This window comes from Pyrus communis, chromosome 15 (assembly GCF_041283825.1).
Source record: "Pyrus communis isolate YQ-2024b chromosome 15, ASM4128382v1, whole genome shotgun sequence".
NCBI lineage: Eukaryota > Viridiplantae > Streptophyta > Magnoliopsida > Rosales > Rosaceae > Pyrus > Pyrus communis.
Genome location: NC_142579.1, coordinates 325,759 through 467,602, shown reverse-complemented (window position 1 = coordinate 467,602; position 141,844 = coordinate 325,759). Strand labels below are relative to the sequence as shown.

The window sequence follows — 141,844 nt, the reverse complement described above, 5'->3', positions numbered from 1 at the left end:
AAAAAATGTAATGAAGAGAAAAATAATTTATTTAAATAAATATAAATGTATGTACAAGGAAAATGTTTAAAAAGTAAGAGAGTAAAAAAATTAAGAAAATAATGTGGCGTAATCTACGGGGTCGTCATTCGAAGGTGGTTGGAAGGTCTCGAGGTTGGGGAAGGGCTCAGAGGTCAAAAGGGCAGAGTTGTGGGCATGTTCGGGTTGGAGGGGCTCGGATGTCGACAGCGAACGAAGATCCGGGAGACGAATGCCGGACTAACTGAGGGCCTGTACAATCTGTGATATTTGACTCTTATACGAGGCGAGCTAAGTCCTAAGGTCGGCCACCTCTGCTGTTAAAGCTGTCGTTTGACTCCTTGACTGCGATGATGAATACGCTCTAGGTTCTTGCTGCAGGGCATTCCCCATCTCCCTACAATACGTCCCCGGCCTCCGCCTGAGAGTCTGATCCAAGGTCTCTGTAAGGATCTGAAACCTGCATCCTCTGGGGGATCCACAGACTCGAGCGAAGTCTCGGGAGGAAGTTAGGAGGCAGGCTCTTCTCCACCATCATCGCCTGTGTAATATAACATGAAAATATTAATAATAAAATTCAAATGATAACCATGGTACTTGAATGCGTAAGATAGTAATTACAATTGAAGAATACTTACATGAAGTGACTCGGCCAACTCATCCCCGGGTCGAACATAAACATCGCTGAAGACATCGATCTCCGGGAATTTTGAACCCCTTGAATAGAACAAGATACGAAACTTGTTAGTACGAAAAAAAAATATTATTGACATATTAAAAATTGAATATGAAAAACTTTATAATTACCTGCCGTTGTGCCTCCATCTATATGAGAAGGGCCTCAAACCGGAATGGTGAAGAAGAGTCTTCTTCTCCTGAATGCTTTTGTTGGCTTTCGCCTTTTTCTGTTATATAAAAAACAGACATATTAGTACTAATTTAAATGAAATATAAAAAAAATGTACCGCATAGCTAGGCTTTTGAAAATGACTGCAAAGCCACACCTAATTATCTTCTCGGTCCTTAAACTCCTTCGGGCAACCCTTCTCAACAGCGACCTGCAGATCATCAAATGTCTCAAAATATTGATGCAGGTCACTGTTCCACTGACACGCCCCGATCCCGATATTCGCCGAACACCAAGGTAGGTACATGCTAGCCGACACCCGAAGGTGACGCAAACCATTTAGAATGCATGAGAACAAGAATTAAATAGGACTTATTAATTTAATTATGATTAATATGCAATTGAGAAACGTGTTCAGAGCATACAACTAACTAGAACACAAAAAGAAATAATATAAAATTGAATGAATAAAAGAATGATATGCCTCGATTCTAAGTCCTAAAGGGGCGCAAAACAAACATGAGTGGACCAAGTTGATATATATATACACACACACACACTAAAACAGTTATCTACATATTAACCCCCAGAGTTTTATGAAAACTAATAGCATAATATGAAATAGGTTTCTCTGAAAACGCTAGTATGCCATAAAAAATCTCATAAAGCATATCTCGTATATAGTGTGCTAAATAGTGGTATCCAAATATAATATCTCCTAGCCCAATGCCAGCACCATGTCTGTCGACCTGAAACCAGAGATTATTTTCTCCTGGCCCATTGCCAGCTCCATGTCCTTCGACCCGAAGCCAGGGATTATTTCTCCTGGCCCGCAGCCAACACTAGAACCTCGCCCTAGGCGGAATAGTGATCACTAGATACGCACAAAAAATTGAACATAATCTTTCCAAACATAGGTACATATATCTCAAAATCATCTTCATAGTATAAAGTCATCCATCATCTGTACTATAAAGAAGTGTGTAAAAGCATGTTCTAAATAGTATATTGTCATCCATTATACACCCTACAAGAACATGGGTTCAATAGAAAATATGGTATTCTGAAATATTCTAAGTAAGCATAATATCTCATAAAACGTAATCATTAAATCATGTTTTTTCATATGTGCATTGCTACTATTAAAACATGCATTTTAGAAGCGGTCCACTCAAAGATATTTCGCCGCCAGATTTTTAGGGAAAATACATAAACATAAACACGGAAGCTAATCGCAAAAAGTCATAAACCCAGAAATACAAACAAAGTTGCAGAACACGAGAAAGAAAGAACACGTAGAGAGTGGAATTGGCGCACAGCTTGCTGTAAATGCGGTGGTGCATGGTGCTTGGTTTTTCTTTTCACAGAGTTGCCGAACAAAAGAAAGAAATAGCACCTCGAGAGTGGAATTGGCACACATCTTGCTATAAATGACTACGGTATGTGGGTTTTGCATAATGACAGCGATGGAGTTGCGTTGCGAGATTAGAAAGAAAAATGAAATGTTTCGAATGTCAGGAGTAAAGGGAGAGACAGAATGGCAGAGAGATCCATAAATGAACAGATATTCAACAGACAAAGACTTGCCGTCAAGGGCAAAATCGTAAACTCAATGTTTGGGCCATTTTAATTGAACTGGTTTAGTGTTGGATATGTCCTAACCATTAAATAAAGTTATTATAGCTTTTGGTTAACATTCAAAGTTTTCAAATATTTTTCATTAATTTTCCTTTATATCTATAACTAGTATATGTCACTTAGTACTACGGTCCAGTGGTATTCTCTTCGCTTGTAAACAAGAGTTTTTAGGTTCGATTCTCGCCAAAGATAAATTTGAACCACATTATGACTAGCCCATTGTGAGCTAAGCCAACCCCCTCCCCTTAGTGTAGATAATATCATTTGTTCAAAAAAACAAAAAAAACTAGTATGTGTGTGTTATATATATTTACTTAAAGTACAATGGGCAACGACTTGTGCAAGTTCTTGCCCATTATATTTACACAATAACATGCCATTTTATTCTATTCAATAACTAGACAACACCTTTTCCTCTTCATATCATCAGGAAGAGTGCCTTGCACAAGTTGTTGTTTATACGTAATCGTCGACAAATATTAAAATAAAATTTTAAAGAAAAAACAATGTGCTAATAACGTATTATGAAAATAGACACAAGAAAAAAAAAGGTTGAGATGAAGAAAGAAACTAGGAGAATGGAGAGATTGTATTATTACATGAGTAGAGTAGAAGATATTAAACCTTAATTACTCGTAAATAAAATAATAATAATAATAATAAATCCTAATCAACTAATTATCATATCCCTAATCACTAATTTGAGTGAGGCATCCTCCGTATTTACTATTTACAATCAAGGGAGCTTCTTTTCCCCGTGTAAAAAACTTATTCATTATTATAAGAATGACAATATATATGAAACTCATTATCCACATAGCAATTAAAGGATGTCGCCCTTTGAGGATTTAGGTTTTGAACCCGAGTTTTTGATGCTGCCCTTTGAGGAATTATGTTTAGAACCCGAGTGGGAATTACCTTTAAGAAGATTCTTCCACCAACGAGCTGAGAGTTTGTAATGTCTTTTTTGTCCGTTTTTAAAATCCACATATATGATACCAAATCTGACAGTGTAACCGTTAGCCCATTCAAAGTTGTCAAGCAAAGCCCACGCAAAGAACCCTTTCACATTAACGCCCTTCCTGCTCAATCAAATGTTAGATACAATCATGTTCGTCCAAGAAATGAGAACAAATCAAATCTTTTCTTTTGTTAAATCACTTACCTAATGGCTTCTTGAACATAATAAAGATGCTCATCGTAATATTTAATTCTTTGATTGTCGAGGAGAGCTTCCTCGAGTGATAATTTGGGATCATTTGCCTCGTCAACTCCTGCAAAAAAATAAAAAAATAAAAAAAATAATTGTGATGTTTATTTAGTTTCATGCGGAAATATAAATGGCAATACGTGTACGTATGTATATATGATTTGACATTAATTACCATTTTCTGTGATGTAAATAACAGGATTTTTATACTTTTTCTTTGTGTAAGTTAATAGATCTAGAAGTCCTCGTGGATAAATATAAAGCCAATCTGAAGCAGCCTGAAACCAAGCATGTAAAGTTGTGTGAGCTACAACATAATATGAGGTAAGAGGGTTTAAAAGTTTAATATGTAATGCACTTGTTGTATATATAGGAGACGTACCATTGGACCAATGGGGACTCCATTGCGGTTGTCTGCCACAATAATATTCATTTTTCAAAGTCTTGTTAGTGGTGCTTTAATTAAAAACATTATATATCGGACGCTAAAAATTTTGACTAAATTTACTCACTTAATGATTCGACCTTAGCGTCAGTTGACTGGCTTGGCTGTGCAGCCTTAACAGGAACATCTTTTGCATAAGACGATGAGTAGTAATTCAACCCAATAAAATCACACGAACCCTTTAGCATATTGGATTGCTCTTTGGTGAACTTGGGCAATCGACTTCCAATTAGGGTTTGCATAATCTTTGGATATCGACCCTTTGTCACTGGATTCATATACCTATAATTATCGAAATTTTCAAATATATATTAAGCAAGTTTAAAAAGAAAAAAGAAAAAAAGAAAGTGAATTGTAAATCAAGTGGTCTAATAGTTTAATTGGTTTAGTGATCTAATTATTTAGAAGAGCGTATGTACCATCCATATGAAAAATCAAGTGCTCTAATTGCAGCTGCTTTATCTTCCGTTGAATTAGAAAATGGAACAGACCAACCTGAGTTAACTGTTATTCCGATCACGCCCTTTTGTGAAGCCTGTGCATGCATGCATATTCAATATTAATATTTGATTATATGTAATATGTACTTGTGTGTGTGTACATATATGTATATATATTTAAAACTTACCTGGTACTTTTCTCTATACACTTTTACAGCGGCTGCATGAGCTATAAGTTGGTGATGCGCGGCCAAATATGGCTCCGTTGCCGAGTTTCCACCCTCTTTGCATTTTGTATGGTTAGAGCATCGGCCTGGAGCAAATGCTCCGACTGAATAACCTTGGACGCTATAAGTTTGAGGCTCATTTAACGTGATCCAGTGCTTAACTTTGTCACCAAATTCTTTAAAGCAAAGTTCTGCGAAGTCCACAAAATGACTCCTATATATGAAATAAAATGTTTAATTAAATTTTGAACTCTAAATTAAGCATTTCACGAGTTTATAAGTGCTGATCAGGAAGTTATTATTTCACTTACACACTGGTAGGGCTTAAGAAGCCAAGATACTCATCCTCCAAAGCCTGGGGAAAATCCCAATGAAAGAGTGTCACAAAGGGTTTTATACCTGCAATATTTAAAAATTAATACATTACAGAAATGAAAAATGAACAGTAATTAGTATTATCTTTTTCTTTTTGTGTAAAATTAGTCGCAAAGGAGTCATGGGGATAACCATTGGCTTGAAGCTCATTGAGGAGGTTTTGGTAATATTTTAGTCCTTCCTTGTTCACTCCCCCACTTAGCTTACCATCTGATCAAAAAGTTTTGGGGAGAAAGAAAAACAATGTAATTGCATTATTAAAAGCGTAATAATCATCATATTTATAGTATATAATTTTAAAACAATAGTCAAATAGAGATTTTTAATATCCCATATTGATTGTCTTACTAGGTAACAACCGAGACCATGAGATGGAAAATCTGTAAAAATCCCAACCCATATCCTTGAGAATCCCAACATCTTCCTGTAACATTTCAAAAGAACCTTGTTATTTTTCTTTTACTCAAATTCTTATAAGGGTTATTTTGGTTCCGGTCCCTAATCAATCTAATTGTTAGACTGAAATCTTATTTGTTTAAATATTTTGATCGAGGTCCTTAGCCTCATTTAAGAGATTTAACTCATGCATTTATGCATTTAATGTCCCACAAATTATGAAATTTAAACAAATTCAAATAATTTTTAATTATAATAAATACTTAAAAATCAATTTTAGAGTAATATTGTTCTTCACAAAAATTATAGCAAAAAATAATAATGTACCCACATAATTATTAACATATTTAAAAAAAAATAACTATTAATATATTTTAAAACATAAAATAAATACATATAATTAGCATGGGTACATTTAGCAAAATTAAAATTGAGTACAAATAAATTAAAAAATATGGGTACAAATACAAATAAGAGTTTAAAAAATATGGGTACAAAAAGGAATTAATATATGGGTACAAATTAAAACTGAAAAGAAAATTGGTACAAATTTTTAAAAAAAAAAATTGCAAATTAAAAATGGGTACAAACTAAAAATAAAAATATATGATAAAAAAATTTAGTCATAGATATAAATATAACAAATGTAACATTTCTAATACTAAATGAATATATTTAGAAATAAAAAAAAATATTTTATCATTGAAATAATTAATAATGTTTATTAAAATCTAAGAACGTTGATAAAAAATTGAAAAGTAATAAGGTTTTAATCAATGGAGTAGGAAAAATAGAGATGGGAACCTAATTTTTCCTTCTTATAAATTAATAATCTTCAATGCTACATTCTTTAAAACGAATTAAAGGTAAAAAGAAGTGTGACTTAGATATACCTTATATCGATGATATGAATCAGCAGCCACATCTCCATTGCTGCGGTCCGTTATCTTATCTGAATTATTTTATTTATCCATAAAAAATGTAAGTATCTTATAAACTAATTGGGAGCACTGCTGCTATAGTCACTCACCTATCTTATTTTCCCACTCATCTGAAGTTGATTTGTCATCCATGTTTTAGTTCTTATTAGCAACCTTTTGATTTTGAGCGGATAAATCTAATTTGTTTAGTAAAACATTAAAAAAAAAAAAAAACCTAATTGCTAAATACATTCCTGAAGTTTGGAGTCACATTAAAAAAAGTTGATTTAAAAAAAAAATTCACCTAAAATTTTACATTAACTAGCTATTTGGTAGAAATTAATGCAAGTTCTGTCGTTTATTTTTGCTACGTTAAAGTTGTACGGAAGAAGAGGGGTGCGAAAAGTAAAATAATTAAGATACCTGGATATTTGTGAGTGAATGTATCCCAAACACATGGTCCTCTACCCCCTTCTTTTGCAGCACCTTCAAACTAATAAAATTCCCAAACACACAACAAATTAAACCCATCATTCTAATGAGAATTAATTAACCTTGAAAGAAAATATGTACATATATAGGTGATGAGTTACGTACCTGAAAAGCCGCTCCGGCAGATCCGAATATGAAACCAGGGGGAAAACTGCTCCGGTTGAAGACGTGATGAACGTCACTTGAAGCATAATCTTTATGCTTTGGCTTTGGCTTGGCAGTTGCGACTGCATAGCCAAGAACAATGAGGAGGATGAAACCTAACTTAATCATTTGATGGTGATTTTTTTTTTTTTAAATTTGAATTCTAGGGTTGGCTATTAGCCCTTTATATCTACAGATAATTTTCTAGGGGAAAAGAATGGTGATCAGACTGACAGACTAAATTTAGACATAAGTATCTATGTATGTAATGATACCAGTTTTAGGAATGTGTTTATCACCCTCCATTCCATGTTTAATCCGTATATAAATTCGGCTCCAGTAAGAAGCGGTCAATGCGTACGGAAAGATTGTTCTACTGTTGACGATGTTCAAACTTCCACCGAGAATCAAATAAAAACAACGGATATAGTTAACAAACTATTGGGAAAACGTAACATATTAACGATTAAAAACATTTTAACATTGGATAAAACAGGATAAAATGGATAAAAGGCAAAAAGAGTGAAGCTTTCATAATACCTAAATTGCCCTTCTTCTATTAGTGTTTGAAAATAAAAACAAAAATAACCCATATAGATATAGTGTGATGAGGAAATTCTGTTGTAGGCCCTATTTAAATGGAGAATTATAGAGAGATTGAGAGAGAGGGCGGCAAGCATAGAGAGAATTGAGTGTATTCGAGGTGCGATTTCTCATTTCATTATGCCTTTATTTATAGTAGTAGGGAAAGTAAATTTCTTATCTAATACAATCAGATAACTATCTAAAAGATATGGTAAAATCCCATAAGAGTTTATCAGGATTTACACAATAGAAAACTTTATTTTAATCCTTAAAAAAGTTGAGTACTAGACTATAATCTGTGTAAGATCAAAATCCAATTGCCGTACGTGATACATTTAATTATCTCATTTATTAATTATATTTTGATGTTTTATTTCTCTTTTTCTTCCTATTCTTAATGTATTAATTAGGTTTAAATTTAATTTTCATTTTATTCAACTTAATATGTTTTGATGTCTACATTTAGGTAAACTAGTTTTTTTATATAAATATATTCCTTTACAATTTGTATATTCTTTAGGTACATTAATTTTCTGATACAATTTGTATGTTCTTCATTTTGGTACATTAATTTTTTTTTGATGTATCTGGGTATATTCTTCGATACAAATATATAAGTAAATTAATTTAATATAATACATTTCAGTATTGACATTTAAGTATATTAATTCAATATAATATATTTCGGTACATACATTTCGATATTGACATGTAAGTACATTAATTCAATATAATACATTAATGATCACCTCACACTAATTCAGAACATTAATCCAAAACAGGCCAATCATATGATGATTGTATACAAAAACCCTAAAACAAAATCGAAATTGCGAGACAGAAAGAATAGTTCCTCCAGTTGTGATTTAGCAAGTGAAAATGAGGAGGGTATTTACCAAGAAATGGGGAAGGCCTGCACTAGCTCATTGCAGCTACTGCCATGGCTGACGCCCGCGCACTTTCGTCTCTCCTTCTCTCTCTCTCAAGTTCTGATAGCTGAGGAGCAACCGTCTTTCATGCGAATCACGCCACGTTGCAAAAAAATTCTCTCTAATATCAAACCATGCCAAAAAAAAAAAAAATTAGAATCCATCTTTGCTCACAGTTACCGTTAAATGCCGATTTCGAAATTCAAGCTAATTTAATGGTAATCAAGTTAGGTGAGTTTCTCTTAGTGGTATTTATTTGTAAGACGTCTTAGGTTCGATTTTTATTAAAATTAAATTTAAACTACATTATTACTAGTTCATTGAAGATTTAGGCCACTCCGTCATCCCCTTAATATAAATAATATTGTTTGTTCAAAAAAAAAAAAAGAAAAAAAAAGCAAGATGAGTATCACCCAACAAATTTTTTTTGTTAATTCTTACTTAGGTTCGATCAGTGTTCTAAAAAGCGACCTCAGCCGTCACGATTAGGTTCAAATTGGATGAAAAATCGGCAAGGGAAATAGGTGGAGCTTAGGTGGCTGCATGGATGGTCTAGGCGGTCCAAGGCGAAGCCTAGGCGACTCTCGATGTGATGTGAATCTCGACTACAATAAGATAGCCATATTTGCAGACCTTGCTATCGGTGTTAGTTGCAAAGTTCAAAGCCTACAAACTCCCCTCGTGAAGAAGAAAAAACTAAAAAGTTAGAGCATCTCCAGTGGAGATGTCAAAAGATAAATGTCAAATATTGATTTGATGGCTGACATAGCAATGTTAGATTTTCTCTTTTTCCAATCGATATGTTTTTTTATTATAAATGATATTTGTTAGACCAATTTTAAAAAGAAATCAATTAAAATAAATTTTCAAAATCTATAATGAGTGCATTAATGGAATCCACATAATAAAATAATTAAAAATTATTTGACCTCACCTTTTTTTAGAGTTTCACCAAAGTAGATGTTAAAACTGCAACATAGACATACAACTGTAAAAAATGGCAGCAAACTCTCTCCAACCGAGCCTTCAATTTCTTATGTGGCGCTGAGTCATTTGAAGGTAAGGCCTTTTGCTATCAAATTTGACAGCACATGTCAAATTTATTAAATGATTTTTTTAATAGAATAATGTAATATATAATAAATGTTGTTATGTTTTTTTAATATTTGATTGGTTGCCTTAATCATTGGACTCTACAAAAAGATAACATTTTTATTAAATGGCGTTCATTATTTAAACATATCAGGTGGAACAAAGCAAAATGTCAAATTGCCACATAAGTTATCAAACATCATTTTGATGTTTAAAATTGGGCATCTCCTTTGGAGATGCTCTCATATATCAAATTTGACATATGAAAATTCATATGTCAATCCACATAAGATTGACATATCGGTTGGAGTTTACTCTTGCCTTTAAATTTGATTACATGGCTTTCCATTTAGGATTTGACATCTCCTTTAGAGATGGTCTTAAAATCTAATTTTTTCACTTAGCTGCATGACACTATTTAAAGGATTTTCTTTGAGTTTTGTTTACACTTTACACGTGGCAGTAGTTACTGCCATTGGGTTCGTTGTTCCCCCAAAAAAATGGAAAGAGATCCTCTTCGGATTTCTTCCTCCAAAACCCACGGATCAAGTGATCTAGACTCTTGAAATTTAATCCAACGGCTAAAAACATAGAAGTTAGTAAAAACTTTTAAAAGTTATAATAATTTTTTGCCATTATATCAAATTTCAAGGGTCTGAATCACTTGATCCGTGGGATTTGGAGGAAGAGATCCGGAGAGGATCTCTTTCCCAAAAAATTCTCATTGAATCCTAATATTACATTAATTCAAATACCTTCCACCACACCGTTTATATTAATGTATTTTATAATTATATATTTTTTTTAATTTTGATGGTACACACTTTCATATAAATACACACGCTAAATTCTTTTGTTTTATCATAAATATTATGTTATCTATGTATATATATATATATATATATATATATATATATATATATATATATATATAAAGAGAAGGCCAATTTGGTGAAGTATTCAAAAATGTCAAGAAAACCCCTTTGTTTTCTTCACAATTGAAATCCAAAAAAAGGGAAAAAATGAGGACAAACTGGTAAAAAAAATAACTGAATAAAAAAATTGTACTTCAAGAAAAAAAATCAAAGTAAAAAGTAAATACATGCTGAAAAAGATGTACAAAGAATAAACACGAACCAGTTGACAATTTTCTTTTCTCTGTAGGATCCCCACGATCTGGACTAAGTTTAGTGGGAGGTTCAACAGTAACTACCCATACCCCACTAATATTTAGAGATGAATAATCGGAAGGAAATCAATTTTCGTTTTCAGCATATTAGTGTGTGGTTTCTATTCGTTCCAAACATAAAAGGATTGAAAAAAAACAGTCACAGATGTCGTTCTTTGTTTTTACCGTTTTGGGTTTTGTGCTTTGCATGCAAGGGGCTATTCAAAATCAGGTACACCACTTTTTGAATTATGTATTAATTTTGTTTGTTGCATTGATTTCAAATGGAATTTTGATTCAGACAAATTAGATCGGAGAAAAAAATTTCCACAGTTGAACTTGAGCCCGTACCCGAATATTGAGCAGTACAGTTCCGATTTCTTAAGGTTTCAAATATCCACACAACACACATGTTGGAAATGTGCCCTAAAACCAATCATATGATGATACTTTACGGACATTTCACAAAGTTAAACTAATGTAGTTTAAATGTAAAGGGCAAAGATTATTGTTTGAGCCGTCTCATATAAATGTTATATGCTTAAACGATAAGTCCAAGGAATATGTGATTGAAAGAATGCGATCTAAAGAAGTTAGATTCATGAGACCATTCTTTTGTTGACACATCCTAAATGTTCCTGATCATATGATTGTCAATTGGGCATTGACAGTCCGTTAAGATCAGTACGTGCTATGTCTTCTCTCAGGGAGAGTGACTAGTCTCGAGTCATTGGTGTGTGTGACATCAAGACAAGTACGTAGGTGCTCAATAGAGAATGAGTTCACTGAACACGATCAACGAAGAGTTCTCATATTCATGTCACATTAGAACTCATGGTTGGGATAATGCAAATTAGTCTTTTGACCTGAGGCATCACAGTTGTCTTGTGGTTAGGTCCTTAATCTTTGATTATGTCAAAGTCACTCCATCAGGAGGGTGTCCACGGCATCGTTGGGGTTAAGCCACTTAGCCATGGAGGCAAGTGAATGCGCAACAAGGGATCTCTAACCTTCAAACTGTTTGAGGGAGAATACTCTATGATATGATTAAGAATCTTTGGCCAAAGTATGAATGAGATTTAGGAATGTGTTCCAAATCACATTCAAGGTAATCATATAAGCACAAGACTCACATTGGATAGTAGACATGAATAAACTATCAAACCAAACAATGTGGTCAAGAGTATTGTATTAGAGAAAGACCGTATTGCATTTGTAATCCTAAAACTGAATAGGTTCTCCACCTCTTCTGATTAGCTTGGGTAACCATGACATGCTGCTAGGCGTCAACCATGGTTTGTGGAAGCCCTAAAAGTGTATTATCACTAACGGGAGAATTGAAAGTAAGTTTCAATTCACAATCGATTAGAAAGAGTTTTAATCGCCCACTGCCTCGCTAAAAGGAACCTAATGGATCGTTCACCGAGTAAGGTAGAGTTTGAAGAAACAACGGAGATGAGTAAGAATAATTAAATGGTTTAATTATTTATCTAAGGCTAGGATTAATTAATATGTTAATTAATCAAACGAATAAGTTCGTTAAAGACCTCGGGTTAGTTTTGGGCCACATGGCCCAATGGGATTTGAATGTCAAGCCCATTAACTCAAGTTGTATGACAACTTGAATAAACAAAGGGCTTGAAAGCCCAATAAACCCTATAGGCCGGCGATGTTAGAAGAATAGGGCTTTTGGTCCATTAGGTCACTTATTTGAAGGGACTATATAAAGGACTTTATAGCCTAAAATTCATTAAGGGTTGTTTTTGGGGAAAGGATGAGAACACAAGCTCTCCTTTCTCTCTAAAATTTCGGCCACCTTGGAGGGATCATCTAGCAATCAAACTCCTCCAAGGTCACTCATTTCTTCTTCATTATGCCTTGGTGATGAATCATTAGAGGTTCTCAATTTTGGGAACTTTGGAGAAACCTTTTTCATCCATCCAAATCCATAGATCTAAGATGCAAGGAATGAAGGCCCTCTCTTTGGGTGATTAGCCTTTGTTTAAATACAAAGAGGAATCTACAAAGGTATATATTTCAACTCACTTTGTTTTGAGTTGATTATTGGTTCACCATTTTACTAGGCTTTGAACATTCATGGGTAATGTTTTGTTTTTAAGTGCATGCTAGCATGATTCCGCCTTTAATTTGTTAATTGCATGCTAATGATGTTGCTTAAATGAACATGTCATCTTCCAAAATAATCCTTCAAGTGGTATCAGAGCCTAGGCCTAGTTTATGGTGGATCCTTTTGGGTTTTGTGATTTTTCATATTTTGTGATTTAAGTGTTGTAAATGTTACAAGCTTTGTTCTTGCTTTGAATATAAATTTTGCTTGAAAATTTAGCATCTCAAATGTTGTAGATGTATTTCATTAAAGCATGAATAATGGAACTAAAAGTTGGTGCCAAGTGTTTTGGGATTTTCGGCCAAATCCAAAGGGTGATTTTTTGGGTTCTTGTTAGTCTTGTTAAAATGGTTTTAAAGTGCTTTTTGGAACCCCTAAGTACCCTAGGATATTAACCCTCTTTTGAGTTGTGAAAATTTGAGTTTTTGGTGAAAGAAAACATCCATGGAGCTATTATGAGTTTTCATGTATGTTCTTCATATTTCTTGAAGTTCTTACCAAGAACAAAAAGTTTTGAAGTTTTGATTCAAAAGTTTTATGTTTTTCATAAAGTTTTGTTTTTCAAATGGTGGGTGATAGTTATTAGTAAGATGTGACTAAAAAAATTTTAAAGTTTTATAAAAAAAACATTTTCTTACAAACCATCAAAGTCACCTTTGTCTCACCTACCAAAAACCACTTACAAAACTTTAGATTTTTTCAATTTTTCAACACTATGGCCGGCCACCTTTGGTAAAAGGTGTTGGAGGGACTTTTGTGCAATTATATAAAGTTTTGATACTTTTGTGTATTTGCATTTGGACCCCAAAAGTTTTTGTTTTAACAAAGTGACCCAAATTGTTGTGGTCATTGTTTTTGGCCCAAAACAAAATGAGAACAAAAATTGTTTTGTCTCTTTAATGAGAATTTGATTTTCATTATATTTAGTTCCATTTAAATCAATTCTATGGATCCAAAAACCAAATGATAATTGTTGCATTCAATTTAATTAGTTAAAGTGTTAATTAATTAAAGGGTGATTATGAACCTTAGCCTACGATAATTGAGCTATGTGAATGGCCGTTTCAAATTTGTTTGAACCATGGGAATGAGTAGATTAGATTTTGGTTGTAATTTGATTTGATCAAATGTTGTAAAAGGGCATAAGCTATTCTTTACTTTAAAGTAATTAGTTATATTCAATTGTTGTAAAGAGCATAAGCTCATATTTACTTTGAAGTACTTCTTTCTTGCTTTATTTGATATACATGAAATGAAGTAGTTAGGTCCAACGCCCTAAGACAACACGCCTTAATGTGATTAAACGCGTAACTAAAATCAATCTCCATCCCTAGTCCGAGATTCAACACAAGGCTCGTGTTGGATCTAATCAAAGGTTCATAGTCATCCTAAGGCCCTAAGGCAACTATATAGTCCATCAATGAATGCAAACCTATGTTAGTAGTATCATATACTCTTGCTTTAAAAAACGTTTTAAAGCTTAGTGGGAGTATTATATACAACTAAATCAATCATATGGACCAATAGTTGTAATAGGACCAAAATTGTTTTAATTATGATTAAAATGAATATATATATATATATATATATGTGATGAGACCTAAAACCCTCAACAAACCATTATTAAGTTGATAAGCGAGAGATGCTTTGAATATCTCTTCGTAGGCCTTTCACCGTGGTGGGCTCCAATCGTTTGTGACTTGTACACCGGCTTCACCCTATCATGGGGGAGTACAAAGTGCATGCTTACACTCAGGAGGAGTCCATAAACATATGATGAGGTAAGTGTAGGCAACGAGGATGGCCGATATCATATCATTGTGAGGCTATTCTTGAACCCCTTCATGAACTAAGCATGGTGGGAATAACTTAACTAAGTGCAATGGTGCCTATATCGTATCATCGTGAGGCCACATTCTCTAGAGGCCAAACTACATGGGTAATTACAAGAGTTGTAAATGAGTAAAGTGTTATTCTCTCATCATTATTTTTCCTAACCGATATCGTATCATCGTGAGGTGGGCTTGGTAATGGTGAGTCTCCCATGCCCCGCTAAGAGTTCAACAAAACTCTCGAATTCCGATGAGGGATATGGAATTTGCCAAAAATAGTGGGTGGTGCTATTTGATTTAAAGACCCGAATCAAATGGCTTAAAATCAATCAATTTATATTCGTTATGTATTTGTTTACCAATATATTTGCAAACGCTATCCAAAACTTGACAAAGAAAAGCCGAATGCTTTAATTTCCGGACTTAGTTCTACAATCCCATAGATTGTCTTTAATGGCTTGTAGATGTAACTAAGTAGTCTCATCCTCACAATCTTCCTATTGATAATGTATCATTGGAAGAATATGTTAGATAAGTCTAACATGAGAAGGACAACACTTTTAATGTCATAATTCTTCAAATACAAATTGTTGTATGAAGAAATAAGAGTTGCTTTGAACAACCCTTAATCAACACAAACTTTAGTGCTTGTTTCTTTGTTACATAAACAAAGAACTTTTGAAGTAAGCACAAGGGCATGGACGCTTTATGTGCCATGATTCTTCACTTACAAATTGTTGTATGAAGAAATGAGAGTTGCCTTGAACAACTCTTGAAAGTTTGTAATTATGTTTAGAACATAATGGTTGGTTGACAAAAATAGTCCATCAACATGGACTTATGATGATTTTGAATCATTGAGTGTTGAAGTGTTAAACCACTTAACGAGACGGAAATTAGGCAAGGACTTCACCTTTGTGTCCCTATCCTAATGGTTCACTAAGTTTATTGTAAACTATATAGTGAATAATAACCACACACTCTCCAAATTGTTTGATGTGTATAACACAATTGAAATAAGTTTCAAGAGAGATAGTGGGAATTTAGGGACCATGACTATTGTAGTCAAAGGAGAAGTCAAATGAAGAAGGCAAAATAACTCCAAGGGAACAAACTTTCTTTATGAAAGGATGGACATTGGAAGGGGTATTTGCAAGAAATGTCTTGCAAGTGTCAAGAACACACCTTTCGAAGGTGTTGTAATATGTTCTTGAAATAGTTCAAAACAGTTGGTTCTTCTACTTGAATGCTTGATTCCGTATTAGTAACTATGTTTTACAATTGTTGTAAAAGTGTGCTAATAAAAAGTAGAAGATTAATGAGAGAAGAGAAAATACTTCACATTCGGAAAGTGAATAAAATATAGATCTCTGCGAAAGCGGATTGTACTTACTTCCTCATATGAACTACCAAAGAAATTGGAAAATACTAAAGATTGTCTTTACATTCCAATTTTAAGGAACTTAAATCCGTCACTATAGTAGAGATGGATAAATGTTTTGTTTGACAAAACATTGTTCTTTATTAATCAATAATTAGATTATTGTAATTTAATTGGTTGTCTCTATAGTAGAGATGATGTGGTAGTTTAACTGTTTAGAATACGATGATGCTTAAAACCCAAAAGGTTGCAAGGTAGTGACTAATCCCAACTGAGTTGTGATACCTCTAAAACATAAGTTACGAGTTGGTCATAGATGGATGCTTTGGATCGTTAGATCCGGATCCAATACCTTCTTGTTAAAATTGTATAGAGGCGAAATGTTCGAATCTTTATTCTTTTGGAAAGAAGAAAGAATCACAAAGTTGTTGAGGTTAATTCACTTAGATGTTAGTGGCACTTGTCCACAACATAATACTACTCATGTTGTATGACATTCACCGAAGATCACTCTCGGTTGGACTATAGTTTATTTTGAATAAACACAAGTCCGAATACTTTGCAAAAGGTTTCAAAGAATTCAAGAAATGTAAGTAGATGAGTAAGACGTCTAAAGTATTTACCTCCTTAGATTTGATCCAAGGAAAAAGTAACATTTTAGATTAATTTCCTTGAAAAATATCAAGGAAAGTAGCATCGTAAGATAATGAATTTCTCCATTAGGAGAAGAATGAACATGAATAAGATTTAGTTCGTTGGACATTATCAATTACCCATATATATATGATATATACTTCTAAGACAACCTAGTTCCTATACCACAAGCTCCAAGGTAGTCCAGAAGGATTTATAAACCGTCTCAGTTGAATGGTTTGAACTGTATGACTATGTCATAGAGTTGCACCTCTTAATTCGAAAGAAATAAGAATGAAAATCCTTATGACTACATTGAGTGTATATACGATATATACTCAAGGAAATGGTAAAGTATCATTTGACCCGAAATAATGAAACCTTCACAGCTAATTGGTAGCTTAAGGTGACTACACTCAAAGAGAATGGTTGACTTTGAAGAAACCATCTTTGACGTAGTCTTGGTTTCAATTAATTCGAAGATTGCTAGCTACAACTAAATAGTAATTTAATGTTTGGACATAATATGGGTTTCCGAAACCATTATTAAGATAGTCTTGATAATATATGTCTAAAACTATAAATCACAAGACAGGTTAGTTGTAGAGATCCATCCATCATGGATCTTAGCAAGCTAGTGGGAGCTATAAGCGTCTTATGAGAAAAGATCAATTGTTTGATTTCTCATAAAGATGTAAATGAATCTTTTGTTTACTAGGTTTACAAAAGATTAGTGGGAGTTAATCGTATTCCTAAATTTAAATATATATATATATATATATGATATATTAATTTTTTGGAAATGAAAAGAGTACTTCTTCGTTAAAGTTATTCTATAACGATAGAATGTATATGGGAGATATAGTCTATATAATGGAATGGAAATCTATAATGATATATTTCAAGATATAATTGGATTATATCAATCCCTAAAATAGACAAGAGATGCTAGGAAGTTTCTCATTTGATGATAAACTTCAATTAGAATGACAATTCTAGTGAGACTAGGAAGTTGTTCTTCTCAAAGGGAATGTACCCTTTGACTCCCAAAGAAATAATGCGTAAATAGAATCCTTTATGCATAAGAAGAAAGGTGATTTATGTATTTCATATTGTATGAAAAACATTGATATAAGATGTACCTAGAAAGGTACAAGACAATATCAGTGCAAGCCCAGGATCAGAACCATGGCAACTGTCAAGTGAGTCCTTAAGTATTTGAGAAATACTAAAGAATATATTACTCAATAATTGAGAAAGAATTAGAGTAACGTAATGGAAGCGTAAATGTATTAGATTATGAATCTAATCCATCATTGGATATTTCTTCATTATGAATGAAGAGATAAACATATATCTCTTTATTATGACTAAAAGGATATTTGGATGGAAACATTAAAGTAATGACTTTAGTGTGTTCCATTATGAATGCAAAATATATTGCCATATAGAAGTTTACAACAATGTTGTTTGGATGGGAAAGTTCATTTATGAACTCTTTATTCGGTTCCAACCAGAAAGTGTATGACACTAATGGGGCGATAGCTCAAGCCAGGGAATCAAGGTCTCATCAAGGTCCGAACTCAAATGAGAGACTGAACCACATGATTGGGAATCATGAATAATGGTGACGTCGTTATTCTCAAGGTTGCTTCTATGGATAACATATAGATATCCATCTTGTTTAGGCCTACTACTCAGCCATTTATGAAATGAATTACAGAAGAGGTATCATCACCGATAACCAAGCTGATTGGCTCTAGTGCAAGTGGGAGATTGTTGGAAATGTGCCCTAAAACCAATCATATGATGATACTTTACGGACATTTCACAAAGTTAAACTAATGTAGTTTAAATGTAAAGGGCAAAGATTATTGTTTGAGCCGTCTCATATAAATTTTATATGCTTAAACGATAAGTCCAAGGAATATGTGATTAAAAGAATGCGATCTAAAGAAGTTAGATTCATGAGACCATTCTTTTGTTGACACATCCTAAATGTTCCTGATCATATGATTGTCAATTGGGCATTGACAGTCCATTAAGATCAGTACGTGCTATGTCTTCTCTCAGGGAGAGTGACTAGTCTCGAGTCATTGGTGTGTGTGACATCAAGACAAGTACGTAGGTGCTCAATAGAGAATGAGTTCACTGAACACGATCAACGAAGAGTTCTCATATTCATGTCACATGAGAACTCATGGTTGGGATAATGCAAATTAGTCTTTTGACCTGAGGCATCACAGTTGTCTTGTGGTTAGGTCCTTAATCTTTGATTATGTCAAAGTCACTCCATCAGGAGGGTGTCCACGGCATCGTTGGGGTTAAGCCACTTAGCCATGGAGGCAAGTGAATGCGCAACAAGGGATCTCTAACCTTCAAACTGTTTGAGGGAGAATACTCTATGATATGATTAAGAATCTTTGGCCAAAGTATGAATGAGATTTAGGAATGTGTTCCAAATCACATTCAAGGTAATCATATAAGCACAAGACTCACATTGGATAGTAGACATGAATAAACTATCAAACCAAACAATGTGGTCAAGAGTATTGTATTAGAGAAAGACCGTATTGCATTTGTAATCCTAAAACTGAATAGGTTCTCCACCTCTTCTGATTAGCTTGGGTAACCATGACATGCTGCTAGGCGTCAACCATGGTTTGTGGAAGCCCTAAAAGTGTATTATCACTAACGGGAGAATTGAAAGTAAGTTTCAATTCACAATCGATTAGAAAGAGTTTTAATCGCCCACTGCCTCGCTAAAAGGAACCTAATGGATCGTTCACCGAGTAAGGTAGAGTTTGAAGAAACAACGGAGATGAGTAAGAATAATTAAATGGTTTAATTATTTATCTAAGGCTAGGATTAATTAATATGTTAATTAATCAAACGAATAAGTTCGTTAAAGACCTCGGGTTAGTTTTGGGCCACATGGCCCAATGAGATTTGAATGTCAAGCCCATTAACTCAAGTTGTATGACAACTTGAATAAACAAAGGGCTTGAAAGCCCAATAAACCCTATAGGCCGGCGATGTTAGAAGAATAGGGCTTTTGGTCCATTAGGTCACTTATTTGAAGGGACTATATAAAGGACTTTATAGCCTAAAATTCATTAAGGGTTGTTTTTGGGGAAAGGATGAGAACACAAGCTCTCCTTTCTCTCTAAAATTTCGGCCACCTTGGAGGGATCATCTAGCAATCAAACTCCTCCAAGGTCACTCATTTCTTCTTCATTATGCCTTGGTGATGAATCATTAGAGGTTCTCAATTTTGGGAACTTTGGAGAAACCTTTTTCATCCATCCAAATCCATAGATCTAAGATGCAAGGAATGAAGGCCCTCTCTTTGGGTGATTAGCCTTTGTTTAAATACAAGGAGGAATCTACAAAGGTATATATTTCAACTCACTTTGTTTTGAGTTGATTATTGGTTCACCATTTTACTAGGCTTTGAACATTCATGGGTAATGTTTTGTTTTTAAGTGCATGCTAGCATGATTCCGCCTTTAATTTGTTAATTGCATGCTAATGATGTTGCTTAAATGAACATGTCATCTTCCAAAATAATCCTTCAACACAATCTATTGGCATCAATCTAGAAATGCCCACGGCCATGTGAGTTGCGATTGTTCTTCTTAAAGTTTTATATATACAAATTTGAAGTTTAACTTCAAATTTATTCACTATATACTGTAATTCTTCAGTGATTAGAGATTCTAAAATTTTAGAACATGGAGATTTTTAAATCCTCTCAATCAAAAAAGGATTGAAAAGTATTTTTGATTCAGACAAATTATAGCATGTTTATCATCTTAATATAACACAAATTATAGCATGTTTATCATCTTAATATTATAATAAGAGGCTCAATAGGTTACCACATGATTTTCTATGGCTTTTCTTCAACTGGGTTCTTTGCTTTCTTTCTTTCGTTTCAAGATTCGGTTGAATTGGTTAAAAAACAATGCAGGTACTCAAGGTTCTGTTCGGAATCATTGTTGAGTTTCTGAACTTTCATCTATGGTTTCTGATTAATTTCTCAATTGGGATTATTTCTTACCAATTTCCTTTGAGATTCTTGCGTTTGTTTGTTAAGGCTCTGTTTCTTCGTTTTTATAGGAAATGAAACTGCTCTCTTCCTTTTCTGGACACCCACGTTGATAGCATTTATCTTCAAGAGTTAAATGTGAGGTCTCATCTACATTCAGTCCCTCATCAATAATTTGTTTGCTATCCCTTTTGTAAATTTTTATTTCAATGGATTTTGTTTTTTTTTTACATAAGAATGTGAACATTATTAAGGTATCTTATCTATGAATATTTATTCTATATGTATCCTCATAAACTTAGTTTATCTTTATCGCTTTCCTCACTACATTAGGGGAGCCTCATGATCCTTATTATCATTAAAAACATATGTGTGATACATTTATCATTAAGACTTAGATCTTATCCAACAATTCTACATTCAAATTCCAGCCAATAACTGGAATCCCCAATCTAACCAACTCAACATACATGTCTACAAAAATAGAACAAATTATAGTTTTAATCAACTCATCTTTAGCAGATTTTGGTAAAATAAAGTGTTCAAAGAGAATCAAATATGTAGTGAACTGTATTTTGTAGTATTGTAAGGATAAGATGATATATATGCCTCCGTTTTTTCTCAACAAGAAACTAAGATTGTATGATGCAGTAAAGATGGCAACATAAATGCAACATAAAGAAGAGAGACAAATAAAGAATAGAGGGTAAATACATTAGCTCCCTTATGTTATGTTGGTTGGTACTTTTCTCCTATTTTTCATTTCTTTTTTATGGACGAATACATATCCATCATTCCTATATAGAACAACTATGTATTTCGTGTATCACCATTCTCTTTGCTTGAAATCTTATTTGGATGGTCCTGCTTCTGTACGAAGTTCTTTCTTATATGATGAATGATTTCCTCACCTATGTTATGTTTCATTGCACTCTAGCGTTATGTGTACGAAAACACACAACTTTTTTTTTTCTTTCCACCTCAAGTGACAAATTTGTAAACAACCATTAATTGAAAAAAAAAATCACGTTGTTGTTAGAATAAATTTATAATTATGGAGAATAATCCGAATGATGACTTTGAGGTACGACTTGAATCGTTTCCTTAAAGTGTTATTTGTCCTCACTCGAATGAGTTTGCTAAAGGGTTCTTGGCAAGTCACTTTCAGGATACAACAAAGTATGAAATATTCGATTAGCAAAACCGAATTGTATTCCCTTATAAATAACTAGAAAAAAATTGTATAAATGTGATGGAGAGAGAAAAGAGAGCAAAGAAATTGTGTATACAAATTTCTGAATGAATCATTTTCTACTAATATCACTAATATATATAAGGATTACACCCATTCGACACATCCTTTGATTTGAGTATGTCTTTTCACCATGGGATACAACACATTGCAGCAGTATGTCCAATGGATATATCTGATACAAAACACCTATTACCCAAAGGTCATATATGTTATAAAGACAAATTTGGTTTTCTTCCTTTCCAAATTTCATATGGTGACACATGTGTCTTCGTAGATGTAATTCTATTGTGTATATGACATGCAGTAAACAATGTTTCACCCCATAAATATTTTGGAGTATTAGCATTAATCATCATAGAATTAATCATTTCAGTGAGTGTTCTATTTTTTTCTTTCTGCCAAACCATTTTGTTGTGGTGTATAAGGTGCAGTTATTTGATGTATAACACCATGCTCTTCACAAAAATTATCAAATTCATGTGAAAAATATTCACCACCTCTATCACTATGAAGGCATTTAATTTTCCTTCTTTTTTGGTTTTCAACTTCAGCTTTATAGCGCTTAAAACACTCAAAGGCTTCATCTTTATTAGACAATAAATAAACATAAGTGAATTTAGAACAATCATCTATAAATTTAAACATAAGTGAATTTAGAACAATCATCTATAAATTTGATAAAATATATTTTTCCTCCTGTTGTTAAAACACCATTAAATTCACATATGTCAGAATGTATTAAGTCTAATAAATTTGTATTTCTTTCAACAATTGGAAAAGGTTTCTTAGTCATTTTTGCTTGGATGCATATTTCACGTTTATCATTATAATCATTATTGCAAGCAATTAAACCAAATGTGCGCATGTATTTTAAAGATCTAAAATTTATATGTATTAAACGTAAATGTCATAAATGAGAGGAAGATTCAACAATATAACCAGAAGAATTCACTTTATTATTAATACTTAGTTTGAACATCCCATCACAAGAGTACCCCTTCCCAACAAACATTCCATTTTTCGACATTATTAACTTGTCGGACTTTATAACAGTCTTTATACCGTTCTTACAGAATAAATTTGCAGACACAAAATTCTTTCTAATTTCTGGAACATGCAGTACATTAAGTAACGTCAATTTCTTTCCAGAAGTAAATTGAAGTTCAATGGTTTCTTTTCCTAGAACTTTGGCAGAATTATGATTCCCCATTAAAACCTTTTGATTGTTCATTGATGTTTCATATGTCATGAATTGTGCCTTATCATTGCACACATGTATAGTAGCTCCTAAGTCGAGCCACCAATCAGAGGATTTTATTGCCGCTGCCATATTTAGTTTTGTAATCACGCTAATATGCATCAATGATACCATTGCAACAATGTTATCAATTCCAGAGTTTTCCACCATATTTACGCTATTGGTCATATTGGCATATTCCTCCCTTTTCTGTGTCTACAATCACGAATGTAATGGCTTTTCTTTCCACAATGGTAGCAGACACCATTTGCATTCTTTTGATTGTTGTTGGAATTGGTTTTCTTAAACTTCCCTTTGTCAATTTTGACCTTGAATTTCTTTTTGCATTTGTTTCCTTCGATAATGTGAACTTTGGAGAAATCTTGATTTGCAAAATTCTTATCACGATTTCAAGTTTCTTCTTCAATTTGAATACCCTTTTGCAAATCCTCCAAACTAATATCTTCTACCATGTGTAGAAGTTTCTTTCTATAATATTCCATGTTTGGGGTAATTTTGCCAAGACCAATACGTTCCATGTTTGGAATAACTATTTTAAGTTCACGAAGCTTTGAGACCAAGACCAATAATTCATAAACTTGGTATAGGATGAGTTTATTATCAAACATAGTAAACTCATAATATTTGAACATTAAAAATTTATCGGTACCTTTTTTCTCCGTTGTGTACTTGTGTTCAAGTGCTTCCCAAATTTCCTTCGGAGATTGAATGTGTGCGTACAGGTCATATAAGCAATCGGATAATGTGCCCAAGATGTGTCCTCTACATACCAATTCATCTTCTTCACGTTTCTTTCGATCGGCAACTATTTTGTCTGTGTCTTTGTCACTTGGTTCACCAATAGGCTGCAATTTCAAGTCCAACACATATATGACATTTAAAACAGTAAGCATGAAACGTATTTTTTCCTTCCATCGGGTGAAGTTTGATCCTTTAAATTTGTTTAGCTTGCAGACATCTTGATTGATAATCTTCAAATTCATGTTATCGGACTTGTTCTCCATGACGAAAATAACATTTTAAGATTGTTAGAGTAAATTTATAATTATGGAGAATAATCCGAATGATGACTTTGAGGTACAACTTAAATCGTTTCCTTAAAGTGTTATTTGTCCCCACTCAAATGAGTTTGCTAAAGGGTTCTTGGCAAGTCACTTCCAAGATACAACAAATTATGAAGTATTCGATTAGCAAAACCGAATTGTATTCCCTTAGAAATAATTAGAAAGAAATTGTATGAATGTGATGGAGAGAGAAAAGAGAGCAAAGAAATTGTGTAGACAACAAATTTCTTAATGAATCATTTTCTACTAATATCACCAATATATATAGGGAGTGATTTAAAGTTCCAACATAATCACCTTTTGATACAAACAAGATTTTTCTCTCCTCGTGTGAGAGTGTTTCCTCTCTCCTGGTGTGAGAGTGCTTCCTCCTTCGTGAGTTCCGCCACTGTGCGTGTGGTTACGGATTATTTCGATCTCTGTTATGTGCTCTTCAGGTCAAGATCGTGGGCTTTGATCTACTGGGTGGTGGGCAACTGAATCTCTGGAAGCAGGAAGGGTGGAGGAGAGAAGGCCTAGGGTGACGGATCGGGATTGGGGCTTTTCAACCTAGGTCGATCTACCCCACGAAGGATGCAGGGGATGTTGCGCTGATCTGATTGGGGGGTTGGCGTCTGTCAGTTTGGATCTGTAGGATCTGTGTGTTTTGGGGCTTCAGCTGTGGTGATTTTTATATGGGGCAGTGGGTTTCTATCATACGGGTAGGTAGTAGGGAGGGTGATGTAAGGGTTTAGGGTGACGGCAAGGGGTGGGGCTTCTCAATTTTAGGGTGACTCTCTCTTCGTGGGGGACTGGGGTGTGTTGGGGGTTATCAATTTAGGGAGACTCTCTCTTCGGGGGGTGCTGGGGTGGGCGTTGTGGATGGGTTGGGGATTATAAAGTCTTCTATCTGGGTTGTGGGGGTGGGTCTGTAGGTGGATTGGGGTGGGGTTTCAAATTCTGATAAACTTCCGTCTCGAGGGTGGTGGGGATGCTGGGGTGACCCGAGTAAGGAATGTTTTGGGTGATCCATTTGAGGGTGTGTGTGTATGTGTGTGTATGAGTGGGTGGTTTCGTTGGATTTTGGGGGCTAAAAAGAATGCTGGGTTTTCTGTTTTGCCCATTATCATCGAGTTGTATTGTTTCAGCTGGTCTCTCACAGCTCCGTTTCCGTCTGAGTTGATACCCTTGAAACAATAAAAATCATCACCGATCAAGGTTCTGTCTAGGCTGTGGCCTCTTAATTGTTGTTTTCATCTGGCTGTTTCCAGCTGGGTCTGCACCTTTCAAATCCTAGATACCAAAGGTCTGATCAGTTCTCTGAAGCTTGGGTTTGATTATGTTCGGCTTCGTTCTGCTCATCGCCTTCCTGTTCACAAGGTTAGTTTTTTCCCAGCTTTGATTCACAAGATTCGCCTTCCTGCTTAATTGTCTAAGCCTCTGAGAGAAGAATGAGGCTGATGGATGAGTAGGTTCGGTCGAAAGGTAATACAATGCTTTTGAGACTTTTGATGCCATTGCTATTTTGAATGCTCCGCTGAGATGTCTGGAGAAGGGGAGGTAGCATATGGAGAGTGGATTAAGGCGCCGCCGATAAGAGAGGTGGTGATACCAAAGAGAGTGGAGTGTGTGGGCAGGGGGGAACGCCGGCAGGCCGGAGCGGTGCGCGGACCGGGCTTCACGTCTGCACAGAATCAAGATAGATTAGGGATGTCAAACTTACAAAGAAGGGAGCGCAATCAAACCATTGAGACTGGGGGAGCATCTAAGAGTCGTGGCACAGATAAAAAAAAATGGCGTAGAAGAATGCGGGGGGAGGGAGAGGATTCGTCTTCCTGCTCTGAAATGGAAAGCATCAAAACAGTTGGTGATGGACAATCGGGCGATGTCCAGGAGGGCAATGATACTCTGTCCGTCCAGGGTAATGACCCACTCTGGGGCAGTAAAAGATGTGGGGAAGCACAGGATTTGATGCTAACTCAAGCTCCACAGAAGAAACTCAAGGGCCCGGTTACGGAGGAGAACTGCCAAGGTAGGGCGGAAGAGATAGGAAGGAAGTTAAACAGCAAGGATGGAGAGATAACGATGGAAAGCGTGAACCGTACGGCGGAGGAAAATAAGGAAGAAATAAGTGAGAACACTGGAAGACAGGATGTAATGGAAGGGGGGTCGGAATTCAATAAAGGTAGGATGGTGACTCGGAAGGCGGGCAAGTGGGCTCGGGGCGGTGGCGGCTGGCCTTCAACAGCCGTAGGCCAGCCATGAGTTATATCTTCTGGAACTGTCGTGGGCTTGGGTCGGACACGACAGTCAGGGCTCTCCATGGGCTTATTCGAAAAAAGAGACCCTCTATGATCTTTTTATCGGAGACTAAGATGAAAGATCATAGAATTCTAGGGGTGAGAAGGAGATTGGGTTATGTTCATGGCTTTGATGTTTCGCCAGTTGGAGTTTCTGGAGGATTGAGCTTGTGGTGGGAGGACAATCTGGAGGTTAATATTATCTTTTCGTCCAAGAATATTATTGATGCGGTGATGAAAATTAAAGGGCAAACGCATTGGAGTCGGATTACGGGGGTGTACGGAACGCCGTATAGAGTTGAAAAAAATCTGTTTTGGGAATGGATGGTTAACCACTTTACCCCAACGGACATTCCTTGGATTTGTGGCGGGGATTTCAACGAATTCCTGTGGGATCATGAGAAGTCTGGTGGTGTTGAGGTTTTGTACAACAGGCCAAGGTTCTTAGAAGAGTTTCTGTCTTCCTCCCAGCTGATGGATTTGGGTTTCAATGGGCCGGCCTTTACGTGGAGAGGATTGAGAAAAAGGGAGTGGGTGGAGGAGAGGTTAGACAGGGTTATGGCGAATGAAAAGTGGCAGCAACTCTGGCCGAACGCCCAAGTTATGCATGAAACGGTTTTAGCATCAGACCACTGCCCAGTTATTCTTATTTCTAATATTGAAGGGCAGAAAGGAAGGAAGATATTTAGGTTTGAGGCGTATTGGGTCTCGGAGGAAGAGTGTAAGAATTTGGTGGAACAGTGCTGGGATAGGCGGCATAATGGCAGCCCTGTGAATAGGTGGGTGAGATCTTTAAACGATTGCCGTTATCGTTTAAGCAGGTGGAATCGCAATAAGTTTATGGGGCGAGGGAACAGGATCCATGATCTTCTTTCCCAGTTAGATTTGCTCCAGCGGGACTGGGGTCCAAACTATGATGAGATAAGGGAGATTTCTCGGCGGATTGATGAATTAAGACTCCAAGAGGAGAGTTATTGGTGCCAGCGATCGAGGGTAAAATGGTTGAGGGAGGGGGATGCCAACACTCAGTTTTTTCACTCTTCAACCCTTCAGAGGCGAAGAAGAAATAAGATAGTGAAGCTTAAGGATGAGAATGGGAACTGGGTGGAGAATCCGGCTAAGGTGCGCCAATTGGTGGATAATCACTTCATTTCAGTTTTTAGCTCGGCAGGGGATCGTAACTGGGGGTCGCTGCTAGATTGCATGAATCCCTCGGTCTCGCCAGAAATGAATGAGGCGCTAATTGCACCAGTCACGGAGGAGGAGATAAAGGCGGCGGCTGGGAATATGGGAGGGCTTAAGGCTCCTGGCCCCGACGGTTTCCAGGGGATCTTTTATCAGACATATTGGGAGATTGTGAGGGAGGGTGTTTCGGCTTTGGTTAGAGATTTGATTCAGGATGCTGCGGGTTCCAGTTTGATAAATCAGACTCATGTGGTGCTGATTCCCAAAGTCCCGAACCCGGAAGTTGTGTCACAATTCAGGCCGATTAGCCTGTGCAACTACTCGTACAAAATTCTGTCAAAGATTCTTGCTAACCGGTTGAAGGTATTGTTACCCAAAATCATCTCTCCTTCTCAGAATGCTTTTGTGGCGGGTAGACAAATTCAGGATTGTATTGGCATAGCCCATGAGATGTTTCATTATCTGAAGGGAAGGAAAGCTCGGAATAGATTTGAAATGGGGATTAAACTTGATATGCAGAAGGCGTATGATAGGGTTGAATGGGACTTTTTGGATGCGGTAATGGAAAGAATGGGTTTTTGCAGTAGCTGGAGATCGCTAGTTAATGGGTGTATTTCATCTGTGAAGTTCGCTGTTCTCCTAAATGGGCAGGCTGGGAAGTCTTTTGCTCCCTCGCGGGGTCTCCGACAGGGGGATCCTCTTTCTCCTTATTTATTTATTTTGATGGGGGAAGTTCTATCCATGCTGATTCAGGGTGCGGTTGACCATGGTAGCTTGGAAGGTGTTAAGATGGGTGGTTCCGGACCAGTGATTTCTCACCTCTTCTTTGCGGATGATACCCTTCTGTTTTTGCGGGCTGATATGAAAAACTGCCGGAATTTGAGACATCTGCTGGACAATTTCTGTGTCGCGTCGGGGCAGAAGGTCAATTTGGAGAAATCCAGTGTATTTTTTGGGGCTAATGTTCCGAAGGTGAATGCTGATCAAATGGGGAACGCCCTTGGTATGAAGGTTGTAATCAATCCGGGAACATATTTGGGGGTCCCTACCATATGGGGTCGGTCGAAAAAGCGTGGTCTTGCTTATGTGAAGGGAAGAGTTATGGAAAAGCTTCAAGGGTGGAAACAAAATACTCTGTCCCGTGCCGGTAAAGAAGTTTTAATTAAGGCTGTTATCCAAGCTATCCCGGCATACCCAATGTGCATTTTCAAATTCCCAGCCGCTGTTTGTAAGGAGTTGGATGCGCTGGTGACTGGGTTTTGGTGGGGATGCAAGGAGGGAGCCCACAAGATTCACTGGGTTTCAAAGGAGGTTTTGGGTTTGCCAAAAGACATGGGTGGTTTAGGCTTCAGAAATTTTCAGGATTTTAATGATGCTCTGCTTGCTAAACAGTGCTGGCGCTTAATCACGGAACCGGATTCGCTGTGGGCTAAGGTGATTAAGGCTCGGTATTTTCCACATAGCTCAATCTGGGATGCGAAGAAGGGTGGGAGGGCCTCTTGGGCGTGGAGCAGCCTCATCTGTGGCAGGGACTTGATTAGGGAGGGCTCCCATTGGCAGATTTTGGGTGGTAAGGAGGTGCGGGTGTGGCAGGATAGGTGGCTTCCAACCTTGCCCCTTGGACACCCGGTGCCGGTTGGCCAGGTTACGGTTACTCCCAGTTTAAGGGTCAGTGCACTTATCTGTCCGGAGTCGGGGCGGTGGAATATTAACTTTTTACAGCCTTTCATATCGGGGGAGGCTATGCAGGCTATTGAGGCGACGCCTCTTGGAGATTTAAGTCGTAAAGATAGGCTTATCTGGGATATGAGTAAGAACGGCTCTTATTCGGTCAAGTCGGGATACAGATGGATGCAAGGAAGATCGCTGGCGAGAAGGGATTTGCGCCGGCCATCTGTTCGTGGGGTTCCCAAAGCATTTTGGAAGGGGATTTGGAAGCTGGAGGTGCCCCCCAAGTTACGGCATTTCTTGTGGCTTTCTGTTCACAATTGTCTTCCTACTCGGGATGCACTGTTCCGACGAAGGTCCTCTCAAACCTCTAATTGTCCTATTTGCTGCTGCCATGATGAAACTATTGAGCACATTTTCCTTTCCTGCTCTTGGGTTGAGCCAATCTGGTTTGGAGGGGCTTTGGGTTATAAAATGGATCGTCTTTCTCTTCCTTCTTGGTCGGACTGGCTTCAGGGGGTTTTCTCTCCGAATTTTTGCATCTCTGGAGATATAATGTGGAGACAATCTTATATTGTTTTTACCTGTTGGTGCATATGGAAGGCTCGCTGTGATTTTATTTTCAAAGGGGTGCCCATTAACCCGTTAAAGGTCCTGGCTGATGTCTCTGCGGCGGTGAGCTCGTTTTTTTGTGCAACGGCAAAGGCTGGGGATAGTGGAAGGGGTGACGGCAGGAGGAACTCTCAGGTTTCGAGATGGTGTGCTCCGGCCTACCCTTTTGTGAAGATTAATGTGGATGCTAGCTGGTCCAAGGCTTCAAAGATGGGTTTTGCTGGATTAATTGTGAGGGACATGGAGAATAAGTTTGTGGCTGCTGCGCGGCATCCTATTACTGCTCCTTCTGCTGCAGCAGCGGAGGCTTATGCGTTGTTGCACGGGTGCAAACTAGGTGCAGAGCTGGGTGTAAGGTATGTAATTCTGGAATCCGACTCTCTGGATGCGATTAAATGTTTGTCTAGCTCGCTGTCAATGGGTAGTTGGGAGGCATACCCGGTGTTGGCTAGGGTTAAACAGTTGGGGGGGGGGGGATTTCATTGATTGTCGATGGTCTTGGGTGCCACGGTCTGCTAATGGTGTGGCTCACAAGATTGCATCGATTGGTTTTACGGAGATGAGTGATGTCGTTTGGGTCGTTAGGCCCCCATCTTCGTTGGTCTATGTATTGAACAATGACGGATTACCTTGCCCACATTAATGGGTTATGGTGGTGCTGGGGGTGACGCCTCTACTTGGTGGAGGGGTCGTTGTGGTTTATCCCTTGACACTGCTTGGTATTGTTATGTTGTTTGCCTCTCGGTAGGCTTTTTTATGATATGGATCTTGGTTTCAAAAAAAAAAAAAAAAAAAAAAAAAACCAATATATATAGGGAGAATTACACCCGTTCGACACATCCTTTGATTTGAGTATGTCTTTTCACCATGGGATACAACACATTGCAGCAGTATATCCAATGGATATATCTGATACAAAACAACTATTACCCAAGGGTCATATATGCTATAAGCATGCGGTTAGATACCCGGTCAATGGGTATGTCTGTTAGCCATAATGAAAAGCTACATGGCTTTTCTTGAAAAGATGTAATTATTGGGCAAAGAACCCAAATCTTTTCTGCTAACTCAAAACGCACGCATATACATATGCCTATTATATATATATATATATATATATATATATATATATATATATATATATATATATATATATATATATATATTCTTGAAATATCCTACAGTTGTTTTCATGGCCTGACCTAAAATGAATTTGTATTAAATTAAAAGCCAAAATTTGCATGCCACTTAAATTGGCACAAATTCAGCATTTGCACTTGGCTCCAAGAATCTACTTTGGCCTAATTGTTTTTAGAAGATAATTGTTATAGGCACTCCAAATTCTTTATTCTACACTTCAAACCTTCTATATTTAGAAAGAAAATTACACTTGTTAGGAGTGTAGAATGAGATTTTTGGAGTGCTAATAACACTTCCCTTTTAGAAATACCCTGTGTTTTTACAAACCAAAAGCTAAAGGAGGGACATCAAACTGAAACCAATTTTCGTGCTTCTCAATTTTAGTTTTTTTAAATTCTTCCTTTGAAATCTTCATTGTGCGTTTTAAATTTTGGTCGGATTATGAGTTTCAAATTTGATTATCTTAATGTGCTATAAGTATGCTATGGGACCCAACCCGTTGTCTTATTTTCTCACCCATGTTATATTTACACCCACTATAAAAAGTTAAGAAATTAAAATGTTATTTTCCCACCCACTATTATTCCTAAAATAACCCTTAATATATATATATATATATATATATATATATATATATAATTAGAGATAAAAAGTCACAGAGCTATGCTTCAATTATACGATGTCAACAAATCAAGATGACCCACATAAAATTATCTTTTACCTCTTCGATGAAAACATAATCATCTACTTCTTCCATAGAAACATCATATTCTAAGTTCATTCTTTTTGCTTTCTCTAAATGAAAGAAGATGAGAAAGATGAGTTAAGGTTTAAGGGAGACAAGTCGTCTAAACATAGCGTGAGAGTTATCACGCCCGAACTTTTCTTTTTTATTTTTTATTAAAAAATAAATAATGCAAAAGGGGGTAACTAAGGTCCTTATTAGTCGTTTTACAAATTGACAAATTTGTAATTAAAAATTTCATAAAAATGTGGGTGGGAAGATAAGACATTGGGGTGGGAATAACAGCTCTCTTTAAAAAACATATTTGTTTTCATTATCAGGATATTTACAAGAATACCCACAAAAAATGAAGAAGGAACTACCTATTGATATAATCCCAAACAAACGTGTCTCTATTTTTACACCGAGTTGGGAGTATCTGTCAGAATAAAAACTACTGATCTAAATCAACTGATTCTCAAAGAGTGAAAAAAGAAGAAGCATGAGCAGTATGTATTCTGAATTCTTTATTAAATTTGTTACAATAAATTATAACATTATGTATATCTTCAATATATAGGTGGCGCATGAAAAAGGCTATAAAAGAATTAAAATCTTCAACAACTACTTTCATCATACGTATTTGGTATAAAGTCCAACAAATTAGGTATAACACCATTTCTTACCTATTTATTTTTAATGGCATTCTCTATATCATTCTACAAATTAATTATCTCAAAGTATAAAATTAACAAAAAAAATCTACAAATTAATTATCTCAAATTATAAAAAAAAACAATTTATGGGTACAGGAAAAAGATTAATAGTGACCAAACAACTTTTCTAAATACGGTAAGTCTTCTCTTATTTTCATAGGGAAGTAACTATAAATTCAAATTGCATTCAATTTTCAAATAGAAATAAAATTGCATTTTTTGTCAGTTTTACAAACATCACACCCATCTCAAAGTATAAAGGTTGAAGTACATGATTAAGGTAACATTTCTTACTATTTAATTTTGTAAACATGATTACAATTTGTTACCTCAAACTTGACAAATGATTTATCTTTAAGTATTCTAAAAGTAACTAGAGATAAAAGTATTGTCATGAGAAAATTGTCAAAGTTAAAGGTATTTAGGTTAAATTGCTTACAACCTTTATATTTGGGATTGTGCATTATAGTTAGACTTCTTATGTTATCATCATTGCCTGCAGATTAATCATAAAAATCTAAAGCATCAAGTGCAAGCAAATGGGTGGCAAGCATGTCTTTAATTTCATAGACGCTATGTTTACATATGTATATGTTGTCCATATTTTGCTTTGCTTCATAAAGTAGGAGTTCATCCCTAATTAGCCTATAACTTTGACTGAAAACTTATGAATCTGAAAATTTTGATTTAAGGACATTAAATGTTATCAGCATGTATTTAGAAATGAAATTACATGTCATATTTTCAGATTTTTTTAATTGTTTATGTTTTCCCATTTTATCTTCGTTGTTGTTTTAAAGGAAAAAATAGTAAAAATTGTATGACAGATTACTCACATATGTGCAAATTGGATGTAATATATGCTGCTAAATTCTTCAACGAACATGGCAATATGACAATATGGCATACATAACGATAACACCATTATCATAGTAAACGAAAATGAAATCCACCATTTTTAATCCCTTATTGACTAAGGAACCCAACTCTTGATTTTCTTCTTGTACAATATATATGGGTAAAACAATACTAATGGATATAAGAGAATTCTAACTACACTAATGAACTTTATTTTTTTTGTTAATCAATAATTACCAAAGTGATAATAATGACCAAGCATAGTTTAGTTCGTGAAACCAAATTCTATCAACCAAACAAAAAAAATGACACCATAATAATCAGCAAGCAAAATATATATATATATATATATATATATATGGAATGGTTATGGTGTAATTCATAAATTTCATTTTTTCTGTACAATGAGCGGGTGCAAAAAGACTAAGCTAGATGATTGAAAATAATAAGAAATTGTTGTGATGGACACACAGCCACAATTTATAAAATAATCACTTAAGAAATATAAGAATATCTAAAACAACACATCTTTGGGGCGAGTAGCACCCGTGAAGCAAAAATGTCTCTCGCACGCACATTAGTGCATGCGGAGAGGCGTAGATTAATAGTTATTATAGTACTTATGATTAATGTATTGTTTTATTTGTATTTTATCTTTCTTAAATTTCCAATGCAAGTATAATTTTTTACATTTATATGAAATATGCTAAATTCACTTAAATCCACCTAGCCCGCCTAGGCCCTAGGCCCAAGCACATTGCCCGACTAGCACTTAACGATTTTTAGAACCTTGAGTTTGATTCTTACCAAAGGCGAATTTGAAGCACATTATTGCTAGCCGATTGTGAGGCTTAGCCCACTCCTTACTCCCTTAGAGCACTTCCACCCTTAAAAGGTGTCTCTGGGTTATAGGCAACTCAATCCCCAAGTGAACAATTGCCTTTAGTGAATACTAACTGTCAAAGTGCATCTCCACCGCTAATTGAATAGCCCAGGCTATTGGTATTAAAGTATATTTATTATTTTTTAGTAAAATAATTAAAGATAATTTTATTTTTAATTTTAGATATGATGTTTAACCAAAGGTTATGTAAATTTTTTTGTATTTTTAATATATTTTTTTACCATTTTTTATAATTTTTTAGTAATTTAAAATTATGGCTAATGTAACCGTGACGTCTGCCTGGTATTTACATAGCACAAGCGCTGCCACGCTGGGCGTGTCGATTTGAGCTTGGAGGAGAAGTCGGGCTCTCTTGGAGCCCAGTGGATTGGTGTGGGCTGGAGCTGTTTTTTTGGGGAGGGGGATTCTAGGGCTCATCGGCCAGGGGATGTGGCTGGTGGGCTGGAGCTGTTTATTTTTGTTTCTTTATTCGCCTTTTCCATCCCCCAAGCCCCAAGAGCTTCCTCCCTTCACGTCTCTAGGGGTGGGCATTTGAACCCAAAAACAGAAACCGAATCATGAACCAAATCGAACTGCATCAAACGGTTTGATTTTGCGATTTCAAAACAATTTCGATTTGAAATCAAACTGAATGAAGGAAAAACGGTTTAGTTTCGATTCTGGCCATCTGAAACAGAAATCGCATAACTTTATTAAATGTCAAATTCTAATTGGTAATTTCATTGAATTCATACATTTAGTATGGACTCAAGCACATCGTAACATGGCCACGTAATCTCTATCTTTTCTTTCTTCTAGTCTGGACTGCTCAACTTTAATCATCTAACTCTCTCCCTCGGTCACGGTCTCCACTTTCCAGACACTCTCTCTCTCTCTCGGTCTCCCCTCCGGCCTCCCCTTCATTCCAGCTCCTAGCCTCTAGAGTTCAGAGTGCTATAATATGCTAAGAACTAAGATTTATAACTTGTTTTAATTAAATTTACTTATATATTTGAGATTAATTTTAGGGTTAGGTTTTGGGTTGGGTTTTGAATCAAAAGGGGATTTGAGTCTTCCATTCTAAGAGATTGAGCTCGCTCGCTCTCTGTTTTCAGTGATTAAATGGTGCTGAGCAGATTTGGAGGATTGGTTAAAGGGCTTGGAGTTGCCAGGAGAAGGCCATTTGCAACCTGCTCTTCCTCTTCCTCCTCCTCCACCGCCGCCGGTGATGGAACGATTGTTCGTGGCACTGGTAGCAAATAATTGAGCCTCTACTCTGCCATCAACCAAGCGCTCTACGTCGCCTTGGAAACTGATCCTCGGTCAGCACTTTCTTTCTTCAATTCTACCTGTTGTATCTGCTTGCTTGCTTCATAATTTGGACTGAATTCGATCTGCAGTGTTTTTAATCGTTTTCTGAATTGGGTTTGCTCTACATTCATTCAACTATTCTCGTTAATTGAATCGTATGTGATTGTGATGTGATCTTATCTCTTCTATCAGATGGTAATTTTGCTTTCGGTCTATCGACTCCACTGTAAACAATTATATATCCACTGCACACACCTACACGAATTGAATCCACCCCCTTGATTAAGGAGATATTCGCATTACTTTGGGCTGTATGTTGATTTCAATCCCTGCATCATGATGTGAACTCTCTTGAACTTAAGATTGAATGTGTATTGCATGCTTGGTTGCTGACTACAATAAATAATGCTGCATTTGGGCTATCGAAGGACTTGTTTTTAATGTTAAAAGTCAAGACTTGTTACTTGTTTATTAAATCTGGTGTAGCTTTCAATTCAAACTATTTGTTTGTTCACCTTCAAATACTTGTGGAGATCTAGTCAGAAATTAGTTGTCACTCAAACACCAAAACTTTTTTATTGAATTGGATGAAATGAGATACAACTAGGTAACCATAATAGCTTTTTCAAACAATGAAACCAAACCAAAACCGTTTAAAACCAAACCGAACCGAACCAAATGGTTTGGTTTCATTTCGGTTTTAGCCTCAAAACCGCACCGAACCAAACGCAAAAACTTGCAGTTTTGGTTTTGGTTTCACTCAAAACCGCACCAATCCGAACCGCGCCCACCCCTACTTGTCTCTTTTGTTTCCGCCAACCCTTTAAACCCAAGTCTGCCCCCTCTTTTCCTTTTTTATTTTACTTCCAAAAAGTCCCTACCACCTCCTGCCACCGGCTCTTCCAAATCCTTGGTTGCCCTTCTGATCTGAACCGCCACAACCCATTTCTCTATCTCACTGAACCTACCCACCACCACGACAACCATCGCCTTCCTACAACTTGACGGCAGATCAACGCGCACAGCTCAAATGATTTCGAATTGAGTTCTCCTTCCAAAGCCCTTGCCCTGCCTTTTGTTCAAACGTTGAGCAACCTTTTTTCCTAAATTCAGGCCTGAAATGACGTGGTAGAAAATGGAGTCGGCACTGGCTGAAGCAGCGGCAAAAGAAGGAGAAGGAGTAGGAGGAGGTATTGTGCCCAGAACAGAGCCTTTGGGAGCAGAGAAAGGGATGACGAATAGGAAGGAGAAGAGGAAAGCGATGAAGAAGATGAAGAGAAAGCAGACGAGGAAGGAGATGGCACTTAAAGAGCGAGAGGAACATGACGCCATTCTCAACGATCCTCTAGAGCTTGCGAAGATTACGATGATCGAGCAAGAGGAGGCCGAGCGGTCGGAAAGAGAAAGGAAGATTTTCGAGGAGCGAGAGAAGGCGTGGATGGAAGCCATGGAGGTTAAGAGGAAGAAACAAATCGAAGAAGAAGAAGAGGAAGAACGAAGAAGAATCAAGGCTCTTGAGGAAGAAGACGAATTGCGGAATGAACAGGTTGTTTTTTGTTTATCAATCTTTATGCTTTGGACTGCAACTTTTGAATTTTGATTACGTAAATTAGCAGCATAATTTTGTAGTTCATTGATTTGTTTGTTCAATTTGTGTTTGAGAATGTGCCTGAAATATGATAAACAGAAATACTTGGTTGAATTAGTGATGAAATGTAGCTCAGGAAGAACAGTATTGCTGAATATATTAATTATTGTCTTGCCAAATATATTAGTTATTTAGTTGTCATTTGCTTTCTGGATTCTAATTATCCTTTTTCGTACCAGTGCTTTAATTATGTTACATGTACGATTTCCTTTTGTTTATTTTTGGTTAAGTTGTTTAGTGAAGATAGCATCATTTGTACGCCTGTTTTGTGGAGTAGTGGTCCTTTTATATGGGTGCAAGATGCTTATGTTGTCAGTTGATATGATAGCTTCATGCCCGTGGTAAGAGGCGTGGTCTTTGATTTGGAAACAAAAGTATAGTGTTTGTGAAATGAAGGTTGTTAATGTTTGGTCAGCCCTTCTGCTATATTTGACGGGTAAGGTATATGCATTGTCTACTTGAAGTAGGACAGTTTAAAATGCTACTTACAGGGCATATCAACTCCTTCTTAGCATTATGGTTCAAATTTCTTTTGGTTTGGAAATAGTTTGGGAGGAAATATACTTATTGCCTTAAAAATGGATTTTCACTATTGCTTGGGGTACATATGGCAGGTTGAAAATGCAAATGACGGTAATGAGGTTGATGAGTGGGACTATGAAGAAGGACCTGCTGAAATCATCTGGCAAGGAAATGAGATCATTCTCAAGAAGAAAAGGGTCAAGATTCCTAAGAAAAACACAGACCAAGAAAGTAGAAAGAAGGTGTGCAACATGAATCTGGAACTTTGTTTAGATATATTGTAGGATAGATTATCCTACAGATAAGTTTCATTTTTGGTTTTACCGATGAGTTTAATCGTAGAGGTTGTCATTTGTTTGACAGGATTCTGATAGGCCTACATCAAATCCTCTCCCTCCACAATCTAAAGCTTTTTCTGATTATAAAAGTTCATCAATGTCAGCACAGCAGCTGATCGAGAGTGTTGCTCAACAAGTACCACATTTTGGAACTGAGCAGGTATTCCTCTGTCGTCTCATTATTGCCCTTATTACCCATTTATGTGTTGATAACTCTTTAGTCTTTATATCTCTGACAATACTTCTTATATTTCATGTGTTGATGCTGCTATTTTGATCAGCAGTGAAGATCACTGTCTATAATCCTTAAGTTATGTACTTTTATATATGACAGGATAAAGCTCATTGCCCTTTCCATTTGAAAACTGGAGCTTGTCGGTTTGGTCAGCGTTGTAGCAGAGTCCATTTCTGTCCCGATAAATCTTCCACACTGCTTATCAAGAACATGTACAATGGTCCAGGCCTTGCTTGGGAGCAGGATGAGGGGCTCGAGGTCTGTTAATGCTGTCATGCCTTCCTGTGATTCTTGTATCCTATTTCTGACTTCGGGGGTCTTCATATCCTTCTCTAATCTGTGAAACCTTTGGTTTATTGTTCCTAATCCTACTATGTTAAGTAGGCATATCCGACATCAAATGAACCTTTTTTTCCCCTGTCGTTTGTGGTTGTTTTCAAGCGTCAATCATCATAAATTATTGTGTCATTTTTTTGAGCTGTTATTTGTTTGAGGTTTTGCATTTGATTGCATACCATGTGTCCTAGTTCAGGAATGTGGCTTAGTTCATTTTTTATTCTGTTCATTTGTGAAATGGTACTCTTCTTCTTTGACTTGATTGATCAGAGATTCATTTGCGATATTCGCTTTGGTGGGGATTCAAGCTTTCGGCCTTGGTTCATTTGGAATCAAAGATACCCCAATAGTGTATCCTTCCTTGCTGGCAATAGTAACTTGTTACCACATAACTTATCCCTTGTTTTCTTATTCTTATTACCATTTATGGCATAAGTTTTCTTCCCTATTTATTTCTTCTTTAGACCTATATTAACCAAGTGTGTGTTGACGTGTATCTCTACACATGTGGTCTCATGCTTTGGAAGTAACTTTTATTCTAATTGCAAACATAACGTTTTATCAATTAAAAGAAAGCTGAGTTACAAGAAAATATTTATTTTTTAAGGGATGTTATAGTTGTCTTTCATCATGAATTTTCTTTTATTTTATGCCAGTGAGAGATATTATGCTTCAGTGTCCATATTGAGATTTGTTTTTTTTCTTCTGTGTTCAATTGTATAATAAGTTCATGAGTTTACTGTAGTAATCCTGCAAGTTTTCTTCATTAACAACTCGTAGTTTGTTGGGCAACATATATATTATGCTTCAGTGTCCATATTGAGATTTGTTTTTTTTTCTTCTGTGTTCAATTGTATAATAAGTTCATGAGTTTACTGTAGTAATCCTACAAGTTTTCTTCCTTAACAACTCGTAGTTTGTTGGGCAATATATCTGTTGTGGGAGGTGTTAAAGCTGTCTGGTATCACATCTTACATCCCACAGTTTGTGATGGTTGGCTACAACTTTTAGAATTATCTGAATGCAGTTAACTCTTCTTCCACTCTAAACATGTCAAAGGCAAATGAAATGAAAATAACAAAGAATCTTTTATGAAAATTGAGTTGCTTATCTTTTCCACAATCAGAATCTGAAGAACATAAATAATTCAGTTGGAGTTTGTATCTTTATGATCTTTATTATTAAGCATTATAATGAACTGACAATCATAGTTTTTTATGTGGTTGCCATACATCTCTGTTAATTGCCTTTTGTTTCTGGCTGCTGGTGTGCTTCTTGTTAACTAATTGTAAATTTTTGTTTGATAAAATTCTTTCTTTTCACGGCAAAAAAATAGGTACAAATTATATAATAGCTTTTCTTATTGGCAGAATGTTTGGTTAGAAATGGAAAACTTTTCTTATTTTGATGATATAGTTACCAATTTTCCGTTTACAGTTTTTCTCTAAGATTCTATTGTATCAGGTAGCTCTTTGAGTGTCACCATGTTGTGTTATGTTTTCCTTCATTTATCTTTAGGTATATATTTGCATGTACGATGCTATTTTTTGTTAGTTGACATATGCTACAAGTTAGAACCTTGAAAACAAATTAAGGCAGTTCTAGTTTGTCCCTGTAATTCTTTTAAAATAACTATTTAAGGTACCGGATGGATTTTGCTTCTGTATATTTGATGGTGACATATGCTTTAGTGAGTGAACTTGAACTCATCAACGTTGATATTCAAGTCAATTACACCTTTTTATAATGCAAAGTTGCAATATTGTTCATTTTTTTAAACAGTCATTCTTAGTGTCTTTAAACAGTTGCCATACCTTTCTGAACACGCTGATGTTTCCGTGTTGTTTTGGTGGAGGATGTATGGCTCACCTGTTTTATATCTTGACAAAATTTAATATTGGGACAGGCCAGTTGCGTCTTTCTATTTTAGTATATGCTGATGATATAATTTTCCTAGTTTCATATTGCTTCCCTCTTTTCAGTATACTGATGAGGAGGTGGAGTGCTGCTTTGAAGAATTTTATGAGGATGTGCATACGGAATTCTTGAAGTTTGGAGAAATTATAAATTTCAAGGTTTCTGACAGCTTCTTTGTGATTACCAAAATACTTCATCTGTTTTCAAAAGTAAAAGGGCAATGGACTGAAATTCTGGACTTTGTCTTGTTACTTTCCTATTCACGCCATACAAATTTTCGGTTGGTAATCTTACAGTGACACATGGAGTATCTGTGTCAGGTTTGCAGAAATGGTGCATTCCACTTGCGGGGAAATGTGTACATACACTACAAATCACTGGATTCAGCTGTTGTTGCTTATCAATCTGTTAATGGCCGCTACTTTGCTGGGAAACAGGTGTTGCACTTTCTTTGTATTTGAATGAGTGCTTATGGGGTGTGATGAGGAAAATTTTCGTTTTTGCTACCCTATTGGTTGTTTGCATGTTGGTAGTTTCATGCAAAAGCACCCCTGTCATATCTCTGGCTACCTTGAAGTTTAATTTAATTGATATCTATACAAGTTGTGTAATTGCTTCTAATTGCAGCTGGCTATCAGTTTAACTAACCTCCCTGCCTGCTATTTGACTAAACATTTTTGGGATATCCCTTTCTTTCTTGAATCTCTTTATTATATTTCACTTCTGTAAATGCTTAATTCTCTGCATTCTTGGCATCGCTATCTTGAGGGGTGGTTTGTTGACCTAGTTGTTGTTTTTGGCAGATAAGTTGTGAATTTATCAATGTGACCAGATGGAAGGTTGCCATATGTGGGGAATATATGAAGTCGAGGTACAAGGTATTGTCAGTTCCTTCATTTCCCGTTGTCTTCTTTAGTCATACTCTGTACTGGTTTGGTATTGAGGTGCTTTTATAAAAAGTGGGTATCAAAAAAAGTTGAGCTCAAAAAGGTGTTTGGTAAACACTTAAAAACAACTTATTTTCACGTTTTTGGGTGAAAAAGCTGAAAACATGAAGCAGCAAAAATGAGCTTATATTCACAGCACAGCAGAAGCAGTTTTTTTTCAAAGCACAGCAATACCAAACCAGCCCTCGGTGTTGGTGTTAATTTTTTTGTTGTACTTTGTACTTTTCAAATTGAATAAGATTTTACAGAATTTTGTTTTGGAGTAATAAACTAAGTTTTGGCTTTAATATGTCAATTCTAACCTTGAAGTCTGAGGATTCTCTTGTTGATAATCATTCTTGTTTAATGTTGCAGACATGTTCCCGTGGTACAGCCTGCAATTTTATCCACTGTTTCCGCAATCCTGGTGGAGACTATGAATGGGCTGATAGTGACAGACCACCCCCAAAATTTTGGGCGAGAAAAATGGTTGCTTTATTTGGTTATTCTGATGCGGATGATAAACCAATGGTGGAAGAAAATTTTGGACAGTGGAGGAGCACTAGCAAGATGTCATTGGGAGATTCTGAGAGGTATGCTTTACTTTAAGCAGCAGCTGTTGAATGTGTTGTCTATAGTACTTGTGAGATCTGTGTTACTGTAGCTGTTGGAATCTAAAACAATAGTTGGCCTGCGTTCTACCAGCACAACTTATCATGGTATTAGATTGGGTATTTTTCATTCAAGTCCCTACAACTGCAACCTCCCAGTTTACGTTGAATTCCATGCAAAATAGCTAGAAAGACAGACGTTGCATGTGAGAGTTTGCATTCTAGTAATTTTGTCTTGTTGTCATGCCTGTATTTACATAGCATAAAAATACCATATATATATATATATATATGTCTTGTTCCAACTATATGCAATTATACATCTGAGGCAAGTAAATAGTTTTGGTAGAAAGCAGCAGGTGATGGTAACGTGACACTACAACTGCCCACATTCAGGAATTATTTTGTTGTGCTAAATTTTTCCAGGTGCTTGAAGTGCGATATTTTAATTTGGGTGAAGTTTGTATAATCTATAATCTCCTGATTTAATTATTTTATGTATTATGAATTTCTATGAGGGCGTAGTTTTCTGTTAGGTGTTCGATTTAGTGCTCCTTATTTTTGTTGGTCTATTTCATTCAACTCTTCTATATTAGCTTGCATTTTTCTTCGGTTTTTGCTTATAGATAGGTTCTCATAGTTTCCAGATTCATGGCAGGTACGGCTTGCGAAGATCTAGATCTAGAGGGAGGGACAGTGATTCTGGTAGAAGATATGACAATGAAAATAATGTTCTAGAGGGAACATGCCGTCAGAAGCGTACAGGTGATGAGGATCTGTGTGAAGAGAACAAGAACTTAAGAAACTACAACGCTAGGAGGAGCAGAATGTGGGATACTGAATCTGATGGAGAATTGTTGGAGAGGGAAATAGATAGAGACAGACACCGTGGACATACTAGGCATAGCTCAAGACAGCAAAACAGGGACCATATGAATAAAACCTATGAAACTGAATCTGATGGGGATTTGTTGCAACGGAACAGAATAGCACAGCATGGTACCAGGAAAAGCTCAAGCCAACAGCGGAAAGTAGAATCCCCGGATGAATATAGGGATCGGGAGAACAAAAATCATGAAGTGAATTGGGACTGGTCAGATAGGGACAGTGACAAAGATGCTGCATACCATGACAATGGGAGACATTCTGGGCAAAAGAGGAAAGTGAGATGTCGGGGTGATCATAAGGACATCAATAACAGAGCTCATGATACTGATGGAGAGCGGTCAGACAGCAACATGAAAGGTGATGAGCATCACAGTGGGAGGAAAAGCATGGGACCCTCGTCATACTCCAGCAAAGCTTCTAAATTCTCAAATCATGGGGGAAGAACCACCAGGGCCTATAGTACTGACTTAAGTGATGATCTGTTAGAAAACGATGCAGAAAGGCCCCCTTGTCATGCTAGGAAACGATCAAAACGCTTGGATGAAGTGTCAGATATTTCAGATGATGATAAAGTCCCAACACTAGATAAGAAACATAGGCGTGATCATTTGAGCATAGAGATGAGGGAAGCTGATTCTCTAGTTGAAAATTTGAAATCACGTGGAACCCATGAGTCCAGCAGTGTGGGTCCAGATGATATAAGATTCAACTCTGATGTACTCACGGACAAAGAGGATCGCTGGGAACCCGAAAATAGTTCCGTTGAGAATGGGATATACCATACTTCTAAAAGAAAGGCTGGAAGTTCAGAGAGTTGCGATTCTGGCAGGCCAGGTCCATCTAAGGGAAGAGATGAATCAAGTGATTTTGATTCGGAACTCTACTACTACGGTAAAATTGGCCGGGAAAAAGACGAAAAATCTGACAGGGTAACTCATTCCGAACATGGAAAATCAAGGAGAAAGTCTAGAAACAAGGATCGCAAGCTTGACAGTGATAACAGACCACGGCAGGGTAGCAGCCAATCAAGCCACAGGAGACACTCGAGTGGCTTGGATGATGCCACAGATTCATCCGATGGTGACAGAGAATCTGTAAGGAAACACAAGAGGCACCATGCAGGTCATAGATCTCGTGATCACAAACGACGTCATTAGAAGAACTAATCATAAAAGCAATAGGTTAGCCCCTGGAGATTCATCTCTAAGAGTTGTTAGAAGTCTGTCCACAAGGAAGAATGTAACTTATTACAAATTTAGCCTGTTTACAGATGTAGGCTGTGAAACTGTGCTCTCTTTTTTATTCAAAGGGGGATAACTGGTGGCAAGCCACGGTTATCCGTCCTTTCCTCCTCTCCCTGGCCACAAATTTGGCTTCCACACCTGCAGCGGGTTTCAAATCCGAGACCTTCAGTTTTTAGATTTAAGGAAGTCTCGTAATCCGTCATTTACCACACCGTGTTCTCGTTATCAGTTAGTTGTGAAACCCTGTTCTTATTATATTGGTTCCATGTTATCAGTTAGTTGTGAAACCCTGTTCTTATTATATTGGTTCCATGTTTTCGGTGCAGTTCCAAGGCTCTTATATATGAAGAATATTGTGAGGATATGTGCATTATAGTTGGAAGTTTGGAGAAAATACGATGGAGCCAAAAAAATAAAAAAATTAAGAAAATAAGATCACCCAGAAAAGAAAAATAAAACTACATGTCATTTATTTTTTATATTTATTTATGGGTATTTTTATTAACACCCCATAATCAAAATTTTCTTCTATAATTCCAAATTTACCCTTCATTTAAACCTGCATAAAATAAAACTCTCAGTCCATCACCATTGTTCAGATCCTCGCCTTTTATTTATATTATACTGTTTACATTTTCCCAACATCATTATAATCATCTTTGTACTTATTTTTGTTCTTTTTCTTTTGCATGATATTCATATCAATTTTCGATCTGAGAACTATACCAAGTCCAACCAGGAATTCCCAAGCAAGGATATGAATATTATCCAAAAGAAAAAGTACAAAATAAGAACAAAGCCCTAATGCGGTAGCGTGAAACCTGGATAATAGGATATGATTTTAATTTCAAGATCATTATCAAAGGCAATTAGCTAGGAATGAACTCCTAATACAGTTTCTAGAAACCTGCAGAAAAAGCTCCTTAGAAAACAGGGTACATGCAATGCTCTTATTGCCTCTCCAAAGGTTCAGATGATTCGAAGTTTCATACTTTGATAGGTTGGTTGGTTGTGAGATTTTTTTTTTTTTTTTTTTTTGGAAGGTTGGGTGGATTTAACAAAAAGAAGGGTAAAACTCCAAAGTACTGCTTACCATTTCTGAAACCTGGCAGGCTTGTCTCAATCCAATGTGCTAAAAGTGATGAAAGTTCTTCTTTTTCCTTTGACGACCCAGTCACATGGGGAGTGATACTTAATTTTCAACGGGTGAAAACTGTTTCAGAAGGTTAGGACACTCAATTGCTTAGAGTCCTTATTCTGATTTGATTTTTCAGGTTGCTAAACAACTCATTCCGTTGTCCAGATGATGCAAGTAGAAAACCCGAAGATGCAAACTACACGGTGGATGTTCTGACAAGATGTGGGGTGAGTCCAAGTGAAGTTGCAAAGAAAACCATCAAAATTATCCCTCTGAAAGAGCCAGGAGAACCTGCTGTTGTCTCCATTTCCATATCTCAGGTAAAATGCCTGATGCTTCTGCTGTTCATTGTGCCTAATTTGGAACCTCATCTGAACTCTGATGATGTACTGAATGCTGATGATTTATATTGGTTATGTAACTGTAACCAATGTTCCTCATGTTTCTGACGCAGTGATTCACGGGGCAAAGTGACCTTATTAATATTCTCTGCAAATTTCTGCTGCTGTTTTTGATAAGATTTAAATTTGTATACGAGTCATTATGGCAATTCTTTAAGGGGTCATTTTCAATTCTGTACTATGTAGAGTATTAATTTTGTTTATCACTTACCCAAAAGCTTGTTATTTTGCTGACTTATATTTTCTGAACAGATAAATAGTATGAGTGAACTTTGTATGGTCGTTCCTAAGGATCTTTTGCCACTACCAGCTCAAGAAAACACACTGAAGAGAGTTGTTGAAACTCTGTCAAGATTTGATAAAGGAAAGATTCCTTTACTCGATCCCGAAGAAGATATGAAGGTATGCTACTGCAGTAGTGCAATTTGACTTTTAGTTTTTCTTTTATTATTTTCGTTTTAAAATTCTGTGTTACTAATTTCAACTGGATTTGCCGTTCTTCAGATTGAAAGTAGTTCATACAAAAAGGTGTCTCATAGGATGGTGGCTTTAGAGAACCTGTTTGACAGGCATGAAGTTGCAAGAACTCCACTTATAGAGCAAAAGCTCAAGGTTTTTCATATGAAGCAGGATTTGGCCGCCAAGATCAAATCAATTAAGAAAACAATGTGCTCTTCCACTGCATTGGCTTTTAAAGATGAACTGAAGGCAAGAAAACGGGTCCTTCGGAGGCTAGGGTAATGAATTCTCGTCCCTCATTTTCTATTGTAACCATAAAGTTCTTTTTTAATTTTTTGCTTTTAAACGAGGAATTCCATCACTTTGATGCCTTAGATATAAATACTAAAATAATTTGAGTGGATTGAAATGCAGATATGTTACGAAGGATGATGTTGTGGAATTGAAGGGTAAAGTTGCTTGTGAAATCAGTAGTGCAGAGGAGTTGACCCTGACTGAGCTCATGTTCAATGGGGCTTTCAAGGACATAAAAGTGGAAGAGATGGTTTCTCTTCTCTCATGTTTTGTGTGGCAGGAGAAGCTTAAGGAAGCTATAAAACCAAGGGAAGAGCTTGACCTGCTATTTTCACAATTACAAGATACAGCTCGGAGGGTCGCTGATGTTCAGCTTGAGTGCAAGGTAAAAGACTGGCTTCCTTTCTGGTACAGTTGAATATTTATTCTACCAGCTTCTGTGATCAGCTTGTATATCATCATTCTACCAGAGATTCGTCTTTAACACCTTAAAAGTAGAATGAGTTCAAATTTTGTAAAGACATTCAAACAATATGGTATGCATGCATATTCTGCAGTAAAATTTAGTTAGAAGCTCAGATTCGATTCATTGTAAAGTATCATTACCACCAAGAGATTCCGACGCATAGACTAAATGAAATGGGCAAGAGTTGCATCATTTGCACCATCTCTCTAATAGAGGTAGGGCATGCCAACGCATGTGGGTCCTATCTCTATTAGAGAGAGGGTACAAATATGTGGTAAGAGTTGCATTTTTGTACAAATTTCTATGGTCATTTCTCAGTGTACATATATTGATCGGTCCTGCTGGTTATATTGGTCTAAATTGGCTCAACTCTGTGTAGAACATGCGCTTGAATTTCTTTACACTATCGCTGTATAGGTGATTTTAACCGTCCTTTAAAATGTTTTGTATTATATACACTACAGGTCGAAATTGATGTTGACAGCTTTGTGGGTTCATTTCGGCCTGATATTATGGAGGCTGTGTATGCATGGGCGGAAGGGTCCAAATTCTACGAGATCATGTCAGCTACACCTGTCTTTGAAGGCAGTTTGATCAGGGCAATTAGGAGATTAGAGGAGGTCCTTCAGCAACTTATACAAGCAGCTAAGTCTGTTGGGGAAACTGAGCTTGAATCAAAATTCGAGGAGGCTGTTTCGAATATCAAGAGGGACATTGTCTTTGCAGCTTCCCTATACTTGTAAAGGGAGTTTAGAAGTGGGAGGAGGGGGTTCGAAAGATTCATGCAGGAAGACTGCAAGTGGATGCATTTCATTTTCCGAGCAAGAGAGAGATGGTGGTTGTCGACTAAGTCCTGGAACGAGCATCCTATAAAAATTTGTCCTCAACATGTACATATTGTTTCCAGTGTAGACCGTCGTTTTTTATTTTTCATTTTTGAGTTGATCCCGTCATTTTTTTTTCTTTCGGATTATGTTATCCTACGAGGAGCGGTTCCCTGTAATTTGCCGATGTAACCATTACCATGTAGGAAAACATACAGAATTGCTGCCAAGACCGAAACATTATACGATACAAATTTTTGCACGAGCTTTCTAATTTCTATGACATGTATAATGCCATGTGCACGTCCAAATTGACATACGATACCATTTCAGAAATGCTGTTCTGCCAGTCTGCCTTGTACAATAATTCAACTGAGATATTCCACTACTGCAGGATTACTTCACGAATGCAAAAACACGGACTGAAGCAGTGAAGTAAACGGATGCCGAAGCCAAGAACACAATTCAGGACCCAAGTGGCGGAGGCGGCAGCATAAAATCTCTCCCTCGTTGGTTTGGGCGTTTGTTGGCTTGGAACTGGATCATGATGGTGATAGGCAAACTCTGGAGCAGGCTGGACTGGAGGTGCCAAAGGAGTCTCGTAGATGTAGTCAGCATCCAACCATGATGGTAAGGGTGGAGCCGAGGGTTGGGTTGAGGAGGAGTATGAGCAGCAATAGTGGCCGGGTGGTGGCAGTGGTGGTCGTTGAGGTGGTGGGGGAGGATAATAGGGTTGGTGGAGAGTCTTCCTTTTTCTCTTTTTTTTCTTGACCAAAACTTGAGCTTCTTCACAGTTGTAATCATTTATTCTCTTTTGACTGCAAGCAGTTGAAGGCCGGTGGAAGTCGGAATTTCGGTGAGAGCAGGAGGAATTGATAAGTTTGTCGGGAGGTTTGATAATTTGGTAATGGCATTTTCAATTTGGGTTATTGGGTTCTCAGCATCACAACTTCCTGAAGGATGATCAGATCGATTGAGATTTGATGGTTCCGAATGTCGGTCAGATTCGGCATCAAATGATGAAACTGGTATAATATCCCCCAACTATCCAGATGCCTCTTCTAAATTAGAATTTTCAAGAAGCTGAATTCCGAACAGCCTACAGCCATTCCCAGTGCTGTGTCTCCTTCCTCACCCTCAAATCTCATCTTAAACCTCATCCCAACAGATAGCTTCTGACTGCGAGCTTCAACGTACTTGTTGACACTTACAAGGAACTCGGATCGACTTGTTCTGGCACAAATGGACCCAGCAAATAATTTTTTGTCAGGAATCAGGATAAATTTAAGAAATAAAGCAAATGACCCAACTACCCATTAATTTATTAGGAGATGTCTTATTCCTCCAACAAGGTAGGTATATTCTAACAGAGTAACATCAATACAAGAAATAACCCAACCAACTAGGCTGCCAACCATTTTAAAATATACTCCAACAGAAGAAAATATCAGCACCAATAACAAAACTCTTTAATATATTTAGGGACAGTTCGATAACTATTTCATTTTTTAGTTTTTAGTTTTCATTCTTGTTTTAAAGATAGAGGACAAGAACAAGAGAGGACGAGAGATATACAAGAGTGGAGAAAGAAAGGAAGGGGGCAGAGATGTAGAAGAAATGTAGACGGATGGTTGCACAAAATGAAAACTAAAAAAATCATAAATTGTTTTAAATTGTTTCTACTTTCAAGATTTTGTTTTCATTTATTCGTCTTTTTGCTTCCCCTCCCTCCCACCATCTTCTTATCCATCATTTCCCCATATCTCAGGTACAAAAGTGAAAACTAAAAACAAAATTGTTATCAAATAGTTTTCGCCTAAACACCATCATTCACACGTACAAAATCAGAGTGCAAAATATAAGAAATAGTCTGAGAAATTACACATAATAAGACTACAAGGACATTGGTAACAAATAAGATACGATACGAACTCATTTGACTCCATATAAAGCAAAATAGACAAGACCTTGGCATGTAGAGTACAGAAAATAGTGTCCCAGTTGCAATGGCATGAGATGCAGCAGCCAGAACTCCAAGATGCATGCTGTGACTAGAAATAACACAAGACGGCTCCTTACTCCAACACGCAGCTCTCCATTTTCACCTCTGGAACATGCATGTAAAACCACACATAATGAATGTGACGTAGACAAAATGCAATTTTACGAAGATTCCTAGCTAAAGCAATTGCAATGAAAAATACACAAGTGCTGAAATTATGTGCCGAAAATGCCATTCATTTCCATGCAAATCAGTTGCAACCAATTCTTGCCATGGAGGCTGCTGAGACATATCCTGAAAAAATTGAAAATCAAGCAATGCATAGAGACGAGCCAACCCCTACCAGGCCAGTGGTGGCAGACAATCATCAGCATGCCACCACCAAGTGGATAATTAATATTATTTGGCAATCCTATTCATCCTAAGTGTCTCGGTTAATCGCATTTCAGGCACAATCTCGAAAACAACCAGGCCATAAACTAGTAAAAATGAACGGCACAAATAAATCAATGAACTACATATAGTGAATCAGTTAAAATTGGAACAACTCTTCATTCCTCAGCAAACAAACAAACAAATACAATTATGAATACGAATACATATACAAATATACAAATACATAACAGAAATCCAAAATCCAAATCCAAATCCAAAATCCAAAATCACAAATCACAAATCCCAATCTAGCGTCTAATTTATCAAATATATTGTTCGACGAAAAATATAAAGAAATAGAAGTCTTGAATTGAATAAAGAGAGCTTCATGGATGGTACAATTGTCAATTAGTATATTATTACAAATTAAGTAGTTTTTTAAGTTTATGATTATATAGTTTGCAAATCTAATAATAGATAGGTAACATTTTATTTTTGTAGTAGGTTGGTAGTTGTTTTGTAAAGATTGTGACTGTGGAACTAAAAAACGGATCGTGTAATCCAACATCTTTTTATGTACTCAAATGAAAATGGGCATGTCTAGAAACTTTGGTGCTACCCTCGTGCGAAAATCAAGCGAGACGCAAAAAATACAATTTAGCATGCTATCTTTTAGAGAAATCAACCGTTTGCCCCTAATAAAAAGTTACCAAACGGAAAAAGTATAGGTGTCAGTAAGCAACAATATAACATTTTTACACTAAAAAAGTTTATCGCTTCGCTTGGCGTGATAAAAATTGACGGAATGAATGATTAGACGAAGAATATAAAAAATCCAACGGTGTGTGGGTGAATTCAGATGATCATAAAAAATTGAGAGTGGATTAATTGGCTTTAAAATAAAAATTGAGGGGCAAATCAATAAATACTCCAAATGTTTAAAATTCTTTAACTCCATAGCCCGTGGAATGCGGAATACATGCCAACGCAATAGCGCGCACGACTTCAGTCCAATCATCACCATCATCATCTATTTAAAACCCAAGAGGCATCACACATACTGCAAAGAACAAAACGAACTGAACTGAGAGAGACAGAGAGAGCTAGAGAGAGAGCTGCTGTGTATTTCTACAACATAATCACGTAATCTTTTCTTTTCTTACGCATTTAATTTCAAATTTTTGCTCAGATTCATCTGCATTTTAAGTAGTTAAAGAAAGCTTTGATTTGATTTCTCAAATGTTAATTTGTGCTCTGTATTGTATTGTTAGTGCTCTGCTGGTGTTTAATTCCACCGATTCATAGTTTAAAAAGTTTAATATTAAAATATTTTGATTTGATAGGAAATGCTTTGTGCTATGCTGGTTTTAATTCCAACTACTTATAGTTTAAATAGCTTAATTTTTTGATCTCTCCATATAAAAATACTGATTTGTGCTCTGTATTGCTACTGCTGCTAGTGTTTAATTCGAACTGATTTATTTTAAATGCTGATTTGTGCTCTGTATTGCTACTACTGGTGTTTAATTCGAACTGACTTATTTTTGTTTGGCTTGGCAGAATGCCTACAAATAAGTCAGTTCAAATTAAAAAAACAGCAGCAGTAGCAATACAGAGCACAAATCAGCATTTAAAATAAGTTAGTTCGAATTAAACACCAGCAGCAGTAGCAATAAAAAGCACAAATTAACATTTTTATATGGAGAGATACAAAAATTAAGGTAAACTATAAATCGTTGGAATTAAACACCAGCATGACACAAAGCATTTTCTATCAAATCAAAATATTCTAATATTAAGTTTTTTAAACTATGAGAAATCAAATCAAAGCTTTCTTTAACTACTTAAAATGTAGATGAATCTGAGCAAAAACTTGAAATTAAATGTGTAAAAAAAGAAAAGCTTACGTGATTACTTTGTAGAAATACACAGCAGCTCTCTCTTTAACTTTCTCTCTCTTAAGCTTTCTCTCTCTAGCTCTCTCCCTCTAAGCTCTGTCTAACTTTCTCTCTAAGCTTTCTCTCTCTAGCTCTCTCCCTCTAGGCTTTCTCTCTCTAGCTCTCTCTTAGAGTTTGCATTGCTCCTTGCAGTATGTGTGATGCCTTTTGGGTTTTAAATAGATGATGATGGTGAAGATCGGACTAAAGTTGTGCGCGCTATTGTGTGTGCGTGTATTAGACCTGTAAACGGATCGTGTTTATAGAGCTTGGGTCAGGTTCAATCCTACCTGTTAATTTAACGGATCATCTAAACTCAACTTGTTAAGCTAACGGATCATCTGAACCCAACCAATTAAGCTAACGAGTCACATGTTTCAGCCCTTAACAATTCAGCAGAAACCCACCAAATTTCAGCCAAAATACAAGTCTTGTAAGCTCTAAAATTAATCAGATTTGAACTCACAAATCAACCCAATTAGGCAATAACTATATGAATACACGCACACAAAGCCAGACTTTTTGTAATATTACAATTATATAAAGTAAAACCTGGGAAGGAACAAAGGGTTGGATGAAGGATTGGAGGCCTGAGATGTCCCAGAGAAGAGAGGGGAGAGAAAGAGATTGTTTGGAAAAAGGATTGGATGAATCTCTCCCTTTTTAGCGTTTCTTTAAGGGAGGTGTTTTTCTGTAGCTTATAAATTGTGCTCAGAGTGAGAAAGAAGAGCGATCACCCAAAATGAAATTACACAAAAGTTCATAATAACGAATGGTAAGAGGTTTCGCGGTTAATCCAAAATGATCCGTTATTTAATAAGTGAACCATTCGATCTGTTTATCACTCATCCGAATACTAATTTAAATGATCGAGTCGGGTTAACGAATCGGGTTGAAAATGCCAGGTCTAATGCTCCGGCCATCCTCGTCAAGACTTTCACGGACGTGAATTACGTCAAGAAGCTAACCTTGAATTACTCTTGGAGTGGCACGGTGCTGCTCAACCCGTAGCCCAAAAACATCGGTCCGTTGGCGGGGAAAGGTCAGGGGCATAGAGAAACAATCAAATGGCAGGATCAAACTCCAGTATTACAAAGAGAAGAATCAGTGGTACTGCCTAGGATGAAGTCAACTACTACAAAGATAGGACAAAATACCATTCCGATATAAACCCAATAACTAGAATTTGGTTCGAAACGGTTCGGTTTTTTTCATGATTTTTTTTTTTTTTAAATACCTGGAGCTTGAAGCACATTTCTTTTTTTCCCGCATTCGGCTGCAAATTTACCCTTTCTCTCCACACTCCGCAGATCCAGAGCCCTCTCAAGCAGAGATGAAGGTGGTCGCTGCATACTTGTTGGCTGTGTTGGGCGGCAAGACCACCCCTACCGCCGAAGATCTCAAGGACAACCTTGGCTACGTTGGTGCCGAGGCTGATGATGACAGGATTCAACTTCTGCCTTCCGAAGTCAAGGGTAAGGACATCACAGAGCTAATTGCCTCTGGAAGGGAAAAGTTGGCCTCCGTACCAGCTGGTGGAGGTGGTGCTGTTGCAGTTGCTGCAACTGGTTGTGGTTGTGGTGGTGGTGGTGGTGCTGCCGCTGCTGCGGCTGAGGCAAAGAAAGAGGAGAAGAAAATAATGATATCAGGGGAGAAAAAAAGAAAGAGAAAGAAATGGGTGAGAGGGAGCTGAGAGAACAAAAGAAGAAAAAAAGCAAGAGAGAAATGGGGGAGAGAGGAAGGACCTGAAGGTGGAGGCATGATAGTAAAAAAAAAAAAAAAAAGAATAAAAAAAAAAGAAAAAATCACGGCTGGGGAGAAGAAATGAAGAAATAATTAGTATGCTAGGATTCCTAACTTTCTAATAGGAGGCCTAACATTCTATTTAGGCTTAAAGGGGTTAAAGTTTGGGCTTGGAATTAATTTGGAAATAAATATCCATTATATATAATAATTAAAATTTTACATAAAATTAATATATATTTATTCGGTTTGGTTTGGTTCGATTTTGTACTTTTGGTTTGGTTTTTTTTTTCAATTCAATTTTCGATCTGGTTTTTTTCGGTTTTTGGTTTTGTCAACCCATCCCTAATGCTGCCCTATGTTAAAGTATGGTCCCTGTCACTTGTTTTTCTAAAGTGAGCAACTCTTATGATGTGATTATGAATTTGAATGCTATTAGAATGTGTTTACTTATTGGCACATACACACACACACATATATATATATATATATGAAGCATAGCTGCAAATGAACTGAATGTATATAGTACAAATGGGGAAAAGCTCCTTGATGTGTTCAATGCTTCAAATGCTATCTTCTGTTTGTCATATTGGAGATTTATCATTTACTGGGTGGAACTTTTGTGACGAACCGCCACGCATCTACTTCTAAACACAATAGATTCTTCTTCAAGTTCTAAGTTTTTTCTCCAGTGAATACAAATCTGTTTCCTCCCTTAACTTTTTACTATGTTTTGTAAACATGCGATGCATTCACGAAGGTACACTTGATGTTTTTCTCCTGCAGATGAGATGTAACAACGTTCTCTATCTTCATGGAGTGCCGGAGGATCGATGAAGAAGTTGAAGATGCTGAACTAGAATAAGATGTGCAATGAGGGTTGGTTATAATAAACAGAACTTGGTAACCAGGATTTTATCTCTAGCTACTATATGTAATTGTTGTTTAGTTGGAAATGAAAACCTTTCTACTGATTTACTGCACCCAATTGGCTTATTTGTTCATGTTGATGTTCAGAGTAGCATTAACAATGGCATAATCCACCGTGGAATTTCTTTGAATTGGAGATGATATTGGACTAAAGTTCATTGTTCTAATATAACATAGGCGGCACTCAAGTACAGGCCACAAACTAAACGACCCAAAGCCACCAACCAAAGCCTCACCTACAAACTAAAGTTCATTGTTCTACTTCACGTTTCATTATTGTCGTTGTTTTCAATTTAACATGCGTTTGAAAATAATCTCCCTTTGTTAGTTGCACTTTGTGGTTTGGATTTGGAACATTAACAAGTTGTGCCTTTATTGGCCCTAAACCTTTTGAGCAAAACTACTTTTATTCGAACCCATTGACAATTGTCATTAAAAATCTATTGTGAAATACTACTACTGTCTTTATGTCAACCCATTTTTTGGTCAAGTTCATCCTCTGAGGATGAGCTGAGCCGCATAGACTTCGTTGGTTGCGAGTCCAGCGCCTTTGAGCCACATGAGGACCAGAATAGGTCTAGGCCCTTCTTAAAACTTCTCAGCCTTGTGGGTGCACCTTCTTCATTCCTCCTGATTCCCCAGCTTTTCCTTCTTTTTTCAGTTCGCAAAGACTTGCTTTTTCACTTTAAAAGTCTTATTTCTTATTTCTTTCCCTGGTCTTAGGTTCGATTCTCGTCAAAGGCGAATTTGAACCACATTATTGCTAGCCCATTGTGAGGCTTAGCCCGCTTTGTTCATACATGTTGAGCTCATACATGTCATCTTTGTAGTGTAAAAGGCTTTGTTCATACTCAGATTTGGGCATAGAAGTGGAATTTGTAGTGGTAAAGCACAGTACGCAACGGTCATTGAGTACTTGAGACTCAAGCCCTCTTCTTCTGGAATCACAATGTGTTGATGACAATGATATATGAGTAATTCTTTCGCAGCAAGCAATAGCTTGGAGTGCAGTTACTACCGCGCGAGTGGTCTTTATCTTTTACTGTTGTTGTTACTTCAAGGTAACTATGGTAATCTTGACGAAGAGGGGGTAGAAAGCGAGTGAATTCTTGTAGTAAATCTGGGTGGTCTTTGAAAAGAGCTGCAACCTTGTGATAAATTACCTCAGTAGCCTCGCGGTTATTGTCACTAGATTCAGAACTACTAGTACTACTAGAATTAGCCTTTCGTTTTCGTTTGGATGACCTGCTGATCATTCTGTAACTAGGCATAATGTTTGTAAAAAACTCATAAACATCATCATCATCCTCATCATCTCGGCTTTCGCATAACAGTCGGGTCTTGACTTTGTTGACGAAATCAAGGGCTTCTCGGAAAGCAAGAGGAGGAGGTGGGCAGGGTTGAGAGGTAATTTGATGTTCCTTGGGCAAGAAGGCATTGAAACCTAAGAGTAGATGAGGGTGTCCTTGGAAGAGCTGTTTGACGATGTGAACGACAGCGGTGGCTTCAAATTTTTTGGACCGGAAGTCTTGGAGGAGCTGAACAAAGTGGTGGAAGTTTTCAATCTTGTCTTGCTTTGCAAATACCTCCTTCACCTCCCTCAAATATGCCAAAGACTCGCTTTTTGTTGGTTTCATCTTTTTCGTGTCGTAGGTGTCTTCTTCTTGTTGCGTGGTTTCTAAGACAAATTCCAAGGAATTACAGAAGACAAATAAACAGAAAATATGAGAGGAGAGAGTATTTAAAACTTGGGGTCAATGCCTTGTTTCAAAAGGATTCCCACTGCAAGTGGCAAGTGTTACAAAAATTGATTTTATTTTAAATTTTGCTGAAGGGGCAAAATTGGATTTTAGAGTTTTGCTGATGCAGGGTACAAATAGCAAATTTCATGGGTCGATACAGAAATCCCCCGACGGATAGGATAAAAGTCTGGCGGGCGTAGGAGAGTGACGCAGAGTGCGAGTGGCGAGTGAGCTCTGAAAAGAAAAGGCAACAATGGCGGCCTCTGCAACTGCAACAATTTCGTTATGCTCTACCTTCGCAACCCATTGCAAAATCTCGCAAAACCTTCAAACTCCGGCAACCCATTTCAGCTTTCCGTCTCTCTCCTCTTCTTCTTCCCACAAGCTGTCTTCTTGCTCTTTACGGCGACCCACATTCCCGCTTCTGATCAAGTCGTCGGAGTCGGATTCAGCCGTGGTCGTCGAGGCCGAGTTTCAAGCTCCCGAACCAGAGGCCGGGCCCGATGATTCGGAGCCAGCGGCCTTGCAAGTCGTGGAAACCCCTTCGTCGGAGGCCCCAAAACGAGAGCAGCTGTTCGGCGTTGTCATGGTATGCATTCAATTTCACTTCTTTGATTGTCTTTGTGGTTACCCAGATAAGAATTTTAGCTGATTACATGCTGCTAAATTTCGTTTTTGGTCGTTAATTTGGTGTTTAGTGGCGGTTTAGTGCTGATTACCAGTTTATATAGATGACATTTTGGTTCTGTATTACATTTAAGAGCAAAAATTGAAGTCGGGGTTCTCTAATCAGCTCAAAAATTGTTAGTCTTACTACTGGGGTTGCTTGTGTATGATGCCTAATAGATCGGTGGGCGCCAGTACATTGTCATTCCTGGACGATTTATCTATACTCAGCGGCTAAAAGGCGCTAATGTTAACGACAAGGTATGATATTCTTCGCATTCTTCACCATTCGTTACTTGAATTCCTGTTGTTGTTGCTCCATTTTGGCTTTAGTTTTAGTTGTATGGAATTATCTAGCTGTTAATTGTAGTTTTTGTGCAATGCCTAGCTTTAATAGTATTTTTATGCATCACTGTTACTAGAATCACACAACTGGAGTGGTTTTGTTGAAGTTCATATGCTTTTACTTCCTGGGTTGGATGAGAAACATTCCATTTACAATGCCATTTCCAGAAATCGGCCTCCAATATTAGACTCATCAGTTGAGTTAACCTGTGATATTAGGTGACTTTCGGCTAATCTTACAGCACGTCATAAATTGTAGAAATCATTATTAAAACAAAATGTGGATTGGAAATGCTGCAATCAGTCATTTCAAGACAAATTGTTAATATGATACATGCAAAAAGTCTGACTAGAAATTTTATGTTGGTGCTTCTTTGAAATAAGCAAGAAGAAGACCTAACAAAGGTTAGGAGACGTCAGCAGAGTGTAAGGATAGGCAGGAACACTAGTATGGTATTGTGAAAACGTGTATATAGACATATTGGAGTCCGCATTTAGGTAGGAGTTCTGAAGAGGTAAGGACCTGTGGGAGGCAATCTCATAATTGTTGGAGGACTACCTGCTAGACATACGTAGTGGTCCCTTAATTGATTGGATTGTCTTTGTTTTGAAGAAGTAAAGTAATCCCTTTGTAGCCAAGTTGCTGCTCCGGCATGTTATATTTGGTTTATAAGAATCCTGGTTGGTCTGTCGTAGTGATAGTTTTATGATTTATCCCCTTAGTCAATTCAGCATTCTGGCTTACGCATGTGGCAACAGTCAAGGCCCAATGTTGGACGATTTTATGCTCCAACATAATAAGAAATCAATAATTTAAAAGAACATATGCAAGACAGAGGCTTCTTCATTGTCTTGAAAATAAAGAGTTTTGTGTATTTCACTTTTCTTTTTTAATAAACTGTTATAGTTTCTTCTCAAAAAAAATAAAATAAATAAATAAAGAGTTTAAGTTGATGTTTCAATGGATTTCAAAAAAATTCAGCTGTCAATGTTTTTGTGTATGAAAAAGCTTTACCTTATGACAACAGAGAGGGTATGCTCTTTTGAAAAGCGGTGTCATACACGTATGACCTCAAAAGTTCCTGTCATTGCTAGTTGCTAACTTGGACAATTCTATTATGTCCTTTTCCAACACCATTTGCTTCATCAATCTTGTGATATGGTATTTGCCGCATCAATCTTGTGATATGGTATGGTTTTGTGTGCATAATTTGATCTGTACCTTCAATAAGGAAACAAATGTAGTAAGATAAAAAGAAACATTAAAAGTCTCATTTTTCCTTCAGTTGAAAACTTTTGTGAATCGAAAAGTTGTAGAGAGTGATTGAACAAGAAAATCAACCCCAGAATTTGGGTAGTGCAATGTCACGTAAATCAATATAATTTGGTGTCCAGAACCTTGCATCATGGTTTTGCTGATTTAGAAGGAATTTATTTTGTAATAATATTCTTGTGATTCTGATTTCAAATTATCAATCACTTGAATAAGGATTTAGTTTATCCAAGCTCAGCGGTTCCTCACCCACGCCCCTTCCAGCACGAGTGTACTTTTAACCCTATAGAAATGTACTCTTGCTTTACTAGACTTCATGAAAAATTGGAGAATACTGTGGCCTGGTGGCCTCTAGTTTAGCCTTTAAGGGCTTTGAAATCAATTATTCTTTCTATTATAAAACCAGTGATGTTATCAGTATTGGATCTTTATTTTCTAAGAAGTTACCGCTGCTTTGTCCTCAAGGTGTTTAAACTTGATCTTATGCAGATTGTTCTCAACAAAGTGTTGCTGGTGGGGACTAAAACAAGTACGTACATTGGAAAGCCAGTGGTGACAAATGCCGCTGTACATGCTGTCGTTGAAGAGCAGGTAATTCATTAATTCATTATGTTATATGGAATCTCTCTCTTTTACCATTGTAAAGAAGGTCTGTATATTTGTGAATTTGTTTGCGTTTAGTTAGTATCTTTTTAATATTTTCTGTCTTATTGTTGCGTATTCTTATGCAGGGACTTAATGACAAAGTGGTTGTCTTCAAGTATAAAAAGAAGAAAAATTATAGGAGAAACATCGGTCACCGACAGGTATTACCGTCATTTCTTTGTGAACCAACCAGAACATTTGATTTTATTCATAAGTGCAATGACTATTCTTTCTGTTATCTGTGTAGTTACTTCGATTGACTTGATTTCATACATCGAAGCAAGGAAAGAAAATGAGTTTCAGTTGTTAATATGATGATAGAAACTAAACTAGTGCATACATCTATATGCATCATGCATCATGCATTTTACGGCAATGAGGATTTGCCTCTCAGTTAGTTGATTACCCTACCTTTTATTTACTCTAGTTCAAATCCGAGTCCTATTTCCAGATGCAATTCTTGAACAAAACAATACTCTAAACCTCGATTTAGTTGACCAATGGCATCAGGGTTGTAGTACGAACTGGTGAATCTTGCAGAGTCATCACATGTGATTTGCTGGTACCCCAACCAAAGTCAATTCTTTCGATTTATCATCGTAGATAGGACACAATATTTCCTTATAGTTTCCTGTATGGTTTTCCTCTAATGTCCCCAAGGAGTTTGGTAGTCCTGTATGATAAAAAAGAGCTTATATATATATATATATATATATATGTCCTTGATCAAATACACATCACTAATCTCCGAATTGCCTATTCCTGTTTTGATGATTTAACTCGTTTGTCATGTATCCAGCCGAATACGCGCATAAGGATAACAGCGATAACAGGCTACCAAGACTATCCAGCAGTTACTCTCGAGTCGTAGGGCTGCATAGGAAGGTTTGAACGTATGATTCGTGATTGGTTTTGTGTGTCTTGTGAAATGTTATGAAGTAATGAATCTTAAATTTCTTTTTTCATAGATTCGTTTCGGTTCTCATTTTGTATGTAAGCTGGTATATGGATCAACATTCGTTTCAATTCCACTATTGATTTGTGTGTCGTTACTAATTTGACATGATTGCAAGTAACCCCTTCCAAGTTCCTGCACAGGGTTGAAATCATCACAACCTTCAACAATTTACACTGTGGCCTGGTACAAATTCATTATTTTACCACGTCATATCTATTTCTAAGGTTCACCAAGGAGGATTCGAACTTGGGTGGACATGGAGCACTGACGCTGTGCACAACTCATGTATGCATAAACACTCTTCGTTTTTTGAACAATCAGAAAAATTAAGCCAGTTGAAAAACATGAAATTTTGTACTTTCATCATTCCTCTGTTTGTAACATGCACGTGAGTCTCACATGTGAGGAGAAGATGGTCAGTTCATCCTTTCCATAGTCACTCCCCATTCATAAACAAAGACATCACGAACTGAAATCGCATTCGGGTGCGCAGTTGAATTCTTTGATTGAACTGCTCCTTCTTCTTGATTGATGCTGCTCCTTCCATCTTATCGCTTTCGGTTTTAGATTTGGTTTTTGTTTTGGATTTTGATTTTAGATTTATGCTGCTCATCTTCTATCTTGTAGTTTAGGAACAGAGGTTGAAGTGTTGGATTTGTTATGGGAATTGGGATGAAATGACCTTTCATTCTCAAGGGTTCATAATCACCATTGATAAACATGGTTCCAATCAATAAGCACAACAAACTACCAAGACATTCAATCGTTTACAAAATTCAACTTTGATAACCTAATTATAAAAGCGCAAAAAACAAAAAAAAACAAAAAAAAAAAAAAAAAACAGTGGACTCCCACATATGAAAGTATCAAAATACAATGCATCCAAAATAAAATAAGGGCACTATCAGGTTTTCTTCTACCATAGGTTATGATTTTTGTGGACAAAGCTCTTGCCAGGAGGTTTCCATGGTGCAACAGTTTGTTTATAGAAGTGGTTGGTGGATGAGGAGGCCATACCTGAGTATGTTGGTGACGTCTCCCTCAATTCTTCGCTTTGCCATCAATGTGGCTTTTCAAACACAAACCAAACCTCTGATATCAATGAAAGAATTTTGTTCGTGCTTTAGAATTGGAATGTCATGAGCAGTGGCGGAGCCACTTGAGGACTAAGAGAGGTTCGGGCCTATCTTGAAGTTTCTTCACTTTTAGTTTCTGTTTTTGTGGGATATTTTGTTTTCTTTGACTTATGTACTTTTTTTTCCCGGCTAGCTTTATTATATTTATCTAATTGCCCAAAAAATTGTGTTTTACAGTAGTATTGTTATGAAACCAAATCCTTGTATCAACTAGCCTTCTTTAGTTAGTCACCCTTTTGCATGATTTGTTGAATAGTGAAACCATGCGTATATGGGATAGAGGAAGAAATTTTCATCAGTTCGGTGCGGTAATTTTCGTTCAATTTCAATTTAGGAACTTATAAAGAAGTTTGATGCTTATGATATAATTATCTCAATCTATTTTTTTTCTTCATGAGATTCATCTCTTTTAATTAAAATTTTCCATTCCACTATGAAAATGAATTTTTCTTGCATTAATTATATTATTTTTTAATCAATTTCTTTCATAAGGCTTAGTGGCCCTATCTAGCCTCGATTTCTGGCTCTGCCACTAGTCATGAGGGTTTTAGCTAAGCTATTGGCATGCGACTAACTATGAAATGACCATCTTATCCTCACATGCATGCTACTAACGGAGGAATGACAGAAGTTTTAATTTTGGGTATAAATTTTAACAAACTTAGACTACAGGGATTTAAATCCGATTTTTTTTATCAGATGAACTATCTTCTGAATACCTTATGACCACGATGATCATTTATCCAATTAGACCTTTCATAAAATTCTCTCAATTTTGAGATATTAAACTGACAACTTTGAAGTTTTAGTTCACTCGTACATTCCTTTTAAAGACGAATTAACTGTTTAAGTTAACTATTAAAAAATTGAAAATATCTATAAATATTAAAAAAAGTGCATTAAAACGGGGTGATGTGAAATTGAATTAAAAACCTTGTGTTAGGTCATTCTAAACCCTAATGTAGATGATGTGGCATGTCCACGTAGGCCTGCCTCACCTGTCGAAAACCCTACTAGGAGGAGGAATACGCATTCGCACCCAAAATCCATAAAACCCCTCCCTCTCGATCTCCTCACCCACAATTTTTCAGAAATGGCTGCCGCTTTCGTATTTGAGCCCCCAAGTGACGAAGAATATTCCGACGCCGAAGAACAACAACCGCAGGAGGAGGAGGAAGAAGATGAACAGGAAGAAGACGAAGCAGCTCTGAAACCCTCTCGAGCTTCTCGCCACTCTGAGTCCCCGTGGGACTTCGCTTCCTACTCCGAAACAGTCGCCCAAGAACATGCTCGCCGGAGCACCACCTCCGTCGATTTCAAGATCTCCAAAGCCCTGCAGCAACGATCAGTCCCCAGTGCCGTTGCCCACGACGATGATGGTAGCTCCGAATCCCAATCCGAATCCGAACCCGAATCCGACAAACAGGTCTGTGTCTTGTTGATTTTACTCAAATTCATTCAATCAATTCAATGTGTATAAAATTGCTTAAATTAAGCTATGTTGTTGGTGTTGGTAATTTAGGAAGATTATAAGCCGGAAGATGATGAAGTAGTAGATGATGCCACTAATGCCGGTGATGGTAAAACGCCATTTTTCTCCCCATCAGATGGAACCTCCTTTCATGCAAACTCGTTCATGGAGCTCCATTTGTCTCGCCCTTTGCTTCGGGCGTGTGAGAAACTGGGTTATACCAAGCCCACTCCTATTCAGGTCTCGAATCCTGTTACGCTTACAATCCATTTCCTGTTGCTTTCATTTCAGTTCACTGAATTTATGGGGCTTTGTATGTAGGCGGCGTGCATACCATTAGCTCTGAGTGGGCGGGATATATGTGGGAGTGCGATTACTGGTTCTGGCAAGGTATATTACTTCTCTTTTTGGTAGAGTAACCATTACAGTTAGAGGTGCGGTTTGTGTGTTATTACTTTTAGTGATAGTCGAATCAAAATTATCTTCGTTCACTTCACAACTGATCTTTCTTTTCATCTCAATCTGTTAACGCTTTTCTCACCTTTTTTACACAGACTGCTGCTTTTGCGTTACCTACTCTAGAAAGACTATTGTTTCGTCCAAAGCGGGTGCCCGCTATTAGGGTCCTCGTTCTCACCCCAGCCAGAGAACTGGCGGTGCAGTAAGTTTTAGTTCCATATTCAGTTATCTTATTTATACATTATTGTCAGTTACTGTTCCTTGACTACAGTTTTCTGGACAATACTGCTTGGTTTTAGGAATAATTTCCTATGTAAAACATCTTTTAGGATCTGTCCTTTTATCTTGTCATTTTAGTTTCAGTCTAACTTTTAACATGCTTTTCAGGGTTCATAGTATGATTCAGAAACTTGCCCAGTTTACTGATATCAGATGCTGCCTGGTTGTGGGAGGGCTTTCATTAAAGGTTTGATTCACTTCCATTTCTTAATGCCTTAACTGTCAGATTCCTGGTTTGAGGTTGGATGTCTGGCATCCCTTGAAACATTCAGTTCCAAGGGAAAATAGCGTACCTCCAACATCCAATTATTATATTCCCTCTATCCTTGCATAAGTGAGTGAGGTCAAATATTTTAACTCAATATTAGGACCTTGTAGCTAAATGGAAAACCTACGTTACCCCTCCCAAGGGGAAAAAACATAGTAAGTGAAAGTGAATGAATTATCCACTTGGCATGCATAATGATTTCCAGTCATTTTTTCTTATTAACTTTTTCTCTCATTTCCTTTTTCCAAAAATATTCAAGGAATGGCATTTTTTTTATCAGGCACAAGAGGCAGACTTGAGAACAATGCCAGACATTGTTGTGGCTACTCCAGGACGCATTATCGATCATTTACGCAATTCAATGTCTGTGGATTTGGATGATCTTGCTGTTCTAATTCTTGACGAGGCAGATCGCCTTTTGGAGGTTGGATTTAGTGCTGAGATTCATGAGCTGGTATGCCCTGCCCCCTTCTTGATGCAAGCATGTGAAGAATTGAAATATTTCTGATTGACTTAAATAATTTAATATTTTTTATATATTAGTAAACAATCTCTAATCATAAGTTTTTATGCAGATTCGAGTATGCCCCAAAAGGAGACAAACCATGCTATTTTCAGCTACAATGACTGAAGAAGTTGACGAGCTTGTTAAGCTTTCTCTGACCAAACCATTACGCCTCTCGGCTGACCCATCTGCAAAACGGCCAGTCACACTAACGGAAGAGTAATTAATTATACCCACTATACAATTTTGCTTTGTTCAAATTTTATCATTACCTGTAGCAGCATTTGACTCTATAATAAGGGTATGTTGATGTATGAATTAAATTCACCTTTTTGCCTGTTGTCATTTTGGATGTCATGTAGAGTGGTTAGGATACGACGGATGCGTGAAGTAAATCAGGAAGCAGTTCTACTTGCATTATGTTCAAAGACATTCACAGCCAGAGTGATCATATTCAGGTTTGTAATATCTCCTTAAACCATTATTGACTAAATAACAAATATTTATTCCGAGTTCCTTCCTCATATTGGCTGATATCTTTTGTTAGTTCTGTGTAATGATTGTTTATTTTCTATGGCAGTGGCACAAAACAGGCTGCACATAGGTTGAAGATTTTGTTTGGGTTAGCTGGGCTTAAGGCTGCTGAGCTTCATGGCAACCTTACACAAATCCAGCGTCTAGATGTGAGTAACTTGTGTGCTTAGTGAAGTTTGGTTTTGTGGGTTATTTGTATAATTAGTTAGTGAAGTTTGCTCACCTGCTTAGTTATATCTAATGGTAAAGAAGATTGGCAATGACTGTTGGATATCTTGCTAGTTGACCTTATTTTCCTTTTTATTAATATGTGAAAATCTTTTCTGTTATTGTTTGTGTAGGCTTTGGAACTTTTCAGGAAGCAGGGAGTTGACTATTTGATTGCAACTGATGTGGCTGCTCGTGTAAGAACTAATCCTAGATTTTTTTTTTTTTTTTTTTTTTTTTCTGTCTGTACATTAGCACTTCCAGATGTGTGTTCTTACTCACTCAGAACTTTGTTCTCGAATTTTGAATCTCTCTCTCTCTCTCTCTCTCCAACTTTGTCTCATATTGGACATTGAACCGATTGTTGAAATCACACTAACGTCTTTTACACATATAAAACTGCATATTTTTATTGATTTTGAAAATCAAATTTAAAAAGAAGAAGATGTGCTACTGGCTGACATGCACCATGCGGATTGTTGACTTTACCATATAAGATTAGCCAAACTTCATATCGTTTTCCAACCAGGATTTTCAAGGAATTGATGTCCTTAATAATCTTATTGTACTTAACCAGTCCTCTCTGGGTTCCATTATTGTATATTGTTTTGTCTTTGTGTATTAGGCGGGGATAGGAGAGAAAGGTGTGGTTGTTGGTCTATGGTCTTTTCTTCCCCTACATCTTGACTCTGTAAAAACTACGAAAATTATGTTGCTTTATAAAAATTAACGAGTCGGTTTATATTCTGCAGGGACTTGACATCATTGGTGTTCAAACAGTTATAAATTATGCATGTCCTCGTGACCTTACAAGGTAATCACTGGCCACTCCCACTGTTGCAATATATTCATGTATTCACCTGTCCTACCATTGACATTTAGAAATAAACTGTTGCTGACTTGTATACCTTATTTTATCGTTTATGCATTTATGGTTTGTGCATGTATTTTTCCTCCTTAATCTTATTTTTGCATCTTTGTGACTTCCTTCTTGTTTCTTTCCTTGTGCAGCTATGTTCATAGAGTGGGTCGTACAGCCAGAGCAGGCAGAGAAGGATATGCCGTTACTTTCGTGACAGATAATGACCGATCTCTTTTAAAAGCCATTGTGAGCATCATCTTCTTCTGTTGTGTTCTTGGACAAGTGTATTCTTTTCTCCCATTCGTCCTTGAGTACACTAACCCTCGTGTTTAATGTTCGCTTATCCAAGTACAAAAATGATGTTCACGATTTCAAGAGAATTGTAGTTTTAACTTATATGTTCCTTGGGGGAATTCAATTTAATAGGCAAAAAGAGCTGGTTCAAAGTTAAGGAGTCGAATTGTTGCAGAGCAATCAATTACTAAGTGGTGTCAGATTATTGAGGAAATGGAAGATCAAGTGGCCACAATTCTTCAAGAAGAGAGGTTTGCATTTTTTTCTCTAAATAAAGGTTTTTGACTTACTTAACTGTCTTCCGTAAAAGTAATTAGATTTGGAATATATGCAGGGAAGAGCAAGCACTAAGAAAAGCTGAAATGGAAGCATCGAAGGTATTTATTAACACCAATCCTTCCTTGCTACCTAATTTGTTGTTATCATTTTTGAGAGCACAACAAGCAATCAGAAGGTTGTACAATGTTGCTACCAACACATTCCTTGGAAAATTGTTGTTGTGTAAACTTATTATTATTATGGTTTAATCTTTGTGGCCTTCATTACAGGCTGAGAATATGATTGTGCACAAAGATGAAATTTATTCACGCCCCAAAAGAACCTGGTTTGTAACAGAAAAGGAAAAAAGGATGGTAGTGAATGCAGATAAGGTAATTTCTTTGTGTACCATGTTGTTTTATGTTGACATGCATTTGTTTCAGTCACTTACAATTTAGGTGATTTATCTGGTTCATGAATGCCTCAGATTTGCTTGGATTATTTTAATACAGTAAAAACTCTATATAGTCATAGTTTTGGGACCAACCCAATTTTATTACCAGAGGGAGGTTATTACTTAATGGAGGTTTAACTACAAAGAAAAGAATTTTTTTTTTTTTTTTACTTAGTTATCTTAAATGAAAGTGTTGGGTACAAAGGTTTACATTAGTAGTGAGCGTGTCAATTTCCAAAATGTGGACATTGGAGCAAGAGAGACACCTAATGGCTGATACATGTATGTATGCAGTGCTATCTTTTATGCCAAAAGTTTGATGCCCAGAAGCTGTAAACGAGAGATTACGTGCCTACAAGCTCAAAGACTTGACATCAACTCTAAAGAATAAATCGTTATCCCGGACAACTTTAGATGAATATTTTTATTTCAATTTCAATTTTGATTGGTGACATTACGTATTTTTTGACTTTATCCACAATTATTTCTATGTGGAGGCTTAGTTTTTATAAGACAGGACCTAAAAACATTATAACTCACTACAGTATGGAGTTTATTCTTATATATAACCAGCCCAGATTGGGATTGAACTTTTTTATGACTAATCCGAGGCTATTCCTATAAGAGTACCACTATACTGAGGTTTTACTTTACTACAGAATGGGTACAATACTACAATGTAAGAAAAATACATTTGCGATGACCTATGGAAAAGCCCTCAGTATGGGGGGCATTGGATACCATTTGTAATTATTCTCTACCTGTTGCATCTTCTGATTACATAAATTTAGTTCCAATACCATATAATGGATGTGGTTCGAAGTATAACTGAGCTTCTTAACCAAAAAAGGCAATATTTGATGCCATTTTCCATGTGGTAAGTGATCTAAAGAAGTTTAACTTGCCCTATACCCACTCTTTGATTAACAGAGAAAATCTAAACCTTATTGTTTCTCCTTTGATTTTCAAACAATGATAAAGCCAATCATTCCAATTGTTATTGGGTTAAAATATTCTTCACTATTTTTTTTTTCCAAACCTTTTCAATAAAGAAGAGACTGTTTGTATGGTTAGAGGTTTTTCAAGTCAGCAAACCTTCTCCAATGTATGGTTGTGTTCTTTTACTAGGAGTGAGAAGCACTTAAGCTGCCGTAGATCTTCATTGTAATCCTATTTTCTCAGGATGACTTGTTTTCTTTTCTATTCTAAGCATTTTTCTTGAATGGGGGACTTAACAAAGTAAGGGCATGATATCAAAGTTCTTCTTTCTGCTGACAGGCATCCAATGAAAGTGAAAGGCACCCTGGAAAAGAGGTAATCAGTGCCCAACAAGCTGAAGATTTAAAACTGAAAGAAAAGAGGAAGCGGGAGCGTGAGGTGATTGTAATCCTGCATTTTCCTTTTTCAAATTTTTATTATAATTCATTTGGGTCAAGTGTGTGACATGACAAGTGTTTGGAGCAGAAAAATTTGCCTCGAAAGAAGCGACGAAAATTGGAAGCAGCTAGGGAAATGTTAGAGGAGGAAAATCAAAATGAAAAGTTTGATGTACATCTCTCTCTCTCTCTCTCTCTCTCTGACTCTGCATATACTTATATATAATATTTCTGTACCTTTTGGATGAACTTTTTGGGGTAATTAGAATTGCCTAAGTGTTCAGGTTTTTGTCATCTTAATTTTGATTCGTATGTGGGGGCAGTCTTGTATTCCTGTGGCCAGCTTAGGCCACTAAGTCATATATATAAAATGTTTAGTTAAATATTATATTATTGTGTTTTAGAGTGGAATAATATACATAAACAGAAAAGATATCAGGATGAAGAAATATTTGGTTGGTTGGTGTAGAGGTTTAGTGCAAGATGATTATTGATTTTTGTATTACCCTTGGGTAGTTGACATTCACTTCATCAGTATGTTTCCCAAGTTTCTGGATATGTGGTCTTCTATAGTTGAGGGATTATTCTCTTTCTCATATACTGTGGGATATGTTAGCAGCCGCAAAATGATTTTGGTTGAGGTTATGTTACTTGTAAATAGATCTACTTGAGAGGTCTTAGCTAGTTTTGCTAGATGGGGGATTTCTTATCCACTATGTTGTAATTCATGTAATTATTTTAATAAATTGTTATCGTTTCTTCTCAAAAATAAAAATTAAAAAACTTAGTGTTCATGTAATCTTGTAGCTCAAAATTCTGAAAAGACAAAAAGAGACAAAACTTTGATGACCATATCCACACACACACATACACACAGATATGTATAATGCAATAGCGCAGAGTAATCATTATGTAAGGAACTGCAGGGTAGTGGAAAAAAGGAGAAGACCGGAACGCCACTTGTTGACCTGGCTTACCGACGGGCAAAAGCCGTGAAGGCTGCAAAGAAGGCAACAGATGCTGGCAAAATTGTGAGGAAGACTAGTAAGAAATCTAGTCGTCCCCCCCAAAAAACTCAGTCAAGGACAGAGGAGATGCAGGACCTGTTCCAGAGTGACATGAGTCAAAGGAGGCAGAACAAAAAAAGTAGTGGAGTCGGAAATAAGAAGTCCAAGAATTCTTTTAAGAGCAAGTCGAGGTATGAAGCACCTTATCTTGTGATTAATCCTCCTTTCGATTTTGATTTGTATCTTACGGTCTTACTAAGCATTTTTGTGCTGTACATAGACTTTATGTTATAGATTCAGTCAAATTTTTGAATGGGCACATATCAGCTAACAAGAAGTCCTTGAGAAATGTACCTATAGTTTAGTCACCTGAAAGTTTTAAAATGAACAAACTTGTAGACTGTTTTTATAAGATGCTTCAGTGCAAAGGTGGCTTTGTTGAATGTGAGAACATCAGCACAGGTGATGAGACCTAGTCTACACCCTTGTATTACCCCTTATACGCACAAATTTCCTTTTAACTGCTGACCTCGAGCTTGAGCCTTTGAGTGGATCCATTTGGCTGAAATTCTGTTGACGATTGTGGTATAATTCCATAAGCTCTCTTGCTAGAGTTTGTTTTTGGTACAATAAGTTTAAATTGGGAGAATAGCGACTACATGATTTCTTCTCTATCTCGATCCTTTATCATGTTATTCTTACTTGTGGTAAATAAATTGTTTAGTACTTGAAAGGCCATTTGCTGATGATTTGGTGATCTATAATCATGTCTTGTTTCGTTAAAGGTCAGGCAGTAGGCGGTGTAGTCCTGTAGGTAGGGTTTTAGATAAACAGAAGAATTAGGAAAGGTCCTTTATCCATTAAATGCACAGTGAGTATCTTTTGTTCTAAGCTATCGTCTGCCATTTAGCTGGTTGACATTGAAGTGCATAGAAAACTGTACATTTTAGTTGTTGAAGTAGCTCGAGTATTTGTATTTCTATTCTCCTTAAGTAAAGGGAGCTTCCATCTTAGTAATAGCTCAAATGGTACTATCTCGGCTTGTTGAGGTTTCTCCTTTGCTGCTTGTATTACCTCAATGCACGAATGATGGAAATTGCGTAATAGATCTTGTCTGTTTTTTGATTTCTAAACCAGGTACAAGAGGAGATAGCTTCATCAAGCTGGGAATCAAAATTCCCCATACTGTGTTGGACATGCAGTGAAAGGGTCGATTGGTTTCTTCAAGTGTTACGAGGGAACATCTGAGCGAGAGCACTACGTAACTGGTAATAGCATGGTAGGAGGAAAGGAAGAGCGGACTTTTTGCCTTTCATATGCTCAAGGGGATTTAGACTTGTCTAGCTTGGCTCCCGGTATTTTAGACGTGAATTTTACTTGTTACTTAACAGTTTTCTCAAACTTTTAACAATTGATGATCAAGTTTTGATGAAATTCATTTGATCTTTGGGTCTAGTCTGGTCACCATTGTCAACGACATTGCTGTTATTACTAGTTGCACCGTAACCGTGACAATTGGGTGCAGTCACCAAAATAGATGACCTTTGGGCACCGTTGCCAGAGTCACCAATATAATGAGAGTATCAATCCCACGTCGGAAAAAAAAAGAGACCTTGCATGTGCTTATAAATAATTGAATTACTCATCATGTTTTCAATTGATTTTACGATAGAAGCTCAACTTTCTTCATTTCCTTGATGTTTAATCTTTTGTAGACTAAGAATGCATCATTTTATTCATATTTTTGTGTTTAGAAGAAAGGGGATGGGCGGCCACAATATATATGTACTCTAAAGATGTGCCCTATTTATCTCTCGTTTGGAAGGATTTTGGTAGGAAGTAGGGGGAAAAGGATCCTTTTCCTGAGGATTCCGAGGATCTTGTGCTCAAGGTCGTTTATCATATATCGTGCGGTCAGTTTTCGTTAGGTATTATTTATATTTAATTCTAAATTTTAAATTTTAAATGATTTCTGATCACAATGAACAATTATGATCACATGATCTTCCGGATGCCCAAAAAAGGGATCCGGAGTAGGGACAATTTGATCTTTTGTGTTATACAATCCACTCCTATTTGATTGTACAAAAGCAAAAAAATGACGTAGTGTGAAAGCCCAAGGACAAAAAGGGGAACAAGACAGAAATAAAATTTGCATAATGATGGCGTCGCCCGGGTTCGAACCAACTTTGCCCCTTTAGGGACCACAAAAGAAATTTCGGATAATAAAAAGAGCGATTGCGTCAAGGAAGATTTGCAGTTGCAGCTGAAGAGGTGTATTTATGGCTGATTTGGTACAGAGGTGATTCGAAAAAAAATTGATATTAAAAATAGTTGGGAGCTATTTTTGTGTTTGATAAACATTCAGCTTCAGCTTTTTTCACAGTTTTGGGTGAAAAAAAGGCAAAAACAAGAAGCTGCAAAACCCAGCTTTGAAAAATCGATTTTTTTTCACATCTGTTTTACATAAAAGTTTATTAAACACTATAATACTGCTTTTTTTTTTCTTTTCAAAAGCACGTTTACAAAAAAATTTACCAAATACTCTGTTGTTTTATTTCACAGCTGCTTATTCTCACATCACAGCAGAAACAATTTTTATTTTTTTTTAGAGCACGTCAATACCAAAAGAGCCCTTATTTGGGTTTCAAACTTGAAAGGGGGAGAAAGAGAAAAGACGGTGCAACGAGAAGCCATCACTCACTCGTCGTTACAAAAGAAAAGAAATGGCGCCCTCCCCTTGCGTTTAAATTAGGCCACCGCTTCTCTCTCCTCTTCTTCTTCTTCTTCTGTGCTGTGCTATGCTGCGCTGTTAGAGAGAGAGAGAGAGAGAGAGAGAGGTTTAGGTTTAAGGATTGTTTGAAGATGATAGTGAGAACTCCCCCAACGAAGAAGCAACGGGCGGCGCCGTCGGTGACCGAGACCCCACCGCCTGCCCCTGCCACAGGCCCAGGCCCTCTCGTCATCTTCGAGGACGACCCTCCTCCTTCCCTTCCACCTCCCGGTTCCTCCTCCCACCACTTGCTTTGCACCTATCAATGCCGCCAAATGGTAATATTGCTTCCCTCTCTTCTTTCTGCCTCTCTATATGTAAATATTTATCATTTTCTAGATGGAATAATCCATTGATCATCCAAGTGGCTGCTCGATTTTGCATCTTCTGTTTCCCAATTGAAGTGGCTGTTCAATCCATACTAGCTAGATACATTTGAATCAGTTAATTATTGTTGCTGACAATTTATGATATCTAATGTAATTGATTCATTCAATTTTTCATACCTGGATTTCATTCTGGAGGCTAAGTCTCGTATATGCCGCAAATCGTAATTTCGATTGAACCATTTTAGAATTTCTTTCCCTTCACTATATATATTTTATGTAAGGTAAATGTTGGCCTGTAATTGTCGTATTCACGCTGCAGATTGTTTTCCCTCTTTGAATTTTTCCTTATCATCCAAACCCTTTGACTTTGTCCCGACTTTTAATACAAGTTCTACAGACCGGATGTTATTTTCTAATGTGGATTCAGTACAATCATCTGTGTTTCTTTTCTCTTGCTTGTAGACCTTATTGTATATTTTTTGGCTAAGTGGAACCCTTTCCCTTCCTTTGGCGCAGGTTAAATCAGATTTTATAGATGCCTTGAGCAATGCAGAGAAGCAAGCTTCTGATTATCAATCTAAATTAGCGGCTTTAAATGACAACTTCTGCAAAGTTGGTGGGTTCTTTTGATAAGATGTTCCACTACATTGCTTAACATCTCTTTTTTCTCCTCAGCTTCCCAAATGTTTTTGTACTTATGGGTCTCGCAGTTCAATGCTGTACTTCTGTTCGTTACAAAATACATATTTTTCTTTCTGTCTTCTGGCAGGCTGAATGGTAATTGGAGAGTTTTCGTTCCAAACTCACTGTTATTGTTGCACAAATATTCGAAAAAACATTTCTTTACTTGATGGGATTAACTAAGGATGTAATATGGTGGTATATGACTATGTAAAGATTTTCGTCTCAACAAGTGACAAAGCTAATGAATTTTAAATTTTCTTATTTTGAGCAGAGTATATGTCTTCATGCAGGACAGACCATCTTAACTTAAATTTTCTTATGTTGTGGGTTTTGTTTAGCAAAATAAACATATGGTGTAGTGGGTTATGGTTGTAAAGAAAGAAGCTCAGAGTGTAGAACAACTTAAGCTTCAAAAGAAGAATGAAAGACATAAGGATGGTAAAAAAAAAAAAAAAAAAACTGGTTGTAGCAGCAAAAATACCATGTGATTTGAAACGGTGCGTGCAGGAGGCTAAATGAGTGCTAAAATTTGTAGGAAATACTTGTGGATTTGTAGGATTTTAATTTGGTAAGGAAAAGGATTAGAACTGCAAAGAATGAGAAAGTGCAGCTTAAGCGAACTTGGGGTTTAAAAGAAGCTTCGGAGAATGAAGTTCAAGGGTTGAAGAAGACCTTGGATGTTTCATTTGGGTCAAGAAAGAACACCTTAGTTGTGGAAGAAGAATGAAATATAAAGAAAGGAAACTGCTTCTAGGAATACTTATGGATTTTAGGCTATCATGGGGATAGAGTTTGTGGAAAATGCTTGGGATTTGTTTAAGATTTCAATTGAGTATGAAAAGGCTAAAGGGTTAGAACTGCAAAGTGCGAAGAAAGCTCAGCTAAATCTCTTGGTATTTGTTTCAGTCTTATCCTTGGATCATAGTGGGAGGTCTTTTGTTTGAAATAGAAATCACTGCAACTGCAACATTCTGATTGTTGAACTGTCTGTTGGGCTATCTAGTGGTGGGCGGAGATGCACGCATGAGGATTGTTGAAATATAAAAACAACAACTGACCCACATCCTAATGGCTGAGCTTGTGGTGGTAAACCAACAGAAAATTTTCAGTTCCTTTGTTTCAGTCTTATTTTTTTAGAGGAGGATGCATATACAGTCTTTTAAACATTTTCTTTTCATACTGGATATAGAATAGACTATCGGAACTAGTAGGCAATTCTGGATGACTAACTTAAGAGTAGAGAAAAGTCCTGGACTCTTCGACGTTACTAGAACACCATAGAATTATGGGCTGGACCTTGTTAGTTCCATATCTCTACCTGCAAATAAATGTGCCAATACATCTTAAACTGAATTTCAATTTCTGATTTATTTGCAGGCTCCGAGTAACTTGAACCTAATACCATATGAGATTTGTCTTCGGTTTGTGTTGTGGGCCATTTATGTTAAAAATCACAAATTTCAAAATCTGAAAATAATAAACCCTACAGGATAGTTTCTTTCTTGTTTGGAACTACTTTACCATGTCTGCATGTGAATTTATTTCATAAAACCGGTAAGATAAGTTCTTTTCATTTAAATCAAAATTCCTTCGGTTTCTGGAAAGCTAACCATGTAGAAACTCTTTAGATTAGACATTTTATGTTTGTTGTCTTGTCCCTAATTAGTTACATGTGCTGCAGAATCTGAGAAGAAGAAATATCTGGATCAATTTTTGTATGCTGAACAAGAACTTGCCGCTGCAAAGGCACGTGAACAGGCTCTGCAGGAAGAGCTTTTGAAGGAGGTGCACGATTCTCATGAAAGATTGACTAAACAATTACAATCAAACAGCGAACTTGAGGTATATGCTTGAACCTTTATGAATGCTGGGTACTTCCTCCACCATTTGGTTTTCCCAAAAGAATGATTCATTTGTTCTTTCTGTTTTCCTCCTAGTTTTGTTTTGTTCCCCTCTTGGAATTCCAAACAGTTTTTCTGTCCCACTCATCATATCACATTTCAAATTTCAGGTGAAGCTTCAAAACAAAATGAACCTTCGCATGAGAGCTGAGACTTCAGCAGCTTTGGCTGAGGAGAAAGCAAGTGTTATAGAGGGGAAACTGAGACATCTTTCTGAAAGCATAGAGAAGGAAAAAAAGAGTCTCAATAACGATCTTGCCCAGCTGAAAGGAGAATCCAAGCTCACTGTTTCTAGAATAACTGCAGATGTGAGTGGTGATTTTTGATTAATTTAGTTTTACAGTCTATGAATTTATGACCATCAGCAGTCATTCAACCTTCTCCATTCTTGTTTAGCGTGAACAAATGGAATGCAGAGCTCATAATGCTGAGAAAGAAACAGAGCTATTGAAAAAGCAGCTGGATGATATTAAGAAGCAACTTAGTGAGGTAGACCTCTTATTTCTATTGCTCTTAGATACCAGTTGATATGTTCTATGGAAAATCTTTCTCATATATGCATCATCACCTGTCCGTTTACAATACCAAATGCGGTGTTACCTTTTCTTTTATAATTTATTTGTATGTTGGTCTGCTTGGCCTTGATATCAAATGTATTTTTGTATAATATTACGATTTGTCTTATACTGCTACGAGTTGATCAGTTTTTCTTTTGATTCACTTTACTTTTCAGTGCGTGCAACAGAAGAGTGAAGTAGAGAAGAAACTATCAAGTCTTACATTTCAAGAAGTTGAATCCACGCAGAATAATATTTTAGTTAAACATCTGCAAGAAGAGCTTAGAAACTTTGTAAGTTTTGTTGTCGATCTTTTCTTTCTAATGAATAAAATTGTTTCTTCCTATTGAATCTTCAGGTTCTCTATGAAGTTGGTTGACGATCATTCTTAATTAGTTCTTTTATTTTATTTTTTTACAAAAAAATCTTCAGCCCTCGAAAGATTAATTTTTGGTTTGGCGGTTCATAAAATTCTGAACATTAATAATTAAGTAGCCAATATGTCTGTTTATGTTCGATGGTGCATACTAAGTCAATGCATTGTTTGTTTGGTAATGTGATTTCGGTCATTTGGCCTGGGGGTAAGGAGTATATTGTTATGCATAGTTATGGTAGTTTGAGTTTTGCCTCATCAACCTTTTATATTTCAGCATAGATTTTGTATTATTATAGAAGATGAAGAAGGGTAAAAGTTTATCATTTGGTATAAAAGAAATTGTAGAATTCTGAACAAAAAGAAATTTTTTAAAATACTTTGGGGGAGAATATTTTCTTTTGTGTTATTAGGAGCTTCAGTTTCAAGTTTGAACAGATTTCGAGAAGCTTCCGTTTGAAAGAGAGTTGTGTATGACTGAGTTCATCTTTTCTAGACTAATACCTTTCTCTTGACTAGATATGTCCCTCCTTTAACTCCTCTGCATTTCTTGTGTATTCCAATAACATTTTCTTTCTAAATTCCTAGGATGCTGAAGTAAGGGAAGCAAGAAAGCTGAAGTCAGCTCATGAAAATGTTGAGTTATTGAAGGAAAAATTGTTGGAAGAAAAGAGCCGTAGAGAGAGGGTAGAAGCAGAGTTATCCAAACTACAAGAATTACAGCTTAGTATGAAGAAATTGGAGGATGAATTGACATCTTGGAAGTTGATCATTAAAGACATTCCAGGCGTGTCATGTTCTGAGGATTTACCAGTTAAATTTGCATCATTACAAAAGTACGTGAATAGCTCATTTCAGTACTTTGAAGTTTGAACCAGCATTGTTAGATCATTTAGATGAATGAATAAATTCATAATCAGACAGTGAGGCTTTCCTTGATGCTTCTTATTCTTCTTCTATTATTTTTTGTGATCTGTTTATTTTTGTTAAGGCGGCCAGGAGTGCACTGCATAGTGTGACTCTTTTATTAGTTGATTAAAACTGAACATCTGGTACAACATCAATGGTATTAGAATTACATTTGTTTGTGGATAACTTCCCAGCATTCCAGTGGAGCTGAACATTATACATTTGAAACTAAATGTTAAAAACTGTGTATTTTGTATGCATGGGTTGTCTCTTTTGTTTAGACCCTAGAATAACTGTACCTGCTATAGACATTTCTTAGGAAGTAGATGATTTCTGGTACTATGTGATGTATGCATAATGTGATACTATTGATAATTGTTTGAGTAGGAAGACTTCATAATAGATGGTCTACAATGAGCTGGTACCATGTGCTTAATTTCAGTGATTGGAAATATCATCTCTAGACTTATTTCAGTGGTCTGGTTTTCACCCTATGACACCATGTGTGTTTGTTTGGTGTTTGAAACAATCGCAGAAGGATCAAATGGACCTGTCAACTTTCTATATTATTTGTTGTGGGGTTTTTTTTAGGACTGAGAATTATTCTATTCCTTTTCTTCTAATCATGCTTGACCTGTTAACGAGGGTTTCAAGTTTGTGTAGTTGGTAGAGTTTATATGTAGGTTATCAACAAGTTCTGCTGTCATCATCCCCACCATGCAAAATATTATTATTTTTATTTGTTATTTTATCTGAGATTTGTTCATGCTTTTCTCTGCCTGAGCATTGAAGATGTTTTTCGGTTTCCAGTGATTAACATTTTTTCATTTAATGCAGATAGGTAATTGATAGCATGATGAAAGTGGGTGAGGCAAATGCTCATTTGAAACAATTGGAGGTAGCTCTACATGCAGCAAAAATTGATTAACAAAATGCTGAAATAGAAGCTACACTGGCCAAAGAGAAAGTGGATGTATCAAAATCAGAGGTTAAGCGGATTGAATCGATGGTAAGCATGTAACCAGGTAGTTTTATGCCATCTTTTTCTTAATTCATTTAGTTTTGCAGTCTGGCTGTTGCTGAGCTTATTATTTATCCTTCTACTGCTGTACAATCCCTCTAATTTTCTGCTTTGGAAGCTTTCATTGAATATTTAATTTTGGGGGTGGTTTGGGGCTGTGTGGGTGGGTTGGTGGGTGTGCATAGGGAGAGTCAGGTTTCAATGTAGGGTTATAATTGTAGTGGTTTATCTAGGATGAAGAAAAGATTGGTGTAAATTGAACCAATTAATCATAATTTCAATCAACATGCCTGAAGATTGAGCCCTAGAATTGTAGGGTCTCCTTATATAGGCAATCTGATAAGTCATAATGTGACATGAAACTGTAATAACTAGCCCTTAAACGTGTGAGGATGTGAAGTTAAAGAGTCCCACATTGGTGAAAGGAGAAACCTTGCAAGGGCTTATATGAGGTTGGGCTACTCCCCATATTACCAATTGGTTTTATGGTGGAACCTTAACTTTCTTCATGGTATCAGAGCAGGTTGGCCCACGTGTGAAGCCCAATGGCGACACGTGCTTCACGTCACCCAATTCATGTTGTCCACACATGTTTGGCTTGAAAATTCACACATATGAGCAGGAGTGTGAGGATGTGAAGGTAAAAGAGTCCCACGTTGGTGAAAGGAGAAACTTTGCAAGGGCTTATAAGAGGTTGGGCTGCTCCCCATATTACCAATTGGTTTTATGGTGGAACCTCAACTTTCTTCAAAATGATTTGTAATTAACACCTATATTTTTTAAACTAAATATAATAAGCATAATTTATATGCTTATGCCCAAATTTTCTTGCATCCTGCATCATTCTGGCTCTGCACTGGTTGCTTTTTGTATTCTCTAAATTAAGGTTAATGTGTGGGCGATGTAGCTCTTTTTTGTCTAACATTCTTATTCTCATTGATGCATGAATAATTTTTAGTCTACTGATCATTACTTTAGTATCCTATCACACTAAGTGGTTTTGGAAAATAAGTTAAAGTTTGGCTCTCTCAAAGAAAAACAAAAGTGTGGTAATCTATTCAATACGGTAACTATTGTTTTTTTTTTGGGAGGGGTGGCCGGAGGGGGGGTGGGGAGTATAACTGTCCTATGAAGTGAATGCAACCGCAACGTAAGTTGATGAATGTAACAACTTGAAAAGTCAGTATAGAATATAGATCAATGTTTTCAAAAACGAAGGCGTTATTCATGTTGAGAATGAATCCCACATTGATGGGAGGAGGAACCTTGCATGGGCTTATAAGTAAGTTGGGCTACTCCCCATGGTGCCAATTGGTTTTATGGAACCCCAATTTCTTCAATTCAAGGTGTTTTACTTCTTACAAGGTCATAGAAATATCTTCTGGGACGCAGACTTATATAGTAAAGAATTTTTAGAAGCATAGAAAAAGTAGTTGAAAAAAAAAGCATTATCATTCAAGCATAACAATCATTATCGAAAGCTCTAATATTCCATTTTTTCGTACAAGTCAGTCCCCAAAGAAAGTGATAAAAACAATACTAATTATCTTTTAAGAATGTATGCTGAAGGAAGTATTAAAATGCAGCTCTCTATGGTTACTGAGGAAAGAGATAAGTTGAGAAATGTCATTAATGGACTGAAGTCGGCAAAGAATGATGAAGCAGCCAGTCATACTTTTCTTCAGGTTACATAATTTCTTTCTCTTTACTATTTGTAATTCAAGAAATCTCTGTTTAAGTTCATTGTTTGGTTTCCTCATTTGCACATGCAGGAGGTTGAATCATCACTTGTAAAGAAAGAGGGCTACATTAAAGAATTGGAATGGGGTCCATGTGAACAAAAAGAAGTTAATAGTCGTCAACGTGAAGAAATAAAGTTGCTTAAAGAGAGGTTGAACAATGAAGCTAGAAGAACAAAGTCATTGGAGAGGGAGAGCGATTGACTTTGTTCAGAGATCACTCTGCTGGAGTCCAAGGTGGGTGCCAAATTTATTCAGAGCATTATTGATATTAACATTATTATCTTAATTTTTCTTGGCACTTAAAGGGCCACCACCTGGGTTTGAATGGTGGCTGAGCCTTGAACTTTTGTGGACTTTGCCACCAAGCTCTCCCCTAAAGAAAATATCATTATTACTAAGTTTGTCCATATCATTATTCCAAAAAAAACAAAAAACTATTGTCAGATATGTAATGGCTCTCTTGTACTAACTGGCTGATCCCAAAAGAAAAGGAACTGCAGTTGCAGCCAAGCAATCTAAAAGCTGACAGGCAAACAGAAAAAATTGCAATTCAATTGCGTAATTTCTGATATTTTTTTCTTCTACAGATTGGTCATGGCGATTTCTCTGCTGCTAATACTAAAGTTTTAAGAATGGTGAATACTCTTACGGTTGATAATGAAGCAAAACAAACTATTGAAGCATTACAAACTGACTTACAGAAGACAAAGGAGAAGTTACAAGCTGTTGAAGAATTGAAAAGTCAATCAGGTAAGAAGCACATGGCTCTTTGAAAGAGAAATTTACGTGAAAACTTCCTTTTAAGGTTCCTGCCTTAGAAATGAATGATTTAGAGCATTATATTGTTGTCTCGTTTTTGCACTGACTGTGCATGGATGAGGGTTCAAGGTGTGTTGGGGGTTAAAAGGAGTTTTAAATTGTCATACTACTAAAGTGCGAAAAAATTGATTTAGATTTTAGGAGTTACTTTAACATGGCTTTCAAGCTACTGCCACAGCTACCAAATTTACCCCACCACCAGCACCACCTTGATTGCACCACTGCCCTCATCTACCTCAATATCATTGCTATTACTGTCACCATAGTTGGCACCTTTGTTGGCGCACATGTAGACAGCGCCGTACTTGCTCCTTAAAAGTGTTTTCTAATTTACCTCAGGAAGGTATAATTTACGTAGAAATTAGAAGATAATATATTGTTGTCATCTTTTGACATTTTAAGTCAGATGTTAATTAGTCTGGTCACACAATTGTGTAATGAGTTTATTTGCATTCCTTCCTCTCTTAAACTATTCAGGTGATGCTGGAAAATTGGTGGATTCGTACTTATCTGGGAAGATAGTGCAGTTGAAAGAACAAATTGCAACTCTTGAAAAACGTGAAGAAGGGTGAGTGACTGTGACTGATGACATTGTTAATATGAGCGAATTTTGTTATGCGTTTTTTTAGCCTAAGGTTTCAAGAAAACTTAGGATATTCCGTTCTTGGGGTTCCACACTTTTGCTAATTTCTTATGTTTCAGATGTAAGAAGATTGCATTAGATTTAAGTTATTGGGTGGGCTTACTGTGAGAGGGAGTAGTTCTTCAATATATATGTTTTGGTATCCTTGTCATTGTATATTCACAGTTTACCTAAACTATAATACAACTTTTAGGTTAAACAGGTACAAGACTGTTTTTGCCGACAGAATTTCAGTGTTCAGGAGGGCGTGTTGTGAGCTCTTTGGTTACAAGGTATATATCATATTTGTTGCTCATTTTACTTTATATTGTCATATGACTACTATTCCAGTTTACATGGCATTCCAGTTAACATTAAGAACTATATATAGTGTTGAAACTTCATCTTTGTTAAGTTCTGTTACTGGTTTAAAGTTCATTCTTATGTCTATGCTTAACTAACACTGGCAATCAACCATATGAAGTTTAAGTTATCAAACTTGTCAATTTAAATTACTAAGTTGTTTCTATATATCTTTGCTATATTATTATTTACTTTCAGCCAATAAATAGTTGAGATCATGATATTTATTACAATTTTTAAGGCCTTTTTTGTCTCTTTCTAAACTGTCATTCCTAGGCCGGTGAGAGACCTACATGGGCCATTGTATAACTGTAATGATTATCTTTTGATTACAATTTTGCAGATTGTAATGGATGAACACCAGCGTCCCAATGGAATCCCTGTTACACGTTTTACCCTTCAATCTATATATGCGCAAAGTGATGATGAGAAGCTTGAATTTGAATATGAATCAGGGAGCACAAACATTTTGGTAAGATCGTAGTATATGAATTCATTTTCTTAGGCCATCTTAAAGCTATTTTGGTCATTCAGATTTCAATAAGGAAACACTGCGGGCATATTTTTAGGGGACACCTCAATTTTTTTTCTGAGTTATTGTACTTGAGATCGTAATAAAACAAATGCAGGAAGCAATATAATCATATTATCTTTGGATTGAACAGGCAAATGATTACACCTCGCAGTCTGAGATATCTCATCAGGTATGGAGCATGATGTTTTCCTAATTCTTAGAACTTTTTTACATGCTTCTTTACTGGTAGGACTATTGTTTTTTCGAATGTGGGTGGTCCAACCTGTACCAGATTATTTGAGAGCTCCATTGGGGAAACTTTGTTGTGTATACGTTCATGATTCATATTCCATATTTCATATGTCTGACAAACGGCAATGAGAGCTTGTCATAGTTTTTAGCAATAGTTGTACTTATTATGTTTGGCATCCAGGTTCAGATTGTTGAAAAACCGCACACTAGACCTTGTTCTTTAATGTAACCTACGGCAATAGACTAAACTAGCAAAAATATAGAAAACTTAGAAACACACAAGACTTATACTGGTTCGGCAGAACTTTTGCCTACGTCCAGTTGTGATTTCTCTAGGTCCTTTGATTAATAATAGAGAATTACAGAACTTTTGCAAAACCCTAGAACTAATCTCTCTCTCACTTGTCTCGGCTGTCACAGTTTTTCTCTCTAAAATTTAAGCCTTGCCACACCCTATTTATAGGCATAGGGTGCAGTTTACATGTCCTTTACAGATTGTAATTCCTATTCTAAGTGGAATAGGAAATTAGACTTTCTTTCCAATTCCAAATAGACTTCTAGGATTTCTAATCTAAATTGAATAAGGAAACTAAGATTCTTTCCTAGCCCTTTTGGGAGAAGAATCAGTGCACCCTTTTTTTCCCTAAAACAATCCTAAACAGAAAAGGACACTAATTGACGAGCCAAAACCGAACACAGATTGCCCCCTTTCTTTTATTTTTGCTCTTGCTTTCATTCATTCCCTTTGCTTCGGAAGGAGCAGACTAAACTTTTGTTTTTGGTTTCGTGGAGAGTTAACTTTGAGGGTTAGAAAATAAACCTGTTTATTTTCAACAAAAAAAAAAAAGAAGCACTTTTCCAGTGAACCTGCAATTGCTTTTCTTTTGTAGAAATAATTTTCACAGAAACGATTTGGTCGAAAGAAATTACCATGAGTTGTTCATTGAGTCAATAGGGTACTCAAACGAGTCGGATGTTTCTTCAGGGACTTGAGTTTAAATCTTGCAACGTGGTTTCTGGTTGGTGAACTATTCTGAGATAGCATTTTGCAGGTTGAGATATTTATTCGGAAGTTGAATTCAATCCCAGCTTTCACTGCCAACTTAACAGTGGAGTCTTTCAACCTGCGAACCCTGACTTAAAAACGAGTCAAATTTGATTTCTACTACAGATGAATCACCAAGATTGTATATTTCACTTATCAAGTTTGTGTAGCAGGTATGCTATCTATCCAGGTTTTCCTTTTCCCCGGATATTGTGAACAGTACTTTTCTAAGAGAAGTTACGAATGGAAAAACTTTGAAATATAACCCTCGTATAATCCGTTTAAAGGGTAAATTTGATCCTTTATTCATTCGATCTTTACTAAATTTTTGAGTTTCTAAGAGAAGAAAGTGTGATGTGCCTTATTCTGTACATTATTGCGCTATAGCTGAGAAATATTTCACACTATTTGAAACTGAGCGCAGTGCCTTTCTAGGATTTATACAACCGATTCCACTTAGTTGGACAATGCTTGGTTGTTGTATGAAATTGAGAAACGTGAAGCCAAATAGTTGTGAATGTGGATTTTAATTACTTGGCAGAGAGAATGATGTAGAATCCGAGGTGCTTTGTGTTTTCGAGTGATGCATCCAAATTCTTGTGATCCATAGGAAGTGGGCACTCATTCAAGATGGATGTCAAACAAAATGGCCCAAAATCGGGTGTCAAAGCTCATTGTTTCACTACTACAAGTCCTTTTGGTGGATGCATTATTTTATTCATGAAAACTCATGGACTGCGGGATTGATGGTGACAGTGATGGTAATGGTGGTGGGCGTGTGTTCATGGCTTTTCCTTAAAATCCGTTTCAGTACTTACTGAGATTTTTGACGTCAAGGGTTGACAGACGCCAAACTAAAATCCCACTGTCAGGATTTCTCCAGCCTTGAATGTTGGGATGGTTTTGGTACGGTTATCGTATCAAAACTTCTGTACTAATTACCGTACTAAATTTTTGGTTTGATAAAATCTATTATCAATACAACACTAAATTTTTGGTACACCAAATCTTGATATGCAATATTGTTTGGTTGGCATGATATGGTAATAATAATTGCCATTTTATTTTGAGCCACTTTTTATTTTTTTGTTTTCAACCTAATTCAAGGCCCAAATGTTTGTTTTTTCTATTTTTGTGTTTGTATCTCATATATTGTAACCTAAATCTAAGAATCATCATCTATCATTAATCATTTACAATTCATAGACATAATAAGATAAATGTTGCAGTGGGATTCATGATGGAAATTAAGGTTGCAATCCAAATAACAGTTACAAACTAATTTTAAGTTTACAACTAAATGAAAATTAATTGGAAAACCAAATAGAATCTCCGCAGTAAAAAACCACAAGCAGCAAGCACACCAACACCAACCCCCGCAGAGAGTGAGTGAGAGTGTCGAAGAGAGAAAATGTCCAAGGAATGAGATGCAATTGAAGGATGTTTTTCTTAATATATTGAAATGTTATATAATTATTAAAAATATAAAATCATATAATATTTTATTGGTGCGGTACGGTAATACTATTGGTAATGGTATTGAATACCAATACGGTATCAGAAAATGTCGGTTCAATACAATACCGTGTCATTACCAATTGGCACAAATCAGTATGATACGGTTGACATGGTAATTTGGCAAAATTTTTTACCCCTGCTTAAATTGCATGGAGTTCCTTTGATACATGTAAAGAGAATAACCAAATTGGCCGCTAAAAGAAGTGCAAAAATATTATTCTTACCATTTATTGGTTTGCCTCCTAAACTTGTATAGAGCTGCCAATTCCGACCCTTGAACTTTAATTTAGCCAATAACCCTGAACTTTTATAATGCACCAACTTCCCCCTAACTTTAACCTTAGCTGATTACCGCCCTAAATTTTATAAATAGCCAATTTCCCCCCATGGAGTTAGATTTTTCATCCATCCAATTTTTCATTCTTTTTGCCCCTATAAAGTTGTCAGGGGTTGTTTGCGTGATCAAAATGGATGGAAAATTGGCTATTTATAAAAATTCAGGGGGGGTAATCAGCTAAAATTAAAGTTCAAGAGGGAAATTAGCTAATTAAAAAAGTTCAAAGGGTAATCAGCTAAATTAAAGTTCAGGAAGAAATTGACAGCTCTATATGAGTTTGGGGGGTAAATCGACAAATATACCTTTAAGTAGTATCTCTCTAATAGAGATGTGACCCACATATGTTGGTGGGTTATACCTCTATTAGAGAGATGATACAAATAGATGGTAAACGTAGCATGTCTCTAATAGTTATGATGTGACCAATGATCTCGTTGGCGATAAATAACACGTAGAATAATACATCACGTATTTATGTTCTCGGTATTTGAGGAGAAAAAAAGGGGTAAAGAATGTGGGCACTAACCCATATATACCAATTACCAACTAATGCGAAAGCAGCACTAGCATAAAAAAAAACTAATGTAAAAGGTGATATGGGAAACAAGATATTGTTGGTTAATTTATCGAATGAGTAATGTTAGAATTTCTTTGATGTATGGCTTCAAATGGGTATCAATTAAGGAATTTTAAAATGTTGATTGGTGATTTGCATGACCTAGCTAAGCTCGCAATCATTTCATCACAACACAAGAGAAGAAAAGGAGCGGAGGAATTGAAGCCTCTCCTCTCCTCTCCAATAACGAATAACCTAGAAGGATATTGTATAAGTCTAGTGTACAAGAAACAAGGAACCCTAGCTAGCTATAGCTAGCTTGCTTTGGAATTATGGGAAAGAGATCCTCTCCCGGATCTTTCCCTCCAAAGCTTGGGGATTAAGTGATCCGAGTCTTTGAAATTTGATCTAATGCCTAAAAACAAAAAAGTTAGTAAAAAATTTTAAAAATTATAATAATTTTTTTACCATTAGATTAAATTTTAAAGGTCTAAATCACTTGATCTCTCAACTTTGAAAGGAAAGATCTGGAGAGAATCTCTTTCCAAAATTGTGCATGTCCACCTACCAACTTTCTCTCTCAATCGATCCAATTAATGCACTTTTTGACCTTAACATATAAACATTCTTTCAGATTTTGAAATTGGTCGACCATGGAATGGTGCTTTGAAAATTGAAATATTTGGTCCAAACTCTACTTTTTCATTCGTACACGTGTCAAGGTTATGTCCAAGTTCAGGCAACTGTTGATTTATTTCATGCGTTGACTTGATGGTGTCTGCACAGAAGAAACCACCACCCAACTCCAACGGTTGAAAATCACACCAAGTTCACCTTCCGTGGCCTACCGCCTACGCGGTTGCAACTCACTCTTTCTTCAAACCAACACACACATCCATTAATTAAATTCCTTAAACATGTCATTGCAATAGTGCTATTTGCTAATGCGCTCCCCAATTAGTAGACATGCTTCTAAATAATTGCTATCTAACGTTTGTCGGTGTAAGACAAAAGACAACGCAACAAATTTTAATCTCCAAAGTACATGATCTTGGATGTATAAGGGGAGCACATAATCCCGCTTTAGAAGCTAATGTGCCTACTCTACCTATACCAGTATATATAGCATATATCTATATGGCCAAATTGTAAAAACTTGCAGTGTTACTTATTTTTTGTAGTTTATTCATTCTGGTGAAAGCTATAGTTGATTTAACATGTATGTTTCTTTTTTATTTATCTATAATATTGGATTCTTTGAATTAAAGAAAATGCTCAATTTTAAATATATCGGATTCATTGCCTGTCTCTGGACTTTGAAAGCGCAAGAAACATATATTTTGATCCCAAATCAAAGGTTTTGTTCAAAAGTCTACAAATAAGAAGAATAACAACAGTCGTAAAGATAAAGAGATATGGTAAGAAGTCTTAACGAAACATTTCCGGTACAGTTTATTTTAATGAAAAATGATATTTTTACTCCAAAAAGTCACTCCTAATACTATTCATTTACAACACCTTTTTGTCATTTTGATTAAAATTCAAAGTTTTTCAAGCCATTTTCTTTAGTTTTTCTAATACGATAAGGATAGTAATGAAAAGTACAAGTTAAAAGAATGATGAACTTCTTAGGCACAAGTGGTGGATTCGCTCAATCAGGTGGTTTATCAGAGTTTCATCTTTTAACGACTACGTTCGATGTTCAAACCAGCTTGAGCTCCTTACAATCACTCAATATGGTCCATTTTACTAATTAGTGTGCGCATCAAAATATTGTGACAAGGTCATTTCAAAATATTCCCACAAGATACTTTTTGAAGAAATTGAAGTTTCATCATAAAACCAATTCGTAATATGGAGCATAGCCCCATTACTTATAAGCACATGCAAAGTCTCTCATTTTTCTAATGTGGGATTCATACTCTCAACAAGCCCCCTCACGTATGGCGAATTTTTAAAGCCTAACATTACAAATCAATGACGTGGAGCACGTGTGATTGTTGGGTTTCTCACATGAAACAGCATACTCTGATATCATAAAGAAAATTGGAGTTCCATTGTTTTTTTATTTTTTTTGGGTCAACAATTCATTTTGTGCATGTTTGGAGTAATAAGGTAATCGGTTGCAATGGCCACCATATCTTATATAATCCAACTTTATCTAAAAAATAAGGTAGAACTTTAACCAAAAGTCTTGGGGCTTCTTGTTCGTTTCCAAAGAACATATAAAACAACGACAATTGAAGCAGCGCAATTCCTACAAAAGTTGACCATCGCTAATTACCAAAATAGATTTGAAGTGATTGAATTACTGTTGATTTGAGTTAAAGGGAGTAAAAATAGGCTTTAATTTTCACTTTCCATAGTGCCTGGTGATCAATCGGTAAAAAACGAAAACCAACCAAATAATATCAACCGCCCACCCTTTCAAATATGCATAGAGACTCGAAAGTGTCGTAGGAAAACAGGATATACCAATTGGCAATTGGTATTATATATTATGTGTGTTGGGATCCACTTAGGATATTCATATGTTGTGTCTCCACTTTGTCTCCCCCTTTTTACTCAACACATATCATATTTCCTTCTACTTGAAGATCAAACCACACCTTTATTTGTTGGGTCAATACAGCAAACCACACCTTACACCACATATATATAATAGTCTACCTAAAGAGAATCTTTAGGATCAATTTAAAAGTGGTCCCAACCTTTGTAAATATTTTAGATAAATACTCAATATTTTGAAAATTAGACATTCATTCGATCACTGATCCTAAGTGCTAATGTTACCTGTGTAAAGTGATGGCAACAATAAATAAATTGAAAGGCATGTGCAAATTTTTACTATCACATCATCTATGGAGGCGAAATTAGGATTTAACTTGGCTAAAATTAGTCTGTTAGAGGATTCAAATCTCCATGGATGATGTATTAGTGAAAATCCAAGCATGCCCTTCAGTTTATTTGTGTATGTCATTACTTACACTCTAGTGACCTAATAGACGTCCATGTTTTAAACCATTTAGATAATTATTTAAAATATCTAAAAAGGTTGAAATCATTTTTCTACGGTTCTCGCTTTCCTACCGCCAAACTCACACATTAATGTCATGTGTCAAGAAGACCAACCGTTTACTAGCTATCTAGTTTATCATGTAGTTGTTCTTTTTATCTGTAGCGATTCAGTAGTGTTCGAAGTTCGGTAGGTTTTCAGCAGAGTTTTGAGTGAACTTATTAAGTTTTGACTCACAAGGTTGATGATTGGACAAATTCTTAGGGACTGGAGTGCAACTGTGGAGTTTTTTTGGTCACATCCGAAACAGGATATTTATTGGAAAACAATTACTCTACGATCGAGAAGGAACCAATGGATTAACCGACGGAAATAAAAAGTCGAACATCAAGTAATTTTCAACATTGACCGACAACTTTTTACCCTGTCTAGCTGCCCGTAAAAAGAACAATGTAGAGTGTAGACCACACCTGCTCCAACCTTGTCTCATGCATAACTCCACCATCGTCTGGCCTCCTCCTTCCCCATACCATGCAATCCCAAACCTCCCCCTCCTTATCCCTCACACACTACAACCCCAAGCAACCCCACACCTTATAAGTTATAACCCAACTACCCTCTTTTTCTTTCTTTTTCTTCTTTTTTTTTTTTTTTTTTCCCCCTTGTAGTTTTTAGTTTTCTATTTAGATAAAGGCTTGGCTCCTCAAGATTTAGGAGAAGTTCCTCCTAAGTTCTTAGATCATCTCTAAGACCATCTCCAACCCTTGGGCTAAAACATAAAATTTTTAGCTCAGAAAATTTAGATTTTAGCCCAAAAACATCTTTTCTATTCTAACCCTTCTGACCTAAATTTTTAACTTTAGATTATTAAAGAATTAAGTTAGGCTAATTTTTTTTTCTTAAAGTAACTTTCTTAAAAGAAAAAATTATGTAGACTATTATAATTTAATTTTATAAACATTTTAACCTAAAAATATTTAGATTATGACAAATATTGAAAAATTACAAACCGACACCATGAAACTCGTTAAACACTATTAAAAAAAATATGAAACACATATAAGATTTTTTTTTAATTACTTTAGCCGTTAGATTTAAATTTGGACCGTTAATTTTTTTTTTTTTTTGGTTGAATTTCGTCAAATTAGATCTTAATTGTTGGATTCAATGAATTTATAAATATAAAACTAAATAAAATACACATATATGGTGGGCTAGCCCCACTAATCCTGGGCTAAATTGTAACATCCCACATCGCCTAGTAGAGTGGGTCCTGTAAGCCTTATATGTATATTCTCATCTCTACCTAGCACGAGATCTTTTGGGAGCTCATTGGCTTCGGATTCTGTAGAAACTCTGAAGTTAAGCGAGTTTGCACGAGGTCAATCCCATGATGGGTGATCCACTGGGAAGTTATCGTGTGAGTTCTCAGAAAAAAAAAACGATGAAGGTATGGTCGGGGCCCAAAGTGGACAAGATCGTGCTACGATGGAGTCGAGTTCGGGATGTGGTAGGGGCCTGGGCAGAGATGTGACAATTTGGCATCAGAGCCAATTCCTGGTCGGAAGTGTGCCGACGAGGACGTTGGGCCCCTAAGGGAGGTGGATTGTTAGATCCCACATCGCCTAGGGGTGATGATCCTCTATGCCTTATATGTACATGCTTACCTCCTTTAGCACAAGACCTTTTGGGAGCTCACTAGCTTTGGTTCCATCGGAACTCTGATGTTAAGCAAGTTTGCGCGAGAGCAATTCCAGGATGGGTGACCCACTGGGAAGTTCTCGTGTAAGTTCCCAGAATCAAAACCGTGAGGGCGTGGTCGAGGCCCAAAGCGGACAATATCGTGCTACGGCGAAGTCGAGCCCGGGATGTGGTGGAGCTCGGGTCGGGATGTGACAATTTGGTATCAGAGCCAATCCCTAGCCGGAAGTATGCTGACGATGACGTCGGGCCCTTAAGCGGGGTGGATTGTAACATCCCACATCGCCCAGGGGAGGGGGTCATGTAAGCCTTATATCTATATTCTCATCTCCACCTAGCACGAGGCCTTTTGGGAGATCACTGGCTTCGAATTCCGTAGGAACTCCGAAGTTAAGCAAGTTCACACGAGAGCAATTCCATGATGGGTGACCCATTGGGAAGTTCTCATGTAAGTTCCCAGAAACAAAATTGTGAGGGCATGGTTGGGCCCAAAGCGGACAATATCATGCTACGGTGGAGTTGAACCCGAGATGTGGTAAGGGCCCAAGCCGGGATGTGACAATATTGTGCTATAGTGGAGTTGAGCCCGGGGTGGGGGCTCGAGCCAGAATGTGTCATAAATCCTGGGCTAAATCTGGTTTTTGTTTAGTTTTTAGCCCACACATTTAGCATGGGTTGGGTTTGATTTTTGGGGGGGTGGGGGGGGGGAGGGGGGAATAAAACCTAAAAAATAGCATTTAGCCCAGGGTTGGAGATGGTCTAAAGGAGATGTCAAATATGCCAAATAGGATTAAAAAACATTCAGGTATTCTCCAATGGATATGCCAAAGATGATGTGGCAGTTGGGTCATTTGATTCCTTACTTTCTAGTTGTCTGCAAACAAAGGAGTGTAATATTTTTAATTTAATTTTTTTAATTCATGGGTCCCATTAACAACCAATAGAGAAAAATTAAAATTAATTTTGATTATTTTTTATTAGTTAATGTAACTTTGGGCCCGATAAAATAATAAAATACATATTTGACACATCCATTGGAAAGAAGAGGATTTAACACTTATATTCAATTTGCCACATTAGCCATCAAATATAATTTTGATATTATTTTTGACATCTCCTTTTGAAATGCTCGTAGTGTCCAATTTGCAAACATTGTGTGCATAATCAGACCTTTCATATTGTAATTCACTCTATAAAGACAATCTTTACAAAAATCAATTAAAACTAAAGTTATTTGGTCAATTAATTGTAGCAAATAGATAGAAAACTCATAATTCTTTTACCAAATCCGACCATTGTTTTTATATAGTTCGATGCTAAACAATCTCATATTTATTTGATTTTTACAAATATGAATTTTACATAGTGATTTATAATAGAAGAATGGTTTCGATCATAAGCATGAAGTTTCATGAACCCGTTGTGTGGTCAATTGAGGAAAAACTCATCCTCATCCATTAATTAAAGAGCTAAGTTTATTCATTCTGTTTAATTTTGTGAGGTCAAATTACTCTTTTGTCCCTATATATACGTGACAGAAAAACTAAGGAAGTTAACTGAAGGACCAACTATGTGAGACTAGGTTGAGCTGGAGGACTCTTAAGAGCTCAACTAAGTCTTTTAACTTCAGAGCTCAACCATAACTAAACTTGGATATAATTAAGTTTAGGGGTGCTTTGCTTCAATTAAGTCTTTTTTTTTTTTTTTGGTGAATAGAGGGGGTGAAGACACCCCAGACGAACTAATACATAGCATTAAGAACAATAAAGCGGCTCATAAGGGTGCCTACAAGATCATCCGTTAGATGTTGCATAAGCCATTGAGGAGGAAACTGAAAAGAATACAACCCAAGGTCCAAATTGTAGCTCCATTAAGTCTTTTAACTTAAGAGCTCAACTAGAAAAGCACATTGGAGACTCTTAGTGAGATTATTAGTGCTTAAATTTTAAGGAAAACTAAGGAAAAGAGTTTGAAAACTTTGAGTTTTAACGATAAGAATAAAATAAAGGGTAAATTGAATAGTATCACGATTGACTTTTTAGTGTAAAAATGTGGTTTTTCGTTAAAGTGAATAGTACCGAGAGCTTTTCGTTAAAGTTCCCTAAATTTTAACTTAAGAGTACAATTAGAGAAGAACATTGGAGATGTACTCTTAATAAGATCATTAGTGCTTGAAATAGCTAGCTAGGTTGGAAGTTGTGACTCTGCACGGAGCCTTTTTTCCTGGATGAAGTGTCATCCACGTGGTTATAGTGAGTGTGGATTTAAGACTTTGGTTTTGCTTACAATCCAACGTCACAAGGAGCTTGGCTTTGGCTTATAAATTTAGAACAACCCACTTGCCTCCAATTCAGAATTATTAGCTTAAGACCAACAAAAGGCAACCTTACACAGTCCTCCTTCACTAGTCCCTCTCCCTCTGCCTCTCCCTTTCCCTCTTCCTCCTAGTTTGGTCAGAGAGAGAGACACAGAAACACATATATATATATAGCAGCAGGGGCATGGAAATGGAACAAAGGAGGCAGAATCACAAAGTTGAGGCCATTAACACATCTGACATGGCTGAAGAGATGACTGTTGATTGGAGGGGCAGACCTTCCAATCCTACCAAGCATGGTGGCATGAGAGCTGCTGCATTTGTTCTTGGTATAGCCACATCCTGTATCTTCTTCTAATTACTTCTCTAATTTCGTTTTTTATAAAATTCATTTTCTCCTGTATATAACTTTTGTGATAATTAATTATTCAGACTCACACTGAAAGCATGTACTGCTATTCTAATGTACATACGCAACCGAAACGGTTTCTTGATTTAGCTTATGAACCACACCTTTTTTCAAATAAAAAAGAAAGCCGCACCTTAATTATCACGACTCTTTATTTTAATACAACCATATATTTAGAAAAGTGTTATTAAACACTTATTTTTACCTCTTACAAACACTTGTTAATTGTTGTCCATTAATTTTCTTCAATTCATTTTATTTGACAATCGAAAATTGAGAGGAGTGTGTAAAAAGTAGAAATGGGTGATATTAGGATAAGGGAATTAAGTTAAGCCGCATAATGAATTAGGTCAAGCATAATAAACTAGTTCGAATCACTATTCATGAGAATCGCTATTCATGAGAGTCGAATTTAATTACTTAAGTAAAACTCCATTAATTAAATTAATTTAAGCAAAGCTCTCTCACCATAGATTGTACTTATTTTATTTTCTACTTTTGTAATTAAGTTGTATGACATTTCTGTTTTCTTGCACAGGGCTTCAATCATTTGAGATAATGGGAATTGCTGCAGTTGGGAACAACCTCATAACATACGTGATAAATGAGATGCATTTTCCTTTGTCGAATTCGGCCAACGTAGTGACAAACTTTATTGGAACTGTCTTTCTCTTAGCCCTTGTTGGTGGCTACCTCTCCGATTCCTATCTTGGGAGTTTCTGGACCATGCTTATCTTTGGTTTTGTGGAACTTTCGGTGAGAGCTACCTACCTTACCCCTAGCTTAAGCTCAGCCTTCGTTCATCATGATCTCACCTTTTTTGTTTTACCCTCTCTCTCTCTCTCTCTCTCTCTCTCTCTCTCTCTCTCTCTCTCTCTCTCTCTACAACAAATTCGATTTGCTGAACTTGTTTATGTTATGAGAGTGAGTCAATATAGAGCGACAAAATAACTCAGTTAAAAATAAAAAGGAAAACTAATGAAAATGACTTGAAAACTTTGAGTTTTAACCATAAGGACAAAATAAAGGGTAAAGTGAATAGTACCGGGTTTGACTTTTTAGGGTAAAAATGTGGTTTTTCGTTAAAGTGAACAGTACCGTGAGATTTTCGTTAAAACTTCCAAAATAAAATCATTCATTCAAATAAATGAATAATTATTTTCTTAACAGTTGATTGATTGAGTAATGTTTCTACTCAATTAATTAATTCATGTGAACAATTGATTTATTAATTTTTGTACATGAGGGTATACGTATGCATTCTGAATTTGCGCGCATGCATGCATGCAGGGTTTCATATTACTGTCAGTCCAAGCTCATGTTCCGCAGCTAAAGCCACCGCCATGCAACGTTAATAACGGAGAGGAGTGTGTAGAGGCAAAAGGGTTCAAGTCATTAATCTTCTTTGTGGCACTTTACTTGGTGGCATTGGGGAGTGGCTGTGTGAAGCCAAACATGATCGCTCACGGGGCTGACCAGTTCAACCCAGATGACCCGAAGCAGTCCAAGAAACTCTCCACCTACTTCAACGCTGCCTACTTTGCCTTTTCCATGGGTGAACTCGTCGCCCTCACTCTTCTTGTGTGGGTCCAAACTCACTCTGGAATGGATGTTGGCTTTGGAGTCTCAGCAGCCGCCATGGCCATGGGATTAATCAGCTTGGTTTCCGGTACCCTATATTACAGGAACAAGCGACCTCAAGGAAGCATACTCACTCCCATTGCTCAAGTATAATATTGAACTTTTTCCAATTTAATCCTCTTAATTAATTAGGAATTTTATATCGAATCTAATATATATCTTATGGGTCAATCAGGAATAGTAGTTCATACAATCGGTTATAAATATATTGTTTGATGTGTATGTGTCGGTATGCAATTTTGTTGGCTTATGATGTTTAAAAAGATTAACATGCATGTGGCTTGTCGAATTCGAATACTATATATGGGAGTCTGCACAATGCATGTAAATAACTATCATTTTCCTTTTTAGGTTTTTGTGGCTGCAATGCTAAAGAGAAAGCAGGCTTGTCCATCTAATCCACAGTTGCTCCATGGAAACCAAAACAATGTGCTGCATGACAATACTACTTTCTTTTCTGACGCGGCCAGCTTTCTTCACACTGAAAAGTTCAGGTAAATTTACAAAGCAAAAGGGAAAAAAATAAATCTTTATTTCAGTATTTTATAGCTAGAATAACTACATCTTGTTTCCCATGCATCGTGCATGTCCTCTATTAAGATAAACAAAAATAGTAAGACCAAAATATGTTTATCCACGTATGAAGTATTAAGAAAAGCAACTAGTACTTACTTGAGCGATGCTTGTAAATATATATATTGTCTTTTCTCTTGCAATCATGTATGCTTAATTAATCTGCCAAATTAATTAATGATGATCAGGTTCTTGGACAAGGCTTGCATTAAAATTCAAGATGGCACTAATTCAAAGGAAAGCCCGTGGAGATTGTGCACCGTTACTCAAGTGAAGCAAGTCAAAATACTGCTTTCAGTTATTCCAATTTTTGCTTCCACCATAATTTTCAACACAATTTTGGCTCAGCTCCAAACTTTCTCAGTCCAACAAGGAAGTATGATGGACACCAAGCTTACCAAATCCTTCCATATCCCTCCAGCTTCACTCCAATCCATCCCTTACATCATTCTCATCGTCCTCGTCCCTCTCTACGACACTTTCTTTGTTCCCTTTGCTCGAAAATTCACCGGTCACGATTCTGGCATCTCTCCATTAATGAGAATAGGGTTTGGACTCTTTTTTGCAACTTTTTCGATGATCGCGGCTGCCATCATGGAGGAAAAGAGAAGGGATGCAGCTGTGCATTCGAACAAAATAATTTCCATTTTTTGGATCACCCCACAATTCTTGATCTTTGGATTATCAGAAATGTTCACTGCCGTAGGCCTCATTGAGTTCTTTTACAAGCAATCCTTGAAGGGGATGCAAGCATTTTTAACTGCCTTGACCTATTGCTCATATTCGTTTGGGTTTTACCTGAGCTCTCTACTTGTCTCTCTGGTGAATAAGATCACAACCTCATCAGGTGGTGGTGGTTGGCTGGGTGACAATAATCTCAACAAAGACAGACTGGACCTTTTCTATTGGTTGCTGGCAGGCCTCAGCTTCCTCAACTTCCTCAACTATCTATTTTGGTCTCATTGGTACTCTCACACCCCGTCCTCTTCATCAGCACCAAGTGCGCTACCCCAGCTGCATGCTCATGATACTACTTGCATGGAGGATTATAAACATCATAGACTGGATGATAATATACCATAACTTATTTAAGAATATTTAGGGTAGTCTTTTCTAAGAAAATAGCTCTGAATTAATGAAGGTGATTAATATATAGGGCTCTGATCGATCTATCGCATATACACATATATATGTTCGTATTATGTATAGAAATCAGTCGCATGCCGTATAAGAGAAGCCAAATTACTCTATATCAATATGAGCATATATAATGGAGAGATGCAAAACTTGAGATGTAAAAATTATGTTTAGATTACGTTTTATATTTTCATAAGATGTAAAAGTTAAATCTACTCTAGTGTGAGAGATGTAATTTGGATCACATTTTTCTCTCTTTGATTGATAGGTCACGTTCATTTGAGAGATGTAATCTAGATTATGTTTTATATTGTAAATTTATATTTTCCAACGAATATGAATATTTTAGATTCCATCCATTTATGACCAACTAAAAAAATGAAAATGCTTAATCCAAGGTATTTGCATCTCCCATTGCAGATGCTCTAAGGTGAGGCCGTGTTTAATTTGCACTTATCTATTTTTGGGAAATTCTATAGGCATCCTTTAATAAATAAATAAAAGGAAATTAGTAATGTTGATGCAAATTTCGTACATGGTTGATTTAATGAAATTCCACCTACAAGAGAACAAACACCCTTAGCCTAATTGACGAACATTTGAAAAAAGGAGAGAGTTTTCGCCAAAGGGCCTCTGATACCTAAGTCAAAAAAGTAGTAGAGAGAAAAGAGAACTTGATAGAGTTCTGAGCAGTAAGTGACGATTACGGTTTCTTCTGTTTGACTTGACTATTTATAGGGAAAAACCCTAGCAGGCAGTTGGGAGGGGAGGTTGCAGAGCATACTAGCTCTTTGATGATGCAAGCCAGTCTTCGAAGTCTTGCTAGCTAGTAGTTTTGAAGATTCATGTTGATAAGAGCACAAACGCGCTGGAGACCCAGAGGAAACTACATAGAGTTGGTGCCCAGCCACCATTGGGCATTGTATATATGGCCCGGTGGCAGGACATAGTATGAGTGGTCAAGAGAAACTTTGTCTGTTAGTGACATAAAAGCCTATTTACCTTTAGAGCAGACTAGTATGCTCGCGATGTTAAGAGTAAAACTGTTATATCAAACTATTGTCTATGTGTCCTTCTCCTATTGTACGGGGTTGTATTACACTACCAACGTTCAAATTAAGGGGTATCGAAACCCTTTTTTTTTTTTTTTTTTTTTTTTTGTAAATTCTAATATTAAAGGGAGGGGGAATGTTCGAAACTATTACATTCATTTAGGAGAAGGGAAAGTTTCGAATGTGGGACGCATGGATAGAAACTAATACCCTATCCACTAGGATATTGGACCACATGCATCAATACCCTTTTTTTTATTAAAGTGTACCTTAGACTATTTTTTTAATTTATTATAGAAAGTAGTCCACCACATGTTAATAACAAATTAATTTCCTCTTCATGTAATTTGGGTACCACATGAAGTGATTTTTAAGAGCAAAATAAATCGGCGTCGGTGGACAAAGCAGATTCACAAAGAATGCATATGTAGGCAAACACATTGTTATTGAATACATTGGAAAGCACTTTGAACTTTTTCTTTGGAAAGAAACCAAACATGATATTTATATTTAATTAAGATGGAGAACCATGCGTTGAGTCGGTGCCAAATTAATGAATGAGGATCCTCTCCTGATCCTCTCTTTGTGAGGATTTAGGAGATCCTTTAATCGTATCCGTTTATCGTAAATCGTGTGATCAGTTTTCATCAGATACTATTTATGCTTAATTTTAAATAAATAATTTAAAATAATTTTTAACTGCATGATATACCATAAACAAACACGATTAAAGGATCTTCTGGATCCTTACAAACATGATCCGACAAGGATACTCATTCAAAATTAAGACGAAAGATGTTGACTTTTTTTCTTTGCGAGGAATTTGTGTAATTAACAAAGGGAAAGGAGGATATCCCTTTAACCTTTGATTCTCTGAATGTCAGAAAGGCAAATACGAGTGCTCGCCTACCTATTGCTATTTGCCTAGTGGAGTGATGATTTGCTCCACCTCTCTTCCTGTAGATTGTAGAGGAAATCTAACTACCATGAGCCTTGGGGTGATGCATGCATATGGAACATGATGATCAATAATATATAAAACCTTATTGCATCTTCTATGTGTGGATGCACATATTTTTCATTTGTGATTACCGTATCTTGACTAACCATCGGAACCGTTAAATTTATTAATCTTCATTTGAAGATTACTTCTACAAAAAATCATCCAAATTCAAGATTGTTTAATTATCTAAACGCATTCTACAAAAATCATTCAAATTCAAGATTGTTTAATTATCTAAATGCATTAACTGAATGGACGGTTCATCATGAAAATGTTACTTGGTATCCACACCACACCGTCGATTTGTTATGTACATTTGAATGACTAAATGATCTCTAATTGAAATGATTTCTTGCAAGGATCATCTTGAAATGAAAGATCAAGAAATTGAACAATTCCGATTATAATACTTGTACGATCAAAATACGTTATTCACAAGATGAGAATCAACTCATTATCCTATAAAAAAAATGTTCAAAAAGGGCAAAGTTAGAACGGTGAGGGACAGAGATTTAATACTTTTGTACAATCAGTGAAGTTTGTTCCCATTTTTATGTTGCTAGTCAACCATCCAATCTATATAATAATAATAATAATAATAATAATAGTTTTGTACAATTAAACAGACATGTCTCAAACATGTTTTGATGTCGGTGTCAAACATAAATATGTTGGCCAAAAGATTAGAATGTCTGTCTAAGGAGTTCCACTCCCATCCCCAAAACCAAAAGGCAACTCCATACGCAGATGGGCTTTACCTACACCCACCACTAACTACATTGATTCATTAGCAACTTTGTTCATGTTACCGACACAAGGTGGAAGGAGAAGAATGAGGCAATACAAAGAAAGTTTAAGGAGAAAGGATGATGAGAATGCTGGTCATACATCCTGGGGTGACGTTGTTGAGTGGCTTGTTCTTAGACAACGGTGGTTTGACATGGAAGTAGCCTTCTCAAATAGAGTTTTAAGTATCTTATTAAGTCTATTCAGAGTGCACGGAAAGTGAATGTAAAATCGGTTCAAGTCACGTGAGTTTTTTGTAAGGAGCAAAACACGATTGGGGGGAGCAGAAACCTACTAAAAAAAAAACATGAGGTGGGAATCAAACCATTGCTTCATTTCACGACATAAACGCCCAACACACTACAACTCAAACTCAAGGGGTGGGAAGACGACTGTTATGGCAATAATAACCACGAGGGTAAGAACAATACATATGGCAATGGCATACCACAGGTTTTGAGCTAACAAGTTACGACTAAACCTTTTGACCAAGTTGAGAGATCAGGGTAGATTCTTTTTTCTTTTTTCTTTTTCGTCGCTATGCAAGTGCAGGGAGACAGTAGGGAGCTAAGGAGCCTCTTCATCATTCTCACCTGTTCCCCCTTTGAGATGCAAGTGTTTTTCCCTCCTCTGAAACTCTGTCAAGCCCTTCCCACTTCCAGTCACCCCAACCTTCCCAAAAGGATCCTCAGGAGACTTGAAGATGCTCTCACGCTTGCGTCCAGAAAAGAAACCAATCTGACAATGTAACGAGTTACACCTCTGGATAAGTAATGAAGCATTTCGTAAAAAAGAAGAAAAGTTTAAAATAAGACAGTGGCAACAGTTTGTCTAATCTGTAATGCGTCCACCTTTTGTGATGAGGTACACTTCAGGCAACTCACCGTCTTGGAAAACACTATTTTGATTAAGACAAGGAAGAAAATACTACGAATGTAAAATTTTGGAAACACTCCAGAGGTGCACAGACAAATTAAAGCAACCGATATTCTTGTTCCTTGAAAAACACCAACCAAAGAAATAGTGCAAACACATTGAAATTCAAAATGTCAAGCTAACATACCTTCTTAGTCTTGCCCTTGGTTGTTTGGAATTGTTGCCAAGCATTTTGACGTTTATTCTGTGTAACTTCCAGTTGTTCCATCCTCATCTTTGACTTAAAAGCATGTATCTTTTTACGTTTGGTGATTTTCTGTAGATTTTGAAGTTGGCAAGAATTAGTCCCCAAAAAACAAGTTGTAACAACACATTTTAAAACATTATACCACAACTTCTAGGGTTCAAGAAAATAATAGATGACCAAAAAATAATTTTGATTGCTACCAAACTAGTACTACAAGTCGGATTTCTTATCCTTGAGACCAAAGAAAAAAAAAATTTAAATCACTTAATGCACTGAAAAACTACCAAATTTCTAAATTAACAAAGTGAATCAAATTTATATCATGTCGAGTCAATAACAAAATTTGATATCTTATTATTCTACTAAAATGACTGGTTGCATGTTTCAAAAAAGAAACTTCTTAACAGAAACTTCAATTTTCATAATTAACAGCTTTTGTGTAGATTAGCGTAAGCACAATTTAATTATAACATTGTACAAAATATCATTTTTATCTTCTGTGGTTGGTTCCTGCTATAGTGTTTTTACCTACTTTAAACAATATGAAAACTACAAAACTTCGGTAGGATACACCCTTCTACAGTGATTCAGGTGAGTTAGATTCCTGAATATAGAAACCAGATACCTTGAGTTTGATTCCTGTAACACCATCCCTACAGTGCTGTGGATTAATAAATGTGATTTCTATCTATTAATTGTGGGATCCATAATATTGAACTCAATAGTTGGAATGACTCCTCCTACAGGACTCAAATTTTCAAGCAGAAGGAGTTTGATTCCTATAAACTGGAATCAAACTCAAAAATTCTGGCACACTGTGGAAGGCCAACAGTAATAAAATTGAGTCATTTAAGATTTAACATTTTTGTCCTATGAATATTTTACCACATCCACATTTTTGTACGGTAAGATACCAACAAAATAGATATAGATAGATAAAGTACCACATCCTCTGGATCATCAGGTTCTATACGAAGTTTTGCTGGTAAGCTTCGTGATTGGAAATCAACAGAAGCAGCTTGCGCAATCTTCCTTTTGAGTGCTTGTTTTGTGGCCTCAGCAACCCTTTCAGCTTCCAGCAATGCATTGACAGCCCCTTCTTGAATTGGTCTGACATTGTCTGGATCCACCTGAAGTAAAAAAAAGTAACAATGGCAGACCACAATTACATTTTAAAACAAGAATGATTTATGAGCCAAAATAAAGGTAAGGACATGCAACAACAAATGGAACCAGTTACGGGGAAAAAAAAGGGATCCACAACCTCAAATATTAAGTTAACTTCATCGCCAAATTTGGAAAAATATGTTCATTTCAAAATTGAATAATAGGCGACATAACTTTCAAGAAGCAAGTAAAGCATCACTCATTGTTATTCAAAATGTCAATTATATGACCAGATAAAACTTCATTCTACTGGAATAAAATATGTTTCAATAAAAGAAAATAAATATCATAAACAAGATTTTAGAGACAACCACCTAAAAATTCAAAGAAGAATGTCTTACTTAAGTAAAAGCATATCAATTCAAATATGTCTGATAAATCATACCTCTTCTTTATTCCCCCAGCTCTCATAAGTAACAAAGTACCCATTCGGAGTAAGAGACTCGATCGTGGCATCATACCTGGACATTCAACTAATCAACCACAGACAAAAAGAAAAGAAAGGTAAAGCAAGTGTAGAAAATTGAAACACAAATCTACTGAAACTCATCTCTATTTCACATACCACTCCCCATCTTCACTCCAAACAGCTTGAACTTTTGTGCCAACAGGAAACTTGTCATGATAAACGGAAATATTCCCTGAATCCTACATGAGGAATGATTACAATGTAACCACAACAGGACACAAGAAAGATCCAAACGGGAAAAATCCAACATAAGAAAACAGTCATAACAGTAATATCAGCTTTGTTTGGGTCAACAGAAAAGTTCATTTGAAATGGGTTTAATATAAAGGAAAAGAGCACAAAAATGCACTATAGATAAACCCCACAAAAAGCATTACAGTGGTAGCAGCTTCATAACATGCATTACTAAAGGTCAATGAATGTGGGAACAAAATTCCACATTGGTATACCAAGTATGGTTTGAAGTTATTCTGAAGTTGAAATTTATACTGAGCAAACAGCAGGAAGTTTTTATACAGAACCCCAGTGCTGCGCCTTTTGAGAAACAACACTGTTCATGTAAATCATTCCTAAGCCAAAAGAAAAGCATATTTCTCCATAGCCACATACCACAGAATACATTGTAGGAGTAACCTTGTCAAAGCATATATTCGCTCACAAGAACAACAAAGAAACACAAAAAGAAAAAGAAAGTAAAGAAATTCATGAGGATGTCAACTTACATTTTCATTCCTCTGAGTCTGAGGCAAACTAGGTGATGCACTATCACTTGTCCCGAAACCTAATCCGGAATTCTGATTTTGCTTTGCAGTTGCAAGTAGTTCTTCTGTCAGAGCAATTACCTGCATTATCATAAATTAAGCCCAAACATAAATTTAAACAACATACATACAAATAGACGCTACATTGTAAAGAGAAAATTATTGTCAAATTTCAAACTTAGAATCTCAGCGTGAACATCGGATATCAGGTGAAAGAGAGTGAAAGCTGACCATCACCATACATAGCACACCTGCAAAGGAACCAAGATAGAAGTAACATGCTACTTGATGAAGCTCTAAGGATCTAATGTTTTTCTAAATTCTAAATTCTCCAGAGTTCCGATTTCTGGAGTGTATGAACTTTATTCAACACACAAACCATCCTCACCTTATTCAACCCTGTAATGAAAATAAACCTCCACAGGTGCCATAGCAGTTAATTGGCGTTGCTAGTTTGAGCAACATGATGATTCCTTCAAAAGAGAGAAGGAAGAAATAAAAGAAGAATGATAATGCATTGAAAACCTAGATATCCCTCTAATAGTAACTACAATTGGCTGTCATCCCAAGGCCCAGAGAAGATGTTGCCTCAGTTTTCACACAGTAACATTAAGATAGAGACCTATACACTACAAAAAAAAAGAAAAAAAAGAAAAAAAAAAAAAAAAAGGAGAGTTCCATTAGGAATGAATCGAAATCGCGAATGATTTGATAAAATGTACATGAAATATCTATACAAAAAGAAACAGACAAAACAGATACCTCATTGAGCTCTCTTGCCATGTCAGCATACTCAGAGTTTGCAGGATCATCAGCTAAAAGCTCCTTTACCTGATCCAGAGGATCACAGAAATCGTTACAAAAAAAACATATCTACAAGAGAATACAAAGAGAGAAACTTGGTGTACATAAACATTATACACGAGGTTCAATGGCAAAGGAAGAAACTTCAACCTTGATGTACGAATAATAAATGTTTTCCCACAATTTAAAAACAACAAAACAAGCTGAAAATTATTCACAGTATACATTTGGACATGGCTTACAAATAGAGAAAAAGTCCGAATACACATACATTACATATAGAATAGTACAATGATTTCAATTTCTATTGTATTAAATAACCACGGATGCAGACAGATAGTAGATTATGTAGACTCAATTCCTAAAGTGAAATCACTAACCGCACGCATTAAATACCAGAATTTCAAAATTTCTCCCTTTCTCTAGTTTGGTTTGCTACCAAGACAAGATCAATCAAAATTCTGGAGGAAAGTGTTTTGTTTTCAAAAGAGACGGGAGTGCATAAACCTAAACAGGTTAATTGTATCATAATTGGTATAATGGTAAGAAAAACCCTAATTGAATAGTAATTCAAATAAACCCTAATCACAGTCACAGCATATATCGAGTGCAACGGTGAAAATTAACCATCGTAATAAGAATAAAAACAGATGAAACAAATAAGAAGAAGAACAAAAGAGTGGAGTGGGGGACCTGGTGAAGCTGATCTTTGTACGTCGAGAGACTGGAGGTCAGCTCCTGTATGCTGAGCTCTTCTCCTCCTTCTCCTTCCATTTTTTATTATTTAAGTTTTCAAATTTTCAGAGATAATACCTGTTGGTTGGTTCTGAGCGATTTTTTTACAGAAGCAGGAATCGGAAGAAAAAAGGAACCTGAAAACAGAGGCAGGAATCGGAAGAAGTATAAAGGAAAGGGGATGCTCCAAAAACCGAAACCAGACCGACCAAAGACAATCGATGCAACAAAACATAAGAAAACAAAAGGTGTTGGGACCCTCAAACAATATTAATGGCCCAATATCTCTTGTTGGGTCAATAGGTCACTTAGGCCCACTGACAATCGCCGGGTTGTTAAAGAGCCTCATTTATAAGCGGATGATGCTTTAGCAGTGGCAGACAGCAATTATGTGTATGCATTTTAGTACGGGTTCGATCACCACTAATCTCTCTACCCAGCAATCAATCACCCTCTCCCCCAAAAGCGAAGATTGAAAAGTAGCCAAGTTGTCGAGGACACGTCTGAAGAGGAGGTGAGCACCCTCAAAGTTTACCACCCTACCTGCTAATGGACTACAGCGCAGCGGGGGGAGGGGAAGGTGAATAGGAACCAATCAAGAACCCGAACCACTTGACTGACTGACCCCTTCATACTCGATTCATTAGGGTTGGGGATGGATGGAACCAATCATAAGTGCAAATAATTAATAATTTAACCCACTAGTGCCATCGTTTGACAAAAAATAAAGCCCCATTTGTAAGGATGAATAAAGAATATTGTTACTTCTCCTTTCGACGTAATAGATTTTTTCTACTGGAAATCAAAAGTTTGTATTTAAGTTACACATCTAAACAAGAGTCGTTAGATCAGTTCCCTTTATAAGGAGACTCAATCAATGGACTCGCCTTGGTTGGGTCCAAATACTTTCATTTGGGCTAGGCCCATACATTTAACTTCTGTTTTTCATTGTTTATTTTTTATACAACAATATATTTTAGACTTAACGGTAAGGGGAACAAATTGATTCTAAAGTCGTCATCTATGAAATTTGAATATAAAATCTCTCGCCTACAAATAAAGAAGAATTTCACCATACTATAGTATTAAGTGATGTTTAATCACTTATAGATTGACCTAGTTTTCTAGGAAAAAAAAATAGAAAAAGGGGATACAATTAGTGATACGTCTATATATTGAATGTGGAAAGTCAGAAATACAAGATGCATACAGTATAACTTCTTTAATTTAATAGCTTTCGGACTACCATTTGGTACTATAGTCTAGTAATATTCCTTTTCACTTGTAAGTGATAGATCTTAGATTCGATTTTCACTAAAGGCGAATTTGAACCACATTATTGTTAGCCATACTAAGCCCACCCTCCTCCCTTTAGGATAAATAATATTGTTTGTTCAAAAAAAAAAAAAAAAAAAAGCTTTTGGACTACTCAAATTCTATTAATTTAGCGAGATACCAATTTATTGATAAATTAATAATTATTAAGTTTTTTTTTTTTTTTTGCTTAGATAACAGTACATATGTACTATATTTTTCTCAAAAAAAAAAAAAAAAGGTATATAAACTCATGGCTCTTGATTTTTACAGCATAATAACTTCTCTTCTTTATCTATGGATACAACGGAGATGATAGCTCAACTACTACTACTTTACTACGTACTACACCTACAAGCCCCCGCTCGCTGTAGCTCTTGATCGAAGATGTAACACTTCTCGTAAACACTCATCTCCATCCACCCCGCTCTTTCTCCGCAAGTTACCGAAATTTATCATTTACACAGACGCACACGCACAACTATAAAAGAAGACCAAGAGTATTTTCAAATGAGAAGTCAAAATATTCAAATCATCATTAACACTAAAATAAAGCAGCAATATTATTTTCCAACCGAAAAGCAAAATATGATGTGGCATAACATGGAATGGCAGCTCTCACCTTGCTGTCAAAATAGACAGCAGCTTCAAATTTTTATTGATTAATTATTAAATATTTTTTATTAATTTTATTATTGTTTGAAAACATTTATCTTCCTCCCACACCCTCACCAACCCTGAAAATATCAGTCTGCAAATTGCAAAACCCAGCTTCTTGGTTTAGAGAAAACCCAACTTCGCCACAAATCTTTGAAGCTTGGGGTTCTCTCCAGCCAGTAATTCCTCGTTCTCTTTTTGTTAGGCCTATGTAGCTTTTTTGCAAATGGGTTTTAGGATTTGGTGTGTATTTGAGTACTGAATATTTGACCATTGAATCTTGCAATGCATTTGAATCAAAGGGAAGAGGCTATGCGAAATTGTATCGATTCAATTTGTTTAGAATCCAATTTAAAAGAAAAGAAGAAAAACGGACGGCTTGAAGTTATCTAGGTATGAAACTTATCGAGCTGATTTAAATTACTTTGCAGCTCAGAAGCCTCAGTTTTTCATATCTTGGGTATCAATTCAGATGCCTATTCTGGTGTACATGCTATCTAGGAAATTAAGAAAATAAAATATTGGAATAAAATAACAAAAAGAAAATAATGTAATCAAATTTGTAATTATAAAACAGAAATTATGAAAAGAAATAATATAATAAAATAATATTTTAATTTGATACATCTGGTGAAGTGTAAAACTTAGAAAGATGTCAAAGTGTCGCATAGGTCATCAAATTTAAATTTTATATTTAAAAATTGACATTTCCTTTAAAATTTAAACTAAACCCTATACTCAAATCTCAAATTTAATTTAATTTAATAATAATAAATAAGATAATGAACACTATCAACGTGAGAAAATATATAACCGTGTAAATGCAGTGTAGCAAATAAAGTGAGATTTGGGTGGGTCCCGCATAGTTTAGTTTAGTCAGATGAGAACACATGACGCAGAGTGGAAGGTCCCACGCAAAAGCCATCTCGGATATCGGATATAACAACGGTGGCGATGCGCGTGGAATGAACGAACGATATGTATGAGATTCTCCACTCTCCACAGGTGCCTCGCTCGCCTAGGTTACAACTTGTACATGGTTTAGGGGTGGGGGAGGATTCGGAAGTTTCATCAGTTGCTCCATTGCGGTGCATTGCGGTGTAATAAATGGCATTTCAAAATCCATTTGTGGTCGATGTTGATGTTGATGTTGATGTTGCTGCTGCTGCTGCTGCTGAGTCCGAGTGGTGGTGTTGTTGTTAGGCCACCTGCCTCTTATTCCTCGCATTCATTTCATCCATCCCTTCTTGTTACTTCTCAATTGCCAATTGGGATTTGAAAGATTTGAATTTTCTCAGTCGTTAATTCCAAAGCGACACCCAAAGCCAAAATTATATAACCCTCCAGGCCCCCCACATCTCCACCCATCCATCCATCCATCCATCCCAGATTCCCAATTCTACTTTGATTAGCACCAATTACCACCAGAGTAATAACTTGGAGAAACAAGAGGAATGCGAAATGCCTCCGCCGCCGCTGAAACTCAAGCAATCTTCTGCTTCTTCCACCAATCAAACCCTCACCACCACCGCCACTAGCGCCCAGGACGCGCGCCTGCTCGTCCGTGAAACGCTGCGTATCAGTGCAAACCTCGCTTCTTCCGCTCCCTCCCAGGCTCTGCCTTTGGACACCCAAGCCCCCAAGCATCAGCTTCCCCAGCTGCTCTACCACGATCAAGACTTCGTGGGATCCAGCTTCAGATTGATTTGCTGCGAGGAGATTGACGGCCGCCGATGGAACTACGTCGCCGAGCCCGATTCCTCCTCCTCCTCCTCTGCTGCAACCACCTTCAAGAAGGGCTCTTTTCGCGCCCTAAGCTTGCACAGCCCCCAACCCCCTCTCGACGTCCGTACTCTACTTTAACCACGTATTATTCTGTTTTTCTAGCTTTGTTTCAATACAATTTCTCAACTTAAGAATCCAACAAGTGTAACCTCTCTGCTGAGTTGCGTAATAAGCATTGACATTGTGTGCAATTTATGCATCATTCATAGCCGTTGCAAAATTTGATTACTTTCTCTCCAATTGCTGAAGATTCTTCTGAGTTTCGTGTGTTGGATTTTTTGGTGCAGGGTTTGATGTCTTTCGTAAGGTCATATGTTGTCCCCGAAGGTTTCCCTGATAGTGTAATCCCTTCCTATGTCCCCTACATGACATGGAGAGCTCTCAAGGTACATATACTTTTATACAAACTTATTTTCTATCATCTGTTTATCATCCCTGCCGTAAAAGCTGCTCCAACTTCTTTAAAAGCATGGTTCAATCACCTTGGTAGAATTGATTGCCATATTAAAAATAACCATTGTTTATTTATTTTTTTTGTAGCACTTCTTTGGTGGCGCAATGGGTGTTTTTACAACACAAACCCTTTTGAATTCAGTTGGAGTCTCTAGAAATACAGCTGCTCCTGGGGCTGTTGCTATCAACTGGATTCTCAAGGTATTATTTCTTGATCGCATTGCAACTTTTGTATTTTAAAGCATTTGACTTTTAAGAAAAAATTGTAACATTCCTGTGGTTTTCATTTCTTTTGGTTGCAAAAGGATGCTTTTGAGAATATGCCTTCTTTCTGCACTCACATTTGTGTGAAATGTATAGTTGACAATGGCTACTAAGTTTTATGTTACACAATTTTCCACATAAGACCACACCAGGGAGGAGTTCAATTATATCAGCCCTTTTTAGGAGATCTTCATATTCTTGTCCCATTTACAACCTGTTGCCATCAGGTGAAGGACTGTCGGAGTTATGTTAGTTAGTGACTTAGATATTCAATTGAATCCAGCACCACAAATGAGTGCGAAAACCTACTTACTCTTACTCTTGTGACTGCAGTCATGATTAGAATCTGAATCCGCTTGGATAAGTGTTGCATGCTAAACAGTCTGGTAGCCAGTGTTTCTTTTGGGTTGTGCCTCTTTTCATTGTTGAAGTAATGTTGAAATATGTTTTTGTAGAGTCAAGCATACAAATTTGTTCCTGTGATTTTAACTTTTTGAGGCATGTTGACTTTGAACTGTACTTTTGAGTTTAGTTAATGATACGAAAGGTCCAAAACTTGGAAGTGTATATATCAGAGTTTACATTAGTGCCTCGTACTACAGTTTTTTCTTCTAATGTCCATATGGTATAACAGAACGAATTTAATCTACTTAATAAATTTCTGTCTAGGATGGTGCTGGGCGGGTTGGAAAAATGCTTTTTGCCCGACAAGGAAAGAAATTTGATTATGATCTAAAACAGGTAAGAAATATTTGCCAACTTCATAGTACTGCACAATATTTTCCAGCTACATAACTCACAATAGCTCACTCACCTTTTCTTAATGCTGTGGTGTTTTAGTTGCGGTTTGCTGGTGATCTTCTCATGGAGTTGGGTGCAGGAGTAGAGTTGGCAACTGCAGCTGTCCCGCACCTGTTTCTTCCTTTGGCTTGTGCGGCGAATGTGGCAAAGGTTTGACATTCTCATATAACTTAATGTATTCCATCTCAGTTTTACAACCTCTCATCCTCTTTTGTTTTTCGTAGAATGTTGCTGCTGTAACATCAACATCAACTCGAACACCAATTTACAAAGCGTTTGCAAAAGGAGAAAACATTGGAGATGTGACAGCTAAAGGAGAATGTGTTGGCAATATTGCGGATCTGGTATGCTTGCCCTACTTCTTTTTGTAGGATAATTATGTGTTACAGGAATCTGGACATTGTACCAGTGAACCATATGAGCACATTGGTCTAGTAGTTGATGCAGTACACATGTAGATATTAACCATCCAAAATTGAAACAGCTTGATACGTGTTGTTTACTTTGCTAGAATTGTTCATACATTTTACACTTGCATTAATATTAGGATTTTTAGCCAAAATGGTCCCTAAGATTTGCATAACTCCTCACTTTGGTCCCAAAGATTTGAAATCAATAGAAGTGGTCCCTGAGTTTGTCCACCATCAATCATTTTGGTCATTCCATGAAAAATCTCCACTAAATAGGGCTCAAATGACAAAAACACCCTCAATTTTTGTCAAATCATTTGCCCCATTGTTTTACATTGAGGGTATTTTAGTCATTTTGGTCTTTATTTGATATAATTTTTCATGGAAGGACCAAAATGGTTGATGGTGGACAAACTCAGGGACCACTTCTATTGATTTCAAATCTCAGGGACCAAAGTGATGAGTTATGCAAATCTCAGGGAACGTTTTGGCTAAAAAGCCTTAATATTATACATAGGTATATAGAACACATTCTACAAATCCTTTGTTTTTACCATTGCAGTTATGCTGTCATGAAATGAAATTGTTTTAGTCCACTTATGTCCAGTACACCTACAGTCATTGGTATTTTTGCCCAGTTATGCCCCCATGTTCCATTAACTTGTTGGCTTTTGAGACTGTTTAGCTTTGGTGTGTCTTTTTGTGTGCATGATCATCCCTATTGATCTAAGGTCGACCAAGATAAAAATCAATTGTTGAAATGTATTGTAATATTGTGTAAAACTTGGTGTGTGCGCATTTTCTTTGTTTCGCGTAAAGGTTTTTGAGTTTGCTAGTTAGACCTATGCACACAGGATCCAATGTGTACAGGAAAACAGTGAAATAATTTTTGCTAAGTTTATTTGAACACTATTACTATGTGTCACCAGTGCTACGACAATATATGCCTATTATTTTTTTGCTTAAATGACTAGAGCATATTATCAACTCTTATCACCAATATCTATCGGTAAAATGTTGTTTCTACGGTAATACTATATTTTATTCTTGTCTAGGATATCAAAGAAATAGAACCATATCCTTCTTTGAAGTAAGTTCTAAATAAATCCTTTAGATAATAAATGAGACTAACAAGTCATTGCCTGAGTCAGACTCTTAGGTCTTATCTTATTTTGACCTAAATTGAGGCATGATAGATAACTTTGCTTGTATAACTTTTCACAGAAAATATGCCAGAAAACATGCCCTATGGTGCTATGTATCCTAGCCATACTGAAATTAGTAAAAAATAGGTTTGCAATTTGTCTCCTTGTATGTAAACATTCCTATATATCAGGCACATAGGATTTGTGGGATACAACGTTGTTTGCAATATCTATGTTTCACAGAAACAATGTTATTTGTGGTGTTCCATCTTAGGGATAAGTATGGTTTTATTCTCACCTTCTAGGTGTCTTAGGATCTAACCTGTAGGAGGAATCTAAATGGTAGGGATTGACAGAATTTTTTAACTTGTTGTCTCGTATTATTAATATTGCCTTGAATTCATTCTAAGTGTGATTCATCTTAATTTGGCTTGACCCTTGTGTTATATACCTTTAGTTGTCTTGTGGTTTTTAGTTGGTTTTTCCCAAGTGGATGACTTATCATTGTTTTTTGTGCTTCTTTTTCACTTCTTTAACGGTTCTAGTTTTCTTTGCCTATAAGCTCCTGTTTCATGTAAAAGAATAACAGTACTACAGATTTTTATTTTTTAATTAGTCTCTATGTTCCAATGTGCACTTTCATGCATGAAATTTAATCATTTTTTATTGATGATTGTGAACATATGCCTTGTGAAGCTGGGAACTGGCCTAAGCATATTAATCTCAAAAAGAAATCCATCACTGATAACTACATTTGCGCTCCTTTCATGTGGATACGTTGTCAGCTCCTACCAAGAGGTTTGTGTACAGTAGTGAAATTGATTTAGTTTTACATGCTTCCATGTATCATTTGTTTAATAGAAGTAATTTGTTTCCAGGTTAAATCTGTAGTACTGCACACCTTGAACCGAGCAAGATTCAGTGTGGCAGTAGATGCCTTTCTTAAAACAGGTTAGCATCGATGTTCTACCGAAGAATTCCCCTCATGGCATCATGCATAATAGTTTTCCTGAGTGTATTTTCCAGATATATATTGTAATTGTGCTTTCTTTTTCCCCCCATTTCTAGGGCGAGTGCCGTCGTTGCAGGAAGGGAACTTGAAGGAAAATGTTTTCAATTTTCCCTGGGTGAAAGATGGGCCTGTTGTTCTCGGTATGTTTGTGAAGATCTTGTTCTTTTGTTTATGAATCATGATTTTCTGGTTTCTTTGTTCGACTTGAGATTTTCTCTTTTTTTTTTTTAATTCATTTTTTTTTCTTTTCTACTGAGTGCCAGGACCACGATTTAAAGATGCATTCCAAGAGCCAAGTGTATATCTTGCGATAGAGCCCTTCTTTGAGGTAAGCGCTTTTGAAGAGGGGTTAAGCTTGACCTATACTCCTAACATATATTCTTTAATATTTCATTTCTTGATTGATGACAGAAAGAGAGATATGTTGTGACATATAATCCTTCAAAAGGTAAAGTGTACGCATTGTTCAAAGATCAAGCGAAGTCAGATGACATACTAAAGGCGGCATTTCATGTGAGATATACCGCTTATTTATATGGTCTTTGGTGTCTTGAAGAGGTTTTTCTTTTCCTTTGTATAGGGGATATAAGATGTTATATCACTCTGTGTTACAGGCTCAGGTACTTCTATATTTCATGCAATCATCATACGACAGTCAGCATATGTATCAGAAGGAGAAGAAAGATGAATTTTTAAAATTTGAGCCCACAGCTAAAGATCTGGAGGTGTGCATTGTTGAGTCATGTAAGATGGTCTCAACTAAGTATGGGATTTTCAAGAGTAAAGCTAAAGAGCAGGTAATTGATGTTTAACATTTTTAATTTCATCATTTTGTGACATTCAGTGGCCAGTTAGGTGCCTTATAGTAAGCGCATAGATTCCACATTTGTCAAACAAATATATAAAAGGGAAATGATATCTTGCCAAACAATATAACATGTCAAATTATCAGTCACTGATTGATAAGGTTGATTCCTTTTCAAATTTATGCTATAAAATTGTTAGCTTAACAATATAGATCGCAAATTGTTTGACACGAGCACTGTCAACTTTAACATCCTGAGATCTATTCAATGATGCAATGGATGTGGTTCAAATGTTTCTGTCTGCATAACTATATATCTCAACTTGGAGTTGTCTCCGAATGGACTGAATGACTTAGGTGTAAATTCATAGTGTCTATTTTAAGTGGTTTCTCGGCTCAATATAGACTTACTGAAACAACTGTGTTCTACCAAGACAATTAAATACTCTATGGAAGCATTATTGTTTTCGGTGTTGCAATGGATAAGGATATTGGATTTTGTGTTTGGAAACTACCAAAGTTTTCTACTTTGTTACGATAATATACCCCCATTCAGTTTTTATTTAATTTTTCATCCAGATAGTTGTTTGAAAAGATTAGTAGTGCACATTTTTTTTTGTTTTAAACGTAGTAATAATCTATTTTCCTGTAGGGATGGATGATGTCAGAAGCACATCTCAATCCTGGCCGAGCTCGTCTGATTAACTGATTAATTTGGACAATATACCAGTACTCCCTTTCCCTGCAAGGTTGGCTTTGATGTTCGAAAAATGGGTAGTTTTAATCCTTGTAACAATCATACAAACAGAAGCTTGTAAAGAAGGCAAGAATTACCACAGTATCGCTGAGGCTGCGGGAACCATTTGTGTTATGCCGATCAGGTCTGTGCCAAGCTTTGCTCGGTGGAACAAACTTAAATGAAGATGGCATGGTGCAGCTTTTGAGTCGTAACTAGATGATGTACTAACGGACAGGTGACATCCACCTTTTTTTTCTTCCTTCCGTGTAGAGTTTGGCCTGGGTTTTGCTGTCGTAGGTTTTTTCCGTCTCAGCTTCTTCGAGTTTGCCTTTGTCAAATAAATAGTACTGTAGGAACCATGAAATCCTTATATATCAATGAATTTTGCGTTTGTCCTTGCTCACTCATCATTTCTTCATTATTCTTGTACTCTACTTATAGTAGAAAAATGAAAAACTAAAAACAAAATGAGTAAAAAGTCCTAAAATTGTCTACAACTGGCCTAGTTTGGGAGGGCCAAGACATGGCATATTCAGCTGAAATGGATAGTCTCATTTCGACTATCTCCAACCCTTGAGTTAAAACCTAAAATTTTTAACCTAGAAAATTTAGGTTTTAACCCAGAAACAGCTTTTTTGCTCCAATCCTTCTGGGTTAAAATTTTAGCATCAGATCATTAAATAATGAATTTAGACTATTTTTTTTCTTAAAGTAACTTTGTTAAAAGAAAAAATTATGTAGACTATCTTAATTTAATTTTATAAACATTTTAACCTAAAAATATTTATATTTCGACAAATATTGAAAAATCACTAACCGACACCATGAAACACTATGAAAGAATATGAAACAATAAAAGAATTTTTTTTTTAATTACTTTAGCCGTTGGATTTAAATTTGGGCCGTTAGATATTTTTTTTTTACCGTTGGATTTCATTAAATTAGATCTTAACCACTGGATTTAATGAATTTATAAATATAAAATTAAAAAATATATACATATATGGTGGACTAGCCTCACTAACCTAAGGGGAATTCTGGGCTAAATTTGGCCTAGAAATGAGTTTTGAGTTTTAAATCATATTTGCCCCAAGGGTTAGAGCAAGTTGGGGTAATTTTAGAACCTGAAATTTGAGTTTTACTCCAAGGTGGAACTGAAATGAATTAGACTCCACTATCTCACGTATTGTTGATCGTGAACAAACTTATGAACCATTTCTATCGATTTTCAATGTCAGAGACTAAAATGAGGAGTTATGCTAATCTTATGAACAATTTTAGCTAAAAAGCCTTTATATTAAGGGTGAGAGTATACAGGTTAAGCCACAAAATAACACTAATTAGGATTGAATTGGCTTGCCCATAAAAGTCAAATTGAAAAATTTTAACTTGTAAATGTAGAGAAATATTAATAAACTGAATAAGGCACGACACAACAGTAGCATTCCTTTTAGCGGACGACCTATAGGGAGGCAAAAATCTAACTTGACATGAAAAAATATTTGATAATTTACATCTTATTCCTTTTGTTTGAATAAAGAAAAAGAAACATTTGATGTTAAGCTAGCAAATCTTTCAGAGGACTAATTAAATTGGCTTCTCACGGAAATTGAAGCCATATCGAGGTGTATGATTAGCATGAGTATGTAAAAGGATAATGCACCGCATATTGCATGCGTCAAAAAGGAAGGGATAAAAAGACCATGCTTACCTTTTTACTTCATCAACCATTGTTTTTTAAAGAGAAACTAACGAAAAGTTCAATTTTTTTTTATTTTAATAAAAAATGATAAATAAAGGTGTAGTGAATAATATTAAGAAAATGTAAAAATATGATTTTTCATCAAAAGTAAACAGTACCAGAAGTGTTTCGTTGACACTCCATTTTTTAAATGAGGTTGTTACAAAAGGTTTATAACCCAAAGGGCCCGTTTGTTTGCCCTCACTAAGTTTTATTGGGTTAGGCCGGACTAAGTTTAATTGGGCTAGACTGGATTACAGGTTAGCATTGGACTAACTTTAGTGAAAGTGAGACTAAAGTTCACTCGCTCTGACTAAAACCTTGCTTAGCTAGTCCTAGCGAGGCTCCCTAAATACCTTGGGAGTTAGGACTAGCTAAGAATGTCTTCCCTCTCACGCCGTGTCCTCATGCTCGTCTGGCATGACTGCGTCATCTTCGATGACGACGACGACTTGTCTTCCTCTACCCACCCCTTGCCGTTTGCAACTCCAATCCCCACCCATGCCCATTCCCAGCCCCACCCAACTGTGGGGTCTGCAACTTCAATCCCCACCCATGGAAGAACAAGTGAATTAAAGCAGCTAATTTGCAAGAACAAGTGTAATTAGAGCCAAAAAAAAAAAAAATCAAACGGAAGAGAGTAGATAGATGAGTGGAGCCTACCTTGTCCTCGTCTCATCACACACGGACTGGATCCATCTTACGCTCCTTTTTCCAATCTCAGATTTTTCAATTTTTCACTCTTTTATTTATTTTTTAATTATTAATTTTCTATTTTCATGAACTTGATTGGTTGGATTTGACCAAAATCGGAAAGGCAGATCAGAGAAAGTCAAGCAGCGAAGGATCATCTAGTTTGGGAACAAATCGTGCCTCTGTCGAATACCTAGCCCTGTCACTGTCCAATATCGACACCCATAGGAATCGAGCCTCTGGATCTCGATTCCCTCTTGTGATTCTTTACTTTCTTTGCACTATTCATCCCCTTGATTTTCTTCGTCGGCTGCGATTTTCTTCATTTAAGAACTGGAGAAAAATTGAGAAGTTTTGTTTAGTGCCGAAGAGAAAGGAACGGTGGAGATATGGGAGAGAGAATTAAAAAGAACAAAAGAAAAATATCTAAATTTTAAAAAGGGTTTATTACAAATGGTCCATGAGATTGATTACACTCATTATTTTGGTCCCTCACTTTCAAAGTCAATCAATGTCGTCCCCAACATTCATTACCCCACATCAATTTGGCCATTCCATTAAAATTCCATCAAGTATTATGTTAGTTTGCATGTGAGACCCACAAATCCAATGAAATAATGACACGTGGATTACACAAAATATGGGTTTTTATCGCAATAGTCCTTGATATTGATCCAACTCCTTATTTTAGTCCCTGAGTTTAAAAAATCGATAAATTTGGTCCCTCACTTTCACTACTGCACATCAATTTACTCATTCCATTTAAAATTTCATTAATATTTTTCGTTTGTGTGCTAATGTGGTCCCACTAATCGAATCATATGGCTCCATGTGGATTAACTATAAGAAACTTTTTTTTAGCATACCCTGATGAAGAAGACGATGACACTTTTTTCTTTTAGTTTTGGTTTTTAGTTTCTTATTTTACTTTTAGTTTTAAATCTTCAAAAAAAAAAAATTTCTTGTAGTTAATCCACGTGGCGTCATATGATTGGATTAGTGGGACAAAAAATATTACGAAACTTTAATAGAATGATTAAATTGATGTGTGATATTGAAAGTTAGGACCAAATTTATCGATTTTTGAAACTTAGGGACCAAAATGAGGAGTTGGATCAATGTCAGGGATCATTTGCAATAAAAACCGTTATTTTGTGTAATCATTACATTGGATTTGTGGGTCCCACATGCAAACTAACAAAATAGTTGACGAAATCTTAACGGAATGACCAAATTGATTTGCGGTAGTGAATGTTAGGGACGATATTGATTGATTTTGGAAGTGAGGGACCAAAATGATGAGTTTGATCAATCTCATGGACCATTTGTGATAAAAAACCCTTTTAAAAATAATTTAATCCGTAGTTTAGTCCAGCACTGCACCAAACACTTCATTATTTTTATTCTGCTTAGTCCAAGCCAAGCCAGTCCAACTTAATCCCTAAAATTATTCTAGTCCGAAATAGTCCGGTACAACAAACATACCTTAAATTTCTAGCTTATGCCTTGTCGATCAGCATATCCACACTCACCATTGGCTAACCCCCCCCCCCCCCCCCCACCCCCTCTAAAAACTTTGAATCAAGCATTTCTCGGGATAAGAAAAAAATTAAGACAAAAAACTCTAACAATGAATTCAACTCTTGCCAGAGTCAACAATACAAAATATAATACAACTGGGACAACTACTTTTTTTTTCCTAAAAGCGTGTAGTTATGCCTACTAAACTGTTATATTTTTTCTACCAAAAAAAAAGTGTTTATTTTCCACTAGTACTAAGAGAATTCAATATAAAATAAACGAAAAATTAGGATAAGCGAGTGTATTGAGTAGCATTCTTTTAAAAATGAGAAACAATCAATTAATTAAACCATAAGATTGAGAACTCGTATGCATGTGGATTAATTTGTTAGTAACATTATGAAGTTGGGTTAAGTTTTATCTTGTGAGTTACGTACATAGTACTACATACCAATGCACATATTATAATCCTTATTAAAATTTGGTTATAGATATTGTTCGAGCTAGATCTGTCCCTCGCACAACTCCCCTGAGTCTTGCCTGTCGGGCAAGGTTTGCTGCTTGGTGTACTGCAATTTGAGTTTGTTATTAGTTTGAATGGTGCCTTTGTGGGGCCTTTGTTAGGCCTTGAGGCTCACAATCAAAACTAATATGGGTCTGAGCATGCCACAACTATCTCTGTATAACATATTGTTCTTTTTTAGTTGTTAAATGGGTTGATTACTTGCATCACAAGTTATTTAGACTTCTTAGTTTGATTGGATTGTTTACAGATAGGTTAAGTCTGTATAAAGTTCTTTTTCTTGCCTTGTAAACAAGGACTTTTACTCATAATATCATATGTCCGACTAAAGGGAGTTCAGGGCCCTTTAAACTATTTCTTTGGTTAAGGTTAACAATTAAAGCAGTAAGGTTAATTAGTTTAGCAAGATTAATCATAGATGGAACTTTGAATGAAAAGCAATCGAAAATGATATAGGATCCAATGAAAGATGCATAAAACAATAGATCTACTTTATGTAAGTACAAATAAAAAAGCTTTGGGCAAGATTATAACCTTGTTAGGCAAGGTTCGTTTTCTTCCAACTACTTCTCTTTGTGTTTTACAAAGGTTGTAATCTTTGGAGAATGAAATATAAATCGGGTTTACTAAAGGGATTTGATACTACAATACAAGGGAAAGGTAGCAGAGCTTCTAAAACTTGACAAAAGATGGCTTTCTATGGTGATTCTACGACTAAAAGGATAAAGTTTAGACAAACTAAAGCTTTCTGGTTTCTTGCTTGCTGGAGTGCAAAGTTGGATGTCTTTTGATTGATTGGTTGAGTGTCCTTCTTCCTTGTGGCTTTTGCTTCCAAGCTTCCCCTTTTGGTGATGGCCTCAGAGTATGGTGAGCCACCATTTATTTACCTATCCATGCCCTTGAAAAGTACTTTTTGTTGGGGGTAAGCTGTCCTCTAAGTGTCACTTCTAACATAGGCTTGTTGCCTATTCTTTGGCAAAAAAATGATTTTAAATTTTTCCTGGGCTGCCGCCTTGTCCGAGCCCAATCTTCCTTCTACTTTTTGCGTCTTGGGCCTCCAATAGCAGTAAGCCTAACATTAAATACCCACTCAAATAGTATCCCGTTTAATCATTGTTAAGTCTGCTAATCAAGACATTGATAATGATTAAAATCAATTGCATGCCGAAATTGGGTATTAGTGCCTCTTAATTAGCCGTTTCAAATAAACCTTTGCATTAACCCACGATTTCCATAGTAAACTACCTACTCGTTAAATAACTTCCACTTCACTCTTTTCGACCACCTTCTTCAACAAACTTAACTATCTGAACTGCCAAATCTCTTGAATTCTCAACCCTTTCTTGCCTCTATTTCTGGCCATTTTTCACTCTTTCTATTGAATTTAACAATGGCTCCTAAATTGCGCCATGCATGCGAGTCTGGAGAAATGATTGTCACTATGCGCTGTCGGCTCAATGACCTTCATCGCCCTCGGGCTGGCCTTAATCTGTCCATTTTCTTCGAGCAAGAAGGGGTGCATTCATTAGGGCTTGCCTAGGCTTCCAGAGTTCTTGTTACTGTGGAAAGCAACATGCCCGTTGCCAATCGGTTCACTCCCAATTCTTGCACTGTTGAGGCAGGAATCTTTGCTTCAAAGTGGTTTAACTTTAAGAGGGGTTTCCCCTTAATGAATGATGAAGCCTGGTCCAAGTGGGTGGATGAATTAAAGCCCATCTGAAAGCAGAAATGGATGGCAAATGGCATCTATGAGCTTATCATGACATCCAGGACCACTATCCCCATCAAGCATGAGTTTTTCTTAACATCTCTCATTTTTTGGAACATATAGACCGATACTTTCAATTTCAGAGTGAGTCTTATGTCTCCCACTATCCTGGATATGGCTTAGGTCTTTGATTTAAAGCCATCGGGTAAGTGTGTAGACAATACACACAAATGGTCATCCCTCTCTCATCTTATTGCTTAAGGCTCAGAGGCTATGAAACTTTTTTCACGGGCTTCATCCCTTTTGCCAAGAAGATCTTCAGCCTGCCTTCCCCCACTGCTGACCCAGCTTAGGAACACATGTACTTTCTTCTCTATTGGTTGAATAAACATATGTTCCCCAATAAATCCAAATGAGTAAAGTTAGAATAGATCCCTTTGGTGGAGACGTAACATTCATTCGACGATGTCGCCACTGGCTCATTTATTCTGGCACATCTCTATCACCTGCTTTATGAGATGACAAGGGACCAGCCCTTTGAGACCAACGTCAATAGAGCTATTTGGATGGTGTAACTCTGGCTTCAATGGTACTTCCCAGAGTTCTGGGCTGCTAACTTGGAGTTTCCAGAGGGAGTAACTCCCGCCTGAATTCTGGCTGAGGTTCCCACCACCAACCAATCCACCTTAGCATGCCTCTATTTTTTCAAAATATGTAAGACTCAGGCTGATCTTGAATGGGGTGCCTCAGTGCTCAAGAGGTACCCTTGGTTTCAGCCAACATTTTCCATGATTTTTTTGGGGAGGATGCCAGCAGCCTCTGCAAGGAGAAATTCATTAGTTGCATTTAGCAGAAGGATTTGGCATGAGGAGTAAGGAGTGATCACGTGGGCTATGAACGCGGGCTGGGGGTCTACCACCCTAACTTCTGTGGTAGGCAACTGGGGTTTGGACAGGCAATCCTAGCTTCCTTCTTCGATTCAATCTAATGTGGAACCTCTTATCGCCTTCATTCTCCTTCAGATACTACATTTCGGGCAAGCAGACACAGCTTGGAGGTAATGACCAAGATAACTCACAAGCTCATGACCCTTAACTTTAAGTGCACATCTCTGTTCACCACTTGGTGGGAGGTTAAGTGGTCTAGGAAGTATGATGGAGATCTTAGAGAAGCCCATGATAGGATATTCGGGCAAGTTTTCTTCAAATCTCTTCCCAAGAAAGAAGAGTTTGAAAGTTGGAAGGAGGTCATCAATTAGAAAAACCAACTTCCATTGATAGGTAACCTACATTGTAACGTCTTTCCTTCACTTTATATTTTCATAGTTTGTGATTGCTTAATTATTTCTTTGATCTTATAGCCCAATGTAACCCTAATGAAGTGGATGTCGGGCTAGAAAAATAGGCTGATGATGCCTTGGTTCTTTAGAAGGCTGCTACAGAGGTAGCTAGGCAAGGAGCGAGCTCTAGCCATGTTCCTGAGGATGTTGGGAACATCTTTAAGATGTTCAATGAATAAGAGACAAAGGCTAGGCTCGAAGCAGAAAAAATGGCTCATCGTCGGGCAAGATCTACTATTGTAGAATCTTCTGACTCTGAGCTCAAGGGGAGGCCCCAACCTAAACTTGATCCCCTTGCTCCAAGAGCCACTCCGACCAAGAAGAGGACCCTGTCTCAGATTTCTCAAGTCTCTAGATCTCCTTCTGCCCTCCCAATTGAAACAGGCAGGAAAAAACAGAAGTATGCTAGTAAGTGATTCAAATTTGATTTTTCTTTAGTTAATTACATCTCCTTAAGTTTTGAAATGATCATGTTATTTCTTGTGATTAGGACCTGCCATTAGCAAAAAGCTTGATTCTTCTCCCAATGAGATGAAAGCAGGTGTGGAGGGGCAGCAAAATGATAAAGAGATTTTTGCTAAGATCTTGGAGAAGTTGAATGTAGTTTTCTTGAATATTTGGGCACTTAATTATTTCTGAAATTCATTTCTTGTTCTTAGCTAGTTCTTGTTGTTTTCCAAAACACGCTTCCAAAGCAAAAAGGACTTCCCAAGCCAAGCCTTCTTCACCTCTAGCTCGACCTATGCTCCTCAGGCTGAGCCTTCAGAAGTAAAATTCTTCTTCTCAAAACTCGTCAACTTTGTATCTTTAGTGAGGGCTCGGGCAGGTCTTTTCAGCCTGCTGTGAGCTCAACCTCCTCGAGCTACTGGAGTCTTAAGAATTCCAATCCCTCGACCTAAAAAAGGTGCTGCTGCTGAATCCTTTCCTTCCCTGCTGAGGTTGCTACTGCTGCTGTTGCTTCTGGTGATGCTAGTATGATGCCTCATCTTTTGGCTTCTCTTCTAGCCATACCCTTTTTGCCCGACCTAGTTAGAGAGTTCCGGCAAATTAGGACAAAGATGAGATCCTCAAGGCGCCCTTCTGAGCCTCAACATCTTTAAGATTGACGCATGAAGGTTTTCAGAGAATGGATGTAGATGGACTTTTCTGCTTCTTTTAGCCTTAGGGGTCTTCATGATGCTAAAAGAGCTCTCACCGAATTACACCAAGCCCAGCAGATGACTAAGGTGCAATATGAGACATTCATTTTTTTTTTTTTGAAAATTTGAAGGCTTTGAAAGATCAGCATCTTAAGGTAGAGAGGCAAGCCAATAAGGTGAGGTGCTACAAGGAGAAGTACACTAGGACCTCTACTACTCTGCAGTAGTTGGTGGAATAATGCTCAACCATGGAGGATCAGATAATGGTGGTAACTGTTCAGATCTAGAAGCTGGAGGAATAACTCTCTGCTCTAAAAGCTGAGTATATGACTTTCTCGAGCAAGTTATACAAGAAGATCGAGGAAGTGAAGAAAGTAAACCATGAAGTGGAGGAGTCTGAAGCTTAGCTAGCTAACATCAATATAGCTTTAGAAGAGCCGGGTCGTATTTTCACCATCATTCAAACTTATCATTCTAGGATAGCTGCCTTGACTAAAGATGTAAACTTGTTAGCCTAGGGCCTCTGTTCTTCCCCAATTTTTGAATGAAAATATATCTCATTGTTTCACTATTTTACTTACTTATTTACACTTTTATGCTAGAAACAACTGCTTTAGACATACAGAAAGGGCCCAACTCATTTTCTAAGCATTATACTTCACTAATATATCAGTCTTTAACATTGCAAAGAGTTGAGTGGTACTTCTTTAGAAATTTAGCATTGACTGAATGTTTATGTAAGTCTCCCTCTAAATCTGCCAAGTAATACCCCTATCTGTCTAATACTTTGGTAATTGTAAAAGGGCATTCCCAAGTGGGACTCCATTTCCCAAAACCTCTAACTTGAGCTCCCAAGGGCAAAACTGCTTTCCATACTAATTCTCTTTCTTTAAAAGTCTTTAGTTATACTCTCTTGTTGTAAGCTCCGGCAACAACCTTTTTCCCTTCTTGGATCGTGTTTAGAGCTTCAATTCGGGCAACATCCAAATCCTCAATTCCTTGACAGATGGCCTGAATAAATTCATCACTATGTAGGCCAAATTGGTTCTGAAGCCTCACACAACTCACATTAATCCTCATAGGGAGCACTGCCTCTTGCCCGAACGTCAATGCATAAGGAGTAGTCCCAGTTTCTGCTCTCTTTGAGGTTCTAGAAGCCCAAAGAGTATCTCCCAACTTCTCATGCCACCTTTTTGGGTTATCTGCCACCATTCTTTTAATGATGTTCACCATTATCTTGTTACTAGCTTCTGCTTGACCATTAGATTGGGAATAATAAGGGTTAGACTGGATCATCTTTATCTTTAACTATTTTACTTCTTTTGAAATAAATGATGGCCTTCTGTCTGTAATAATTGTTTCAGGCACCCCACAGTAGCTGAATTAATGGTCCTCATAACTGAAGCCTCAACCCATTTAGTAAAGTAATCAGTTGCCAGAATTATGAAGGTGTGTCCTTTGTTGGAAACTAGGTATATTTGCCCGATAAAGTCTATGGCCCACCCTCTGAAAGGCCATATCTTTACTACTGGATTCAAATGTACTGATGGTGTGTGTTGGGAGAGGGTCATGCCTTTGATATTCTTCACATCCTCTAGCATAAGTTTTACAATCTTTATGCATGTTAGGCCAGAAGTAGCCATATCTTCTTAGCAACCATCTCATCTTTGTTCCTACTTGGTGTGCTCCACAAATGCCTTCATGTACCTTAGCCATCACCCTCATTAATTCTTCCAGACCCAAGCATTTTAACAAAAGCCCATATGGAGTCTTTCTTAGCAAAGTTTTATCCTATTTAACAAACTTAGTTGTCTGTTGTCTGATATTTTTATTAATGGGAATAGAATGGTGCTTCAAGTATTGGATGATAGATGCTCTCCAGTCCTCTATCTTAGGCTCTTTAGTCATTAAATCCAGGCTAAATCCTCTCTCAAAGATTGAAGGGAGACTTATCATTTGTATTTCTACTTTCATCTTAGGCCCTCTTTCTTAAACCTGTGCTCCAGAAGCCTTCTATGCCATTTCATTGGCAATCAAATTTGCTTTTCTGGGAATATGGCTAATTGTTGCTTCATTACCCCAATAATCTAATAATTGAGTAGCTTCTAGGTAAGTACTTTCCATTTAATTGATTAATCACCAACTCATAATCACCATATACTTCTATTTCAGCTACCCCCAACTCTGTTAGAATCTCTTAGCCAATAATCAATGCTTCATACTCTGCCCTGTTGTTGGTAGTATCCTTGTAATCCAGAAGAAATGAGTAGTAATGCTGGATTCCCTTTGGATCAATGATGACAATTCCAGCTTTTGCATCATGTTGTGTGCATGATCCATCGAAGTATAATCTCCAAGGAGTGATCCATATGATAGTTATTCTTTTTACTTCTTACTTAAACCACTTCTTCTTGCCCGAATAAGCCTTACTAGGTGGGATCCAGAGGCTAGTCACTTCCAAAGTTCCATGGATGCTAACGAGTTCTTCATTGGATTCTTAGTGCTCAGCTAGGAAGTCTGCAATTGCTTGTCCCTTTACTTCCCTCTGAGGTACATAATGAAAATTGAACTCTGATAGTGCTAAGATCTATTTCCTAATTCTTCCGGTTAGCATAAGCTTGGACATCATGTACTTGATCACATCAGTTTTGGCAATTATATGGATATGGTAAGGCAACATGTAGTGCCTTAATTTGTTGGCAGTAAAGTACAAGGCTAAGCATAATTTTTCAATTAGGGCAGATTTTGTTTCTACCTCAATAAGGATTCTACTAAGATAGTAAATTGCCTGCTCCTTTCCCTTTTCATTATTCTGAGCCAATAAACTCCTTATTGATTTCTCGGATGCTGAAATGTAGAGCTTTAAAGGCTTCCCCTTCCGGGGAGGCATGACAAGTCTTCAATTTATCAAAGGCCTCTTGGTGTTGAGGCCCCCACTCAAACTTGTCTTGATTCTTCAATCTTAACAAATGAGTCAGAGGTTGGATTTTACCCGCCATATTAGCAATGAATCTCCTTAAAAAATTAATCTTCCCTAGCAACCTCTGCAATTGCAATTTGTTAATAGGGGTAGGCGACTCCATTATAGCCCTAGCCTTGTTCTTGTTCACTTCCACACCTCTTTGATGGACTAAGAACCCAAGAGTTGCTCGATCTAACCCCAAAGACACACTTTCTAGGATTCATCTTTAATTTGTGGGTTCTCATTTTCAGCAAGGCTTTTCTGAGGTATTCCAGGTACTGGTCTTCAGTTCTAAACTTCACCACAATGTCATCAATGTATACCTCCATGATATGCCAGATCAAATCATGAAAAAAATAGCATTCATCGCCCCTTGATAAGTAGGACCGGCATTTTCCAACCCAAAGGGCATGATTACCTATTCATAAGCTCTTATCTGTCCTAGGCATATGAATGTTGTCTTATGTATATCTTCTTTAACTATTTTTATCTGATTATATCCAGCATTTCCATCCATAAAAGATAATACTTTGTGTTTTGCAACTACATCAATGGATAGGTCAACCATGTGCATAGGGTATTCATCATTGGGAGTTGCTTCATTAATGTTTCTATAATCAACACAAAATCGAATGGCATTAGTTACAGCTTTCAATATAGGTACAATGTTGGCCAACCATTCTACATATTTTGTAAGCCTGATAAAGCTTGCCTTTACTAGCTTCTTAATTTCTTCCTTGACTTTTTCTTCTACGTCTTTTGACATCCTCCTTGGTGTTTGCTTTACAGGTATGTACCCTTCTTTAATAGGCATTATATGCTCTACTAAACTGGAGTCTAATCTTGGCATTTCTGTGTAATGTTATGCAAAACAGTCTTCAAATTCATGCAAAAGATTAACTATCTTTGCCTGATCTACGGTTTCCAGCAGGCCACTAAGCTGTATTGGCCTTGGATCCTCCTTAGTTCCTAAATTAATGTTCTCTATAGACAAAAATTCTACTAACTTTGGAGCCTTGGGCTCATCCTCTGGCCAATCCAAGTCATATATACATTCTGCCATGTGGATGGTTGCCTTTATTTCTTCTTCCAAAATTTCTCTTCCTTGATCATCTTTAGTGCCTGAAGTTCCCTTTCTCCACTCTATTATTTCTTTGGCTGAGCTTTCCTTGATCTCTCTTTTCTCTCTTCCATAATCTAGCAATCTCTTGATTAAGAACCTGACTGCTATCACTTGGTCCTTTCTCTTTTAGTCTGTCATCATTGGTGTTGGCGGGCATGGACAATATAAGGCTTGTTCATTTCCTCCTGAGTGAGAAAAAGTCCTTGTTCTAAGAGCTTTTGGGCAGTCACCTTGGTAGGGCGGCCGTTCTGATCAGCACCTAGACATTGTATGATCTTAACATTGGGATGTAGAAATTGGCCTCAACAACATTAGCTGTGGGGAGAAATGGCCGTGACTCGGCCTCCACGATCTCCTAAAATCCTTGTTCTGTAATAGTGGGTTCACGATAGACAACAACTTGTTGGTGCAAGGTAGATGGTATAGACAAACTCTGGTGTATCCAATCCATTCCCAGCAACGCCCCATAAATAGAGCTGTTGTCTACCACAAAAAATGCCAACATAATCTTCTTGAATCCCAAGTCTACTTCTAAGGGTAATATCCCATGTGTTTTCGTGATAGCCCTAGAAATACTAGACATTGTGAGATCAATAGGAATAAGGTCTTCTTCACCTTTGCAAAGTCTCTTTATCTATTTAAGTGGTAGTACAATAACTGTTGCCTCATCTATGAACATCATTTTAAATGGAACCCTTTCCCAATGAGCTGTCACATATATGGGCTTTAGATGGTTTGCTAAGGCCATACTTGGTTTTTTGAATACTATCTTATCAGAATAAACTCTCTCGGGCTTTTTTGTGTGGGGTCGGGGAAGTCTGCCAAGCTTGACCTCTCCTTACTAACTTCTTCAATGTTTACAAGAGCCATCATTGGCTCTTGTGCCAAATAATCATCCTCCATTATTGTTGGTTGATTTGGTTCTGCATAAAACATGAAGGATAATACATAGGTCATGTTTACGTGAAAGTTGCTAGGTCCAGGTATTTCTTCCCTCTTCTCCTCAATCTGGCACATAAACCGATCTATTAATGCTTGGGCATCTTTGGTTAACATCAACTCAGGCACTTCCTCTTCTTCTATTATGTTGAACTTATGTAGCAACCTTGGAGTTCCAAAGGGAATATCCACTTGTGGTAGTGGATGCAACCCTCTTTCGGGAGAAATAGTTCCAAAACAAATAGGCTCTAGATTCCAACGTAGGTACCATCACCATGCCTTCTTGCATTCTTTTTAATACCCTGTATTTCCTTAGATGAGGAGTTTAAGGAACATGATTTCCTCCGCCTTCAGCCTTGTTATTATCCCTTTCTACTTTTCTCTTACTTCTCCAATTTGGTTGTCTCTCTACTCCATGGGTAAACTCCTCAAACTTAACATTCTCAGAAGCTTATGAAATAACAGGAATTTTTAGTGAGTTCATATGAGCCTTGTGTTGCCTTTGAACCTTTCTTATCATGGGTGCCCCTATTTCTCTAACAGATTTTCCGTTTTTACCCACTATGTACCATTTTTGGCCCAATCGGACCAAATTCACCTTTGTAACTGCTGATATGGGGCTTATGGTTCTTTCTTGCCTTCTTTGTCTCATGCTACTGTGGTTGGTTGGCTAAGGAGTCTTTACATCCACCTAGCGTGGTAACCTCACATCTTTATCTTCCACTTCTTCATAGGCTTCAAAGTTTCTAAACACTTCAGATAGACCCTTAGGCTCTGAATCTCCGCCTAACCTTTGGAACACATTCTTAGTCGTCTTTTTATTTGTTTCAGCGGCCCGAAGAATACTCATGCGGGCGTCTTGTTTTTCTATCTCTTTCCTTTTGACCAACTCTCAATCAATGATGACGCCTAATGCTAGTACCTCGAGCTCACATTCACATTGACATCAACTACGCAAAACTACTCATTTGACTACAACTACTTGGGGCCTGCCGGGCAACCTTCTGGTGCCTTGTGTTGGCCTACATGCTTACTTTCTTTCTCATTTTTCATCTTCTTAATCCAATTAAGATTTATCATGTTGATTGGGGCTTCTGGGAGTGGATCTATGTCAATCATCATGTTGGCCTCGAATTTTTCCAGCAACAATTTCCCTTTGACTATAAAGTCTTAGATCCAATCTCTAAACTGCACACAATTAGCAAATAAGTGATTGAAGATATAATGGACCTTGCAATACTTCTTTCCTCTGAGTTCTTTAGGTTTAGGCATCTTCTTAATGTTGTTGGGCAAGATTAACCGAGCTCTTACTAGTTCTTCATAAATGTCTGCAGCCTTAGTTAAGTCAAAGGAATATGACTGATACTTTGGAGGTTACATAGGTACAAATCCTTCATCGTTCATCACGATCTTCTGGTCCTTTATGGGTTGAACCAATCCCTTCACCATCAAAGGGTTTGAATGGAGTGGTCATCTCCACAGTACATAACTTTATCCCTTCTTCCATGCTGTTATCATTTTCTCTTACCTCTAGGCCTTCAAACTTTAGCTGATGCATTGGCGCCTTACTTTTATTAAAAATAAAAAAAAATAAAAAAAAAAGAAAAAAAAGAAAAGGGCACTTTAGATGAATACTTCACTTGCTGTTCTTTTGTCAATAGTTTCTCATACTTAGTGACCACAATCACTAGCTCCTGAAGCTCGATAAACCACACATCATAGAACTTCTTCCTCAGAGGTAGTCTCAAAGCCTTCTGGGCAATGGCTATGAGTTGAGCATGGTTGATTGGGAACTGGTATCTCATCCTGGTTTTCCTCAACCTAATCATAAAATCCTCCGTAGACTCATGTTCATATTGCTTCACTTCCACCAGATCATTAATGGTCATTTCAGGTTCCACTTATAAAACTGCTCATGAAAGGCCATTTCCATTTGCCTTCACTTGGCAATGAAATTAGGGGTAACAAAGAGTACCATTGGGAAGCCAAACCTACCAGTGAGTTCCCAACCAATCTCAGTTTGTAATTGGGGTTGTCCTTGAATGCCACATAGTGATTTGAAAATTTGAAAATGTGATCTCTGGAAGATACATTATAGTCCTCTCCGTTGAAAGTTGGGAACGCGTGCATTTTGAAATTGAGAGGGAAAAGATTCTGCTCATCAATGTACTCAGGATAAGGTTTCTAATATGTTATCCTAAACATCGGGTGGCCGTGAGGTTGAGCATTCTGTACCACTATCCTCCTCAATTCTGCCAACTCATTCCTGAGTTGTTGATTTGCTATATTATTGAAAATGATATATTATCGTGTAGGGGATAAGAAGTCCCCCACTTCGGGCTATGATTGATGCCCGAGAATGCTTCCCTCTATGTGTCTGGCTGCCTCCATCGAGCTTATTTTTCTCCCTTATTAACCAATGGTAGTGGCAAGTAAGGAAGAGGCTTACTCCCAATTGCGGATAAGCCATTTCTGCTTGTTTCTCCCATCGAATTAGACGCACAAATCTTTATCCCTTCCTACCCGATCTACCTTTTAACATCTGGTGCTGGTAGTAGAGGATCGAACAAGCCTGTCTCTTGAAACTCTTCTTTAGGGTCTTCCTGCTAACTAGTTTTAGCCCATTCCTTCCTCTCTTTTTTCCCTTTGTTCTTCTTTTCTTCAAGTAAGGGAAACTGAGGAATTGTTGGTTCCTTTTCTAGGCTTGCCTCCATGATTCTTTCACTGGCATAATCATCTTTTGGTGTAAAGTACTCTAACTCCAACTTTCTTTGTAACATTCCTGTTAAGGAACACAGCCTGCTAACTTCTTCTCCTCTAGTTTCTAGAGAGATCTTCTCCATACTCCTCAATACTTGCACCATGGTGGCTTGCAAATCTTCATTAGTGACCTTTCCACCCAACTTTTCAGAATAGGTCGAGCTCTCTAAGATCCTGGGGATGTGTGGTGAAGGAAAGTCCTTTAGGTGATTTGTCATGTCTGCTTCTGTTAGACAACGAGGTTGCCCAAATTCCACCTTCCTCCTGAACGTTCGATCCTTCATTCGTCTTGGCATACAATATTACAAAATAGGTCCCACCGGGTGTGCCAAAATTATGTTTGGACTCGATCTGTCCCTCGCACAACTCTCCTGAGTCTTGCCTATCGAGCAAGGTTTGCTGCTTAGTGTACTGTAATATGAATTTGTTATTAGTTTGAATGGTGCCTTTGTGGAGCCTTTGTTAGGCCTTGAGGCTCACAATAAAAACTAATATGGGTCTTAGAGTGCCACCATTATCTTTGTATAACAGATTGTTCTTTTTTAGTTGTTAAATGAGTTGATTACTTGCGCCACAAGTTGTTTAGACTGCTTAGTTTGATTGGATTGTTTACAGATGGGTTAAGTCTATATAAAGTTCTTTTTCTTGCCTTGTAAACAAAGACTTTTACTCATAATATCATATGTCTGACTAAAGGGAGTTCAAGGCCCTTCAAACTACTTTTTTGGTTAAGGTTAACAATTAAAGCAGCAAGGTTAATTAATTTAGCAAGATTAATCATATATGGAACTTTGAATGAAAAGCAGTCAAAAATGATATAGGATCCAATGAAAATGCATAAAACAACAGATCTACCTTATGTAAGTACAAACAAAAGAGATTCGGGCAAGATTATGATCTTGTTAGGCAAGGTTCGTCTTCTTGCAACCACTTCTCTTTGTGTTTTACAGGGGTTGTAATCTTTGGAGAATGAAATATAAATCGGGTTTACTAAAGGGATTCAATACTACAACACAAGGAAAATGTAGCAGAGCTTCTAAAACTTGACAAAAGATGGCTTTCTATGGTGGTCTTACGACTAAAAGTGTAAAGTTTAGACAAACTAAAGCTTTCTAGTTTCTTGCTTGCTGGAGTGCAAAGTTGGATGTCTTTTGATTGATGGTTGAGTGTCCTTCTTCCTTGTGGCCTTTGCTGCTTTTATAGCCTCTCTAGCCCAACTGTCCAAACTTCACCTTTTAGTGATGGCCTCAGAGTATGGTGAGCCACCATTTATTTACCTATCTATGCCCTTGAAAAGTACTTTTTGTTGGGGATGAGTTGTCCTCTGAGTGTCACTTCTAACATAGGCTTGTTGCCTATTCTTTGGCAAAAAATGATTTTTAATTCTGCCTGGGTTGCCGCTTTGTCCGAGCCCAATCTTCCTTCTACTTTTTACGTTCTTGGGCTTCCAATCGCACTAAGTCCAACATTAAATACCCACTCAAACATATACGATTGTCAACCACCTATTTTAGTAACATCACGAAAGAATGTTACAATCACAAAAAAAATAAGAAATTCTTCAAAACCTAACCGTTGAACAAGATGAAGCATTGGAACGACTCCATGAAGGAACCCCAAAGGGCAAAGGCTATATGAATATGTCTTCTTTTAAGTTCTTGCAACAGGCAACATAGATTTTATTGTGTGTATATATATTATAATTAAATAACATAAGGACACAATAGTATACCCTCCTCCACCTATAGAATCCAAATTAGTTTTGGGAGAAAATAACAAAATTCAACACATTGTATTGTCAGCATCTTGAAATACTTTAATTACTTGTAAAATGGAAGTAGTTAATGACTAGCTAGATTGCTAGTAGAACTCACAAAATATATTCCACTTTTTCTTTGACCGGGTTAAAATTTCCGACAAAGTTTTTATTGAGGCCCTTTGTATGCACCCTATCCTCAATGTTAGTTTTGTACGTCTTCAAACTCATCATCAATGAATATCGTACTTTGTTTCAAAAAAAAAAAATCACAAAATATACGCCAGTTTTTGTTTAATTTTTTCTGTCAACCTATAGGTATTAATTATTATACAGTCGAAAACTTACAAACATATTCAATATAATTAATATTCAATACAAAAATGTATTAGTAAAGGGGTAATGATGAAGCAACCTCCACCTCTACTGATATCAGTCTCTCAATTCAATCCATTATTTCTATGGTGAAATAATGAAACTAACTAAAGCACATATAGCCAATTGCCAAACCAAGATTTTCCCAAACTACATTGCATAACCAAGGATACACCAATGATATTACAGATATAAGAATAATAATTAAGAAAACCCAAGAAAATTGGAGATGAAAAAGGAGAACATTATGAATAAACAGAAGAAAAAAAGCCAGAGTAAATTACAGATGATAATAATAATGATGAATACTTTATAAGGGTAGGGTTAAGCAGAAACTAGCTAATCGATGATTAAGGGGCAGGTGGGGGAGGTGGTGGTGGGTTGATCTTGTTGGCTAGGTTGTGTTTGTTGTTGTGCATCCAAACCTTCAGAACTCTTCTTTTGACCCCAATCTCTTGGCAGAAGTTTTGGACAAACGTCTCTTCCTGCTTCTGAATCTTCCACCCTACTTTCTCTGCAAAGTTTAACATTTTCTCCTTCTGCTCCTGTGTAAACTTTGTCCTGAACCTTTTCTTTGCTACATGTCCTACTGCTGGCATGCTGCCCACTATCCCACCACCACCGCCACCATGATGACGATGATGATGATGATCTTCCTGCTCATCAGACTGATCTGAAGGAATGGACCCCACCATCCCAATCATCCCCATCCCCATGTTGTAGTTAGACATTATCATCTGGTGCTGGTGGGGGTATTGGGGTGGTGCTAGTAAACTCTTGTGACGTCCTCCTCCTCTTTCATGGCTTAATAAGAATTTCCTGCTGCCAACTCCAGCCGCCCTGTTGATGGTATGATGGAAATTATGATCCCAAGAGGAGAGCTGCTGCTGCTCACCTTCAACTTCTTTTCTGTGGAAGTTTCTGTGGCAGTGGCAGGCAGAGCAGTTGAGGGCTTCAATGGTGCCCTCTTCTCCACTGGGCATGAATTCGCCACAGCCATCTGTGGCAGTCCCTCCCATGGCTGCTGCATGGTTCTTGAGGCACTCCTTGTACCTCACACCATTGTGCCCAACAACTGCTTGTTTCTTATTATTGTAAGTGTTGTATTTGTAGGGCACAACATTTGCATTTGCGTTGTTGAAATGATCATGATGCTCCTCCTCCTGCTCCTCCTCCTCCTCCTCCTCCTCATGAGAATGATCCAGGCCTGTGGGCATGGGATTAGAGCCATTAGTGTTGTGGGGGGTTTGATTTTGGGGCACCACTGTTGAGGGGGGAAGGAAATTGGAATGGTTGTTTTTGTTGTTGTTGTGGGGCACGGCTGCTCTTGCTGTTGCTGCTGCTGTAGGGTCATGGGGGTGCTGCTGATGATGATGGATCAAGTGGCCATGCCCACCACTTCTAAAGGAAGTATTTATTGGGATCGGGATCGGGACTGGGATTGTGAGTGGGATCTCTCCTTCTTGACTTGAAAGTTGATCCATTATTAATTAATTAATCAATCTATCCTTTAGCTAGGATAGATAGATGGATCTTTCTTTTCTTTTTTCTCTAACTATTATTTTAATGATTTGGGTCTTGTTTGTTTGGTAGTTGGAGACCAAAAGAAAAGGAACAAGAGAGAGAGGGGAGAGAAAGACAAACAGAATTGGAGGGTTTGAATATGGTGCCAATATATAATTAATCCTTTTGATTAAAGAACATAGTATAGCAATTAATTAAAAGGGTCTTGATTCACGCTTGAGCCACATCCACTTTGACATATATCTCCATAAATTTCTGTATACCAGTAGTAGAACCAAGCTAGCAAATACTACCAGTGTTCCTCTTTCATTAATTTGAAACAGAGAGATAGATAGATAGAGGGGACAAGGAGAGAGGGAGGGAGGGAGTAAAGGAGGTCACCACGCACTCAACAAAGACTCCCAAGAAGGAAGATCAACATAAAAGAAATTAATCGATCGAGAAATAGCTAAGGAGTAGAGAAGATCAGAAAGAATGAAAGAAAGAAAACAATTAGAGGATGAACTTCCCTTTGAGAATATATGTTTGGTATATAGCTAATTCATGCTCATGCGCTGCTTAAACAGTCACCTTCCATTTTCCAATTTTCCACAGGCATAAAGAAGCTGCAAAAGAAAAACAGTCTTTCTTTGGCTAATTTGGAGGGAGAGAGAGATAGAGAGAGCTTAATCAAATGAATGGTGAAGTATAGACTAGTTTATGAACAAACCAAAGTAAATCTGATCATTGATTTAGTTAGCAAGGGAAGGGAAACTGATGGAGCTAATGGGTGGTAAAGAAACAAAGCAAGAAATTATAAGAGATCAGTTGTTGGAGAACAGACTCAGAGAGAGAGAGAGAGAGAGAGAGAATAGGTATAGCTAAGCTTAACCGTGGAGAGACTAGTTTTGATGGTGGTTTTGCTAGTGAAGCACTAAGTATTAATATCGGCTTACATTACATACTCACTAGTGATGAGTCCTGATGAGGGGCCCAATTAGGAAAGACGAGAGAGAGAGAGAGAGAGAGAGAGTTAAAGGCATAGCTTTTTTACAGACAGAGAGGAATACACAGTGAGCTTTTGGAGAAACCATACCAGTTGAAACTTGAGAGAGCACCCATAATCCAAGAAAAAAAAAGTGGGGGCGCTTGCTTGCTTAAAGCTTTGCTTGCACTATCAGGCAAGTCATACAGCGCTCTGTGTGTGTCAGAGAGTGGAAAGGACAAAAGGAATACAATGCCAAATGCCACAGAGAGAGAGAGAGAGAGAGAGAGCCAAAGAGGAATTATGAAAAGTAATGTTGTCTCAAAGGAAAATTAGCAAAACCTCTCATATTTTACAATGCTGGGAAGTTCTTTTTGCAATCTTGTTTTTATTTTGCACTCACTTTTCTTTTAGCTTTTAATCGAATAAAATTAAAGGTGAATTACTTAAAGGACATAATCAATAGGGAAATACAAAAAATAAAACAAGTGTTTGAAAATCATTGTCCATGTTTAATATGAGTGCCCTATGCTTTATTTGAACTCAAAAAGTTTTCTGTGTACCTTCTTCTTCTGCCTTTGTCTTCAATCTTCACACTCTCAAATTCCACTCCTAATCAAGGGCCTAATTAATTGAGCTCCAATTATTAGATAAAATAATGACATGCATGACAGTAATATAATACACACACACACACACACACGTTTACGCGCGCAAAACCATATATAGTACTGCTGCTGCCCCGGCACTCAGGTCAGCTCCATGCAACAAATGCCTGTTCAATTATTTAATTCAAGTTTCGTCGTTAACCATTTGGGGGTGAAATCAAGAAAGCCTCATGCTACTCACGTGAACCATTTATATCATCAAATTATCTAATTAAATAGAGGGATGTTGTGATCCTAATTACTTACGAACAAAGTTAATTAACCTGTATATTTCACCGCCTGTAGCTGTCATCTTAATTTTTGTTCAAGATATTGGAAGTATGCAATCCTCTGCAAAGTTATAATTCTAATTAATCAAGAATCTAAGAATATTAGTTTTCTTAATTAAATGACCTTCCCACTCATTTGCACCTAACTTTTCCATCTTCGTTCGGAACTAGCTAGCTAGCTAACTTATTTTTTTAATCCAAGGGAAAGTAAGGCCTTACTATGGGGAGAAATTAAACTAAAATGGAGTTTGTTTTGGACTAAACAAAAGCTCAGATATGCTAATGGCCAGAGCTTTTTCACAACAGACCCTTAAGCTTTTGATTTATCACAAAATATCGATATATACACACTATTTCCATCGGATGATAAATTGATAATTATGGTTTCTTTGCAAGATTGTTTGTTTACTATGTTGCCACAACGCCACATTTACAGTTCAGAATAAGAGTTCGGGCAAGAACCAATTTGATGTTTTTTCATTAAAAAAGGGACATTTCCTTGTTTAATTAATTATATATATATATATATATATATAAAATATTTGAGAAGAACTTACATGAAACTAGTTCATTATTACTGTAATGGTCAGGTTCACTACTATTATACCATTGCTAGAACTCTTATGTAAGAAGTGAATCAAACCATTTAATAGAGATATGAAATAATATACATAAAAGGAGATATAATGTAATGTACCTTATACATATTGTACAAAATAATGTGGAGGATAGTTACAAGGAGTTGGAAAACTGATGGCAACTACTACCGGGATAGGTGGAGCAGTTGCATCCCTATAACAAGGGTTTTGATTCCCTTTCTCGGTAAGTTACAAGGTTCTCATTTGTGTGATTGTGCTTCCTATCAAGAGCAAGAGTTCCAATTCGTTTCCAAGAGAAGGGAAGGTCTTAATCACATCTCATACATCATGGCTTCATCTTCGAGTAAGTGTTCCATTAACTGACTATGAACTAATGCTTTAGCAGCAATTAGGGTTAGTAATACTGCATGCATTTATTGCAATACGTAGTTCATATTTTGATTTTGATCTTTGTATGAAGTATATCACAAAGGTTTTACAACCATGTGTGTAAGTTTTTTTCATATGACATTACGTTATTGAACCAAAACTCTACAAAACAGTAAACTCGTTCCATGCAAATTGCTCTCGTAATATTCTTGATCACAACTCACAAGAGGTGGATCATGCATAACATAATGGATTACTCAATACGACAATGATGTCCCCTTGGAAAGCAGAAGACATTGCCATTTCAGTTCATTATGAATCATCACAATCACATGAAGAGAGAGAGAGAGAGAGAGAGAGAGAGAGAGAGAGAGTCAATAGTTCTTCATAATAGTTCGACTATCTAATCCAATGGTGATATGTAGAACCTTGACTTTGCAGTACGATTACTATATAGTTTGATTTTAATGAATCTTAGTAAAAGTAACTAATCTGAATTGTAGTAATATATATATATATATATATATATATATATATATGTGTGTGAGTGAGTGTGTGTGTGTGTGTGTGTGTTTGTGTGTTTGTGTGTTTTGTGTTTATAAGTAAGTGGTTCTTTGTACCCTTAAAGAAAGTCTCTGGACACCCAATCTCTATGGCCACGCATATTCCAATCTCAAATATTGTTTTACACCCTTCTATATTTGCAAATATGCCAAATATGTCCTTTGAGATGTTATAATTTATTTCTTTATAATTAAACCTAAAACTCAAAAAAAGAAAAAAAAAACTACAACTAAACAATTATAAAATAAACAGAAATTAAATCAACAATAAGAAATCCAATCTGAAGGTCTTGAGAGGGGTTAATACTACGATTTAATAGACATTATTCTCTACTTATAAGTTAGTATTCTTATATTTGACTCTCAAAATAATGAATTTGATACTAAAATTATAGTGGCTAACTCATTATGTAAGCTTAACTCAAATTCTCACACCTTAAATATATTGTGGGATAAAAAAAGTTATATATTGATTATTGCTAATGAGACTTACTTTTATGAGTAATGCAAGTGATGCTACATATGCATCTATTTATGATATATATAACACAAAAATTTTGATAACAATTATCATATATATATAAGGGTCTGACACTTATATGGGTTAGGATTCAGAGATACATTTTTTTTTACAAAATGTTGGCATACGTTTTTGTAGTTCTTATTTTGTAACTTTTTTCAAGAATCCGAACCGTTTATATTTTAATTAATCATTCATAGATCATCCTTACAAAAAAAAATTAAATAAATCTAAAACCATTAAGACATTCATTTGTAGAAAGAAAATGGACAAAAGATACAGTTTTACAAAGAAATACTAAATTTAATCCAACAGTTATATGACTTTAAATTTTGGTGATATTTGGTAGAAGTGATATTTAAAGGAAAACAAAAAAAAAATAAATGATTAAATCGTTAAACATATTACATAATGAACCGTATAAAATGTGTGTCAAAAACGTGTCTCTCCAGATCCTAAACCTATGTAGAGACAGGCAAACACCAAATTAAATAACTACATGATATATGTGGAAATTAGCACAGGGCTGTTGCGTCTTGTTCCATAAAGTTTTTCTTTACACATTCTGCAGGGAGGAATTAATTAACATGCATGTTTATATAATATCTATGAGAACTAAACTTTACTCAAATCACTTTATTCTTTTGTTATCCCTCCTTTATTCCACACTCTATACACCACGTTTAAGGACTTTATCCATCTTTAGTTTTTTGTTTTTCTGTTTGTTGTCTCTTCTTGTAATTTTCCCTTACTTTTTTCTTTGTTGCTCTTCTTTCTCCTTTTTGAGTTCTCTCTCTCGTTGGAGGCCAACCAAAAGCAAAGCGAACAAGATTTGTATTTTGGGATTCAGTTTGACATGAGTATACCACATAACCATATCATATTAGTATACAATATAATGTGGTAAATGATACAAACAATCAACGTTCAATCATATTAATTCATTAATTGACTTGACATGTACACATTACTTGTCATATCAAATAGTACAAAAATATGATCTTCTTGTATTTTTCTATTTTCCCTTTAAAATAGTCTGCATATTTTTTCATACTCTTATTTTACATACATTTAAAACTTTCCCCATTCATCAATTTCAATTCTCGAAAAAAACATTTTTTTAAATTCCTTTTTCTTCTAACTTTTATATGATGTTCACCAAAATAATACTACAGTTAAGAAGGTTAGTAGTAGATTAGTTTATTAAGGAAAAATTATATCAAGATACTAAATTATCAATTTCGTCTTAGGTCTTAGTTTGTTTTGGGACGGCTCTACTCTTATATATTACATTATTAATTAAAATCACACAAAACTTTAACACGCTTGAACAATTGGACTATAATAATAAGTTTTAAGATGTCTCAGAGCAAAAAGAAGTTGAAAAACATATGGTTCCGTCCATATCTCAATCGCATAAGTTTGCCAAAATTAAGATCCAATGACGTGCGTACTTTCCTCCTTGCTTTCACTCAGCCAAAGTGGAATCTTGCTCGTCGAGAGGTTAACGATGCAACTCATAGGCTTCCTCGTACTGGAATTGGAAGACAATATGAAGTGTCATGGTTCGAGGAACCACTGGACATAATCATGGACATCTTACTAGATGAAATTTCTTGTTAATGTGGCTGGTTTTGTAATTGTATTTCCTTAAGGACATGTTTCCTTATGTTGTTTTTGCAGGACGCTCATTTTCTCTTGAACCGGGTTGAAATCTCCGGCAAGGTATCGAGGCTCATTATGCACACTATCCTCAAGTTTTGTACATTTCTCTTTGGTCAATGAATATCGTACCATTTAAAAGAAAAGATCCAATGACAATTATGGGCTAAAGGATATTTTCAAATTGATCATTAATCGTATTATGGGTCATTTCTCTGCTCCTCAGATTTCTATATATATATATATATCTTCAACTTTCATTTTCAAGAATAGAATGCATTTCTTTGCATAGAACCATATTTGCTCATCGCGCAAGTGGTAAGTTACATGTTAGAAGACAATATTAATGTAGTAAGCAAAGAGTCGTTGGTTCATCTCTTTAAAATCTTTACTATATACTAGTTGATCATACAAAAATAACTCTAAAATTTACTTTACTTTTTGAAATGAGGACCAAATCTTTTTGCTATAATTAAAGCAAATTGTCTATGTCAACTTAGATTTGATGTTATATATCCCTCATGCATGCTATAATAATAGTAATAATCAACTAGCTGTCCCTCACGTTTTATACTTTCTAAGATACCAACTTTCTTCTAATTAATAATATCACCAGTCACCACCTATTCTTTGGAGAGGTACATGCCTTGTCTTAGGAAACCAAATCTTCCTTTAAGAGGCCAATCATACCTCGTCTTACCAATCAAATTGCCTAGCTTGCTTCTTTTCTGGTCTCCCTTACAGAATATATAGGCCACATGTAATCTAAGTAAATATTTGGTAATGTTGGCAACCGGGTTGTGCTTGTCAACGTTGTAATTGCACGACCTTTTAAGTGTGTAGATAATACGAGCAATTCTTTAAAACAACAAATTACATGATACGCCACGTTTCTCCTCATTAAGAATTACAATTATTGCAAATAGCAGTCATACTCTTGCTATGCATGCATATGGGAGAAAAATATGAAACCGAAAAAATTTGGAAAAAATATTGCCAAATTAATATGAGATCATTTGTCATCATCTACGAATTTATTTAAGTAGTGAATTGCCCTAGTGGATAGGGCTTTGCTCTTCAATCGACTATGTTCCATGTTCAAGCTCTCTCTCTCTCTCTCTCTCTCTCTCTCCTCCTCCTCCTCGTAGTTTAGATGAATTTGTTGTAGATTATACTATCATTTGTCAAAACCAAAATGAATAGTTTTCAACGGTAGTTGTTAAAGATTAATTGTTCATTAACTGTGGTTGGATTTCACCCAAGTGTTGATATGTTTTCTGACCTGTCCTGAATTGAACTCTTTCTTTTTTGTAGTTCTTTGCTCTCTTTAAGGTAAGCACTCTTCAACCTATTGTATTTGAAATTTAAATCCTCCTCTAGTATAGATTAGTGCTGAATATCTTTGTAATAAAAAAGAAAAAAGAAAAAGGTAAACTCAATGTGCATAATATATTGCTCCTATTGATAATCAGATATTTTAAGACTTTCCATCTCCATATTTTTGTGTCTGCAATTAGTTCAATCTTTCTTACCAACCCAGTTAAGGGTAGCTTTGTCATTGAGCTATGCAGGAGTGCAGAGGTGACCACTGACCACCACCACCACCAGCAGGAATGCATGTAAATGGTATCATGCTTGCTAACTTGACACTCATATGCATGCACACACTTTTTCTTGCTTCTTTTCGCGATCATCTCACATTATTTCTTTATAAGAGGGTGGGACTGGGATGAGGGATCATCTTCTTATTCTTATAAACTATAAAGCATGCATGAGTAAACATAAAGCAGAGCAGATATCTCTTGCTTTAATGTGTTTTGGTTCCCTTTATTTGCCTTTGGGCAGAAATAGGTAGT

The 141,844-nt window shown here is 36.6% G+C and overlaps 12 protein-coding genes and 3 pseudogenes across 17 annotated transcripts; 10 read left to right on the top strand and 5 right to left on the bottom strand.

Annotated features, from left to right (window-relative positions):
* Nucleotides 1-3,074: 3,074 nt before the first annotated feature.
* LOC137747149 (beta-glucosidase 13-like) lies at nt 3,075-7,311 on the bottom strand. The gene is made up of 13 exons (XM_068487182.2): nt 7,114-7,311; nt 6,940-7,009; nt 6,490-6,548; nt 5,549-5,624; nt 5,333-5,410; nt 5,137-5,224; nt 4,787-5,039; nt 4,578-4,693; nt 4,226-4,440; nt 4,096-4,127; nt 3,889-3,991; nt 3,669-3,777; nt 3,075-3,585 (listed from the first exon to the last, which is right to left on the bottom strand). The coding sequence occupies exons 1-13, from the start codon at nt 7,279-7,281 to the stop codon at nt 3,327-3,329; spliced, it is 1,626 nt and encodes a 541-aa protein (XP_068343283.2). The 5' UTR covers nt 7,282-7,311; the 3' UTR covers nt 3,075-3,326.
* Nucleotides 7,312-26,768: 19,457 nt separating this feature from the next.
* Nucleotides 26,769-35,856, top strand: LOC148690314 (uncharacterized). The gene is made up of 2 exons (XM_088686176.1): nt 26,769-30,628; nt 35,730-35,856. The coding sequence occupies exons 1-2, from the start codon at nt 26,769-26,771 to the stop codon at nt 35,854-35,856; spliced, it is 3,987 nt and encodes a 1,328-aa protein (XP_088542302.1).
* On the top strand, nt 35,425-44,894 carry LOC137713687 (uncharacterized). Its single transcript, XM_068453030.2, has 11 exons — nt 35,425-35,556; nt 35,709-35,915; nt 37,018-37,450; nt 38,167-38,316; nt 38,438-38,572; nt 38,747-38,905; nt 40,966-41,058; nt 41,221-41,337; nt 41,704-41,778; nt 42,202-42,419; nt 43,096-44,894. The coding sequence occupies exons 3-11, from the start codon at nt 37,040-37,042 to the stop codon at nt 44,480-44,482; spliced, it is 2,745 nt and encodes a 914-aa protein (XP_068309131.2). The 5' UTR covers nt 35,425-35,556; nt 35,709-35,915; nt 37,018-37,039; the 3' UTR covers nt 44,483-44,894.
* Nucleotides 44,895-45,369: 475 nt separating this feature from the next.
* LOC137728315 (DExH-box ATP-dependent RNA helicase DExH9-like) lies at nt 45,370-48,209 on the top strand. The gene is made up of 6 exons (XM_088685693.1): nt 45,370-45,794; nt 45,873-46,027; nt 46,361-46,510; nt 46,613-46,845; nt 46,982-47,246; nt 47,792-48,209. Exons 1-6 carry the CDS (start codon nt 45,509-45,511, stop codon nt 48,068-48,070), a joined length of 1,368 nt encoding a protein of 455 aa, XP_088541819.1. The 5' UTR covers nt 45,370-45,508; the 3' UTR covers nt 48,071-48,209.
* A 5,529-nt stretch (nt 48,210-53,738) lies between these two features.
* LOC137728322 (large ribosomal subunit protein P2 pseudogene) lies at nt 53,739-54,173 on the top strand (annotated as a pseudogene).
* Nucleotides 54,174-56,082: 1,909 nt separating this feature from the next.
* Nucleotides 56,083-56,775, bottom strand: LOC148690313 (paired amphipathic helix protein Sin3-like 4). Its single transcript, XM_088686173.1, has one exon. It carries the CDS (start codon nt 56,773-56,775, stop codon nt 56,083-56,085), a length of 693 nt encoding a protein of 230 aa, XP_088542299.1.
* A 250-nt stretch (nt 56,776-57,025) lies between these two features.
* On the top strand, nt 57,026-60,865 carry LOC137737005 (large ribosomal subunit protein bL21c). The gene is made up of 5 exons (XM_068476348.2): nt 57,026-57,469; nt 57,727-57,807; nt 59,654-59,755; nt 59,896-59,970; nt 60,609-60,865. Exons 1-5 carry the CDS (start codon nt 57,134-57,136, stop codon nt 60,678-60,680), a joined length of 666 nt encoding a protein of 221 aa, XP_068332449.1. The 5' UTR covers nt 57,026-57,133; the 3' UTR covers nt 60,681-60,865.
* Nucleotides 60,866-62,809: 1,944 nt separating this feature from the next.
* LOC137713739 (DEAD-box ATP-dependent RNA helicase 28) lies at nt 62,810-71,332 on the top strand. 2 transcript variants are annotated; one of them, XM_068453085.2, is made up of 19 exons: nt 62,810-63,329; nt 63,426-63,614; nt 63,696-63,764; nt 63,929-64,035; nt 64,221-64,299; nt 64,661-64,834; nt 64,956-65,104; nt 65,248-65,343; nt 65,466-65,568; nt 65,761-65,823; nt 66,379-66,440; nt 66,638-66,734; nt 66,915-67,033; nt 67,117-67,159; nt 67,331-67,432; nt 68,773-68,871; nt 68,959-69,042; nt 69,797-70,068; nt 71,015-71,332. In XM_068453085.2, the coding sequence occupies exons 1-19, from the start codon at nt 62,997-62,999 to the stop codon at nt 71,028-71,030; spliced, it is 2,256 nt and encodes a 751-aa protein (XP_068309186.2). In that variant the 5' UTR covers nt 62,810-62,996; the 3' UTR covers nt 71,031-71,332. The 2 variants fall into 2 exon arrangements, 1 of the variants encoding a protein (XP_068309186.2); XR_015956661.1 differs by having other exon boundaries at nt 62,928-63,329; nt 67,789-68,871.
* A 1,209-nt stretch (nt 71,333-72,541) lies between these two features.
* Nucleotides 72,542-83,989, top strand: LOC137718411 (mitotic spindle checkpoint protein MAD1-like; annotated as a pseudogene). The gene is made up of 16 exons (XR_015956660.1): nt 72,542-72,928; nt 73,496-73,595; nt 75,345-75,505; nt 75,675-75,872; nt 75,961-76,053; nt 76,298-76,414; nt 77,083-77,334; nt 78,245-78,412; nt 80,011-80,109; nt 80,197-80,400; nt 80,754-80,916; nt 81,463-81,553; nt 81,831-81,900; nt 82,314-82,442; nt 82,636-82,674; nt 83,789-83,989. The product of XR_015956660.1 is annotated as a mitotic spindle checkpoint protein MAD1-like (transcript).
* A 9,106-nt stretch (nt 83,990-93,095) lies between these two features.
* LOC137719636 (protein NRT1/ PTR FAMILY 4.3) lies at nt 93,096-97,345 on the top strand. The gene is made up of 5 exons (XM_068458678.2): nt 93,096-93,555; nt 94,174-94,391; nt 94,926-95,363; nt 95,628-95,770; nt 96,038-97,345. Exons 1-5 carry the CDS (start codon nt 93,411-93,413, stop codon nt 96,930-96,932), a joined length of 1,839 nt encoding a protein of 612 aa, XP_068314779.2. The 5' UTR covers nt 93,096-93,410; the 3' UTR covers nt 96,933-97,345.
* Nucleotides 97,346-100,140: 2,795 nt separating this feature from the next.
* Nucleotides 100,141-105,129, bottom strand: LOC137713770 (uncharacterized). Of its 3 annotated transcripts, none has more exons than XM_068453145.2 (9): nt 104,845-105,129; nt 104,110-104,178; nt 103,736-103,820; nt 103,309-103,598; nt 102,683-102,765; nt 102,503-102,578; nt 101,895-102,080; nt 100,891-101,019; nt 100,141-100,565 (listed from the first exon to the last, which is right to left on the bottom strand). In XM_068453145.2, the coding sequence occupies exons 4-9, from the start codon at nt 103,438-103,440 to the stop codon at nt 100,395-100,397; spliced, it is 777 nt and encodes a 258-aa protein (XP_068309246.2). In that variant the 5' UTR covers nt 103,441-103,598; nt 103,736-103,820; nt 104,110-104,178; nt 104,845-105,129; the 3' UTR covers nt 100,141-100,394. The 3 variants fall into 3 exon arrangements, with proteins under 3 accessions (XP_068309246.2, XP_068309224.2, XP_088543130.1); XM_088687004.1 differs by lacking the exon at nt 103,736-103,820 and adding an exon at nt 100,679-100,725 and having other exon boundaries at nt 100,427-100,565; nt 103,309-103,428; nt 104,845-105,096; XM_068453123.2 differs by lacking the exon at nt 103,736-103,820 and having other exon boundaries at nt 103,309-103,428; nt 104,845-105,102.
* Nucleotides 105,130-107,757: 2,628 nt separating this feature from the next.
* Nucleotides 107,758-114,674, top strand: LOC137713761 (protein root UVB sensitive 6). Of its 2 annotated transcripts, none has more exons than XM_068453112.2 (13): nt 107,758-108,702; nt 108,930-109,028; nt 109,183-109,296; nt 110,029-110,100; nt 110,200-110,310; nt 110,385-110,504; nt 112,412-112,513; nt 112,594-112,666; nt 112,784-112,867; nt 112,991-113,055; nt 113,139-113,240; nt 113,342-113,524; nt 114,185-114,674. In XM_068453112.2, the coding sequence occupies exons 1-13, from the start codon at nt 108,319-108,321 to the stop codon at nt 114,239-114,241; spliced, it is 1,566 nt and encodes a 521-aa protein (XP_068309213.2). In that variant the 5' UTR covers nt 107,758-108,318; the 3' UTR covers nt 114,242-114,674. The 2 variants fall into 2 exon arrangements, with proteins under 2 accessions (XP_068309213.2, XP_088543129.1); XM_088687003.1 differs by having other exon boundaries at nt 107,829-108,724.
* An 8,099-nt stretch (nt 114,675-122,773) lies between these two features.
* On the top strand, nt 122,774-123,342 carry LOC148690312 (uncharacterized; annotated as a pseudogene).
* Nucleotides 123,343-123,838: 496 nt separating this feature from the next.
* LOC148690311 (uncharacterized) lies at nt 123,839-124,231 on the bottom strand. Its single transcript, XM_088686164.1, has one exon. It carries the CDS (start codon nt 124,229-124,231, stop codon nt 123,839-123,841), a length of 393 nt encoding a protein of 130 aa, XP_088542290.1.
* Nucleotides 124,232-132,976: 8,745 nt separating this feature from the next.
* Nucleotides 132,977-135,475, bottom strand: LOC137717777 (zinc-finger homeodomain protein 3-like). Its single transcript, XM_068457263.2, has one exon. The coding sequence runs from the start codon at nt 134,332-134,334 to the stop codon at nt 133,201-133,203; it is 1,134 nt and encodes a 377-aa protein (XP_068313364.2). The 5' UTR covers nt 134,335-135,475; the 3' UTR covers nt 132,977-133,200.
* Between the last annotated feature and the right edge of the window lie 6,369 nt (nt 135,476-141,844).

Coding starts and splice junctions, on each gene's coding strand:
- LOC137719636 (XM_068458678.2), top strand. CDS start 93,411: ATGGAAATGGAACAAAGGAGGCAGAATCACAAAGTTGAGGCCATTAAC. Junction 94,392..94,925: donor TTGGTTTTGTGGAACTTTCG/GTGAGAGCTACC, acceptor GCATGCATGCAG/GGTTTCATATTACTGTCAGT. Junction 95,771..96,037: donor CTTCACACTGAAAAGTTCAG/GTAAATTTACAA, acceptor AATGATGATCAG/GTTCTTGGACAAGGCTTGCA.
- LOC137713739 (XM_068453085.2), top strand. CDS start 62,997: ATGGCTGCCGCTTTCGTATTTGAGCCCCCAAGTGACGAAGAATATTCC. Junction 65,105..65,247: donor CCAGTCACACTAACGGAAGA/GTAATTAATTAT, acceptor GATGTCATGTAG/AGTGGTTAGGATACGACGGA. Junction 66,735..66,914: donor GATCTCTTTTAAAAGCCATT/GTGAGCATCATC, acceptor TCAATTTAATAG/GCAAAAAGAGCTGGTTCAAA.
- LOC137728315 (XM_088685693.1), top strand. CDS start 45,509: ATGCAATGCTCTTATTGCCTCTCCAAAGGTTCAGATGATTCGAAGTTT. Junction 46,028..46,360: donor TCTCCATTTCCATATCTCAG/GTAAAATGCCTG, acceptor TTTTCTGAACAG/ATAAATAGTATGAGTGAACT. Junction 46,846..46,981: donor CGGGTCCTTCGGAGGCTAGG/GTAATGAATTCT, acceptor ATTGAAATGCAG/ATATGTTACGAAGGATGATG.
- LOC148690311 (XM_088686164.1), bottom strand. CDS start 124,231: ATGATCCAGTCTAACCCTTATTATTCCCAATCTAATGGTCAAGCAGAA.
- LOC148690314 (XM_088686176.1), top strand. CDS start 26,769: ATGAGTTATATCTTCTGGAACTGTCGTGGGCTTGGGTCGGACACGACA. Junction 30,629..35,729: donor GGTGCAGAGCTGGGTGTAAG/GTATGTAATTCT, acceptor GGTGCTGAGCAG/ATTTGGAGGATTGGTTAAAG.
- LOC137737005 (XM_068476348.2), top strand. CDS start 57,134: ATGGCGGCCTCTGCAACTGCAACAATTTCGTTATGCTCTACCTTCGCA. Junction 57,808..59,653: donor GCGCTAATGTTAACGACAAG/GTATGATATTCT, acceptor GATCTTATGCAG/ATTGTTCTCAACAAAGTGTT. Junction 59,756..59,895: donor ATGCTGTCGTTGAAGAGCAG/GTAATTCATTAA, acceptor ATTCTTATGCAG/GGACTTAATGACAAAGTGGT.
- LOC148690313 (XM_088686173.1), bottom strand. CDS start 56,775: ATGAAACCAACAAAAAGCGAGTCTTTGGCATATTTGAGGGAGGTGAAG.
- LOC137747149 (XM_068487182.2), bottom strand. CDS start 7,281: ATGATTAAGTTAGGTTTCATCCTCCTCATTGTTCTTGGCTATGCAGTC. Junction 5,040..5,136: donor TTCTTAAGCCCTACCAGTGT/GTAAGTGAAATA, acceptor TTTCATATATAG/GAGTCATTTTGTGGACTTCG. Junction 3,586..3,668: donor TATGTTCAAGAAGCCATTAG/GTAAGTGATTTA, acceptor TTGATTGAGCAG/GAAGGGCGTTAATGTGAAAG.
- LOC137713770 (XM_068453123.2), bottom strand. CDS start 104,925: ATGGAAGGAGAAGGAGGAGAAGAGCTCAGCATACAGGAGCTGACCTCC. Junction 102,579..102,682: donor TGGAGTGAAGATGGGGAGTG/GTATGTGAAATA, acceptor TTGAATGTCCAG/GTATGATGCCACGATCGAGT. Junction 101,020..101,894: donor CTGATGATCCAGAGGATGTG/GTACTTTATCTA, acceptor CAAAATCTACAG/AAAATCACCAAACGTAAAAA.
- LOC137713687 (XM_068453030.2), top strand. CDS start 37,040: ATGGAGTCGGCACTGGCTGAAGCAGCGGCAAAAGAAGGAGAAGGAGTA. Junction 41,059..41,220: donor GAGAAATTATAAATTTCAAG/GTTTCTGACAGC, acceptor TATCTGTGTCAG/GTTTGCAGAAATGGTGCATT. Junction 42,420..43,095: donor TCATTGGGAGATTCTGAGAG/GTATGCTTTACT, acceptor GATTCATGGCAG/GTACGGCTTGCGAAGATCTA.
- LOC137713761 (XM_068453112.2), top strand. CDS start 108,319: ATGCCTCCGCCGCCGCTGAAACTCAAGCAATCTTCTGCTTCTTCCACC. Junction 109,029..109,182: donor TGACATGGAGAGCTCTCAAG/GTACATATACTT, acceptor TTTTTTTTGTAG/CACTTCTTTGGTGGCGCAAT. Junction 113,241..113,341: donor TACTAAAGGCGGCATTTCAT/GTGAGATATACC, acceptor TCTGTGTTACAG/GCTCAGGTACTTCTATATTT.
- LOC137717777 (XM_068457263.2), bottom strand. CDS start 134,334: ATGGATCAACTTTCAAGTCAAGAAGGAGAGATCCCACTCACAATCCCA.